Below are 144,179 nucleotides of genomic sequence, written 5' to 3'. Positions count from 1 at the left end.
GACAATTGTCCTCTCCATACTCCAGGTCCAGGTTAATGCTGCAAGATACCATCACGCAGTGCTCTGCTCTGCACCAAACACTAAAATTTTATAGTCAGGTCCTTTTCGTACTTATTACTTCACTTCCATATCCCTTGCTGATCGAGGGTTCATTTTCCCTTTTTGTTAATTTATTAGCAACTCCAAGTTTGCAGAAAATCTTAAAAATCAATGTTTTAAAAAACGAACCGGAATCGGAACCGGTTTTTGGGTTGATGGTTTAATCATCTGGTTCGAATAGATGGTCTATTCTGACAAAAAAAATTAAAATAAAAAACAGTCAAAAATTATTGAACAAGTTGAACTGATCGATAATTCAACTGTCCAGATCAATGGGTTATTAATCAATTCAGTGATTTTTGGCCAGGGACTGGGTTTAGGATAAAATGGAATCAATTGCCTGAATAATTTATAGACCAAACAGTCCAACTGTCTAGATCAATGAAGATTCGAAAATATTACTAAAAAGCAATTAAATTGGAAAACTTTTTCTTCTTTGTTCATTTAAAATTTTAAATTACTATTTGGCTGTTTTTGGTTCCCTACACTTTTCTTCAAACCAAATACAGTCTTAAATATATATTTAGGAGAAAGTTGACATCAAACATCAAGGTTAGGAGATCACAAACTGGCTTCAGAGTGGTGTTTTTATGGTTAGGTCAATGTAAGGTTAAGTAGGAAGGCCATTACATCATCGAAAGATTTTCAATCTCAATGCACCATACAACGGGGTTTACACTTTAACACATACACATACACGGATCCGTAGAGCCTTAGCGTCCAAGCAAGCCTCAGCCTCAGCCTCAGGGCGGGGGGCGTTTTGGCTGCTGCATGCGGGCTTTGAGCTTTCACTAATCAATACCATCCAATATTCTCATGCATGTAAATATAGTAAACGTCAAGTTTAATCAACTCTTGGTTTTGTCCGCCCTACTATCCGTCCCAAAGAGTTGGTTTTGAAATAAAAACTAAGGTTGCTTTCAGTGGGAGGTAAAGGAATGCTGGTGTTGGCTTGGACATCGCATATAGAGATTCAATTCAAATGGTGTATCATATATGCAATGTTTTTAAAACTGGACCAGACTGAATGGTCGAATCGGAAAAACCTGAAATCAATCATTTGATCAGTTTCGTTTTATCCCAAAATTACTATTTGGCCAAAAATTGTTGATTTGATTAGTGAATCGTTAATCTAGGTGATTAAACCGTCGAATTATTCAACCCAAAAATGGTTTTTAATCTTTTTTTTTTTATTTTTTTATCAGAACTGACTGTTTATTCGGATTGGACAGTCGGACCATTCTACCCAGGAACTGGGCCCAGAACAGTTTTCCCTATCCGGTCTGGTTTTAAAAACAATGGGTATATGCATGGTGGCGTTTCATATTTTCCTTTTCGATTCGTATATTGCGTTTCAATGTGAATCCATGCCCTAAACGTGCCTGAAAGCATATTGATGGTATGGCATGGTTCTTTAGTTTCCTTTTTAAACTGTTCGTTGTTCTATACATATTATTTTTATGGAAAAAATTAATAAAGAATATAAAACAATAGATAAATAGTTAATTATTTTCCAAAAACATATTATAGAGATTATTAAAAGATAAGGATGATAAAATTATTACAAACTTAATATGGTGTATCTATGGAATAAATATATTGCAGGCTTGCATTAAATTTACAATAAAATTCCAAACTTCTAGATTTATGGTTAAAAGTCCTTTTTTGTCATAAGGCTTGCATTAAATATATTGTTGTTGTTATGTTTGTGTTTTGAATTCATTATTACGATTCACTCCAAATTAAGTTCAGAAAAATTCAAAATTAAAATTTTATAATAATTTGTGGTAGAAGTATAGGACCAATTACTAATCACCAGTGGAGTATGGAGTGTGGGGCTTTCACCCTCATAGCGGTAAGGGTCCAATTCATATTCAACTTATGGGTCAAACCTGAATACAAATAATTAAGTAGTTTGGATCTTTTACTTGTATGCATCTTTTTGGTTTGAGAGACAAATCAAGAGTTTATTGGATGTTTTGGGTTTAAGGTTTTTGTGAGAGAAGATGCCTACAATTCTGTAATGTTCATTATTGTTTGTTTCTCTAGTGGATATTCTATTTCTTGTTCTTTATCTTTGTTTAAGTTTATTTTCTTGTACTATTTAAATATGTATTTATAGGTTTTGTGAAATTAATATTATTAATGTTACTATTGTTACTAAACTATATAACATTAATAGGATGGGCAGAATTATTTGCATAATTATATAATTGGATATTTGGATAAGTGAAATTAAGTTCGACCATGTTGTGGAACACCCCCAAGCAGTCAAAAAATTACAGATATAAGGTTCAGATCAGACGTACTTCCTTCTAAGGTTTTCTATGTTGTAGAGAGGGTTTAGCCTGTTGCGCTGGTGAAAAGTCCCACACTCGTAAATGAAGGAGATAAATAGGCTCAACTGCCCAAGTTATGATCCCAATGGCCCAATTCTCAACATTGAAAATTATTCTCTTTTTGTTTATTTCTTTTTGTTTTCTATGACGCTGAAAACATTATTCTGATTTCTGACAGTCAGAAAAAGAAAAAAAAAGCGTATTAAAGTTTAATTGAATCTGAATGGCTGAAAGTGATCAGTTGATCATGGTGAAACCGATGATCTTTAATACATGTGGGACCCAGCGATATGTGGGGATAAGATCCTCCATGTAGCCAATACGTAGCAAGTTTTAAGGGCCTCAAATACTGTCCTGTGGAGAAACATTACATTCAAGGCAAAATGGTAGTTTCAGTAGAGGTCCAGGGGCAGAGTCCTAATAATTAGTATCGACCGTCTTCTTTCTCCTGTTTCGTTTTTTGTTTTTTTTCTCTTTGTCGTCTGTTTACTTCTCGCCTTAATTAGGGGGAGCAACTGAGCAAGAAAGTAAAACCTCATAAACAGCCGCAGTTAAAGACGAAAACCGCTCAAGACGGAGATTGAAGGTTTGAAACTGAAAACAGAAATGTCCGATACCGAGACAGAGAAGAATGGTGTTTTCTTTCCTCCGTTTGCTCCGCAAATCATCTTTAAAATAAAGTTCAAAGTTCAAATCAGTAGGAAAAAGTAGAAAATCTCAAATCTGTGAGACAAAAAAAGAAACAGTAAATTATAGAAAATAAGAAAAGAAAATTCGAGCGGTGAGGTCGTGTGGGACCATTCTTGCTTTCAGTCATCACATATACACGTAGAGAGAGAGAATGTGTGTGTGTGTCAGTGTGTGAGGGAGAGGGGAGAAAGATAGAAAAAGGGGAGGGAGTGGGGGAAAAAGTGCAATGAAGACTTCAACGTCACGACAGTGAAGGGATCGTAAAAGACAGCTAGCAATGAAGGAGGAGGCTCACCTACCAGAATTAGTCACCGCATACTTCTCCTCACGTTCTTTCCCCCCCTTTTTAGGGTTTGTTTCTCTCCTCCCCCACTCTTTCATACTTATTCCTCCTCCTCCTCCTCCTCCTCCTCTTTCTCTATCTCTCTCTCCTTCCACTCTACTCATACAATATTATAGTTAGAAGTAGGAGCTAGCCACTTCATTGTCGTTGTTGCTCTTTCATTTGATTCCAACAAGCTTTGTTGCAATTCTGGGGAGTTATCTCGGAAGAATAAGGCTTATGCTTTGCTTTATGTGGATTCTTGCAATTTTGGGCGGGAATTAGGATTTTAATATAGGTTCGTCATTCGTGTTTGTTTGTCTGCTCATGCTTCCGCTAACATGTTTCTTCATTTCCTTCGAAAATTCTGCGCCAAATCATGTTTTGTGCAACTAATTCTGTTCAGTTTTCAAAATTCCGACAATCTTCTTTACCTTAAACAGCATTTCTTTTTCATTTTTTTTTTGGTGCATTGAAGCGATTGCGTGAATTTTGTTCTGATAAATAAGGAGGTAACAGATATTTCTATGGTGATCTGCTTCTCATTTTCTCGTTCTGCTTTTCTTCTCTTTGTTTTGCAGGAGTTGAGCTAATTGGTGGACTTCTGTAGCTCTTGCCACCAGTTCTACTTAAACTCGACCTTTTAGACTTCATTATAGAATTTGATTTGTCACGCGCTCAGTTTGTTAGAATTTTTTGCCCGAGTCTATCATTCATACAAGCTACTAGAATTTTTGGACAAAACAGCAACTGTACCGAATCTTGAGCTTCCGCTTTCAAATTACAGTTCGAACGTCTGATTTTTCGTTCCTTTTATCACTTCCCTACAATTGCGAGGAGAAAGAATTGTTATTGCCCAAATCCAAGCAAAGGGAAAAATAGAGAGCTACGGGAGATCTAAGCTGATAGTCCATTTTGATTTCCAAGGTTTGCTTCATTGAACTCTTTTGCTCTTTTTAATTTTCTTTATCGCATTTCACTTTAAAACGTGAAATAATCCCTCCTCCACCTGGACCACCTCCTCCCAGAGCCAGAGCATTGACTTTTGCATCAAATTCGTTTATTTATTTGTTCAAATCGGTTTGATTTGCATTCATTAACTAGAATGCATTATTGAATTTGTGCGGTCAGTGAAGTGGCACATGAAGACGATGAAATTAAAAGACTTGATTTTCGTAAATCTCTCTACCTCATTTATTTGTTTGGGAAAGGGTGAAAGTGGACCAAATATATATGGTCCTACTGCATTGCAATAGCCAAGGAAGATGGCGTCGGTTCGTCATTGCGATGGGTCCACCCTTCGTGATCATCAAAGTTATAGGATTGTTGAAGTGGGCCCACACGGTTGATTTTTCGGCTGACTCGTCCACCTCTTCTGCTTCATTTTCGGGCTGGCTGTCGGTGGACGGTGGATTACTCTTGACGCCTATACGACTACAATTTCCCCTCTTCAACTGCATTGTACACGTTATCAGTTAACCTTTGATCACGACCGTTGAAATCGTGGATCACACGGAATGGACGTGATCATTGCTTAGTAAGTTAAAAGAAGATTATGGAGGAATCATGGGGACATACGGTGTGAATATGCAGGAGATCGGGGTAACGCTGTAACGCACTTGTAGGTTGCATTGCATTCCCTCTGTTCTTCCATATGGGCTAGGATATGTTCTGAAGTTAGAAATGAATCAATGGTGGGATGATGATATGATTGATGACGGTGATGATTCCAACCTTTCGACTCATATAATAGAGTGTGGAGTCAACTCCGTGATAAAGAAGAGATCGGAATATCAGATGGCCGAAATCATCCATCCATTTTTGCCATAACCCCACCCGCCTAGGCACCCATCTCTTTGATAGGCTCAATTTGTGGGTGGCAGATTCTACCACGGACCACGGTTTTTCATTTTTCAACAACTCACAAAGTCCCAAGTGATAAGGGGATGTGTAGATGTAGCTGGCGGGGTTGGGGTGGTTAACCAATGAGCACCTTTTCGGCAACTCTAAGTATGAATGATGCTAAAGTGTAAGAAAAAAAACGATATTGTAGATTTGCAGGGCATAATATTATAGTAGGTGTAGGGCCCATTAAAAAAAAACTTTAAGACAAAGTTGAATTTGTCTTTTTCTAATCTTACCTTCTCTTTTAGGACGAAGAAATCCATGATTCACGTAAACTCATTGTTTACTACCATTAAATTAAAAAGATTTTTCTACATCGGATTGGAATATGTGAATCGTGGGTCCCAAAGTTATTACCGATCCGGTGGTGGTCAGATGTTGCGCCATGTGCCATTGTCATAGAATCAGTGCCTTTTCGAGAAAATTTTATAAAATGGGACGTGATTGGGAACGTGCTAGGGTTCTATTTCTACAAACTTAGGCACCAATTGCTGTGGGTGGAATCTTTTTTAGTTAATAAGCATTTGAATTCCAACGTCTCGTCTATTACCGAGTACCGACAAGCAAGTCAGGCTGAGAACTCTGGGTCGAGACCGCGTACACGGCGCACGCTAGATTTTCGCACTTTCTCCTACAGACGGAACATTATTATTGGATTATGATAGGACTGTAAGGAGAAGTTGACGCACATCCTACTATGCATTGGGAACATCTCCCGTAGTTATACGTTATTATTCACGGGATATGTTCCCACCGCATGATGATATGTGCATGTAAGATTGGAGTGAGGCGCTCTGTGTGAGGAAGGCTTCATGAATAAAAATATAAAATCTTAATCTCTAATAATAGAACCTCCGGGAGTCCTTTTAATTTTGTCCGAGTAAAAACCTCCATAAGTTCTCTCTTTTGATTTGCAACTCTGGATTCTGGAGTAATAGACGAGAAATTTTTGGATATCCCTATATGACATTGCCTTTTTCTCTTTTATGTTGTTGGTGGTGCAGTGAAAGAGAAGATGATAGGGTCAACGAATGATCTACTGGATGTATGCGGGGATTTTTTCGACCAGATAGATGATTTGCTGGACTTTTCCACGGAAGACATAGAGGCTGGAGCTGGAGAAAACTACATTACTTCATGGACTACCGTACCACCCGACACTATGATTGGGGCTCCAGACTCGGTTTTTTCCGGCTACAGCGACAGAAGCTCTTCCGAGCTTGCCACAGAACTCTCTGTTCCGGTGAGTAGTACATTATAACACAAACTATATTTTAAAATGCGACACGACTATGTTTTTTTTATGGGTAATTTGAATTTTATTGAATGTGAGAAAAAAAAAAAACAAAGAATGATTGCACTCTGTGTTCGTGATACCGAAAAAATGCACTCTTGTTCTGTTTAGATAGAGAACAAGCAATAAAATTAGTTGCTCTATGTACCCAACAACTACTCTTCCCATCCCTTTATTTCCTTCATGATTCTCAGATGTAGCCAAGATACTAGTATAATTGTTTAACCAACCAGCAATCACTCCCAGTCTTTTACTAGGAAGTTTTGCCAGCGTCAAACTCGGTCCATTCCATATCAATAATTGGAAATGTTCGCAATCCAAATGAGAGGGCTTTAAGAAAACTCTTGAAGATTTCAAGAAGTTGATGACTACTTCAAAGTCCCTTAACCCTCTAAATATAGGCTCAAAAAAATTCTTTCAGAAGTTAATAGGGTTTCTCCCTACCCCTACAAGAGGTCTCCCCAATACCTTTACCAAAACAGACATCATACTTTTTTTCAAACGAACAATGACTTTCCCTCGTAGTCAAATCAACATCTCAGCCATTAAAATATAGTCCATGAATGCTACGTCACTTTGCTCCATAGTTTATGCTGGGTTCCAACCTTAACTCATGAGTCCAATTCTACCAATCCAACGATTGTCAGAAATCAAAGTGGACCATAGAAATCGGAATGGGTCCGTTTGTTACCCGTGCTGTTATGTAGCAGCATTGGCCCGCAGATTTAGAACAGAACAAGTTCTCCTTGACTTGGCACTATGCAAGCATGCTTGTCTTGATGTCAATATGGTGGTCATTGTGAATTCAATTAATCCTTTAAATGAATATATATATATATATATTTTAATTTTCGTCAATAACATTAACTTCTAGATTGGATGTCTTTGCCCAATATTATAAGAGATTAGTGTGGGTGGGTCCACCGTGTGTGACTCGAGTCGAGAAGTGCTGCTAGTCTGCAATTGTTTATCATTCTTGAATCTCTATTTCTTGCCAAAAATGTAAAGTTACGTAACAAATTCTATACATCTCTCATCTGATCGGTGTATCTTGTTCCCTTTTTCCATTTTCTCAGTATGAAGAAATTGCTCAGTTGGAATGGCTGTCAAACTTCGTCGAGGATTCATTCTCTGCCGGGAGCAGCGTCACCCTGGACAAAGACTCTTTCAATGACCACAAAAACAATGATTCCCACCGGTTCCAGACTTCCAGCCCTGTGTCTGTCCTTGAAAGCAGCAGCTCGTGTTCTGGCGGTGGAAGGACCATGCCTCTCAGCCCTGAAACCGTGGTCCCTGGCCGCGCCCGCAGCAAGCGCCCACGCCCTGCAACTTTCAACCCTCGGCCTGTTATTCCACTCATCTCTCCTACCTCTTCCATAATGGAACCCAACCAACCGTTATCTGCGTCTGAATTGGAGAATTATGCAGAATCCCGACCAACAAAACCAACAAAGAAGATACGAGCAGATGAGGCAATGGAACAGAAGAAGAAAAAAAAGAAGTTATCGCTTATAGCAGGTTCAGCAGAGCAATCTGTTTCGCAGCCAATCGCCATTAGAAAATGCATGCACTGTGAGATTACAAAGACCCCGCAATGGAGAGCTGGCCCTATGGGCCCTAAGACTCTGTGTAACGCATGTGGGGTGCGCTATAAGTCGGGCCGGCTTTTCCCAGAATACCGGCCCGCAGCAAGCCCAACATTTGTTTCTTCATTGCACTCCAATTCTCACAAGAAGGTTCTAGAGATGAGGTCTAAGGTTAGCCACAATGCAGAGATGTCTGCCGCTGCAACTCCCATTACAGACGCGACAGAATTAATGACGAGGAGCATCCATATGCTTGATTACATATGATAGTAGTGAAAGTTTTTTTTTTTTAATATATTTTTCTTTTCTTTTTCGGGGTCTCATTGTTTAATTATTAGTTGGTTCTTTTATTTCAATTTTGTACATAGATGGGGAAAGGGAATAGAGCTTGACCACATTTTAGCTGGTAGAGAGAAAGGAAAAGAAACAAAAATTATTGGTGGGAAGAGGGCAGGTAGAGAGAATTTAAGTTTAGGTTTAGGTTTAGGATTCAGTCATTCAGCTCAGCTTTAGTGATGGGTAGGCTGGTTAGCTATTGTTTCTTAATTCGGCTTTTTTTTTTCCTTTTTGGAATTATTTTTGCAGTTCATTTGCTGTTAGGAAATTCCGATATATGTTTTAATTGGATGCTTCGTCTCCATAAGAGTTTATGCAATGGTGTGGATGTATTACTCACAAGAAAGAATCCTTGAGGCATTCATGGATGCTATAAACATTTAAAAATTTTCATCGAAAAAAATAAGATATTTAAAATTCCTTGAGTGAAATAAAAACAAAAAAAAAAGCGCCGAGCATTAATCCTCATCACAAGATTTGGATTAGATGTTATGAACTCATCTCTTCTGATGTAGGATATTGGTGTCAGTCATATGGTAAGCATACTAGCTGCATGCTTCGTAGCCTTTTCGAGGGTGAAGTCGTCATGGGATCTGTTCACAACATAAACTGTCCCAATACAGTCTCAACATCAACTGTGTTCGCACATCTCACTGTGAGACTGTGAACATATCCCTGCCCCATCTAAGTCGGGCCTCGTTTTGGCCAGGCATGCATTTCAGTTTAAGCTGGCCTTTATTAAGAAGTCGTTTGATAATAAAACCTTCAGCCATTAATGAGACCCCAACCTCTTTAATATATTATTTTTTAAAACACTTTAGTGGGTGTTTGGCATTGATGCTGTTTTTGAGAAAACGACGCCATGTAGGTGTCACACCAGATAAAGCAGTGCTTCAAATAACGTCTTTTTGTTTGATATTGTTTTTTTCAAACAAAAATGTTGTTTGAGACCACCTTAAAATCAAGAAAGTGTGGTCTAGAGCAATGCTAAATTCAATGTTTTCTGAGCAAATGGTGTGTTACTGTCAGCAGTGTAATGATGTGACATCATCTTGGATGTTGGATAATATAGATCAATGTTGAAAATATTGTTGTCATACCAAACAAAACCGGTGCTGTTTTCTCAAAAAATGCCTATATGACAATACCGGTTCCAAACAAAAAATAAGAACTGTTTTTTTACAACTTTATGTGCCCAACACTGTTTTTATGAGAAAATGGTAGAATATTCCCAACACCGATGCCAAACTTATTAGGTAACTATAAAGTGCAAGATAATGAACAAATATGTTTTCCTCTCTTCGGAGTTTGAACATGCTTGAACGAAATCGTTGTCACAGATCTCGCGCATCTTGTAGTATCCTCGATCAGTGTCTTGGTACCTCCAAGGATCAGTAAGCACCATATTGGACATCAATCGCACCAGCATTTAGGAATCTCCGAGAACCATAATCAAACAACCTGGGAAATTAGTTGCACACTCCACCGCCAACCTTACTGCTACCAGCTCGTTTCAGGTTACCTAAGGCCTCAACCCAAATCCAACCTAAGTTAAGGTTAAGCCAAGGTTTAAAGGCTTAGGCCAAATTCAGTCAAGGCATCGATTCAAGCCCAACCTAAGTTAAAGTTAAGCCCAAGTTTTTAAGCCCAAACCCAACCTAAAGCCTAAAAAACAAAACCCAATTTGTGCAAAAGCTTAGGTTGGACTCACCTGTAAGAGTATCATTTAAATAATGGCCCACTAGGATCTTAATTGCCCAAAGTAAACTTGGGGATCGGTTCATTACAAAATTACAGGGAAAGACCCACGGCTTCATTTCATTAGCAAGGAAAAGTCGACGGAATGGGTAATGATCGGACTGAATCAAGTAGTCACACAGTGAGCATAATGAGTGATCACTTACAAAATTTTTTGACACCTGTCCCTTAAAACACCCTTAGTCTACTAATAAAAAAAGATTAAAAACAACTTTTGATACAATTGTCAGAATATTTGTTAAGTGCTCATTAATGATGCTTACAATGCTATGCCTAATAGATCTGGACTGGGAATCAATGGGACGAGATGAGATGAGAAAGGGTGAAAAGATTTTATATTTCATTGTTTAATTGCAGGAGAGAAAACAGTAAGAAAGTCAGCCCCAACTAGAAAGAAAGAATTTTGAGTGTGTATGTGTGTTTCTGAGGAAAAAAAATATTGGAGAATATTTTGTTTATCTCTTTCGGCGAACCAAAATGAATCATGACTTGCTACCAATACAACTTCCAACATGACAGAAAATGCACATCTCAAAGATTTAAACATGGTTGCTTGCTGTGCACCCTATCAATGTCAACGTATATGGATACTTGCAAGACAAACTGTTCTGTGATATATGAACCAAAGCTGGGAATCCAGTGCTCCGAATGAATTGTATTGCTGATAAATGGTGTGTAATGTATTGTTGAGTTCAATGAATTTGCCTAAGGGTGTTATTTCTTCTCTAAAAAATAAGAGGTTTTTAAAACAGTTAAACCAGCCCAATATTTATCACTAATCAGTAATCACTAATCAAGTTATGAAGTTAAGGGCCCACTAAGATGACAAATTAAGCCCATTGGATCCTACTTTACGCGGTTTCCGTTTCACTCGACTAATCCTCCTAATTATGTACTCATATACTCGTGTTGTAAGTATGATTTCTTTAGCCAATCTCATTCAACAACCAAAATCCATTTTTAAGGACAAGTAAATAGGACGTGCAAATGTGCCCAACCATGACTTTAGCATGCCGGGCCTATTTTACACCAATAAAACCAATGTAGGCCCAATCATAAAAGTGGCCCTTATAGCCCAATACCAGCCCAAGCAAGGTAAAGGGCTGGCCCAACTTAAGGGCTAAAAGCTAAAGCTGGACCAACACAGGACAGGCCGGGTTGGTCAGGTTTGAGTACTTTCATCGCAAATTGTGTTGACTTTTTTTTTTTTTAATCTAGACGCTCGATTTTATTTAAGAAAAAAGAAGAATAAAACAAATTAACTATAATACATAGATATAACTAATTGTCTGTGTGAGAACTGAGAAACGCTTCGTATTTTACTATTTCGTTTTTGTAGTTATCTGAATTATGTATCCTAAATTGTAAACCATCCTATTTATTGACATTTTTACGTTGAGATGTGGTTAGGTCTTTCTTGCGGGGAGGAAGCTGAAATTTGTCCCATGAATTAGGAATGGAGAGTAGGACATGAGACATGGAAAATCTGGAGCAATCCAGCCAAATCAAGTTGCAAATGTAAACGACAAAGTGAAATCAATGAGGGTTTTGGACCATGGTGGATTCACATCTGGTCCATTTGTACATTCAACTCGGATTGTAGACCACATCATAAGGAAATGAAAACATAGTGAGATATCCACCTGATCCAAAATTTGTTCAGAGTTTAGAGTATATAAAATCTTGTATTCCTTCCAAACTGAACCTAGTAATAATGTATGTTTTGCTTGGAATAGGGATTTGGCATACCAATGTCCCTTTGAGTTCTACAAAGCGGAATGTCAATTCAGTTTGACATTTGGCATACCAATGTCCCTTTGAGTTCGACAAAGCGGAATGTCAATTCAGTAGCTGGAATAGGGATTTATCGAGTTGATTAATCCTTCATACTCATAGATCCAAACCCACCATATCTAGTATGCTTCGGGTGGGGCGGATCCTGGATGTAACCTAATGGTCCTAATCTAGTAATCTATAACGGCCAACGGGGTTTCTTGTCCAAGACTCTTTTGACGTTTAAACAATCCCAATGCGTGTTCATTAAGCACCAATGCTACCATATTCAATCCCTAGAAAGGATTTATACAGTCTAAAGTCCGTGGGCCTTATGAAGAAGGTAGTTTTGGCCGAGCTTATCTTCACCCGTGGTTTAAGTTGGGCCTAGTATTTAAGTCCTTTTAGCTAAATGGGTTGGATTTGAACTTCAGCCCAAATATATAAACTCAACTCAATAAGAAAGGTTAGGGAGTTTAGAATTTTGCCCATTTAGACTGGCGGTTTTTTTTTTTTTTTTTGGATTTTGAGATAGGGGAAAGTTGGTTAATAGGATTTTGGTTTCTATTGATCAAAAGAATTTCATGTTCTTTTTTCTGATTTATGTGGGGAACAGGAAAGTTTATTTTTATGTGTATCACTTACCCGGCTAAGTGATACCCATCTCGTAAGTGGGTGCCAACACTTGAATGGGACAAAAATGCCCCTTTAAATAATGGATTTTTATGACTAAAATGCCCATTTCCTTATTTACATAAAAAATAAAAGAACATGAATAAATAATTACTTAGATTTCCAGTCTATATACATCTTCCCTGCAAGAAGCGCACAGAGACATTAATGAGAAAGCCAGTTATGGAACAATGTTCCTTTTGTCGGGGGAAAAAATGCTACAATGATCCATGATGGTGGCATATGTCTCCATGGCAATCAGATAAAGCCATATAGTTCTGGGTCCCCCCTAATGGCCCAGCCCAGGTTCCTCTTTCAGGCATGGGCCAAAAGGATGCAGTTTTTTTTTTTTTTTGGGCTTAGCTCTTTTTCTATTTAGGTTGAAACATTCTATAAAAATCAGAGTAGAACTATAGAGTTATTTTCCTTTTGTCTCAGTTTGGAAAGGAGTACAAATACAAATATATATATATAGTATAAATAGATATAAAACAATACAAAATACAAGGTTTTACACTCTACATAATTGTATTTGTACTCTTTTTTGTTTCAAAATTTTCGACAAGGAATGAAGGGAATCACACCTATTCATTGGACAAATAATTAAGATGTTTGGTTATCAGATAACTTGTCCATGATAGATTAGTTAGGACATGACATCAAGTTCAGTTTGGAGAGGGAGGGGGAGAATCTCCCTTAATTCTTATTAGATTGTTTATTAGTTTAGTTTCCTAAATCAGATTAAATTATTGCCCTTCAAAAATAGGATTTGTTAGGCCAATAGCGTGTGAGATTCTCTTGGAAACCGTTGAATTTGAAAGGATCAACCATCTTCATCCTAATCTAAGGTCTGGTAAGGTTGTTTGTTGTATGGTGGCATCAATGTATAGAAGGGGCGCATTTAATTAAAGGTCAAATCATAAGAATCCCAAAGCCTGTTAGTTGATTGAAGTAACAGGATAATACAGTTTAAATAACCTCAAAATTAATGCTGGAACTTGGAAGCGTCATCGCTTTAAATAAGCCTGAGAGACTGAAACCCTAAATCACTCCCCAAGGCTCTTTGGATTTAGAGAGGAGCCCATTTAAAATAATCAAAAACTAACAACATTATAATTAAGACCTTAAGTTAAGAATTAATTGAACTTTATTCATTTAACTCTGACTGTGACCAAATTAATGCAGTTGACCTTTTTTTTTATAATATGGCTGATTCTTTTTCCTCCCCGCATTAATTTACTCACAATAATTGGTGTTTTGGCACTAAAATGGGCATTTGATTCAAGTCTGAAATCTGAATGTCTCAACCCAACTTCTCAATGTTGATATAATTTCTCAATTCTCATGTACAAAAATTACTATGGTTCATTGGTTTGTCTGTCTTCAGCTAAGTTGAAACTTGATTTTCTTATGCAATTAAGAGGGTGGCAACTGGCAAATGGTCCCCCTCCCCCAACTTTTCCCCGTTGTCAGGGCATGGTTTGGTACCTTACATGATCGGACCAGAACCCAATCAACCCACACATGACAAAACCTGTCAGCACCACAATTGCATCAATTTCAGCCCAAGTTATTATATATATTCCTGCTCTTTCCCCTAAGCTAAGACCAGTAGACCACAGAGAACCATAAGCTACCAATGGGCTCTTTTAACAAAAGGTATTAGAAATTAGATGAGTTGGTAAGGCTACTGCCTCCAGTCAAAAATTGGATTAACCTATGCTTCTAGAGTTGGTCTCGAAGCGATTCCATATGTTGATCACCATCGTATATCAGCATTGAACTGGTTCGATCAAAAGATCACTTCAGGCAACGTATGAAACAAGGCTCACAGTCTGACGGAGTGGTTAGGTAGGTTTGGTGGATAATTTCTCAACCTGTTTAAACAATTGCTAAGCCGGCCGAATATCAAAATTTCTACTCGATAATTCTTAACCCAATGTCTTTGGATGATTTTCACATCAAACTCTACTGATTCATGCATGACTGTTTTTAAATTGAAGGGACAAGAAAAATATGAAACAATTAATTTAATTCATTATTTTTCGTGCCTAAAACTCAGTTTTGAAGGAGTACAAAAGCCATTTGGTAATAAATTTTGCAGCTTTGCCAAACATTTTCAAGCTTTTTTTTGCTTATCTTTGATACATTTTGGCTCATTGAACCATCATGGCGGTTATGAGGCATAGTTGGGTGGGGTCAAACCCAACCCAAAATTATTTCAGTAAATTCATGTGCCACAATTGAAACAAAATCCCAATTGAAAGAATCCACAAATATTAAAAAAAAAAAGAGAAAAAGATATAGTATAAATATTTTAATACTATATTTAGTTAAAATTTTATAAAATAAAGCCTTGAAAGAACATATGTAGGTCCAATCAATCTCTCAATTAAGTCTTATATTATCCTGTTACAATGACCCTTTCTTTAATTGGAATCAAACTAGATAGGGGCTTTTTGTATATTCCTGTTGTATATGGTGGATTGCTAATGTGCTGAGAATTTGTGAAAAATCACATCCCTGTCTTTGGAAAATGGAAGCATGTTAAATAAAAATTTTCTTATAGCTTTCGTGTAGTGACACTTTACATTATTTTGATACACTGTTGATGGTTGCTCATCTGGCTTGTGACTTATCTTTCGTCAAAATTATTCACTATTTTCACAGTAGTTCTTTCATTTCCTTCTGGGGACCATCAAGGAGTGTATAGGACATAACTGTCCCTTACTGTTATAGTCTTGTGCCAGCTATACCATTGTTAAATAATGAACCTTCAAACAGGTTTGCTACCAAATTAGTATAATTAAGGGTAAAATATAAAAACCTCTTCTAAAGTTTCTGACAATCATAAAAATCTCTCTTTTAATTTTACTTTAACAAAATCCTCTCCTTTACTTTTAAAGAAATCAATAAAAACCTCCCTTCCGTTATTGATCCTGACGGAAAACATTAGACTGATGCATTAATATTTTTCTAATGTCCATTTTATTATTTCGTTAAATTTCTCTCTCTCTCTCTGAGCTTTCAAATGCCCCCATCTCCCTTGACGTTATGAAATCTTCGGTAAGCCTATGCATAGGCGTTACTTACGACCGATCCAGCATAGCATCTAGGAATAGCTCGACAGTGCCAAAAGTTATTTGTTACAGTAGGTTTTGCACCAATTTGAGCACCACTGATGAGTTGCGCAAGCTTAAATCAAGGTTTCATCAAATGGGTTCCCATCGTTTTAGGGTTTCATTCACCCTCTACTGTTGCTGCCGCTGAAACAACCAAATTATTGCAGCATTGAAGTAGAAAACAGAGGACCGGTCAATAGTCTTAAGTCAGGATTTTCAAATACCTGAACTGGTAGCTCCTAAAAATGGCTCTGACAATCTTTTCCCTTTTTCAAAATAGAAATTCCCGTTCATGAGTATTCCCATCCGCTCCTCCCCTATCTCCATTATAACTTTCCGATTGAGATTTCGAAAATCAAAACACAGAATCTCTTGTTCTCCCTCCTTGAAATTAAACATGATAAGCATAAAAAACACAACCTCAATTTCTCCACCAAAAAGCATCCACTACCCACCATAACATATATCTCTCCCTCCCTCCTCGTTCCATCATCTCTCCTGCTTTCTTGTTTTTCCCGGACAGCAGCAGTGGATGCTATCTCTCTCTGTGAATAAAACAACAAAGAGAACATCCCTTATTTCTTTGCCAACCAGATTAGCCCAATTCATGCAATCAATCCCTTTTTCACCAATAATATGAGGAGGATCAAAAGGCCTCTTGAGAACACTAACTATCTCATTTATCCATCAGTTTGGTGCGGCTCAGTTGCTAATATTGATATTCTTTTGTAGGTGACGCTGGTACATAAGCTTACCAGAGATTTCATGACGTCAAGAGAAATGGGGCATTTGAAAGCTCAGAGTGAGAGGGAGAGAGGTGGGGAACGGGCATAGCTTTTGAAGCAGGGGAAAGAACGGATCAAAGTGTGAAGAAGTGGTGTCAATTGACTCCTAGAGAGAGGATCAGTAGAGAGAGAGGATAATTTACAAAATGTATATAAATTAATGTATAAAAAGGTAAAATGGGTATTTGAAAAATATTGATGCATGGGTCTAACGTTTTTTGTCTAAATCAATGACAGAAGGGAGATTTTTGTTGATTTTTTGTTTTTAAGTCTAAGAGAAATTTTTGTTAAAGTGAAACTAAAAAAGAGATTTTTATGATTCTCAGAAATTTTAGGGAAGGGGGTAGGACATCAACAAATTAAGTGCAATTTTAAATTTTAATCGAATACAACATTTTGTGTGTATATGTTTTTTTTTTGTTATAGTGAACAAGTACATATTGTGATTCATTAATATCGAATTTTGAATAACACAAATTGGTTGTTATTAACAAAAAAAAAAACAGCATTTGAGCTTTTTTTTTTTGCCGCTATAACAAGTAATAGTATGCAGATTCTAGTTTCAAATGGGGCCATAAAATTAGAAAATAACCAAATGAGTACTAACTACCATTGTAGCTTCAAATGAAAGACGCTGACATCCTTCTGCGCTTAGTCTTAATACAATATTGGTTGTGTCAACCAGTAGGAGGAAAAGGTAGGGAAATCAATACAAAAACCAAACATAGCGTTAATGAAGTAACTTGCATGTTTGGGAGTGTCCAAGAATAAAAACCTATTCATGGACCTCACCTGTCAGTTTAGGGTTTTAGGTTGAACATGCAGTTCCTTGAGATTGACGAAGTGATCTAGTATCGGATACTCGTTGTATCAATTGTAATTAATTAAATTTCAACACAACATATGAACGGATCTATGCTTATTCTTGCTTCAAACCCAATGAGCTAACGTGTGAGGGGTATGTTAGAGACTGAAAAACTATTCATAAGCCCCAAATGACAGTTTAAGCTTTTGGGTTGAACAGTTCCTTCAGAGCGACATATGAGTTGGTCCTATCTAATGAGTTCAAATTTGTTTGAACCTCTATTACTTGTGAGAATTGTCAAAACACCAAAACTTTTGAAATGTATTTTTTAAATAAAAAAATAAAGAAACAATGATTCATCAAAGTTTTTATATATTTCTATTTCTTTAAGTATAAAATAGAAGAAAAAATAATTTTGTTATTTTAGTATTGAGCTTCAAACTTGCTCCTTTTTATGTAACTTATATATTATGAGAAGCACATAAATCAACTAATTAGCATGAGAGCCAACTCTAGTTCTAGATCTTAACGTAACCAATGGCTCACATTCAATGCTTTCTTACTGCATTTTATTGTTGAACTAGAACAATCCATGGTATAAATCTACATTCAATTAATAAAAAATAGAGAAAACCCTGATAATGCATAGAAAAAAGTAATGGTTTCTTTAGACTTTAATAGAAGAAGATTTGGTTCACCCCATGTACTGGGTGGGAAATTTTGGATTTTGACATTAGTTTAGGTCCAAACTAGGGTTCATGTTTAGGGTCAGCCCTTAACCTAATGCAATGCATCTTTTTTACACCCCCTACTAGAATTAGAGAAAGAGTCGATAAGGGATTAAGAAAGATTTAATGGGGAGGGGAGATGTTATAAACAGTGATTATTGAAATGGAAGAGAGAGAGAGAGATTTAAGAATGGACTTATTGGAGATTAAATATGGATTTTATGAGAGATAATGAAGACCTATAAGGGTTTTAATTTTGACTTATAATAATTTGAATGATTTAATTTAAAAATAAATATACACATGTGTGAGAAAGGAGATAAAGAAGAGAAAGAAAAGGTACATGTGAGCTCTTTAATGGGGAGATGTTACAAACATTGACTATTAAGGGGTGTGTGTGTGTGTGTGTGTGTGAGAGAGAGAGAGAGAGAGAGAGAAGAAGAAGAAGAAGAAGAAGAAGAAGAAGAAGAAGAAGAAGAAGAAGAAAAAGAAGAAGAAAAAGAAGAAGAATGTTATTAGAGAGTAAATATGTATTTAATGAGAAAGGATGAAGGAAGATTTGGCCCGACCTCGTAACCACTCAACACGTGGCAAAGGCAACAACTCGGCACAACAGCACGCCTAAGGTGCGAGGAGGAACCAACAGTCCGAACTCCCTACAAGGAGCCCAAACTCCCCGTATGGAGCCCGAGCTCTCCCTTAGACCCCGAGCCTTACCAACACAAAGGGCAACAACCCGAACTGGCCTGCCCCATGGTAGTTCGGGCCACAACCTCTATCTAAACTCAAGACTTCACCTCGCACACCACTCTAGCACTTCGCCTCCAGGACGCCGAACTAAACAACCGCATCGTACTTGACACCGAAGGAGTCCGTATCCACGGGCAGCGCACCTGACTGACTTGGGATTTGATGCTTGACAGTCGCACTTCAACGGCCACCTGCCACCGCCATCTCTAGTTACAGAGACGGCTCCGACAAAGAGAGCAGTGACGGTTCTACCCCAGCAGAGGTGATGACACCTGAACTGGCAGAAGCGCAGAGGTAATCATACCCGACCTGACAGAAGCTTAGGAGTGAGTGCGCGAAGTGGTTATAAAAGGCTCTCTATCCCCCAAGAACAAGGTATGTGAACTTTGCGCCATCTGGTTTCATCTTGCCTTTGAGGAAATACTAACTTGAGCTTTGGAGCATACTCACCGGGTTCTTCCCCGGAGATTACTCTCTTTCCCCTTCGTTTCAGGCACCTTCTGCTCCAGCCCGAGGCAAGATCTTTGACAGCTAGGACCCGCCGGATTGCGCACCATCAATTGGCGCGGTCTGTGGGAACGCTTCTAAAAGCCTCCCTCTAAAACTCTCATAACCTCTTTTTTCCAAAAAACCCCAACACTCATGGCTTATTCCAGCAATGCCAAACGTGGCACGAAGGTGAACACCACCGGGGAACAACTTCAAGTCCCCGTGGTGTGCATCGAACAGTTCACCATCCCCCTTCCGGTGGATGGGATCCCCAGCCTAAATGCGCCACGAACAGTGGCGCCCGTAAACCTTCCCGCCATGAACGTCCCCTTTCCTCTCCCTGTCAAAACAACCTTTACTGAACCAACTATTGCCCCCCTGGCGACCAGCCAGAACCAGTTGGACGACCTGATGCAATGCATGCGGGCAATGCAAGCCCAAATGCAACAATTCCAGCAGCATCAGCTCCAGCAGCACCAAGTACTGCACCACATCTCTCAGTATCACTATCAGCAGCAGTTCCCCCAACTGCCTCTGAACCAACCACTGCTTCCACCTCGGCACCCTGCTCCAAAGCCGATTAAGCCCTCCCCTTAGGGTGGACGCCATCACCGAGGAGAAGCCTCCCAACTTCAGAACCCCCACAAGAGCTAGGCCTCATCCCCGGGCCGAGGGGAAAGAAAAATCACCCCCGCCTCGCAGCTCGCCGACGGGTCGGGAACCTCGCCCGCCAAGTCAGTATCTCGGCACTCCAAGTCTGAGCTCCCGCTGACAGAGAATCGATTCAGCGTCATAGCGGCAGACTACCAACAGTCCGGGCCCATCGAGCTCGGCAACACAAAGGCCAGCAGTGCCAGTACCAGGCCCACTCAGCAACGAAGGCGTCGACGAAGTCGCCGAACTGCCACCCGTGTCCGGCCCGAGCTCAGAGGTAAAGAAGAGACAAGCTCGGACGAGGTAAAAGTTGCCCATATTCTCTCAATTCCTTCCCCCCTCTCATTAGAACTCCTTGCAGTCCCCATGCCCAAAGACTTCAAGCTCCCCCCTTTAGACAAGTATGATGGGTCCTTCGACCCCAACGACCATGTCGATGCCTTCCAGTCCCAAATGCACCTAGCCAGGGCCAGTGAATCGTGCATGTGCGTGGCCTTCACCACCACCTTCAGGGGGGTGGCTCGCACTTGGTACAAGAACCTGGCCCCCGGGTCAATAAGAAGCTGGACCCAGTTCATGCAGGTCTTCACCGCACACTTTGTTACCAGCAAGTGGTGCCCCAGAACCGAGGAAAGCATCTTCGGAGTAGTCTAGAGGGAAGGAGAGTCCATCCGGGGCTACATCAAGCGGTTCAATGACGCGTGCTTGTAGATACCGCGATTGGACCCCGCGGTGCAGCTCACGGCGGCCAAGAGAGGAGTAACACACAAGGAGTTCAAATGGCACATGGTAGCTAACCAGCCCGCGACCGTAGCCGAATTCCTCAAGCTCACGGATAAGTCCATGAGAACAGAGGAAGAGATCAACCAAAGGACCGAAAGCAGGATCGAGAAAAGGAAGAGGGAAGGCGAGCCCTCCAACCCAGTTGACAGAAGAAAAAACCTGGCCCGGGAGACGAAATTGAGCCAGCCGTTCCGAGCTTCCTTAGCAGCTCAGACGGACTACACACCGTTAAACACGAGGCAGACCGAGATCCTGATGACGATCAAAGATGCCCTATACGTAAAATGGCCACCTCGCCTCAAGGGGAACCCAAACGAGAGAAATAAAAACCTGTACTATAGTTTCCATAGAGATCACGGTCATAGTACCAAACAATGTAATATTCTCCGGGACGAGATAGAGGGACTCATCCGTCGCAGGTACTTGAGAAATTTTGTACAGCATAATAATAATAATAATAATAATAATAATAATAATAATAATAATAATAATAATAATAAAACAGGTCGACAAGGGGAGCACGGAAAGGAGGCCCCCGAATCCAGCAGCAAGCCGGCCGAACCATCGCAAAGACAGCCTTCGGAAGAGAGAACAGTTCGGGGAACCATCCACATGATAGTGGGAGGTTCGGTGGTAGCAAGTTGTACTTCGGCAGCGGCCCAGATGTCAGTTCGCGAAGCGGCCCGAGAAGAACAAAACCCTCCAAAGAGGCCGAAGATGGAAGAACCAATTTTCTTCGCGGAAGACGATGCGCGAGGGGTCCACTACCCCCACGATGACGCGCTTGTCATAAAACTGAGGATCAACGACTTTGAAGTCAGGCGCATACTTGTGGATTTAGGCAGCTCGGCAGACATCCTCTTCAAGTTGGTGTTTGACCAGCTTCAGCTACAGAGAAGCGAGTTGAAGCCCGCGAACACTTCTCTGGTGGGATTCAGCGGAGAGGAAGTCAGGACCCTCGGGAAAATAACAGTACCTGTGGAAGTCGGCACATGGCCTTGTGCGGTCAAACTCAACCACGATTTCTTGGTGGTCGTGACCCCCTCCCCATACAATGCCATAATAGGGTGGCCAATTGTGCATGTTCTACGGGCAGTGGTCTCCACCTACTATTTGGCAATGAAGTTCCCTGCAGACTTTGGTGTGGGGGTAGCGCGGGGCGACCAGCTTGAGTCCCGAAAGTGTTATGTTACCGCCCTGAAGGGAAAAACCAAGGCGGTCGACGACCTCAAACTGGAGCGGCCTACAGAGCAGGGCGAGGAACGAGCTTCTCCCACAGAGGAAACGGTCGCAATCCCGACTTCGGCTACGGACCCGGCTCGAACTCTACAGATCGGTACTTCCGTCAAGGAACCTCTACGAACCGAACTGGTGAGTTTCTTACTTCAAAATTTAGATGTTTTTGCATGGTCCGCGGCCGATATGCCCGGTATTGACCCCAGCCTTATAACTCACAAAATTAATGATGTAACCGTTTCTGGTCACGTACCAATTTTTTCAGATGTACCAATTTTTTGGCTAAGTACATCGTCACTTGACCTGCTCCCAGGTGGCCTGTGACTCAGAGGATGGTGGAGCTCCCTAGTGGCAAACTGCCTGGTGATGAGCTACTTGGTGGCGAACTCCCTGGTGGAGCGCTACCTGGTGACGAGCTCCTTGGTGGAGAGCTACTTGGTGACGAGCTCCCTGGTGGTGAGCTACTTGGTGACGAGCTCCCTGGTGGAGAGCTACCTGGTGACGAGCTCCCTGGTGGGGAGCTACCTGGTTGAGAGCTACTTGGTGACGAGCTCCCTGATGGTGAACTACCTTGGTGGACTCGTCATTTGACCTGCTCCGAGGCGGCCTGTAACTCAGGGGATGGTGGAGCTCCTTGGTGTAGCGCAACCCGACTGCCCTCTGCATGAGGTGATCTCCTCTCCTTTGTAGGCGGCGGGAGCTGAGGGACCTGCGAGAACTGAATCAGAGGACCCGGGGGTATTTTCTCAGCGGGGACTCTCCGATGCCTAAGTTAGCATTCTGATTGTAGGGAGCTTGGAGAGAAATGAGAGAACTAGAGAGCAAGGATTACCTCCATTTTTTCATTCTCTCTGCCCTGTCTTTGGAGGTCAGAGTCCTTATATAGTGGTGTCCTGTCAAATCAGGCGTAACAGCCTCTGTCAAGTCTGGCGTAACCGCCTCTGTCTCTCTGCCGCAGCCGTTACTCTCAGAGCTGAGGTGGCGGGTGCAGGCGGCTGCTACGGAGTACGGCTCTGCCAGTCAAGGGACAACTCTCAGGATTTGCAAGCATGGCGCCGCCTAGCGAGAGACGTGGGCGCAGGTCTCTGGATCCGTCAGGTACAGTTGTCAGGCAGGAGATCTTCCTGCGATACGCCGAGCTGCCCCTAAGTGCCGAGCTGCCTGTAAGTGCCGAGCTGCCCCTAAGTGGCGAGCTCTTCGTAAGACGCCAGGCTGCCTGTGGAGTGGCCAACTGCCTGTGGTGAGCTGCCTATGCCGAGCTACCTGTAAGGTGCCGAGCTACCCGAGTTGTACCGAGCTACCTATGTCGAGCTACTCGAGCTGTACCGAGCTACCCATGCCGAGCTGCCCGAACTGTACCGAGCTGCCTATGCCGAGCTGCCCAAGCTGCCCAGTCGTCAAGAGGCTGTACTTGGTTTGCATGAGGTGCCAGGTGTCACAATTTCACTGGAGGGCCAAATCCACCTTCATCACTTAATACTGACCCTGTAGTCAGACCCATTAGACAGAAGAAACGCAACTTAGCCTCGGAGCGCTGGAGGGCGGTCGACGAGGAGGTCGAAAAGCTCATCGCAGCAGACTTCATAAGGGAAGTTCATTACCCGAGCTGGGTAGCCAACCCTGTGCTGGTGAAAAAGGCAAGCGACAAGTGGTGCATGTGCGTCGACTACACCGACCTGAACCGAGTTTGCCCGAAAGACTGCTTCCCCCTCCCCATAATTGACCGCCTAGTGGACGCGACCTCGGGAGATGAGTTGCTAAGCTTCTTGGACGCCTACTCGGGCTACATCCAAATCAAGATTGACCAGTCCGATGAGGAAAAAACCAGCTTCATAACCGAGTTCGGCCTGTACTGCTACAAGGTCATGCCCTTCGGACTGAAAAATGCTGGGGCGACCATCCAAAGACTTGTGAATAAGCTGTTTCGGGCGCTAATTGGCACGAAAATAGAATGTTATGTAGACGACATGGTCGTCAAGACGCAGTTTTCACAGGAATTAATACAAGACTTAGATTCTGTCTTCCAAATTCTGCGTCAATTTAGCATGAAACTGAACCCAAACAAGTGTGTCTTCGGTGTCACCTCGGGTAAGTTCCTAGGGTACATTGTCAACCGGCGTGATATTGAGGCCAACCCGGATAAGATAAAGGCCATCCTAGATATGAGACCACCCTGAAAAGTAAAAGAGTTTCAGAGGCTAAACGGCCGCATAGCCACTCTGAGCCGCTTCATGTCCAAATCGGTAGACCGTTGTCTGCCTTTCTTTAAAGCAATCAAAGGAAAAGGGTTCGAATGGACCCGAGACTGCCAGCTCGCATTCGACGAGCTAAAAAACTACATCGCTAGTGTGCTGATCTTAAACTGGCCCGAGGAGGGCGAGGTCTTAGAACTGTACCTCTCGGCAAGCGACGAGGTGGTCAGTTCGGTACTAATAAAAGAAGTAGATCGGGTCCAACGACCCATCTATTATGTTAGTAAAATTCTGCAGGGAGCAGAGACGAGATACCCGTAGATAGAAAAGCTAGCATACGCACTGGTAATTGCAGCTCGGAAACTCCGCCCAAATTTCCAGGCTCACACTGTCATCGTCTTGACTGAAAAACCTCTGAGGCAAGTCTTACTCAAGCTCGAGGTTTCCGGTTGGCTGATGAAGTGGGCCATCGAGATCAGCGAGTACGACCTCTAGTATAAGCCACAGACTGCTATTAAGGCCCAAGCCTTAGCAGATTTTATCGCCGAGTGCACGTTCCCTAGTTCAGGTGAGCCCGGAGCTCCCAAGCCAATAGAGTCTGAAACCCGTGAAGTGGCACCCAGCGTGGCATCTCTCCTGGTTAGGCCAAACGCGAACAGGGATGAGGAGCCTTGGATCCTTCACGTAGATGGCTCCTCGAACCAGCAGGGCAGCGGGGCTAGAATAGTGCTGCACGGCCCGGGTGGCATGAAATTGGAATACGCACTACGCTTTGAGTTCGCGGCATCCAACAACGAGGCGGAGTATGAGGCATTGATAGCCGGGCTAAACCTAGCGCAAAAGGTAAGAGCAAAACATATAGTTATATGCAGCGATTTCCAGCTAGTGGTCATCCAGGTTTCGGGCGAATACGAAGCACGCGAGCTGACTATGATCGCCTACTTGGAAAAAGTAAAAGATGCTCTGCTCAACTTCCAGTCACACTTCATCAGGCAAATCCCGAGGTCAGAGAACACTAAGGCCGACGCCCTGTCCCGGTTAGCCAGCAGGAGTCACAACGCCATGAGAACCGTGTACATAGAGGACTTACCTAGGCCTACCATTCTCGGTGGGGCAGAGAAGGTCGCTCCCGTCCTTGAAGCAGAGCCGAGCTGGATCGACCCACTCGCGAGCTTCTTGCTAGATGGAACCCTCCCTGCGGACCGCAATGCAGCCAGGAGGGTGCAGCACCAGGCAGCCAAATACGTCATAATAGACGAACGACTGTACCGACGGTCCTACACGCTCCCCTACCTGCGTTGCTTGCGACCTGCCGAAGCCGAGCTCGTACTCCGCGACACTCATGAAGGTCTGTGCGGTGGACACTTGGGAGGCAGGGCCCTCGCCCAAAAGGCACTTCGACAAAGGTACTACTAGCCAACGATGAAGGCAGAGGCCGTCGAGCTCATCAGGAAATGCGACAAATGTGAGAAGCATGCCAATATCCACCATTAGCCTGCCGCCGACCTCAAGTACCTCACCAGTCCATGGCCCTTTGTGCAATGGGGCATCAACCTCCTGGGGTCATTCCTGCCAGCAACAGGTGGGAGGAAGTTCCTAGTGGTGGCGGTATATTACTTCACAAAGTGGATAGAAGCTGAACCTTTGGCAACAGTTACAGCCCGAAACATACAGAACTTCTTTTGGAAGAACATAGTATGTCGCTTCGGGTTACCTCGGGTACTGATCTCCAACGGCAAGCAGTTCGAGGATATCAAGTTCCAGGAATGGTGCCAAGATATGGAAATTCGGCAGAACTTCACATCGGTCGCACACCCGCAGGCAAACGGTCAGACAGAAGTAATGAACAGAGCTATCCTCCGCGGACTGAAAGCACGACTAGACCGAGCTAAAGGGTTGTGGGCGGACGAGCTACCAATTCTTCTATGGGCTCATCGAACTACGGAAAAAACCGCCATGGGAGAGACCCCCTTTAACCTCACCTACGGAACTGAAGCGGTAATCCCGGCGGAGATCAAAATACCTACACTACGAATTGAAGCATATGACATTCAGACAAACGGAGACGAGTTACGTTCCAACCTCGACCTACTGGATGAGGTAAGAGACCTCGTGCACATCCGGACCGCAGCCTACGAGCAAAGAGTAGCTCGGTACTACAATGCCAGAGTAAAGAAGCGGAACTTCCGCGTCGGCGACCTGGTTCTCCGTAAGATCATGGCACCCGAGCCCGACGTGGGCAAACTCGGACCGAATTGGGAAGGGCCCTACTGAGTAAAGAGAGCGCTCGGGGGGGCATACAAGCTCGAAACTTTAGAGGGCAAACAAGTACCCCGAGCGTGGAACGTCGTTAACTTGAGACGATACTATGTATAGATCACTAAGCGAAGTGGACTAAGTCACTACCAAAGCCTTAAGGCTAGAATGCCGAGTTAACAAGGACCTCAGCATAGGCAAGCGAAGGCAAAACAGGCCACACGAGCGCAGTAACCCGGGCAAAACAGATCGGGCATATGATCTTTTCAGCAAATACGGTCAGTTCGGGAGAGAGAGCAACCAACACTTAACCAAAAGAAAGTTATTCCATTGCAAAATAAGGGAGTGTACATTTCAAATATATAGATATATATATATACAATATCGAGCTCACAGGCCCGGAGGTACTTCTTCACCATCAGATGGCACTTCAACGATACCCGAAGGCTCTGCCTCATCCTCAGAGTCTGGTTCACCGTTTGCAGCGTTGGCCATCTCCTGAGTAATGTGCAAAGTGGTTATAGCGCTAATATCGAGCTCGGGGTACGTATTCCGGATCATCCACCGGCTTAGTTTAAAGCCCCTTTCTGTACGAGCCCACCATCAGGTCGTCAAAGCGCGACGAGGCGATGTATTCATCAACGGCCTTCGTCTTGGCATCCTCGATGCCTTGAGAAAAGATCTGTGTCCTCTCCCTAATGTCCTCTTGAAGGTATTCAACCTGATGCAACAAATCCAGCCTCAAGTCCGCCATATGCTTCACCACAACTCCCATGGCCTCGGTATTTCTCTGAGACCTCGCCAGCCTGGCTTGAGCAGCGCGAGAAGCCACCTCAGCAGCACGGGAAGCCTCTTCGGCAGCTCACGCCTGCCTCGAGCTCCTTTCCACTTGGGCCGCCAAGGCATGGATAGAAGAATTCACCTACCAAAAGGAAAAATAACAAATGATCAGAAAGAACGATAGCAAGAAAGATAAAAGCAAAGAGCCCGACAAGAAATTGCTAACTTACCACCACGGTATGAGTGGCAGCACGGCAAGCTACCTGGTTCAAAGGAAGCTCTCGGTCCATGCCGCGACCTCCTCAGGATAAATGGCCTCCCTACTCTTGTGAAGAGCATGGTTCGGCGACAACACGCTCCTGAACTCGCCGTGGGCTCCCGAGCTTGAAGGCCCAGCTCGCGTATAGGCAGACTCAGAGTAAGCAGGAGCCCCCATGTAAGTAGCCTCGGCATAAGGGGCCCCTGCCGCTTCCTGTACTGGAGGGGCCATCTCGGGCTCCCTGGACGGATCCACTGACGGGTAGTTCGGTGCCTCGGGCTCTGGATCTCGAGGCAGCTCGGCACGAGTTCGTTTGGCGACTCGCTTCCTCCTCTTCATGGCATGAAACAGGTTCCCACCACGAGTCTTCTCTGAGTCCATCACACCTGCAAAAAGAGCTCGGCATCAGGAAAACGAAAGAACAGAACAAAACAAAAGGCAAGCCTCTGAGTAAGGAACCTACCTGAACTCAGACCGGCCTCGACGAGCTAAGCCTCCGTCAGGTAATGGTGGCATTATAGCCCAAGACGTGCCCATTCCCGGAGGCCCTTCGTCGTCTCTTTATCAAGCGTAACACCGACATCAGGGGCTGCCATCCCCCACCCGGTTTGGAACGGCCACCCCAATGCACTTCGCACCCCGAAGTAGTCCCGTTTCCACGCCGGGACCTTGTTGGGAAGATCGTGTAAGAGCTTAAACCCCCGGCGAGGAGATAGGTAATACGCCCGCCTACGCCTGGGAAGGGGACCCGCTTGCTTCTTAAGCATCAGAATGGAAGAAAAAATCTCCAAGTCTAAGGGCAAAATCTGTTCGCAAAATAGGGAGATTGTCCCCACCAAGTTACGAATAGAATTCGGGTGAAGCTAGCCGACAGTAACGCCGAAGTGGTTCATGACCTCGACAATAAGGGGGTGGAAAGGCAGGCGCAACCCAGCAGCGAGCTGCTCCCGAAACATCACGATCTCATCAGGACCGTGTTCCCAAGGGAAATTGCCCGAGGGTATAAAATAGGTATACTCCCTAGGCAAATTAAACTGGGTAATGAGGGAGTGAAGTCCCTCAGGCATCATGGTCGAGGGCCCAAACTTGTCTAACGTCCGACCTCGACGGGAGGAGGACGCCAAGCTACCCGAGGCGATTCGGCCTATGGGTTCGAACTCTTCCTCAAGCTCTACCTTGGGTTCACTAGGGCTGTCGGGGGATGCAACTCGGTTCGTAGAACATTTATCTGATCCACTCGAAGAACTATCTGAGCTATCCGAGCTAGACATCGGGAGGAGAAGGATCAGGAAGAAAGTAGACTCAACCGGAAAGAAGGCAAACAGACTACGAAAACTTGGACGCGAGCTAAAGACTTGGATGCGAGCTGAAACTTGGACGCGAGCTCAAGAAGCAAAACGCAGGAGTGACAAAGCGACTGGGGTCCCCCACTATTTATACCCACAGTAACCAAAAATCAACGATCCTGATCAAAGCAAATACAATGGCCCGCAGTCACGCTGACCGCACGTCTCCTGAGACCGAGACGTGACTGGCCGCACGTCTTTTGAAACTGAAAGAGCGCCAGCACACGTCGCCTCGCATTTAAGGCGGTAGCGACGCGTTTTTTCAAATTTGAAAAGATGCCCGCAGTCACGTCTCCCAGCGGCGCGCTTTTTAAATTTTGAAATAAGCGCGCGTTGTCACGTCTGTCAGCATTTATAGACGGATTGGCGCATTTTCCCAACTTTTTGGCGTTCGAGAAACCCGGAAGAATCCTGACGAAACGCGCACTTCGCGCTATCAGTCAAAACCAATTCAAAGTACGGGACAAATCCACCCGCCACCTCGCGAACTCCCCGCGCCAGGGCAAGTCCCTTTGCGTGAGGAGTGGGGGGCAATTGATGAAGGAAGATTTGGCCTGACCCCGTAACCACTCAAACGTGGCAAAGGCAACAGCTCGGAACAACAGCATGCCCAAGGCGCGAAGAGGAACCAGCGGTCCGAACTCCCTACAAGGAGCCCGAACTCCCCGTATGGAGCCCGAGCTCTCCCTTAGACCCCGAGCCTTACCAACACAAAGGGTAACAACCCGAACTGGCTTGCCCCATGGTAGTTCGGGCCACAACCTCTATCCGAACTAAAAACTTCACCTCGCACACCACTCCAGCACTTCGCCTCCAAAACGTCAAACTAAACAACCGCACCGTACCTGACACCGAAGGAGTTAGTATCCAGGGGCGGCGCACCTGACTAACTTGTAATCTGACGCTTGACAGCCGCACTTCAACGACCACCTGCCACCGCCATCTCTAGTTACAAAGACGGCTCCGACAAAGAGAGCAGTGACGGTTCTGCCCTAGTAGAGGTGATGACACCCGGACTGGTAGAAGCGCAGAGGTAATCATACCCGACCTGACAGAAGCTTAGGAGTGAGTCCACGAAGTGGTCATAAAAGGCTCTCTACCCCCCAAGAACAAGGTATGTGAAGTTTGCGCCATTTGGTTTCATCTTGTCTTTGAGGAAATACTAACTTGAGCTTCGGAGCATACTCACCGGGTTCTTCCCTGGAGATTACTCTCTTTCCCCTTCGTTTCAGGCACCTTCTGCTCCAACCCGAGGCAAGATCTTTGACAGATAGGACCCGTCGGATTGCGCACCATCAAGAGACAATGAAGACCCATGAGGCTTTAAATTTTGCCTTGATATATTTTTATTGATTTCATTTAAAAATAAATATGCATGCATGAGAAAGGAGTATAGGAAAAGGCACACGTGAGCTTTGTGGTGGGTGGACCCCTGCCCTTCCCCCCCTCTCTCTCTCTTTAAATTTAGATTCTAATTAGTAGAATCCATGGTTTTTAAAAATGACCCAGAGACCGAACCAGTCAGGGGTCCAATTACTAGGTCAAACAGTCAAACCGTTCGAAGGGGAAAACTGAAATCGATCACCTGATCGGTTCCGGTTTTATGGTCCAACCGTGCAGTCCGATCAGATTTTGAAAACCATGGTAGAATCAAATGAATAGGCTTCCTAAATTCCAATGACACATGTTGTAATTACTTACCAACTATACCGATTGGTACCATCCATCTAAATTTATATTCCAACTAGTAGAACCAAATGAATAGGCTTCCTAAATTCCACTATCACATCAAAACTTAATAATCGTTAAAGATATTAGTTGTAACATATCATTTTATTGTCGATTCACATTCTTTGTCGCATGGCAATGTTTTAAAAACCGACCCAAAGGTCAAATCGTTTTTGCCTCCGGGTCACGAGTCACCGGTTTGATTGACCGGGTCAAACGGTTCAGACCATGCCACATCATTGGTCTGAACCATTTGGCAATATATATATATATATATAGGTTGGGTGGGTCGGGTTCGAGTTAGGTCAAGACCCTTCGGGTTGGATTTTGGGTTGGTTGTCAAATGCTAGACCCTAACCCTAAATGTTCGGGTTAGGGTTGACCAATGGGTTAGTTAAGGTCATCCCAAAAAATAACTGAAATTAAAAAAATAAAGAAAAATTACATGAAAAATGTCAAATTTAAATGAATTAACCTTAAAATTATAAATATAAAATAAAAAAAAATTGAACACTTAACAATTTAATTAGTAAACAATAAAGAGTAAAGATTAAATAGAAAAAATTAAAGAGTGGAAACTTCTAACAAATGCATAAATAGTCCCAATTAGACTTGACAATCAGGTCAGCGGGTTGACCCATGGGTTTGGTCGGGTCATTCTCACATTCAGGTATCTAAATATGAGATCCTAACCCTGTTTTTTTGGGTTGGGTTGGGTTGGGTCATTCTCACATTCAGGTATCTAAATATGAGACCCTAACCCTGTTTTTTTGGGTTGGGTTGGGTCGGGTTGGGTCAACTTTTTGCCGGGTCTAACATTGTATGTGTGTGTAAATATATATGTTAGCAATAAATAATGTATAAATATGTTTTAGATGTGTTATATGTATTATTTTATATTTAATTTATGTTTTTTATTTAGTTTTAATTTTTTATTTTATAAAAAATACTAAAACATGAAATTTGAAGCTAAAAAATATCAAGGCATGGCGCCTTGGAACATATATATCTTAAAAAGTTACCCAGAATAAAAAAAAAAATCATCCCAATTGAACATCAAAGTGCAAAGTTATGGCCTCCAAAAATTTGAATGTATTAAATATGATACCCGCAACTCAGTCACCGAGTCAAACCGGCCGAGTCAAATGGTTCTTGAACTAATCAACAATTTTTAACCGTCTAATGGGTCTTGAATGAACCGGAACCAAAATCCTATTAAGGTGACGGTTTGAATGATTCGACCAATCGGGTCAACGGCATATTAAAAACATTGTTGCATGGTGGAGTTGATGCACTATACCGTTTGCCTTTTTTGTACAGAATGTGCAGAATATTTCATCCCAAAGCTTATACTTCTTATTAATTGAAAGGACCTTCTTACTTTTATGGAACTCCACCGTGACTTTCCTCCCTCTACCCAACTATATATCTCTCGTGCATTATATTACATGTTTAATTATCCCCATGCGTGGCAAAAATTAGGGTAGTAGCTGTGCTTGATCTAATTATAAAACCCTTTTTCCACATCACTAAGTAACCCATGAATGTTCATAGTGGACTGATTTAGTTTTGTTGAATCTTCACTTGTAAAATCAAATCACAAATAAAAATATTAAAAGCAAATTGCTTTTGATGATGATGCAGCACTTGTTTTTTATTTCAAACAAAAACAAAAATCATGCATATAAAGATAGAGGATCAACCTCTTATGAACCAAATCAAACTGTTGGGCTCTTTATTCCTTCTCTACCCTTTATTCATTCATGGAAGAAAAAGTTTTGACCCAGAAGGCTATGCCACATGTTTAAATGAACCGGTTGGTTATAGGCTCAACCCATATGGACTACGGGTCTGAACAAGCAACCAATTTAGTGGGTATGGTCCCTAATGTATAGTTAACAAAAGATCCATCAGTTGAGACCCTTGCAGTGCATAGGATTTGTTAAATGAAATTGACAAAGACTATGACATTCCAAAGCTTAATAGACAATACTAACTTATTTCAAGACGAGCTCCTGATTGGTATATATAAGTTGTAACCTGTTTCTTGAAATTTAAAACTAATCAAGCTCGAAAATTAGAGAAAAAGTACTTCCACTCACTTATAGCCCTAAAAACATGGTCACTTTTTCTATGTTGTCTGTGTATTTTGCATGCTTTTCTATTAATATATTTTTATTATATGATTTATGATGTATGGGCCCAGATGGTTGAATTGTTCACCTACCCAATCCCCTTGCTAACTTGGACCCAATCCCCTTTTATATTCAATATAAAGTAGTGTTATGCTAATCATTTGTCTGAATTAATTGTTTTAGTATATGGAGTATTATAATTCAAAATATGGAGTACTTTATTTCGAAAAGGAAAATTTTGAGCTACTTCAGTATTTTAATATTTTCTTATAGGCATATACACAAATCCTTTCATAGAATATTAGATTAATATAAAGTTAAATTTGGAGAGTATTAAAAGAGTGGCCCTTTCCACTTTTAAACCAAAACCTTCTACTTTAAACACATGAAAAGTATTTCTAAACAGTAGTTTTTCCACTTTTAAAGAAAAAGGGAAAAAAACTAGGAGTAGTTACCTGCACTCTTAAGAAAGTGTTCACTCCAAACAAGACCTATCATTATAGACACCCGTACTAAGTACGGGGTAGTCATTATCTAGTACTTGCATAGACAAAGAAGGCATCAACATAACTCAGTTGGAGAAACCTTTTCCTTTATTCACTGTCATTGAGTGCATGTTGCAAAACTTTAGGCTGCATTTGGTTGTAAAACAATTTTCATTTGCACTAGTGTAAATGCAAGAGAATACTGTAAATTGTAAAAGGGATGAGTGTAAAGTCTGGTCTGTTTTTGCTTCAAATTTGACTTGTTTTATCTGTTTGTGAGAAATAAAGTAGGAAGTAAGATGAAATGGCATCCACTATAAATGAAAGAGCATGGAGGTAGGACGAGGATTATATATTTTGGATTAAGATATGATGCACAATGATGTAGCCTTCACTTTGGAATTGAGATAGGAGGAAGGTGGTGAAAATTTGCATTGCAAATGAGTGCAAAAAGATACAATAACAAATTTTGTATCAAGTTGATGTCATAAATCATAATTACAAATTGATGATGCAAGATCAGGTGCTTCCTGCTGGCGGATAGCTCAAATGCCAGATTGAGTAGGTCGCTTGGTCGAGCTGCAAGAAGAAAATGCTCAGAGTGCCTAGGTTATTTTACCCGGGGTGGGTACTCCGATGCTTAAGTTAGCGAACTGATAATGTGATTGCAATAATGCGAGAGAGCTAGAGTGTGTAAGAGTTAAATTGCACGTGCCTTTTCTGATTGAAGGAGGTGCCTTTATATAGGTGCAGGTAGTTGTGACCGTAACACGTCCGAGATCTCCGGGAGGACACGGCCATAGCGCGTCCAACATCCTCGGGAAGTCATTTGCCATGCTCGGGAGCAATTTCTTAGTTGGAAATGGAATTCGCGTAGATTAACTCTGAAGCGAAAGGCATGGGGAGACGGGTTTAATAGTCGAGCGACGTGATCCCGTAGGAGTCGGGCACGATGTTTCACTTCAAAGTGACTAGTCGACATGTCAGGCAGGTCACCAACTAGGTCCTAGTCAGGTCGGCAGGGTCTTAGGGAGGTCACACCTCATATCGAGGTCCCTACCTCGGTCGTGATGAGGTTGCCGCTTGAGTCTTCATTAGGTCGGTGGAGGTAGGTCACCACTTCTTCCGACCTAGTCCAGTCGAGATCCTACATCATTAGGGCGGAAAAGGTAGGTCGCCTCTTCTGCCAAACTAGTCCTGTCGAGATCTTATGCCATCATGTTGGCAGATGTAGATAATCAACTGGGTCCCTGTCAGGTTGGCGAAGGTGTAGACAGGTTGACCACTATGTCAAGCAAGTTGCTACCTTGACCTTATTCTAGGTGAGACCTCGGCGAGAGGTCTCCTTTCGTGTCAAGGTCTGAAGCTCAGTCCTAAGGTGGTTGTCTCGATCCTGACAAGGTGTCCATAGGTCAGCCATGGTGAGGTGGTGACGAAGCGCCCTCAGGGCATGCGAGGCGCATCCAACGTGGCCCCAAGTAGGTCTCCATCATTTTGGCTAAGGCAAGTCATCGCTTATGTGGTGTCGGGGTGTCAAGCGACAATTGTGGGATTGCCACATGGTGCGCTATCACTAGAGGGCCAAACCTACCCTCATCAATTGCTCCTCACTTCCGAGTTGAAGTCAGTACGACGAAGGGAGTAGTTCGTTGCATGTCTCTGGCCCAAACTGACATTTCAATTGTTTTTTTTCTCTCTCTTTTTTTTTTTTTTACGTCGACCCAATTTGCTCGCTTGAGCTAGAAGAGTCTAAGGGCTAAATGCGACACTAGGTAGAACATCACCATCTTGACCACCAGGTGCAAGAGCGAACTCATCAACACAAGGAGAAGCGCAACAAGCACTCCGAAGGCATCCGTCAAGCTTGGGATGTAGCCATCGATGAGTTTCGTCATTCGCCTGAGTACCTCAAGAGTGGAGTTCGTTGTGCTCGCCCTTAAGAAGGGCTTCAAACTGTGTCATGCTTCCTTAGGTCACTCCACTCATAGACTTCTGCGCAGTGTCCCTCAAGCCCGTCCTCGAGCGGGTGTCCAACAAGGTTGATGCAGAGCCCAAAGCCGAAGTGGAGGATAGCGGAAAGGGCAACGAGAATGATGCCAACGAGGGTGTTGTCAATGAGGACAAGGACGATGCTGCATGTTTGAGCGAGCAAATGTGTGCTTAGTGCTGGTCGATCATCTGTTGTCGTCGTAATTCGAATAGGTCGGATTGAGGAAGCCTTAATGCTAAATGTGGTCGAGCTTCCCATTCGACTCATCCAAGTCACTAAAGAGGGTTTCAATCAAATCGGCAGAATCAAGCCACCTCTTACACAGACTTGACCTTATCAAAATATTAACAGGCTGATTTGCTCTCAACACCTTGGCCTACACATACCTGATCACCTCAGTAGGGCTGACCTGTGAGGGTGACTCCACAGTGTGTTGGCCGTCAACTCCCACGGGACCATACAGGGCTAACCTATGGGGGCAGCTCTATAGTCTATTGGTCGTCAACTCCCACGGGAACCATGGAGGGCTCAACCTACAGGGGCGGCTCCACAGTCTATTGGTCGTCAACTTCTATGGGAACCATGGAGGTCTTGACCTGTGTGTATGGCCTCACAATCTGTTGGTCGTCAACTCTTATAGGGAGCATGGAGGGATCATTGCGCGAGACAACCTCACAGTCAAGGCTGGGAGATTCTGTCCAAGCTGATCATTCTGATTCTGCCCCCTTGCAGGGGTTCCTTTGATCTCGGCGTTGTTGTTGTTGCTTGAGGATTCCATTACAAGTGGCTCAAAGAACAGATGAGAACTTAGCTTTTGTGTAGCATGTTCCCATAAATGGTGCTAATTGATGATGCGCAATCTGGTGCTCCCTACTAACGAATAGCTTAGACGTCAAACTAAGTAGGTCGCCTAGTCGAGCTGCAAGAAAGAAGTGATCAGAGTGCTGGGTTGCTTTACCCAGGGTGGGCACTCTGATGCTTATGTTAGCGAACTAATAATGTGATTGCAAGAATACGAGAGATGTAGAGTGTGTGAGAGCTCAATCACGTGTACCTTTTCTGATTGAAGGATACACCTTTATATAGGCACAGGTAGTTGTGACCGTAATGCATCCAAGATCTTTGGGAAGTCGTCATCTATGCTCGGGAGCAATTTGTCAATCAGAAATGGAATCCCTGTAGATTAACTCCGAAGCGAGTGGTGCGGGGAGACGGGTCTAACAGTCAAACGACATGATCCTGTAGGAGTCGAGCATGATGTTTCACTTCGAAGTGACCGGTCGCCACATCAAACAAGTCGCCAATTGGGTCCCAGTCAATTTAGTAGGGTCTCGGGGGAGGTCGTCCCTAATGCCAAGGTCCCTAGCTTGGTCATAATGAAGTTGCCACCCGAGTCTCTGTTAGGTCGACGGAGGTAGGTCGCCTCTTCTACCGACCTAGTCCTGTCGAGATCTTATGATGTCAGGTCGACGGAGGTAGGTCACCAGCTAAGTCTCCATAATGTCGGCGGAGGTGTAAGCATGTTGACCCCCTCGTCATGCAAGTTGCTACTTGCACCTTAGTCTGGTCGATGATACCTCGGTGGGAAGTTGCCCTTCGTGCCAATGTCTGAAGCTCAATCCTAAGGTGGTCGTCCCGATCCTGATGAGGTGGTGACAAAGCGCCCTCAGGATGTGCAAGGCACATCCGACGTGATTTTGAATAGGTCTCCATCATTTTAACTAATACAAGTCATTGCTTACCAGGTGTCGAGGTGTCATGTGACAATTCTGAAATCTCCACATAGCACTATCACTAAAGGGCCAAATCTGCCCTCATTACAAATAAATGAAGAAAAACTGAATTTGGTACAAATTTAGCACACGCTCAAGATTTCTTCAGCAACCAAACGCAGACTTGGTAATTTGCCCACAGCCTACTTGGACAAGATAGGCTGTAATTAGCTAAAAAAAACATTTGGGTAAATTCAAAGGAGAGGGTCTATGAAGGGAAGGAAAGGGTAAAGCATTGTACGGTAACATTAACGTGAATGGATATTGTTAAGAACGGGCCCAAATCAAACTATGAACACAAAAATACCCAACAAATGCAGAGTCGATTCCAATCCATCCAATATTGAATATATTGACCAAGAATTTCTTTTGGGCCATGTGCGGTCCTGAATCCTGATGATGGTCCATTGAATCTGCTTTACTTTTTATATTGGACGGTTAATTTGAAGGGGGGGTCGCCATGTTCTGTTCTTAATCTTGTGAAGATGAATGAAGAGTAGTAGCTTATGCGCATGATGCACAGGAGCATCAGGGGCGTACGTTAGAAATAGGACAACAAGTATGGAATTGAATTAATTGAATCAGTACTGTGGGTGGGACCAGAACTAGGACGGGGGAATCGGAGCCACTGGTTTGACTGACTATCGACTTATCGAGGAAGAAGGAAGATTAAGTGATTAATCAGTAATCAGTGTCAAAGAGGTGAGACTTTTTTTTTATTTTTTTGAGACCCCAAGTTAACACGTTGTAACTTGGAAGCCAAAAAGGAGCGACAACGCCGGCTGCGGCCGTCAAAGCGGCACCAGAGACGCATATGCTACGTGTTGACACGTGTTACATTTAATATACGTGGGTCCCCTCCTATATGGCTATATCCAACTGGACTGAATTGAAAGCCACGGTTCTATCACAATTCACACGCTTGGGTTTTTGGCTGACGTTGTTAGGAATCTTTGTTGCCTCTAGTTCTTGCTTCGTAGACGCCAGACCCTTGACCCCCCACACACACGTACAGTGCACGCGAGCTGTACATACGACCAAACCCAAACCCCCACCCCCACGAGGACCCAATCTCCAACTCCTCTCAGTAAATAAATATCATAGTCGTCATCTCCACTAATTATAATTTAGTAAAAATAATAACACAATTAGATTAGAGAATTAATATTGGTTGTGGGCAATACTCAATTGAATAATAATGAGTGGAGATTTTTACTTTGCCACGCTCACGGCACAAAGGTAGGTAGGTAGGGACCACAGCTAGAAAGTATGTAGGCCTTTAATAGGAAAAAAATACGTCATAGTACTAATAATTATTTTTAGAATTTAGATGATGGTCATGGGACTGACCGGACCTTGGCTTTGGCGACCATTCACACAAACACGCTTTGAGTTTAAATGCTTTATGTTTTAAGGATGAATTAAATAAGTAGAAGTGAAGGAATATGAAAACCATGGGCAGAGAAGTGGGAGAACATTGTTATTTGTTTGTTAGTTAAACCGAACCGACATTTACATCCTTGTATAAGACTCGCAACGTGATGAAGTAGGATTTGGCCTGATCTCGTAATCATTCAACACGTGATAAAGGTAAACAATTCGGCACAACAATATGTTCAGGGCGTGAGCATCAAAGGGAGGAAATCGGTAGTCCGAACTCCTTACAAGGGGCCCGAACTCCCTACCAGGAGCCCGAACTCCCTACGAGGAGCCCGAACTCCCTACGAGGAGCCCGAACTCTCCCTTAGGCCCCGAGCCACATAAGGCAATGACCCGAACTGGCCCGCCTCATTGTCACATGTGACTCCTTCGTCGCGCCATCAAGCACCTACAGTGAGCCATCCGAGTGCCAACCGCGCGCCTTCATGGTGTCAACATGTGTGTCATGGGTGGGCTTTGCTTGTATTTTGTAAGGGGGACCGCCAATGAAGTTATTGTAATTACTTAGTATGCTTTTCCATCATTTTGATGTTTCCTATTGTCACTCCCCCAAAAGCTTAACGTACTCTTTCAGGGGAGGTAGGTAGTCGAGTGAGCTCATAAGCGTGTAAAGGTTAAGCACGAGATCCCCTCGACACTGTACTGTGTGCTTGTGCTTACCACTCATTAATGCAATACAAATAGCCTTTTGCTAATTCGTGTGCCATCTTGTTGCCTTTGTGTATTTGTTTGCTTTGTTTCGTAGGCTTACTCGCCCATTCCGAGTGCCGCACGGGGCCCCAACGATTACCCCCGTGACAGTTGGTATCAGAGCAAGAGCTCCTACAAACACTCTGGACCTTGTCTTCGTCCCTACATCAACCCAATGAAGAGCAATCGGGGCATTTCCGATGACACACCACATGGGCGGATTCAAGCCCCACGACACTGATGAAGCTCCACTTGACGAAGGTGACAGTGGGAGCCCCCGTGTAAGTAGTCTCAGCATACGGGCCCCCTGCCGCTTCTTGCATTAGAGGAGCCATCTCGGGCTCCCTGGGCGGATCCCCTGACAGGTAGTCCGGTACCTCGGGTTCCGCATCCCGGGGCAGCTCAGTGCGAGTTCGCTTGGCGACTCGCTTCCTCCTCTTCATGCATTGAAACAAGTGCCCACCACGAGTCCTTCCTGAGTCCATCACACCTGCAAAAAAGAGTTCGGCATCAGAAAAAAGCCAGACAGAGCAAAATAGAACCTCCAAGTAAGGAACATACCCGAACTCAGGCCGGCCGCAATGAGCTTGGCCTCCGTCAGATACTATTGGCACTTTAGCCCAAGTCGCGCCCATTGCCGGAGGCCCTTCACCGTCTCTTTGTCAAGCGTAACACCGGATTTAGGAGCGGCCACCCCCCATCCGGTCTGAAACGGCCACCCCAGCACACTTTGCACCCCGAAGTAGTCCCGCTTCCACACCGGGACCTTGTTAGGAAGTTCATGTAAAAGCTTAAAACCCGAGCGAGGAGACAGGTAATACGCCCACCTACGCCCGAGGAGGAGACCCGCTTGCTTCTTAAGCATTAAGATAGAAGAGAAGATCTCCAAGTCTAAAGGAAAGCTCTGTTCGCAAAATAGCGAGATTGTCCCCATCAAATTACGAATGGAGTTCGGGTGAAGCTGGCCGACCGTAACGCCGAAGTGATTCAAGACCTCGACAAGGAGGGGATGGAAAGGCAATCGCAGCCCCGCAGCGAGCTGCTCCCGAAATATCACGATCTCATCAGGACCGTGTTCCCAAGGAAAGCTACCCGAAGGTATGAAATAAGCGTACTCCCCAGGCAAATTGTAATAGGTAATAAGGGATTGGAGCCCCTCAGGCATCATGGTCGAGGGGCCAAACTTGTCTAACGTTCGACCCCGATGAGAGGTGGACGCCAAACTACCCGAGGCGACTCGACCTACGGGTTCGAACTTTTCCTTGAGCTCTACCTCCGGCTCTTTAGGACTATCAAGGGATGCGACTTGATTCGTAGAACCTGCATCTGACCCACTTGAAGAACCGTCTGAGCTATCCGAGCTAGACATTGAGGAGAGAAGGTGGATTCCAGGAAGGTACTCACCCAGAAAAAAGCTTGAACAAGACTATGGGAACTTGAACGAGCAAAAACCTTGAACGCGAACTGAAAGCCTAAACGCGAGCTGAAACTTGGATGCGAGCTCAAGAGGCAAAGCACAGAAGTGACAAAGCGACTGGGGTCCCCCACTATTTATACCCACAGTGACCGAGAAGCAACAGAACAGATCAAAGCCAATCCGACGGCCCGCAGTCGCACTGACCGCACGTCCCCTGAGACCGAGACGTGATTGGCGCATGCCTTTCTGAAACTGACAGAGCGCCGGCACACGTCTTTCTGAAACCGACAGAACGCCAGCGCACGTCTCCTCACATTAAAGGCGGCGGCGGCACGTTTTCAAAATTTGAAAAGACACCTGCTGTTACGTCTCCCAGCGGCGCGCTTTTTTGATTTTTGAAATAAAGCGCGCGCTGTCACGTCCGGCAGCATTTGTAGGCAGGTCGGTGCATTTTTCGTCTTTTTGGCGCTCGAAGAAACTAAGAACCCTGACAACGCACCTCGCACTATCAGTCAACCGAGATTCGAAGTACGGGACAAATCCACCTGCCACCTTGCGAACTCCCCGCGCCAAGGCAAGACCCTTAGCACGAGGAGTGGGGGGCAATTGATGAAGGAAGATTTGGCCCGACCTCGTAATCACTCAACACGTGGCAAAGGCAAACAGCTCGGCACAACAGCGCGCCCAAGGCGCGAGCACCAAAGGGAGGAAACCGGCAGTCCGAACTCCCTACAAGGGGCCTGAACTCCCCACCACCAGTCCGAACTCTCTACAAGGAGCCCGAACTCCCTACGAGGAGCCCGAACTCTTCCTTAGGCCTCGAGCCACACAAGGCAATGACCCGAACTGGCCCGCCTCATTGTCACGGGGGTAGTTCTACAGCGGAAGAAACCCGTGCGGCGTCCTGGCCAAGGCAGGCCAGGACAAGCCTTTCTGCGCTTAGAGGCTAGGAGTTGCCCGATGGGATGGCTCCACCAACGTCAGTAGCACTGGATCATGACCTCAAGTCCAATGGCCGGGGCACTCTCCTGGCTCAGACCGGTCCATGGGAGGCGCCGCTTACGTGCTAAAGGGGGACAACCATCATGGAAGGCGACCATGCGCCGATAAGGTGACTTGGCACCGATGTGAAGGGTCTCCTGTATGCCGATGATGACAGGCACCTGTGTGCCATGATGATAGGCAACCGCTTGGGCCGGAACACACCCGTGCGCTAAGGGCAACGGGGTAGCTCACTCAGCTTGGGCAAGGGGCTGGCGAAGTGAAGGGACATGCTTGAGCCAGGCCCGCATGCCAAGCCTCCCTTGAGTATCGGTAGCGCAGTGCCGGTCCAACACTGTCCCCATGAGCAAGTGTGCGCCCATGAGGAACCCTGGTAGCCATGCTAGCCGTTAACCAGGGCCGCCCCGCAAGGGGATGAAGGTCTAGGAGTGCCAAGGTTAGGCACCCAAGGAGGTCGACCACCCCTCCTCAAAGAGTACGTTACGCTTCTGGTGGTCTGCCTGAAGATGACATCAGTTCTCCCAAAAATCTTACAGGCGAAAATGACGGGCATGTCCCTAACGTAAGCCTGCCAAGCGTAGGCAAGGCTAAGCCTGTGCTGAACCGTAACAGGCTCCCCCACTCAATTCATTGTCGTCCTCGACAATGACTCCTTCCGTGAATGGGCGTTTGAGTCCCGCGCCATCCACTCTTCTGCCAGTTCAGGGCTCGCCTGGCCAACCCGGGTCTTGCCTATATTGGTGTCCATTTATGGGGACGGAACCATTTCACCATGCCGGCCTGCCTGGACTTCACCCCCGGTGTCGAGGTTACTCAAACCGCGCAATGGCTATGCCGTTGACTGTGAAAGAAGGGCCCTCGAAGAAATGTGTGTGGTGCTTCGCGGAGGTCCGCCCCATGTATCATCTTACCTCAAGGCTCAACCGTCTTCATGGTAGCTTTTCTGTGATGCTACCGAACACGTTGATAGGTCTACTCCTCATGTTGGCGATGACACGGGTACCCTTTCACCATGCTGGCCTGCCGACTTCACCTCGCCCTGCGCGGGTTACTCAAACCTAGCCATGGCTTATGCTCTCTGGGCCCTCGAAACTACGCTTCGCCACGCCGACTCGGGCTACATCTTCACTCCGAGGGGGCCCCACTGCTGCCTCAAGGAGACCTGACCGCTTCAAACGCGAGTGTGGCAACTTTTTAACCATGAGTTGCCGAACATGCACTCGCCTTAAGATAAGCTTCTGCTGCTGCAAGTGTTCAACCTGAAAACTGAGCATGTCCACCTAAAACTTTGCCGGTGTAGGGCCGCCATGCTCCAACGGCTAGCGTAACCGCATTCCTAATAAGGCCCACGCGTCTGCCCCCGCATGAGTACAACAACCAATGCGTCTGCACCCGCAAGGGAAGCTGTTTTAGGGTCATTGGAATGGGAACGCGAACATTGAATGGCCTCTTGATAGGCCTGATCTGAATTCTGCTCAGGTAGTGTACCCACATTCCTATCAAGGCTCACGCGTCTGCCACCGCATGAGGACAACAACCAAAGCGTCTGCAACCGCAGGGGAAGCTGTTTTAGTGTCATTGGAATGGGGACACGAACTATGAAATGGCCTCTTGTCAGGCCTGATCTGAGTTCTGCTCGATCCTGGGTGGAGGTGACTAAGGACCGCACCCCACAAAATGCTGCTTGTCGAAATGACCGCTTCAACTGGCTCTTGGCTAATCTGCTGAAAACCAACTGCTGTTGCAATTAGCCAACTCGCTCTGATACCAACTGTCACGGGGGTAGTTCTACAGCGGAAGAAACCCGTGCGGCGTCCTGGCCAAGGCAGGCCAGGACAAGCCTTTCTGCGCTTAGAGGCTAGGAGTTGCCCGATGGGATGGCTCCACCAACGTCAGTAGCACTGGATCATGACCTCAAGTCCAATGGCCGGGGCACTCTCCTGGCTCAGACCGGTCCATGGGAGGCGCCGCTTACGTGCTAAAGGGGGACAACCATCATGGAAGGCGACCATGCGCTGATAAGGTGACTTGGCACCGATGTGAAGGGTCTCCTGTATGCCGATGATGACAGGCACCTGTGTGCCATGATGATAGGCAACCGCTTGGGCCGGAACACACCCGTGCGCTAAGGGCAACGGGGTAGCTCACTCAGCTTGGGCAAGGGGCTGGCGAAGTGAAGGGACATGCTTGAGCCAGGCCCGCATGCCAAGCCTCCCTTGAGTATCGGTAGCGCAGTGCCGGTCCAACACTGTCCCCATGAGCAAGTGTGCGCCCATGAGGAACCCTGGTAGCCATGCTAGCCGTTAACCAGGGCCGCCCCGCAAGGGGATGAAGGTCTAGGAGTGCCAAGGTTAGGCACCCAAGGAGGTCGACCACCCCTCCTCAAAGAGTACGTTAAGCTTCTGGTGGTCTGCCTGAAGATGACATCAGTTCTCCCAAAAATCTTACAGGCGAAAATGACGGGCATGTCCCTAACGTAAGCCTGCCAAGCGTAGGCAAGGCTAAGCCTGTGCTGAACCATAACATCATGGCAGTTCGGGGCACTCCCCTATTTGAACTCAAGACTTCACCTCGCTCACCACTCCAGCACTTTGCCTTCGGGACGCCGAACTGAACAAACGTACCAACCTGACACCGAGGAGGTCCGTATCCAAGGGCGGCGCACCTGACTGACTTGGGATCTTATGCTTGACAGCCGCACTTCAACGGTCACCTGCCACCGTCATCGTCAGTCGCAGAGACGGCTCCGACAAAGGGAGCAGTGGCGGTTCTGTCCAGCAGAGGAGATGACACCCGAACTGGTAGGAGCCCAGAGGTAATCATACCCACAGAAGCTTAGGAGTGAGTGCGCGAGGTGGTTATAAAAGGCTCCCTACCCCCCAAGAAAAAGGTATGTGAACTTTGCGCCATCTGGTTTTATCTTGCCTTTGAGAGAATTCTAACTTGAGTTTCGGAGCATTCATACCGGGTTCCCCCCGGAGCTTCCTCATCTTCTCTGTTTCTGGCTCCGTGTAACTCCGTTCAGAGGCAAGGTCGTTGACAGCTAGGACCGGCCGGATTGCGCACCATCACAACGCATAATTGGAAGCTTGCCGGGCCGGCCAGTCAGCCGGTCACCACTTACCAGCCAAACAAAGATAATCTGCCTGAAGTCTCAAGTCTCAAGTCTCAACTCTGAAAGCTGCTGCTTGGTCACATGACTCTGGACTCCGGCGCTCTTCTATTAACTAAACTACCTCATCCATCGTTCCTTCATGTGACCACCTCCTTATCTTGTCGCGTTGCCTCTCTCTCTTTCTCTCTCTCTCTCTCACTGTCAAAGAGACACGAACACATTTCTCGGTGACTCGGTGTATGTATCATCTGCATCCTTCTTCCTCCGTATACATAAAAAAGAAAAAACGGACAAGTGCGAGTAACAGATAAGGTGGCACTATCAAATGAAAAATGCTAATCCGTCCTGAGGCCCATCAATTTCAGAACTCAGACAGACCCCATCATCTACGCCGTCTAACAGAAATCATAATATTTTGAATGGTCTAGATTTAAGCTCGGCTCAGCTGACACTTTCCCCCTAATAGAGAGAGACCAGGTTCCAACTTCCAACCGACGGGTCCAACCGGGTTCCAGCTTCCATGGCATGGGATTAAACTTCAATCACAGTCGTTGTCTGTCTGGCGGCCTGTATTCGCGGGACGTTCTGAGTTCTCTCTCCCGGTCATTCAACTGTAAAAGGTCTGTCTTTGTCTCCCTCTGGCCGCGACCTGCGATACAGAAACATTGGAACCCACGACTCGTATAACTCGACCGAGTTGGTAGCAGCTAGTAGGGTGAACGGTGAAGGCGTGAAGGCTGGCTGACGCCCTGACCTAGAGTTTGAAGTTTGAAAGTTGAAATTTACCATTATCTATGGGCAAGTGCAACCATCATACTCCAGACTTTATTCAGACAGAGAGTGCAGGGCAGAGCACATAGCAACAGAGATTGGAGATTGGGGTTTGGTGGGGTCCAATCTTATATCACAGTGATACGTCCCATCAGTCGCTGGGCCACCGGTTGAATGGGGACAGCCTTGACATCATCAGCTACTATTTCTCGACGCGTGGAAGATGGTTGTGTTGCCATGTCACGCAACAGCCCATGTGTACGGCGACAAGGCTGCTATTTGGTTGTCTTGTAGCTGTTACGTTGCGTGTGCCACACTGCCAATCGGGGAGAGAGGCGGGGAACGTCAGAGAACCCAGAAAGGGAGAGATCAGACACTCTCAAGAGATGTGAGATGTGTGTGAATGAAATTGTTGAACTTGATGGAATTAGAGTAGATATTCACCACGCCCACATCCTGCCATTCGACGGGCATTGCATGATTTTGTATCGACGGATTGTTAACGGCATTATTGAGTATAATTTTTCATTTTTTTTATGTTTCTTATCGTTGTTCCCCAATAAGCTTAACATACTCTTTGAGGGAAGGTAGTTAGTCGAATGAATCAACGGCATGTAAAGGTTAAGCAAGAGATATCTTCGATATTAAACTGTATACTTATACTTGTCATCCATTATTGCAATACAATTTGTCTTTTGTCTAATTCGAGTATCATCTTTGTTGTCTTTTCTTGTGTTGTTGCTTGTCGCTTAGGCTTACTCGTCACATTCGAGTGTCGCACGGGGCTAGTTGTCAGAGTAGGAGCTCCTACACACACATTGGACCCTGTCTTCGCCCCTACTTCACCACAATGAAGAGCAACTGGGATATTGCCTATGACACACTACACGAGCAGCACCAAGCCCACGACACTGATGAAGCTCCACTCGACCAACCCACCAAGACACAAGCCCCAAAGGGCCACACAACTAAAGCTAGCAAGTGCGACAAGTCAGTCGACCAACTACCTAGCATGGACATGTGCATCCTACGTTGCGAGGCGATAGTGGGAGAAACCCAAGATCAGGTCAATGAACTCCACCTCGACCTAGAGACTTTTGAGAATGCAGTGGTGGAACTAGAATGGCGTTTCAATGGTGCCTTCAGAGACATGCACACCACCCTACAAAACTTAGGAGCGGGGCCTTCCCAAAGTAGCCTACAGGGCTTGCTAGACAGATTTCAAGCGTAATTGGATGAGATGAGAGACGAGATGACTCTCCTAAAGAGGGCGGTGGCCAATTCATCTAGCACTCCCTCCACCCTAGCTTCCATGCACATCAAAATTCGCGAGCCAACACCTTACTCGGGTGCTCGGGATGCTAGGGAGCCTGACAACTTTCTCGTGGCAATTGGAGCAATATTTCTCTGCACTGGCATCATTGACAACCAAACTCAGGTACATACAGTCGTTATGTATTTGACTGATATCGCAATGTTATGTTGGCATAGGTGTTGCCAAGACATTGAACGTGGAACCCGCACCATTGACACCTGGGTTGGATTCAAGCGTGAGATCAAGCGTCAGTTCTACCCTGAAAATGTGGAGTACATGGCGTGTCGAAGAATGAAGAACCTTAGACATCAAGAATCACTACATGACTATGTCAAGGAATTTTTGACCTTGATGCTTGAGATCTCCGACATGTCAGACAAGGACCTCTTGTTCAATTTCATGGACGGTCTCAAGCCATGGGCTGAGTTTGAACTTCAACGACGTGGGGTTAAGGACCTCGCCACTGCCATGGCCGTAGCTGAGCAGCTTGTTGATCTGAGGGCACTTGAGGAAGAAGAGCAAAAGCCATCCAGCCTACGTACCATGAGTTTGAGTGGGAGAGATCAACAATCAACCTCTACAAAGGAGAAGCCAATGCGCACTGACAAGCCCATCAATCACCAATAAGGGAAGAAGCCACAAGGATCCCAAAGCCATAAGGGCCACCGGTACACTAGGAGACCAGCTACTCCTCTCGCACCTTGTTACGTTTGCAACGGAAAGCACTGGACTAGCGACTGTCCTGTGCGGAAGAAAATCAATGCCCTCATCACCAAACTCAGTGATGATGAAGAGAGTGATGAGGAGAAAACCACAGCGGCGCCAAGAGTAAGCGCCCTTCAACTTCTCAATGTCATGGTTAAGAAAGAGGCCACATCCAAGCGGCCCACCAAAGCCCACAAGGGGCTGAATTATGTAGACATCACCCTCGGTGGGAGGCCAACCTAAGCGTTGGTGGACACTAGGGCCACCCACAACTTCATTTCGCTTGCGGTGGCAATGCGATTCGACTCGACCACCACCAAACAACACAGGGTGGGTCAATGCTGTCAACTCAAGGGCCAAAGCAGTAGAGGGCATGGCTCGTGGAGTAGAACTCCAAGTTGGACCATGGAAATGACCCATCAATCAATATGTGGTACCTTTGAATGATTTTCAGGTTGTTGTTGGAGTGGAGTTCTTCACGCAGGCGAAAGTAGCACTTATGCCATACATTAGCATCTTATTTATCTTGGATGAGCACTCCCCTTGCATGATTCCCGTATCATCAACCCTGCAGATACATGGGAAGCAGCTTTCAGCCTTACAGATGTACCAAGAAGCAAGCAACCATGAAGCCAGCGTCGTGTTAACAAGGAAGACCCCCTGTCAATCATCTCACATCAACACTGGAACTGGTTGGGAAGTCGTCACCAGGAAGAAGTCTCCCCCAAAACCATTCCACTTCCTACGCCAACGCCAACGCCAACGCTAACGCCAATGCCAACGCCCACGCCAGCACCAACATCAGCAGAAGCCGACTTCGCAGCAAAAGCCGCACGCACCCGCAATTGATGGGTCCAAGGAAAGACCCAAGGCCAACTCCAACACCTAGTTTACCTACCATAATGGGAAGAGAGTGCCACACTAACTCGATAGGGACCATTCCAACACTCGACCTCCATCCAACCCATATAGTAACCCTGTGAGGAGAGAACCTTGGGAAACACCCCTCTGCATCCAACCCCCTCTTAATCCCTCACCAATAGTAGTCTCACGCCACAAGCAGAAGTTGGTATTCGAGGATGAAAATTGAATTGAGTGGGGGAGACTGTCACAAGTGAACAATTTGTCGCACCATCAAGTGCCTTCACCACGCCCACAGCCTACCATCCGAGTGTCCAAGTGTGTGTTTTAGGTGGGGGCATTGCATGATTTTGTATTGGGGGATTGCCAATGACATTATTGTAATTCTATAGTATGATTTTTCACATTTTTTATGTTTCTTATTATCACTCCCCCAAAAGCTTAACGTACTCTTTGAGGGGAGGTATGTAGTCGAGTGAATCAAGAGAATGTCAAGGTTAAGCATGAGATCCCCTCGACATTGAACTTGATTGCCATCCATTAATGCAATACAATTTGTCTTTTGTCTAATTCATGTGCCACCTTTGTTGCCTTTTCTTGTGTTGTTGTTTGTTGCTTAGGGTTTCTGATCGCATTTGAGTGCCGCATGGGGCCCCAACGACTAGCCCCGTAACACTATTGTGGCGGTGATGACTGATGATGTTGTCGTCTCACGTTTGCGTTTGGTTTGTCCAACCGTATGCGCATTATTGCAAGCCCGGCCGGTTAATGGAGGCCTGATCAGGCCATACTCCAGATAAACGCGGCAGATGGTCAGTAGCCGGGCTTTTCAGTTCCACTGTCACTTTCTAAGCCAAAGGCCACAGCCATCCATTTGTCTCATCTTCATCCTCGCGCTTTTTGTTACCAACTTACAACCGTTCGACGCTACCCCTCTCTCTCCCCATGACTCCATCAATTCGCCCATTTGATTTAGGGTTCTCCTCAGTGGGATACTGCCGCATAGTAGATGTCGGATCACTTCTTAGACCCTGCTTTATCGCGCCGGCCGGAAACAGAACAAGAAACGCAATCTGAGCCCATGCCAGTTGATACATTCAAGGCACATACCTTCCGCATATTCACTCTCAAACGATGAAACAAATTGAATTCTCCCGACCAGCCGGCCACCGTGAGAAAAAAAAAAAGGACACGAACCAGAAAAAGTACTGATCGAGGTCGAGCCCATCAGCAAAATATTGTATAATAATTAATCAAGCGTATGAGATGTACAAATTACACGTTACACGCGCAATTTGAGTGTGAGAGAGAGAGAGTGCAATTTGAATGTCTAAGAAAATACTTAGAGAATGGATCGTCTGTTTGTCTTTCGCTTTTATTTGTTGGACTGGTACCAGTAACATGTTCATGAAAGGTTTGTCGGATTGCAAAGGCGGTTGTTAGCGAGTCAATACATTATCCGGACAATCTTGAGCATATTAATTTCCAACCAAACCATACAACTTGCTCACGTTCAAGTACAAACGAAACGAACCGGACGATAACATCCGCCTAAACCTATCTAGCCCTATCTTGAAATTGGGTTTGTCTGAAATCGTCGAAGAAGAGATGTGGCTATTTTTTCCATCAAAGTAAGACGATTTCGTGAGTCGTGACAATGTGAACTGCAGCCTGTCCTATACTTTTATACGTGGTAAGTTTTAGTTAGGGGTGGCAATTTTTCACCCAATTCGCCAGTATCTAATCCGCCCAGTCTGATTATTTATTTGGCGGGTTGGAAATGAATTGATTATCCATTGGGGCAATTTAAATGGGTTGGTTTGTGTATAATCATTGGGTTAATCATTAAAGATATAATTATTAATTTTTTAATCATTTTTTTATTTTTTTTATTTGAATGAAAATAATTTATAATTAATATATTGGTTTTCTATTAATTATTGATTAAAATTAATTTTGTATCAAATTAATATATTTCGCCCAAATCAACTTGACCCGAGTCCGGACCAACTCAACTTGGTCTAAATATGAATAGACCCAATCACCTCGGTTAGGTTTGTTTGGGTTGGTCAGCCCAGTCCAAACCCAACCCAAACCAGAGTAGGCCAATCCCGGGCTTGACCCAAATTCAAAACAGGACCAGATGGGATGGTTCGGCCCAAACCCCAGTCCGACCCAAAATATGCCCACTTGCTTTTGACCTGGTTTGATTTGTCCAGTCAACTCGTATCTGTACAACCTGAACCGGTCCGATTTACTTCCATTTTCCCACTTCGTGTCAATCAGTTCGGTCTCAAACCCGTGCACAAACGTGAACCCAATCCAAGTCAAATTGCCATTGATTGAACCGGTCTGGTCTAGTCCAACTAGATTGATCTGAATCCAAATAGTTCAACCACTCTTGATGTGATTAGCTCGAAGATAATCCAATTAGATAGTTCTATGCTTATGTGTATATAATATGCATGTAATGTGATTTGAACATTCACTACTTGTTTAAATAACAATCACAATTACCACCAAGCTATAACCAACTTACTTGTCAAATGAGAGTACGTTTCCTATTTAAAATACATAAATATAAGATTAATGGGTTTGGGCAGATTGGATTGGATCAAAGCTGGTTTGAATTGAACCCAAACCATTTAATTTTATATAACTGGGTCATTAATGGATTGACGAATTAGATAAATTAAATTAAAACTCAACCCAATCCACCCAATTGCCACCACTGGAAACCAATCCCAGTGGCAGTCACAAATTTCACAAATTGAAATGTAGAGGCAGGAACAGCCGCACTACACTTTTTATCGTGTTGTAAAAGGGTTCGGTTAATACTGGATCGTTATGGCCTTGTGGGAGGAAAAAGGGTCATTATCGGAGGAGGGAGGACCACACACAAAGACAATTTGGCTCAATAGAGTTGGCGTAGCTTGTAGGTGAGGGGCTAGCCTCGATCAAGTGGGACACTCCTACATTAATAATAATGAGACCTCAACTTGCATATGTGAACTAATCGAAGTTTCCGGGCAGAAGCTAGGCAGAACTCAGACCTCAGAAGTGAAGAAGAGGTCCATCCAATGCCTAATTTGGTTTCCCTTTCCTTCACCAGCCATTTTCATTTTGCCCAATTTGCCTTCTAAAACCTAAACTGTCTCTCCTTTACATTTATTATTTAATAAAATTAACGTCTCTTTCTATATACGTATACAATCTCACTCTGGGAATAAGTGACTGTTTGGAATGTCCTGTGATGTGATCGTTAGACGTACGTTTGTTGTATCTATGGTCGGATAAAGGATGAGATTACTCTCTAATTTGGTTAGGCCCACGGTGTCTACACAAAGTTTTCTGGGATCCCATACCTAATCTTCATTTCATCTCCACTGGCTCTGGGTCTGGGTGACACAAAAACAGAAAAAAAAAAAAAAAGGTTCTGCAGCGACGTTACTCGACGCTCGTTAATTTGATAATTGAGGACACCAGTCCCAGAAATGACTCCATCTATTTATATATTGTAATCATATTCAGATATATGTCTATTTATATATTGTAATCATATTCAGATATATGTTATGTTGTAAATTGTAATTCTTTCAAATGCAGAACGATTGTGATACGCTTGGAACTTTCAAGGTAGGCAAAGCCAACTCCGCCTGCATAATCCAGACAATGAATGCCTTTGATTGGTCTTATCTTTGATGTCGGTCTGGTCTTAACCACGAGGTTACTTGTCGGTCCTATGAGAATTCACATCTGCGCCCCTACAACGTTTTACAGTATATTTAACCGTCGTTTATTAAGAATATCTTCTGATGATGGCATCATTGATTCTAGTATCATCATCAAAAAAGATATTCCCGATACGATACATGGCAGAGATGTACTGTAGGATATTGTGGGGCGCAGATGTTAATTCGTCCTTACGAGGCCCGACAACGCATCCCATTTGGGCAGCTAGAATAAAATTGGACCACATTTAAATTACTTGTATCCTATTCATTTTGTGAACCCATCGAGATATATTTAGAATATGAAATTGTTGTCAAAGGACCAACATCATAGCAATTGATGACTTGGTTAGAGTTGGTAATCCTAGATTCGACCTGCAGCCAACCATCCATCCCTAACCCTAATCTGATCTGTTTTATTATAAACTAGCTTTCGGTTGATATGACCCAACCTCGTTAAATAATTGGAACTGGTTAGGGTCCTGTATTTATTTGGTCATTGGGATCCCTAAATTAATTAAAAATATATATCATCAGATGACAAATGTTTCAAATGAAAAACAGACCGAACCCGACCCGACCCATTGACGTTTCCCACTTGGTTCTTTCTTAAGTCGTTATTTTCAACTCGGGTACTTGCAGTTGAAGAATCCGATTGAAGCTCTGGTCTCTCGCGATTGGTGCGTGATGGCGTCCACCTGAGGATAAAAGGCTTAAAGAAAGTATTGATGTTGTAGCAGTAGTAGTACATCGGGAGAGTCGTAATCTTCATTAAGAAGCTGTTGGATTAGAATATCTCAGTTCGAAAAGGAAATGTAAGCTGTGGGGTCACGGTCGCGGCTCTAGCCTTGGCTATTTTTATTTTTTTTTCTTTTAAGTAGTAAAAAAAAATCGAAAACCAAGCAATGGCAAGTGAGGTCATTACAGTTGGTGGGTTTCTGGCTTTTCTGTGTTTTTTACTTTTTCTTTTCTCTTTATATTCTCTATTTTTCTCTCTCTCTACTCATTCCACTTTTGGTCTCTCGAGAGTCCTACACTCCAGGGCTTGACTTTTACTACAAACAAGCAAAAGAACGTCACCGCGGCCTAATCTCTGGATGCCCGACCAAAAAGATAGGTGGTGGGTTAGAGTTTGAAAGACGAGAAGAGATGATAATTACCCACTTCCAGTTTGAGTGTGCTGCATCAACATCATACCCTAGTTGACTCTAGTTACCTTTAACCCCGGTTACCTCACTTAATCCCTCCCTCCTCGTCTCGTCGTCTCGTCGTTGTTGCCAAAAAAAAAATCAATATGTTTTTTAACCGTGGTAATAAGTAATAAGATTAAGATTATCTGCTTCGGTTGCCTCTCAGCTTTTAAAAGTTAAAGCAAAGTTTTCATAGAACAGAATTTCACCTTGTCTTTCCTGTTTCCTTCGCGAAATTTTCAATTTGTCGTATCGTGATACACTTCTCGATTCATCATCATCAATGGCAAATGGCAAAGACCTTTGATTCACAAAGGCCTAATTACCCATTTACTTTTTAATTAATTAAATTAATAGGTAAAACCCTTCTTTATTATATATATATATATATATATATTTTAAATTCGATGCTTCTCTCTGCCTCTACTATATTTTAGTTTGTTTTGTTTTTTGTGAATTTGTGCCGGAGCCCAGAGGAAGAGGTAGAAGATAAAAAGTTTTTCTTCAGATCTGAAGAAACATATAAGAACGAAACTCAATGTGGCATAGACCTCATCTTAGCTTTGTTTTGTAAATTTTGTGATCGACAAGCATCGGTGAAGGATGAAATGTTGTGGAGGTTTCTTTAAATTTCGGCGGTGAAGCTTCAGCCTTCAGGTGTGAAGCCTCCTTGTGTGTGTGTGCGCGTGAAGTTAAAAGCATAAAAGACCAAAAAGAACAACAACCAGAGGAAGAGGTGAAGGAGGTCTTCACTTTAATAGTTGGAGTCTTCTGTTTTTTTCCCCTCGGAGCTATACCTTTCGATAAACCTGCCGAATCCGACATGGGCATGGACATGGACGACTGCTTTCGACCTTCAAACGTGTGAAGTCGAAGGAGATTCAGACGAAATGACAGGTCTTGGTCGCAAGGTGGATGCTTTCAGGGGGTTCTGTAAGGACTGTGTTCTACGAGGATTCGTCGGCTTCGTACTGAGATTGCTTCACTACCGGGTAAACAATTCCTGAAAAAAAGGCAGCGAGCTCTCTTTTAATTAGATCGTGGTTGTTTTAGACTTTAGAAATTGCAGTGAGATTCGATTACCACGGTGAATAGCATGGAGGTTTTATGAATCCCCTTACTATGAGGATTACTGCCGTGCCAAATCTCTAGGTATTTCCAGGCAAGCGAGAGTGAAGTTAGGGTTCTGCGACATATATATCTTCAGGCTAGAGGTTTGAGTACGGAGAGTAAATGTACGACATGGTCTGCTAGAGCAGTAGAAGAGGCTCAAAAGGCGTCATTACTTATGAAAATTAGCTTCACTTTTGGGTAACACCGGAAAACATTCAGTAAGGAACTCCAAGTGGTGAAAAAACTGCATACAGGGCTTTAGAAATTTCTTTTCTTTAAGCTGGAACTCTGCAACCTGACTTAACTTCTTTGGTAGGTCTCCCTTGAAAGATTCTAAGAAGCCTTTCAAGAATGTATTTCCTTTTCTTATTTCTTTGAATCGGACCTTCTGCTTTCCTAGAGAGGTGACATGTTTCCTTCTACTCTTTCAGTAGAGATTTCTCGCCAAAGTTATCGTTTTACCTCTTCATCGGAGATACTTCTTTTGTGTGTTATTTTATCGCTGGAATTGAAAGGTAAGAGATTTATGATCATATGCCTCTTTTTTTAGTTATTATTGATTTCCCCCTTCTATCCTACAGTGTCTGTGTGTGTGTAACTCCGTGTGTTTTCTTCATTTTATCTTCATGGTTATTAGGCCTGAAATATGTAACCTTTCTTTCTTTCTTTTGTTCTTTACAGACTCTGCTGAAAAATAGTCATCAGGAAAGGAGTTTTATTCTTTGAAATCCGTTTAATTGCTATAAGGGCTATAATAATCTTCTGAACCGCAATGATTACATTCACGGATTCGGTGAAAGAACCAATGAAAGAAACCGAGAAATGCCTGGATTCTCAACTCTGGCACGCCTGCGCCGGAGGAATGGTGCAGATGCCATCGATCAACTCCAAGGTCTTCTACTTCCCCCAGGGCCAAGCGGAGCATGCTCATGGGAACGTTGATTTTGGAAATTCACCAAGAATTCCCCCACTCATCCTCTGCAGAGTCGCTGCAGTGAAGTACTTGGCGGACCCTGAGACAGACGAGGTTTATGCAAAGATAAGGTTGGTACCCCTTCGGAACAACGAGCCCGACTATGATGATGATGGGGTTCTTGGAAGTAACGGATCTGACGTTGCAGAGAAACCTGCCTCTTTTGCAAAGACCCTGACACAATCTGATGCCAACAATGGTGGAGGTTTCTCTGTCCCTCGGTACTGTGCCGAGACAATCTTCCCCCGCCTCGACTATTCTGCAGATCCTCCTGTGCAAACTGTTCTTGCCAAGGATGTTCATGGCGAGGTTTGGAAATTCCGACATATTTACAGGGGTACACCACGTCGCCACCTCCTGACAACAGGATGGAGTACCTTTGTGAACCAGAAGAAGCTCATTGCAGGGGATTCAATTGTGTTCCTGAGAGCAGAGAATGGTGAGCTCTGTGTCGGAATCCGAAGGGCAAAAAGAGGTGTTGGCGGTGGACCAGAATCCCTATCTGGATGGAATCCGGCTGCTGGAAATTGTGTCTCGCCATATGGGGGTTTTTCTGTCTTCTTAAGGGAAGATGAAAACAAGCTAATGAGAAATGTCAATGGTGGAAATTCAAACTCTGGTGTGGGTTTGAGAACACGGGGGAGAGTGAGGGCTGAATCTGTCATTGAGGCTGCAACCCTGGCTGCCAATGGGCAGTCCTTTGAGGTCGTTTACTACCCAAGAGCAAGCACTCCAGAGTTCTGTGTGAAGGCCTCAGCTGTAAAGGCAGCAATGCGGATCCAGTGGTGTCCAGGAATGAGGTTCAAGATGGCATTTGAGACCGAAGATTCTTCACGGATAAGCTGGTTCATGGGGACTATATCTTCTGTTCAGGTTGCTGACCCCATCCGCTGGCCTAATTCACCTTGGAGGCTGCTTCAGGTATACTGTCTGTCGATTATATTGTCATTTGACTCATTTAAACTGATTGATCCTTTTCTCTGGTTTTTCTTTCTATTAACTTTGGGCTATTGCCATTGTTGTATCTGTTATTTTTTCGAGGATAGTGACATTTAGTTTTCTAAATGTTGCCATAATCTATTACTCAACTTCTAATCTTGAATGCTTATTCTGAGGGACCAACATTTGCTCTCTAATGGCATACTTAGCTTAAGTTTCAGGGTGTAGTTCCTGAAAGAAACACATCAGATTGATTACATATATCGCTTCTCTTTAGCATTGTGGGAAATAGGTTAGAATTGTATTCTTGCACCTCATATCCATGGCTGCTCTCCATCAAACTGTATTGTTTATTTTTATAAGAGGTATTGTTTGCACTCACAGTAAATTCATATAGGCATCGTATTCTCTTTCAGTGTTATCTGGCTCTAGATTCTTGCAGTTTTATTGCTAGTTGAAGTCCTAAGGTACCGCCTACAGTGTCTTCCCCGTGTGCTGTCTTCTGACATTACAAGTCTAGCTTATGTCTAGAATATATCGTCCCCTGGAGAAATATGCATCTTCTACTTTGGCAACCAACTTGGACTGGATGGCGCATAAGTTTGGCCAGAACTGGCATGATAATCATAATAGAGTTGACTGAATGACTGTATTTAATGCAATAGTTTCTGCTAGATGTATCGATTGTGTTGGTTAAGTGAATCAAATTCCTAATCTAAAAATCAATTTAACTGTGGAAATTTTCAATGAATTGATCCATGATTTTGTGTTGTCGATACAGAAACCATCAACTATTAATGCCTACTTATTTTCATAAACATCTGGAAAATACTGTGGATGGTACTAAATTCAGTGATTTATGGCTGCTTACTGGAAGATTGTATAGTCCACATTTTTGGTTTATGTTGCCTCTTTTTGAGTTTTTAAAGGCATATTCATATGTTTAAGTTGATGTTGATATTTATATTCTCACTGTTCTTGCTAAAATCTGTATTGTAGGTAACCTGGGATGAACCTGATTTGCTGCAAAATGTGAAGTGTGTCAGCCCATGGCTGGTAGAATTGGTGTCAAACATGCCTGCCATCCATTTGTCACCCTTCTCACCCCCGAGGAAGAAGTTTCGACTCCCACAACATCCAGATTTCCCCCTAGACAGCCAATTTCAGATTCCTTCATTTTCAGGAAACCCCCTTGGGCCCAGCAGCCCCTTGTGTTGTTTATCAGACAACACTCCTGCAGGCATACAGGGAGCCAGGCATGCTCAATTTGGTATATCTTTATCAGATCTCCACCTCAACAAACTGCAGTCGGGTCTGTTTCCGGCCAGTTTCCAGCGGCTTGATAACACTACTCCACCATCCAAAATCAACAACGGCCTTATTAGGGGCAACCCTAATGGTAGTGAGAATATATCTTGCCTGCTTACCATAGGGAGCTCCACTCAGAGTTCAAGGAAATCTGATGGTAGAAAGTCACCCGGATTCTTGCTCTTTGGACAACCAATCCTCACTGAACAGCAGATCTCTCTTAGTTGCTCTGGTGAAACTGTGTCACCAGTCCTTACAGGAAACAGTTCATCAGAAGGCAATAATCAGGACAAGGCAACAAATTTCTCTGATGGTTCTGGATCTGCCCTTAACCAACTTGGCCCACTAGACAACTCATGTGAAGGGTTTCCATGGTACAAGGAACGCCCTACAACTGAGATCGGTTTGGAGACTGGCCACTGTAAGGTATTCATGGAGTCGGAAGATGTGGGTCGGACTCTTGACCTCACAGTTCTTGGCTCATATGAAGAGCTATACAGAAGACTGGCAAACATGTTTGGCATAGAAAGATCAGAGATGCTGAGCCGTGTTCTCTACCAGGATGCAACAGGTGCAGTAAAACACACTGGGGATGAACCATTCAGGTGAATTTTGCTTTTTGGTTCTCAAATACTCGAAGGTCTGCATTACTTGAAAGTCTACTGAAAATTGTTGTTTTCCCTGTTATATTGCAGCGAGTTCATGAAAACAGCAAGAAGGCTGACAATTCTAATGGATTCAGGCAGTGACAATATAGGAAGGTAGAGTCAACAAAACAAACAAAATTTTACTTGTTAAATGTACAGTTGGTTACCAATTCTGTTCCAATGGTCACCTATTTGTTCTTCTTGGGGTTGGAGAAAAAAAAAGTGTTGATATCGATCGAGATGGAAAAACCTTCTAAAGGAATCATCTCTGTTAGTGAAAAAGGCTTTAATTTCAAACTTTTGCCAACGTGAAAGCTTAATTCTGCAAGTTGATTCCTCTTATTATCCAGTTTCATTAAGAGAATTTGTACAAATACAAGTGGAACATATTTTGCAGGGTATGGATGACAGGGTTGCGGAGTGCTGAAAACGGACTAAATGCAACTAATAAGACGGGACCATTAAGCATATTTGCTTGAGATAGGACAATCTGGTTTCTTAGAGAATGTGTCGAAACTAATGAACTATTGACGAAGTTTCTTTGGTGGGATGTATTTGGCTATGAATGTTTCTTTCTTGTTTTGGGGTTCGGGATGGCTCTTTGTTTTCATATAATATAGCCACTGGGAGAGGGACATAAACTCCTTATGGTCTGGACTGTTTAATTTTAAGACAAATAATTTCCTTTATCTTTTAACATGGAATTGTTGGTGTGCTCTATTTTTTGCTCATTATCGATTCAACTGTTGGCATTAATATTGCATTGAACTGCCGGAGCAATTTTTCCTTTTTTTTTTAATTTTTGGGAACAAATTTCAGATTCCAGATATCCGTAAGCAGTCGAAACATGGTAGATATCGAGACAAATGAGAGAGTGAGAGAGGGGTTTAATTTGTTAGTGTCCATCCATCCAGTAAGCCCAGCATCCGGCCTCGCACTATCGCCTTCTTTTGTCGCCGCTACACCCACACGGAGAGACAAATGCTGCTGGCAGCTGGCTGTGGCCGATAGCTTTAGAGTAAGGACGAAGGATGGCAAGAGGACTTTTTCTCGGGCCTAGCTTTGCCATTCTTATAATAGTGGACGTGAGATATCCACATTTTTTGTCCTCTACCAGAAAGGCAGGTTGAAAAGAAAAAGGAAGAAAAAAACATCGGTAATCAACCTTTCCTTTTCTAAAAGAAGATAACTGTGGCTGCAAACCAAAAAAAAAAAAAGATACAATCCATATGCTCCAGAGGTTTGAGATCCCACTCCCGATGGCTCCTGGCTTTTGTCCTACTATCTGATGTATGTATCTCACAGTCGTTCTTCACTTGTATATGATCCGTCGCAATCCAAACTTGAAAGGATTACTTCTTTCTAATTCAATTTTCAGTCTCCAAACATATGATGTAAATTCACTTCACCTCTGCGGTGACCAGGCTGTGATTTGGATTTTGGCGTCAGCCGTCAGGGGTGGCGGGGACTCCGTGGACCGTGCCTAATACGGTAATACCAAGGTGAGGTATGGGGTTCAGTAGGCTCAGAAAAAGTCCCCAGTCATGTAATGTAATTAGAGTAACTAGTCTGACTCTGAGCTTATCATCACTGGAATATGAACTCCAATTTGAGAAAATTAGCCATTGATGAATGTTTTGACTTCATTTCTTTACTTTACCTGTAAATTGTACTAGTCAATTGGAGAAGAATTGTTAGGACCAACGCATCTCTCCCTCTCTATGGATGCGACGTATGTGCTGATGCTTTTTTCTATTGCACAGAGCATAAGTGAAGCTTAGGAAATGATTAAAAGAAACACTATTAAATGGATATGGGGGGTGTTTTTTTGGACCCGGAAAACTGATGGACCACGAGAGAAACCAGAAACCGGAGGACAGCACGGTTTCATAGCTATTTGCTGAAGATAGACAGAAGCTGATTTGTAGGATCCAACTATCGGGATTGTTAAATTAATTCTTTAATATATCCAATTAGACAAAAGAAATTAGAATTGAGAATTGACTTTGCGTATATTCGGTTTTTACAAAATCAACCATATTCCTACTCCTACTGGAAAAGACAAAAAATAAAACAATGTTTGAGTTGAGGATGATAAAAATCATAATGCGAGATTTCTTTTTATTTATTCATTTATTCTTTTGCAAATAAGTTGTAGTTGTTGTCGTCTTGTGGGTCTGCTGCGTTGGCGAAAATACTCCCCATCTGCTGTCGGACGTAGTGGGTCTTGCCACTCTGCTTTGCTCGTCTCCTGTCTACGCTGCTAGTGAGTTGTGATTTGTGAATTGTGGGGAGAGAGAGATTCCCAATCCAATGTGGGAATGGGAAGGCCAAAAAGAGGGATGGTCGCAGGAAATAGAATTACAGAGAGAGGGAAGGAACCGGAAGAGGAAGGGGGTTGGGGGGGGGGGGCTTGGGAAGTTGGAGAGGAACACATTCCCCCACGTGAACATCGGGACCCACAAAAATGTAATCAATAGTCACGTGAGACCGCGTCAGCGAGTGCAAATGTTGCGCCGCTTTGATGGCCGGGCCCTTGTCCTAGTTGACTACGCCCCACCCCACCTTCAACTCCAAGAGCACGCACACACTCGAAACTCTGCCCTCTCTCTCTCTCATGTAGAGTTGTAGACACACTCACACACACGGCTTTGTTTGCGCTGGCGTCAGATCAGAATCTGATGGTTATATATTGGATCCATTGAAATCATCTTCTTACACCCTAAAAAGAGTTCCGCAGTTTTGCACTCCTTGGCCCCGAAATAAAATACAAATACGACACTCTTGCGTTTTTGATGTACGTAGATCACGTGATTTCCGGATTTCCGAATTTAGAGATGGGATCCACTGATCCACATTTCTGTGGTCTGCATACTCTGTGTAGACTGCTGCAGGCTGAGTGCTGACTCTCCTCTCTCTCTCTCTCTCTCTGCAGGATCAATTCGATAATTAGGTAATTGGATACGATAAACTCACGAGAAATTAGAAATTGGGCAGTCAAACAGTCAAAAGAAAAGGAGGGGTGGAATTGCAGAAAGTAGAACTAATAACGGAACAAATGGAGACATCATCAGAGACAAAATGCCTTTTAATTTCAAACCCTTGCTTCCCCAATCGCCCTTGTTTTCAGTTCAGTCCCCCCCACCCTTTTTTTCTTTACTTAATAAACAAAAGCTGGCCCCCATCTTAAATCTTGTTCCCTACCCGACATGTTTCTCTCCCAAGTAAGTCTTAATAAACAACATGTTTTATCTTGATTAATATCTGTTTTTCATCCACTCTGTTAAAGGAGAAAAAAAAACTTGGAGATCCAAAGTCACGATGAAAGCTCCATACCGTCCCATTCACGCGACATAGAAGCGTCAGCGTTTGTCCATGAATCCAACTTGCAATCCTGTTGATTATTGACTACGGTTTTCACTTCTCACCTCTTCACAAATTGGTTGCATTCTTTGTCTCTGACTTTGTTTTCAATTTTTTTTTACCCCAGCCTCGCCCTCGCAGAGTCGCAGTCGCAGTAAGATCCGGCAACCGTTCCGCCGCACTGTTTGTTTTCCACCCCGGCAGTGACCACTGACCACTGACCAGTCCACCACCTTCATCGATGTTTTCTCAATCCTATTTATATATAATTTTCTCTCTGTCTTAAACAGTTTCACTAAACAAGAGAAGAAATGATTAATGAATATGATCATCCATGATCCACCTCAAAGGCTAAGAAATAAGTTTAAAGAGAAACAGAAACAAAACATTAAACAATTAGACATACGCTTCAGACACAGACTTCGAGTGGTCACATGTTCAAGCCCTTATGGTTTTGCCTTGGCTCATTCACCTTAAATGTTGGTAGTTCTGGAATTGTTAGCTACTTCCCTCGTGCCTTTATATGTATAGATTGGTAGAGGGCCAGGCCAATGGGCCAAGTCTTCTGCTATTATTATACTGATTCATCAATGGTGGGCCATGACATGAGTAAAACATCAATTTACATTTTTTTATTCTTATTATATATATATATATATAAGCTGTTATTATTATTAATATATGAACAACATGGGTACAATGTTGATATAATAGGGATGGCATTATTGTTATTGCTTTAATCAACTTTTATCTCATTACTAAGTTGATGGATGATGGATCATGGGTCTCCACAAACTAGTAAGGCCCTGTTTGTTTTTCCACAAGCCATTTACCCATACTGAATTGATCATAAATTTTATCCAAGTAATTTTCAAACAATTGACTGTTTTTACCTGTAAATTTTATTGTTTTATAATATTTTGATTTTTGACAATTTTTTATATAGAAAAGTTATTTATCTACCTAAGAGATGGATAATTGATGTCTATGTGAAAATCAATTTATTGTAAAAATTCCCAGTTATCAATACACTAGAATATATAAGGGGTTTTTACTGTTCAGTCCACCCCAGAAATCCTAGTTCCACTGTACAGTTAGAAGTAGGTGTCAACTTGAAATTGATGCCAATTCACGAGTGGGTATGAGTGTTATAGGTGGAGGTGTTTATAATTTTGAATTGTTGTAGGTCTAGAGTTCAAATCAGAATTCTGAGATGGAGTGCAATTTAAAAATCTATCTATCTATCTATCTATATATATATATATATATTGATCAACTTTCACATTGACCAACTTACCCCTCTATTTATCAAAAAGCAAATAGGGCATAAGAGGCCATTCCAGATTTTTACTTTTTACCCTTTTCTCTTTAGGTTTATGTAGCAAATAAATGTATTTACACCTTTTCATATTAATCTTGCAACATACACAACCAAGCATCAGGATCCACCATTGTCTCCTATGTTTACTTCTCGTAAACCCTATTACTGTCTATTGAAAAGCTTTTACAGTTGTCCCTCAAATATAATAACTACTCTTGTTCAACTGAACAAGCAAGAAGATGTATTTTATTTATTTATTTATTTGATAGATGAATTAGTATTTTATTGAAGGGTGCAATGGAGATAAACAATTGTTAGAGGAACCTTACACAAATTCTACTGAAATTATATTGTATCGTAAGACAGGACTAGATTTGCAAATACGTTGACAGAATTTGTTCACTTTAATGCAAATCAATTGGCCACTTGTCATATCAGAACATGGATCCCAAATTTCAGTTCAATTCGGGTCCCCAACAATTGTTTTACCTAATGAATGCATTTTACTTAATTAATGTTTTGTTTAATACCCTATGGAACATATATAACAGCAAAATTTGGAATGGTAGCCCTGTTTCTTAAATGGACTTTAACCCTTTTCTCTTGAAGGGGCGGATCCACTTCCACCCCGGGTCGATCCGACTAAGATGGTTTAACGACTACTGTCTTGAACTAAGAACATATTTTAAGAATATTAATTATGTAGCCTTACTCTGCGATCTAGACACATAAAAGGTGAGTGTTTTCATTAAAGAATGGAATAGAAACTGCGGGACTGCAGAGATGTCGAGAATGGAACGTTGAATTTGAGAATGCTTCGCCAGTTGAATCCAAGGTGTGTTCCAAATTATATGAATATTGGTTACCAAGATCCAAGAATGCCACTAATTAATCTCCATATTTTCCTAACTAAAGTCAACCTCGAATTCTGCTTTCGAGGGGTGACAACTCCAATTTCTGTTTTCATTGAGAGTTGAGACCCAAATTAGACCAAACAACATAAACCGATAAAATGGTGCTGTTGGTCGGAGCCGGAGACCCGGAGTCCGATGACTATAGAATATAGATAGCTCCATTCATGCCTGTTGGTTATGTTAGGGATCCGGACCGTGTAAAAAAAAAGGGCTAAAGCCTAAGCGCGGTGGGTTTCGTGATTTTATAGTGCCTTGGGCACATCCGCACATGAGGAGTGCGTTACGCACTCCCCTGCGTATCGTAGAAATGTGGCAGTGCTCACTTTGTCGTTTCTCTCTCGGAGAAAAATTCGCGGCATTCACCTAAACGACAGAGATTCGGTGAGGTGGGTAGCGGCTGGCAGGGCTGGCCGTGCGGTGGACCCACAGGCCACAGTTCATTGCGTCGTGATCGTTCCGACTTCCGACCGACATCCATCATCCATGTGTGGACTATATCGGCACGTAGGAGTCATTGCGTTGAAAAGTTAAAATCATCTCTACGTGTACGGTCCAGATTTTCAGTCAATTGGAATTTTGAGGGGTACGCACCGGGAATAGCCTGTCGGTTATAATCCGAGGAATGAGAGAGAGAGAGAACCCGGTTTAACCACTCGAGTCAGAAGTAGTACACGAGATGTCTAATTTCTCTTCTCGTTCTCGCTCCCTGTTTATCGTCAGAATACAAAAATATCGGGAACATATCTCTACGAGACCGAGACTACCCCTCTTCTATTCTATTCTGTACTTCAAAACAACAAGCAAACCGTGCGTGCGTGATTAAAGACATTTACCAGAAAACAGAGAGAGAGAGAGAGAAAGGTGTGGGAACCATCGTCATCAAGATCATTTGCCATTGCTTATGTGGGAACACGTGTCCCACTTAATATCATATCAAATTATTTAGGCAGCGGGCCCCGCATAAAAGAAGATAAAAAAAGTACCCTACAACTGTTACAACCGTCAGTGTCACTCCACCGGGACCACCACAGTAACCTTCCTGATTTTAAACCTTGCAAGTGCAAGTGGTTGTTTGGTTCGAATGGATAGAATTGATGTGTGGTAGCAGAGTAGGTCCCATATAACATTGGATGAGTTAACTGATCAAGAAATAACAAAAAGAAAGAAGAGGAAATATATAAATTAATTACATTCTCTTCATCTCATGTACTTTGTGTGGTGTAGAATGTAGATATGACTAAACAAATTAATCTCAATTAATTAAACCTAATAGTCCTAATTGGGTTTTCGGTGATCAAATAATAGATGCCTAAAACAATAGCTCCTCACAAAGGGCGCCTCGCAATTATGAATATCTCTCGTACTTTAAGTTATTATTAATGGGAGATGTTTTCAATGCACAGTAGATGTGTTTGTAAAGGGCCCATATGTGAGGAGCAGATCCCATTCTGTAGAAGGGACCCCTGCACATTTTACTGTTTGGTTATGTAGACAGAAAAAGATAGGTGGGTGATTTGGAAGGGGTGCTCATGGTTCAGTTAATAGAACCATTAGCTTTTTTTTTTTTAACTGACCGGTACCACTGGTTTTTGAAAAACCATGAATGAAAACCAAATCAAAACCAACTGGTTAATTGTTTGATCAGTCGGTTCTTCAATTTCTTGGTTTTTTTATGTTTTCAATAAGTATAATAAATAAATAAATAAATATATATATATATATAATTTAGTTATATTATAAATAGATAATTAAAAATATAATATATATTTATATATCAGTTTGTTTAGTTAACCGTTGATTTTCTTTTAGATTAACCAAAAACTAAACCGATACCACCAGTTTTTGCAAAATAACAAATTGATCGATTTAATTAATTTGATTTTTCAGTTCGATTTCCTCTGTTTTTTCGGTTTTTGTTGAACACCTCTAATGTTGTCCCTTACAAAGTCAATGTAGAAAAAGCTTCACGTGGCAATCCTGGTGCCAATGGAGATGGAGATGTCTTGAGAAATAATTATAGTGCATTCTGCTTTGGCTTCCAAATTTTTTATCAGTTAATGCTGAATCACTTGCTCTATTTGATGGCCTTAATTTGTATTTAAATCAAAGCATTCTAGAAATTGAGATATTAAGAATCATCTCCCTTGGCAATTCACTTACATTCATCGAGATATTAAGAAATGAAGCAATGGTATGCAACTTTATTCACTCCTTAAAGAGATGGGAATTGGTGCCCTGATTTTTTGGGCAACAAAGACATTGATGAAGAAAGCTTCCATTTAGTTCTAGCCATGAAAATTCCAAGAAAATTCCTAATTTTGTTGATAGAAGACTATCTATCTCGAAGTTGAGAATCGATTAGTTTAATCTTTAGTCTTTGTATTGTAATGGATTGTTGTCTTTTATTTTTGTTTCTTGTTTTGGGTTGGGTTGGGTTGAAAGGGAAAGAATGTGTGCTTTCCTTACGTCCTCCCCTGCAATGTTTTAAAAACCGATATGGAGCTAGAACCTCTTTGGCCCAGTTCAAACAGATCGGCCATGATAATTTAAAAAATTAAAATAAAATAATAATCCAAAACTGTTGCCCAGATAAACGTGTCGATGATTTGACTACCCAGGTCAGCAGAGTATTGATCAATTCAACGGTTTTGGGTAAAATAGCAATTTAGGGTCAAAACAAGATTGGTACCCTAACCAATTCCTGTGTCAAATGGTCTAACCATCAGGATTAATGGTAGTTCTAAAAACATGCTCCCCTGTGCTATTGTTCTTTCCTTTTGATAAAGGTTTGGCTATTATACTTGAAAAACACATAACGAAACAAACATGTAGCCAATCAACTATTATCATAAAAGTCGTAACCAATCAGGGGGTATTTATCAAAGTTCATGGTTGGTGGGAGAGAGATAACTTTGGCTGTTGGTGTTGGATTTTAATCTCTATTAGTCAATTACATGAGAAATTGCACTTGCACACTTGTTTGGAAAAGTAGTTTTTCTCTTATTAAAACTAGTATTGAACTTGTCCCACATTGGAAAATTACAAGTTTTGTTTTGAGTTTTTTAATAGGAATATGGAGGCTTATTACTATGTCATGCACGCACATGTGTGCAGCGCAATGTGGAGCTTTAGAGGTGCATTTTGCTTGCACCCGCATGGCTCGCAAAAGGCAACTTTGATTTTAGTGCAATGCAACAGTCACGATTCGATCGGGTGTGATCAAGAGACACAATTCAAAAATTAACGGTCATTAACTATTAATTACCTTTTAAGAAGCACAAATCAAGAATTTGCACACACACAACATTTTTTAAAATCACTTCCTCTCTCTCTCAATCCGGTCTGCTATAGTCTCACAGAAGGTTTCTTCAGAGACTCTACAACTTTGTTGGTTGCAGATTTTCACCCAAGGTTCTGTTGTATCGTAAGAATGAATTTGCCTGTAACCCAACAGCAAAATCAATGAAACTTATACTCAGTGAGGGCAAATAAAGTTTTAAAGACAATGTCTTTAAACATGCCTCAAAGTTTCTCATCTAAGTTTTAATAATCCCATTTCCCAATATGTGGGGATTAATAGCTTATGTTTTTGAGAGTATTTTCAAGATAAATAGGTTATCTATTCACGCCCATGTCTTTCATTTTGATCAAAACAAAATAAGAGAAAATTATTAATTTACCCACTCTCATAATAACGTGGCATCCTCAGAAACGCTCTCAACAACCCCCAACAGCCAAAGTATTTCCGATGGGGAAGGATTTGTCAAAGTCCTTGTGATATCATGTCTCTAGGGCAGCATAGCTTTTTAGGGTCGCCTCTCCAGCTCCAGCTCCAACCGATGCCTTAAAAGGTCCTTAACCCAAATAGATAATCTTTATGAACTAGATGCTTTCTTCCCTTGTCAAATAGAAAAGTTTTTATCCTTTTATACATTTGATTGATCTGATGAAATATTTCACCACACCTAGGGCAATCTAGACGGCCCCTATATCATTGACAGATGGATGTGCCACATCCTACATTCCATGTGGTAGAAATATGGTATGATGGTACACTTGGGAAATATAGACGCCCCCGTACTGCATATTGACAGATCAGATCTACCACATCCTCCTTTCCGTGTAGCAGAAATACGTAGAACGTGTTAATCCAACCCAATCCGTTCAATACTTTTTTCTTATGGCTGCGTTTGGAAACTATGCGAATAAGTGCGAATATAAATATCTAGAGTGTAAAACGGTTTATATAATTCGTAAAATTAGGTTAATTTTGTATTAACAAATTTATCTTCTTATCAAATAAACTTTTAGCTGTAATGGATGCAAATATGAATTTCAATAAAGTATATGTTTTTTTATCGAAAACTCAATTGATGAATTGAATGCAAATTTACTTTTTTTTTATTGATGTACTTTTACATCTTATTATCAATGTAAATATGCATTGGTCTGTCATTTATCAATGCATAACTATAGTGTTGCCAAACACATGCAAAAGTGAAGTAGAGTGCAAATTTACCCTGGACCGGGATTTGACACTCTATTTGCCTCATTTCTAAATGCAGCCTATATGCATTTGATTCATAATGTGAATTTTCAATTTTCAACTCTAGAGGCCTAGATTGCATAATTTTTTTTGTTAATTTGTATTAGTTTCTAGGCTATTTATCCCATGCCAATTTGCTAATCATGGTTTTAAAAATTGGACCAGACTGGATGCTCGGGCCAATTGACTTATGAATTGGTTAGACAATCGATTCCATTTCACCCTAATCAACAACCCACTACCTAGGTAGTCAACCCAAACAACGGTTTTTAATTTTTTTATTTTAATTTTTATTTTTTAAATCAAAATGGGCCGTCCATTCTAAAGATTCCATGTCCAGTCCGATTTTTAAAACATTGCTGCCAATATCATTTCACTACTAATATTTTCAACTAAAGTAAAAAGTACTGCTTTCTTTTTTAAGTATTGGGGTGATGCTAACAATGGACAAATAGATATTCTCATAATCCCACCATCGTACCAAAGTGGATATTTGAAAAGTAGCATAGTTTAGGGATTTGGAATTTGATTAATTATATTTAGTTAGGTTCTGTTATGATTTGACTTTTATGAAACTTGGTGAGGATTTCGTATAATCCACAGAATCAAAGAGAGAGACTACTAATTCTTTCCATCATAAGCATTATTATTTTCTTAAGAATGTCATTGTTTACGTGTTATTTTTGTTAATTACTTGTTTCATATCACATATTTTCAAGAAATCATTCAATCTCAAAACTTAACCTGTTAGGTGAAGTTTCCAAATAGGCTTTTATTTTTTAATGCGTCACCTCATGCTCCTCATGCGAAAGCATATTGAATTTAAAGCATATATATCTTGTAATGATATTTAACTATATGTTTGGTTCCATTTAAGTTTATTGGCGGTGCGACATAGGCATCCCGTTAGCAAATGCCTTATTAATTATAAATCCGTCGATAAATGCCTCAGTTTGGAAAGAGTATAAATACATACAAAATAATATAAAATACAAAGTTTTGCACTCTACAAATTTATATTTGTACTCTTTTCAAACTGAGCCTTAACATTAATAGAAGCTTCACAGTGATGCCATACTTCAATGCTTTGCCACTCTTTTGGCAATTTAGTCTCAGTTTAGAAATAGTACAAGTACAAATATGTATAATATAATACATACAAAATATAAGATTTTGCACTTTATATTTTTGTATTTATACTTTTTTCAAACTGAGCCTTAAGTACACATTATTAGATGCTATTGTTATAGAATTAGGCTTCATTTGTACAACACTGCTTCGATTGATCATAATTACAATACTTCATTTAGAATACTTAGAAGAAGATTAAAAATATCCAATTTTTGGCATGTAGAGGAATTGCAGTTTTCCAGTATTTTTGTTCTATTTAGGGTATCAATAAAATCTTTAAACGTATCATTAATCCTTAGATGGTTTAATTATCACCAATATGCCAATTTTGTATTAACAATTAAATTAACCTGTACAGTTCTCTTACCGTTTACAGTCCCCCTCCCACTCAAACAAAATAAAACAAAACAAAACAAAAACTTTTTTGATACTTTCAAAAAACACTTTCAATCTGGTTCCATACTTCCGTTCGCTTTTCGGTAAGTTATTTACCTAGGTATTTACCCATATTCTTTTATTTTCCAAATAAATAAGGCAATGACCATTTTAGCCATAGAAATCCATTATTATAAGGGCATTTTTGTCCCATTCAAGTATTGGTAATTTTCCTTTTATGTGGTAAAGTTATTTAACCACCTAGGAAATGGGCATTACTTTATTGGGTAAGTGATACCGAGGAAAATAAACTTTCCCTGATCCCCACATAAAGCTGAAAAGAGAACATGAGATTGTTAGTCAATGGAAACCAAAATCTTAGTGACCAACTTTCTCCCTATGTGGAAAAGTTATTTACTCAACTAAGAGATGGGTATCACTTTCCTGTGTAAATTATACCTAAGAGAATAAACTTTTTCTGATCCCCACATAAAACATAAAAAGAACATGGGGTTCTTGGCCAATGGGAACCAAAATCCCATTGACCAACTTCCCCCCCCCCCCCCCCCCCCCCCCCCCACCCTCAAAATCTAAAAAAAAAAAACATAAAGAACTCCCCCTTAAAATAGGTACAATCGCCTTCAACGGTAAATGATAAGTCCACATCTCCTTGCTTTTGCCAAATTTTTTTGAATGCCCATGCCAAATTTTTTTGAATGCCCATGTCTTAACATCCACCATGAAAAAGTGGTTATACCTACAATTTAATAAAAGTTCTCTCCGTCCCACTCCTACTCTATTGGTTCCAAATTCTTGTACCAAAATCCTTTCACACTCAATTATCCCTAGACCCAATTTTTCTGTTGCATTATGTAACAATTGATAGAATACCTATCATATGAATTTTAAAGATCTGAAGTTGTCTTAATTTTTTAAGGAACTTAAGCCAAGAGAGAAGGGGGAAAAAGATGTGGATGCTGTTAATTAAAGACCTGTAAGGAGACGTGCAGATGTTTCCCTCATAAAATGAGAGCTACCCTACCTCAAATGATGAGAATGCCTTCAGTTTGACATGGTTTTTGTAATTTATAGTGTTCATCTTTTGTCCTTGCCAGTTCATACCTGCTCTACCAGAGGTCCCTACTTTATTATTATCATCATTCAAGCCTTAATCCAATTATATGGGTGAGATAAATGAATCCTGTTTCACCATTTTATTTTGTTTAAAGTCATATCGTTACACCATTCTGTTATATTTAAATGTCATATCAATTGTTAAATTATTGACACTTAAATCATTTTTACTATTTTCACTTATACCTTTTTAGTCCACACTTACTTGATTATGATCATTAAGCATGCAAATTATCAGCATCATTGTCTTGATTTCCCTACGACATTCTTTTGCATTAATAATGCCTCCTTTGCCGCACTTCTTGCAACTAAAGATGTCAATGGGTTGGGCTAAGTACAGATTTGGCTCAAACTGAAGGCAATCTAAAGTCAGTCCAACCCAAACACGACCCCTGTCCCCAACCAAAAAGAAACGGATTACCGAATCCAATTCTGCCTATCTTATTAATAGCAATATTATTCTCAGCAAATTAAGACTTTTTATAGATAAATTAACTATTAATCTATTCTTTTTTTATACAAAACCTGAACTAAAACCATCAATCGAGATTAACTAAAACTCAAATCTTACGAGCACAGATGAAAGAGGATTTACCACTTAACCCGATCCATTGGCATCCTTATTTGCAACGATGCATCATACATTCAGACAATACAATAGACTATTCCCTAGTTGCTCCATCTTTATTACATATCCTCACTAGGGAGCTGGGTCACAACCCAAAAGCCCATTTTCGGCACTGCACAGCCATCACAATTGCATTAATAAATTGATAAACTCTTTTTTAACCTTTTTCCATGCATGGATCAACTAATAAGGCTATGGACAAACTTGGGGCCACAGACAACTAAGCTCTGTATGTGTGTGAAGTAGGACAAGTTTTTAATTAACAGGACTACCCGTTGGTGTTGGCTGTAGCCAACTACTGATGATTGATGAGCACATGACATGACATGTGGAGGAGATATTTGGCAGCTTTTCTAGCTAGCTAGATAGATAGACTGCAAAAACTGTCAATCTAGTACATGTACATCCCCAATTTAATGCTCATCATCCATCTCGCAATTTCATGGTTCTACCAATCTACTGTGAGCGGCTGGGTGCCTGGGTTGTAGTCATCAATTCATCATCATCATCTCTCTTTCTAAGTCTGTCTGTAGTGAATAGCTGCACAAGTATTAAAAAGGCATCAATTTCTTGTACCACATAAACGCGTAATTGAAAAGAAAGCAACGCAACTGTTTGTTAGTACGAAATAAGCGAGCCAGAGGCCCAGAGGCCAGAGCCAGTCTGGTGTGGATTGATTCAAATGTGCAGCCAAACCCCATTTACACAAACAAATAATATATATATATATATATATATATAAATTGAACCACAAAAACTGGGCGGCCTTTAGCCTTCGCCTTCGCTTTCAATTCCGATCAAACCCACCACCACACATTGATTTTGAAGTTTGGAGTTTGGACGCAAACATATCTAATCGATGAGGCCCACCCCCCAAGCACCGATGTCCCTTTCCAAACAACAAACTTGACTCCTCCTCCCCAATCCTTGTTTGGTTTTCGTGTGCGGTGGAACAAGTGGGGGAAGATTTTGTCTGCCTTTCGTCTCGTGGAGAGTATAGTATATTTTGGTTGTATTATTTGCTAATTGACGAGTGTGTGCGTGTGTATATGTGTTATAGGGTCCCAGACTGAACAGTGCAAGATGTTGACGTTTTATCTCTTTCATATTTTGTAAGCCCAAGTCCCCCTCCGCTCGCCCTCGGTTGCTTGGTCCTATCCTTCTCACCACTGCACTTACCTAATTAATTCAACTTGATCATCACGCCATGCCCTGCAGCTCCACTGCTCCAGCCATGGAGATGGGCTGGACTCCCCTCCACCCTCCACTCCCGCTCTGTAAATGTCCCTATGCATTTTTATTACGTCTTCCCTCTCTTTTCTATCTAACCACAAACTACTTGAAAAGTTGAAATATCCATCACCCATCACCCACCTCTCTTGCGTTCCACCTATACCAAGTCAATATCATTTGATTTATACTTTATTTTCAAATTTTCTAAAGAATTCAAATGTATAATTCTCTCCACCCCTCCAAAGATTCGCAGCATTCTACCAAAAAAAAAAAAAGATTCACAGCAAACAAACATATCCAATAGTTTGTTTGTGCCATGATTAATCTTCACCTTAGGCTTTCAATAATAATCATGCAACCACATTTAGGATCTTTGATTAATGAGGGCAGACATTATCATAACATCAACTTAGTCATAACAGAGTAGTTTGGGGTGAGGATCATATTTTTCATCCCCAATCCCAATCTTCATTGGGGAGAAAAGTTAACCTTCATCTCCGATCCTTAATGGAGATGAGTTCTCCATCAGGGACCTAAACACTTGAAGTTTGGACTTGGCTGAAGATTTCTTTTTTCTTTTTTTGTAAAAGAACATTTTCGCCTAATTAACCTTTTCATTTTTGGTCTATAAAACTGTAAAAAGATAACATGAAATTTTAACATTTTATTTGGGAATTGTAGTGCATCCAATTTTCATTTTTCAACATATTTCATTTGCAATGCATGCAAATCCCAGAATACCGATAGGGATAGAAAACAGAGAAAAGCCTTCCACGTGTTAAAAAAGAAAACAGAGAAAAACCCAGATTGCAGTTCTCTAAAATTAAAAAGAAAGAGAAAAACAAAGAAAATAAAACGAAGTCGGTTTACACCTTCTACGTGTTCTTAGTGAAGGGTAATATTTGAAATTTTACTGTCCCCACAATAAGTATGCACCCTCGTATCAAGAAACTTTGGGATGTAGTGAAATCAAATCCCACTGCTGAACCACCCTCGTATCTATATATATATGTGCATGTACGAGTGCAAATGTGTCTACATATACATATGTAGACGGGGCAGGCAGGTTGGAACAGGCTTGGGCTTTCCAAGGGTTAGGCCCAATCCCGGCCCGAAAAATTTAAAAGCCCAATTAAATTGTGTAACAGATCCATGCAAGGCGAGCTTGGTAAAGGTAGAAACCATCCCGCCTGTGAATAATTGTGCAAGGGGCAAAGATCAAAATATCAATATACCCAATATTGATAATGCGTGTCAATGCTCCACTTTTTTGTTTCAGTTTTTTAAAAATTATCAGCAATAGAGAGATGTCTTTTATCATCCCAAACTTTTAAATTTCAAAAACTGTGCATTGGTATATCATATTTTTTTTGATAGATGGAAAAGCATCGGTGTATCATATATGCATGCATCTCCAGTCACCGAGACATCCTTGGGAGGGAATTGAAAGTAATTGTATAAACTTAGCAAAAAAGGAAAAAAAAAGTGTGTATAATGTTTCATTGAACTGGATCATACTACTAGGTACCTAATTCATTTTCAGCGGACCAAATCCTTTACTAAATACAGGAAAGAGAAAAAATAGGGACAACAGCCCATGTTTTGAGTTGTAGAGATTGAACAAATTGGCATGGCTGCGGGATCTGTTGCTTTAGCAACTTGCATAACAAAGGTTTCAATTACTTTCAATTCCTAGCCCCTGCTAGCATCTTAAAGGGACAAGTGCCCTGTTTTTATCACAATAAAAACTGACATCTCTCTCTCGGGTATACCTGACACGTATAAAACCCGAAAAACTTTAAACAATTAAAGGGTATCAAAAAAGTGGTAACCAATTAGGTGGTGGTATACTGGTATTATCAAAACTCACAGGGGCAAGGGTTTTAATTGGTCAAAACCCTTTCGGTATGATGCCTTTCCGGCAGAGCATAGATTTTCCCTCATCTCAGTACTTGTGTGATGGTAACGATATCTTAAACATTTTTAATGCTGATTTCCACAGTTTATCTAAATGAGAATATTACCATATCAACACCCTACAAGTAAATTCCAAGAGATGAACAATAGATATACGCAGGTTGCAGAAGAGAAGCCACTCAAAACACAAGATATTTATAATTGTGCACAGATGTTCATGCCTCCATAACCACAAAATATACTTTACATATTAAGCAGAGTAGTCCTTCTTACCGAATTACCCATAGGGAGAAATTATGCTACGTACAAATTCTGCCCAAGAGATGGCATTGTCTTCCATCATTCCGGTTCATCAGTACATTGCACTTTGAAACTGAAAACATTAAGCACATAATAAGATTTTAAGCTTTTAACCAAACGATATGTATCTTAGTATATCCAAAGCCTAAAAAATAAATCCACGTAAGACCCAGAAGGCCAGAAAACTGAAAACATAATCATTCAGCAGGTCTCTAACTCGTTTCTTTTTTTTTTCTTTTACCTTTATTTTTTTTCACCAGAGGATAAGATGATGGTGACGAATGCAAACTACAAACATGTTATGGAACCTAAAATTCATGGCCACAAAAGAACTGCAGAGTCATGCGAGTTCAAGCCTTAGCTTATTTTAATTCAATGCTAGCCAAGGTTGTGTTTGGTACCATCACTGTTTCTACCTATGTGTTGTCATATCACATATGATGGTGGTTACTTCAGCTAAAATGATCATACTCCTCCCCACCTCCGGAGGTTGTGTTCGGTACCATTGTTTCTACCTTAATTGATGAGAGATATGTGGTCACATGATTCACATCACATAAGATGGTCACTTCAGCTAGAATGATTATACTTCACCCCCCACCCCACCCCAAAGGTTGTGTTTGGTACCATTGCTGTTTCTACCTTTATTGACGAGAGATATGGGTTGTCACATGACTCAACATTACATATGATGGTTGCTTCAGCTAGAATGATTACACTCCCCCCCCCCAAAGGTTGTATTTGGTACCATTGCTGTTTCTACCTTTATTGATGAGAAATGTGTTGTTACATCACATATGATGGTGGTTACTTCAGCTAGAATGAATATACTCCCCCTGTAGCATTGTCTCTACCTTTATTGATGAGAGATATGTTTTGTTACATCACATATGATGGTCACAGGTTGTGTTTGGTACCATTGCTGCTTAACCCCCCCCGCTAAAGGTTGTATTTGGCACCATTGCTGTTTCTACCTTTATTGATGAGATGAGAAATATGTGTTGTTACATCACATATGATGCTCACTTCAGCTAGAATGATTATACTACCCCACCCCTGGAAGAAACTTCAATTTGACATTTTTACAAATAGCCTCCTACACATGCCTTTTTAAGATATGCCAGTTTCAACTAAGCCTCAAATAACAGCTGTATGCCGATTTGTATTGATCAACCCAAAACTTTTCCAAGTATAAACACTGGAACAGCAATGCTACCAAACACAACCTAAAAAAGACCAGAACATCAAAGCAGTGAGCGTTAGCAAGAGAAAAAGCAAGCAATTACAAAAGAGCTTAGCACAAATGTGCACCATCTATGAACTCTCCCCCTGCTAGTCATTTTCCCAAATTTTTCTAAGGTGTGACACATTAAACTCCACTAGAACAAAATCTGAATTTTGTGCTTCTTATAAGATTTACAATTTTATGACCTCTTCTGTTACTTTGGTTCAATAATCACTCATAGAATTAAAACGAAAATTCTATAAAACAGTTGTAAGGCCATTTATGTTGTATGGAGCAGAGTGTTGAACAATTAAGAAACAACATGTCCAAAAAGAAGTACACAAGTATGTTAGTTCAATGTACAAAAGGATTCTGTACATATGAACAGCATTAAGATCCCCCAAAAAAGCCAACAGCCAAAATAGAAGATAGAAGATCATCCTTGAAGTGCAGGTTAATACTCAGCCATCCTCTAAGGTTTCCAATTATTTGATTAATCAGCACCTCTTCTTCATTCTGTTTTTTATCAAAGATCTTCATGTTCCTTTCACCCCAAATAGCCCAAATTACAGCCAAAGGAATAGCCAAGTTTATAGCATTATTGATGCAAAAAGAATCAATATTGGCAAACAAAGTATTTAAATGAAAGAAAAATGAAGGTAAAGAAGAGAGGTTATTTTATTTATTTATTTATAAGCATCAGAAATAAATTTCATTAATGGAAAGAGAAAACCACCCAGCTTGACACAGCGGGTGGACCAAGTACAACACATCCTCTACATCCCAATAAATACAACAGATATAACCAAAGAAAAAATAGGGAAAAACTTACAAGTTACAGTCCGGGCCTGGGCAACCCCAATCCAAATAATCCTTTCCTACCACCATCCCAGCCAAAGAAGCAGCTATCATATTTGCACTCCTGGGCACCCAAATGAATGAGATGTTCAATCTGGTACCCAAGGAAAGAGCTAACCTCACCGGCGTTCTAAATTGCCAAGGAGCTTGATCCTGAGAATTCATCTATCTAATCACAAATTGGCAATCCCCTTCAACTATTATAGTTTAATGCCTTGCACTAAAGCTAACAGTTCTCTGCCCTCAAGGAGCCACCAGTTTAATCCCCTTCAACTATTATTTTCCCCATTTCCCCAATCCCCACGGGGACCCACCCTGAATGGGGCAGGGATGGGGATGATTTTTACCCCTGCAGGGACAGGGATGGGGATTTTTTTTTTTTTTTTTGAAACAGGTAATGTGAAAATTTCATTAAGACAAAAAACATGACAATAAGGAGCTGTACACAGGGATTTACAAAAACTGCAACCAGCAGAACTATACCCCCAAACCCTGACTTACAAAAAGATTCCCACAACTTTCTGAAACAGTGTCTGAAGAATTGTGTTGGTTCTTGAAGATCCTTGCATTCCTCTCCTGCCAGATGCACCAGAAAACTGCAGCAGGAGTCAGGTTCCAAGCCATACAAGTTCCTCACAAAATCTGCTACTGATTCAGGGCAACAATTGTTCACCTCATACAAGTTCCTGACCTTATTCCAAACTTCACAGGAGAAACCACAATGAAGTAGCAGATGGTTGATTGACTCAATATGATTCTGACAAAGCACACAAACAGTTGTGTGCTAGAAAACCAGAAAAACTAACAAGAGAAGATTAGAGATGGAGAGAGAGAGAGAGACAGCTGCGGCAAGGAGAGTTAGAGGATGAGGAGTTCGAACTTAACCTCCCTCTAACACTCTAACACTCTTTTATTAAGTTAATCTTTTAGTAATTACAAGAGAGGTCCTTAGTTGGACAAGAAATTACAAAAAAATGAACATAGAAGAGTATGGGTCCAGAATAAGACCCATTACAGAGAAGAATATAAAGATAATATACAGTAACAGCCTATGGGCCACTCGGCCCATCTTCTCTACACTCCCCCTCAAGCTGAGCATAGATGTCAATCATGCCCAGCTTGCCAGCTTGCCAGTGTCATGCTGAAGCCTTGCCTTGGGAAGTCCTTTGGTGAGGAAATCTGCCAATTGTCCTTCAGAGGTAATGAATGGAAGACACACTTCACCTGAAGAGACTCTTTCTCGAATAAAGTGTCTATCAACCTCAATATGTATAGTTCTATCATGTTGTACGGGGTTGTGGGCAATGTTGATGGCAGCCTGATTATCACAGTACAACATCATTGGCTTGTCATAATCAATCCCAAGTTCTTCCATCAATGACCTTAGCCACAACAGTTCAGAGACTCCATATGCCATGGCCCTGTATTCTGCTTCTACTGAGGATCGGGCCATAACTGATTGTTTCTTGCTCCTCCAAGAGACAACATTACTAGCCACCAGACTGCGATACCCTAAAGTGGATCTTCTGTCATCAATATTTCCAGCCCAGTCAGCATCAGTATAGGCTTCGAGTTTCAGATGTCCATGCTTGGTAAACAGAATCCCTTTTCCCGGAGAACCTTTCAAATAACACAGAACTCGTTCTGCAGCTGCCATATGAGTATCTCTAGGTGCATGCATGTACTGGCTAATACAGCTAACAGCATATGCAATATCTGGCCGAGTCATGCACAGGTACAGAAGCTTCCCAAGAAGTCTCTGAAAAACCCCTTTATCTTCCAACAATGTCCCATCTGAAGCAGACAGTTTGTGACTCATATCAATAGGAGTAGCAGCTGGTCTAGCACCCATCTTCCCAGTTTCAGAGAGCAAGTCAAGGACATACTTCCTTTGGGAAATAAGAATCACATTCTTGGATCTAGCAACTTCTATGCCAAGGAAGTATCTCAATTCCCCCAGATCCTTAATCTCAAATTTTGTACGAAGGAAAGACTTAAGAGCACGAATTCTTGAGGTATCATTACCAGTCACAACAATGTCATCAACATACACAATGAGATAGACTGCCAGGGAATCACTTCTCTTCACAAAGAGAGTATGATCTGACTGTGTCTGAGTGTAGCCAAATTTAACAAGTGTTGTTCTAAATTTCTCAAACCATGCTCTAGGAGACTGTTTGAGGCCATAAAGAGATTTCTTCAATTTGCATACCTTTCCTTGCATCTCATTTCCATACATTCTTGGAGGGAGAGACATATAGACTTCCTCATGTAAGTCACCATTCAGAAATGCATTCTTTACATCCAACTGATAAAGGGGCCAATCAAAGTGAGCTGCCAGAGATAAGAGAACTCTCACAGATGTCATTTTCGCAACTGGGGCAAAGGTATCCAAGTAATCAATCCCATACGTCTGTGTGTACCCTTTGGCAACCAGTCTGGCCTTATACCTCTCAATAGTCCCATCAGCCCGGTATTTAATGGTAAAGACCCACTTGCAACCAACCGGATCCTTCCCTTCAGGCAAATCCACCACTTCCCAAGTATCATTTTTGTGTAGGGCATCCATCTCAGATTGCATGGCATCTCTCCATTCTGGAATCTCAAGAGCTTCTGACACAGATCTAGGAATAGGGTTAGAAGCAACTGAAGAGAGATAGGCAAAGTATGAAGGAGAAAGTAGGTCATAAGAAAGGTGTTTAGAAATGCAGCGTGCAGTGCACTTCCGTTTTCCTTTCCTAACAGCAATAGGAACATCAAGATCCGGGAAAGATGGTTCCAAAGAGGTTAAAACAGCACCTGTTGTCTCATCTACGATTGGAAGTGTATGAGACTCATTTGCAGCAAGAGAAACAACCTGCTCATTCCTGAACCTTTGCCTTTGATACACCTTGGGATTGTGGGTAGGACGAGAAGGTAAAGAGATAGAAGTATTAGGACAAGAAGAATGAAGTGACTGATCCCCCCCTGATTCATTTTGTGAGGACACGGGCCCATCAAGAGACTCAACTGGGACAGGGAGAGGAAGACCAAACACTTGTGACAAACTCTCCCCTTGTTGACAATGTCCTTCTTGGGAGGACCCATAAAAAGGAGAAAGTTCATCAAATGTAACATCCATGGAGACATATTGAGTGCCAGTCTTTGGATCAAAACAATAGTAACCCTTTTGTGTGGGGGAATAACCAAGAAAGATGCATTTGTGGGCTTTTGGTTCAAACTTATGTCTCTGGACACTTGGAATGTGAACATAACAGGTGTAGCCAAACACACGGAGAGGAATAGGGAAGAGATCCTTGTCTGGATGAAGAAGACTGAAGGGGGATTTAAACCCTAGAACCCTGGATGGCATACCGTTTATGAGATAGGTAGCAGTGAGAACAGCATCACCCCAAAATCTTGTGGGAACATGTGAGGCAAATAAAAGGCTCCTTGCAACTTCAACAATATGCCTATTTTTTCTTTCAGCAACTCCATTCTGTTCAGGGGTTCTAACACAGGAACTTTGATGAATAACTCCCATGTCAGAGAGATACAAGGATAAACTCTTCTCAAAATACTCTTTTGCATTGTCAGATCTGAAAATCTTGATTCTGGTATCGAACTGAGTTAAAACAAATTCATGAAATTGCCTCACAAGTCTTGGAACTTCTTCACGAGATTTCATTAGGTATATCCAAGTAAATCTAGAAAAGTCATCAATGAACAGGATGAAATATCTGTAGCCCCCCATAGAAGATAAGTGGTAAGGCCCCCACACATCAGAGTGCACAATATTAAAAAGAGAAGAGGATCTTTTATTGCCCAAAGGGTAACTGTTTCTACAATGCTTTGATAACTGACAAGACTCACAATTAAGACTAGACACACTGATTTCCTTAAACAGTTCAGGAAATAGATGACTTAAAGCAGAAAAAGACAAATGACCCAAACGACAATGACTCAACATGATTCGACTGACAGACTCTGACAAGGTAGATCCAAAGGCAGCATTCTTAGGATGATCAATGCATTGTCCAGGAGTGTTAAGCAGATATATTCCATTCGCTTCATGGCCACTCCCAATCACCTTCCGAGACTCCAGGTCCTGAAAAACACAATGAGAAGGAAAAAAGTTACACAACAATTCAATGATTTGGTTAAGCTACTTACAGATAACAAATTAGTATTCAATCTAGGTACATGAAGGGTGGAGGATAGGAGTAAGGAGTCCGTAACCTTGACAGTTCCCTTGCCAGAAATAGGGGCAAGAGAGCCATCAGCTAAGGTGATTTTGTCACGGCCAGGAAGCAAATCATATGAAACAAACAAAGTGGAAAGATTGGTCATGTGATCAGAAGCACCTGAGTCTATGATCCAATGGATCTTAGGATTACCTGAGGTGGTTGCATGGTTAGCAAAAGCCCTTGTACCTGAGTGAGCAAATGCAGTGGTGACTGAATTTTCTTAAGGGTTGGATGATGAGGTCACTCCTTCAAGATGGCTGATCATCTTTCCAAACTTTTCATACTCAACCTTCATGGCTGCCAATTGTGCACAGGCAGACTCAATTTCAGCATTTGTACTTGTGGCTGCATTTGCACTCCCTGTCTTCCTACCATCATTTTTCTTCTGAAATCGAGCAAGAACAAGTCCGGGATGTAATTTCCAGCACTTGTCCTTGGTGTGCTTTGGCTTCTTGCAATACTCACAGACAACCTCTTTCTTTCCAGTTCCACTGGGAGCCCCTATAACTCCTTTGGGTTTAACCCCCATATTTGCAAATGCATTAGTGCCAACTCCTTGTACCTGTACCTGTCTTCTGCTTTCTTCACTACTAACTAAAGCATATACTTGTGATAGTGAGACACTTTCCTTGGACAGAATATTTTGTTTTGTGATGTCATATTCAGGGTTTAGCCCAGTTAGGAACTCAAAAACCCTGTTCCTTTCAACTAATTTCCGGTAGGGCTCTGCATCATTGGGAGTATCCCATGTCACTGCCTCTATTAGATCAATTTCTTGCCACAGAGATTTCAAGGTGGAGAAATATGTTGCAAGGGATTTCTCCCCCTGTCTCAGATTCTTCACATCACTCCTTATTTGATAGGCTCTGGCTACATTCAGTTTCTGGGAGTACGTTTCTGCAAAACTATCCCATATTTCCTTAGCCGAATTCATCCAGAGATAATGCTGACTAATCTGTGGCTGCATTGAATTCACAAGCCACCCAATCACTGTGTAATTCTCTTGCACCCATTTCTCATAAGAGGGATCATCCACTGGGGGAACTTTCTTGCTCCCAGAGATAAACCCCCACTTCCCTCTGCTGCAAATATGAATTTTTACAGATTGTGACCAGGCCAAATAATTGGTTCCATCCAGTTTAACTGTAGTTACAGCCAACAAGGAATCAGTTGTAGTTCCCGAAGTATGTCCATATTCAGCAGTACTCTTGTTCTCAATTTCTGAGAAGTCCATTATGTAACAACTCCAATTAGGGTTTCAGCAAGCTACCAATAGTATATTGATTTTAAAGAACTCAGATTGAGTTGAATGAACAACAAACACAGCAACTCACAAACTCAGTTCAGGCCTAACAGCCGTGAGAACCAAGTTCGGTGGCAACACTTTCAAGAAGAAGGAAGCCTGATTCAGCCTTCAAGGAACAATCAGCCGACCTCCAAAGAGAACAAAAAATATAATCCACAGTACTTAAGAGACCTTTTTACAAACACTATGTATGCAACAGTCAACACTCCACTGTTAACAAGTAGGAATCACTTCAAGAACACTCCGTATAGGTCCAAGAAGTAGCTGAACTAAAGTAGAGGCTTGTACCACTTAGTTTAGATCAGTTTTCAGCAGTTTGGAAGTCCAATAACAATCAAACCACACTTCCAGAATAACCCAGAAATTTCTGAGTAGAATCAGTCCAGCAACAGTGGATCGAATGGAGGTGTGCTTTGAATGCTTTAACAATCCTCCCAAATAACAAATAACTCAGCAAAGAACTGAGAAAACAACTTACAGTATCTCTGGTTTGAACTTCAAACCAGGCCGAACACTTTGCTCTCTGAGCTAGCTTCGAAATCCCTTTTCTCTGATTTCAAATCAGGCTGAAAAACTTGTTCTTTGATTCTTCTTGGTCACCAAACCCTTCCTTCTCCAAGTGTATAGAAACTTGGGCACCCTCCAATGACCTCCAAGAACCAGGCGAATGACTGTAAACATTCAGCCCTAGGACCTCCTCATGCAGTTGGCTGAACTAGAACCACATGAGGGACACGCCAAGCAATGACCCGCTCTGATACCAAGTTGAAAAACAGTCCTAAAAGTATGGGACTGTGCTAGAAAACCAGAAAAACTAACAAGAGAAGATTAGAGATGGAAAGAGAGAGAGAGAGCTGCGGCAAGGAGAGTTAGAGGATGAGGAGTTCGAACTTAACCTCCCTCTAACACTCTAATACTCTTTTATTAAGTTAATCTTTTAGTAATTACAAGAGAGGTCCTTAGTTGGACAAGAAATTACAAAAAAGGAACATAGAAGAGTATGGGTCCAGAATAAGGCCCATTACAGAGAAGAACATAAAGATAATATACAGTAACAGCCTATGGGCCATTCGGCCCATCTTCTCTACAGTGTCCAGCAACATACCCTTCTTTTCCAGATTATCCCTAGTTAAAATCCTGTTCAAGTAGCCTGTCCAGGCAAAAAACGCCACCTTTGTGGGCACACCCTTAAACCACACAGTATTAACTGGGATTGGCTCATCCTCTGATCTAGAAAAATAGTTGTAAAGGATCTAACATAGAAGACCCCCGACTTCTCCCACTTCCAAACTCTTCCATCCTCTCTCCCTATTTCCACTGGAGTGCTATACAGCAGGTGCAGCAATTCCACTAGAGACTCCACTTCCCAATCATTCAAATTTCGCCTGAAGATAGGTGCTCAAACAATGCTTCCACTATGCACCTGCAAATAGTCTGAAACAAGAGCATCTTTATCAGATACTACTTCAAAGAGGGTAGGATAAGAAACCCTCAAGTCAAGGGTCTATTATCACACCATATGTCTTTCCAGAAAAGAACTCGCCTCCCATTCCCACCTTAAAGAGAATTTCATGTGAAAAAAGACCATGAAATTTCCCAATCCTTTTCCAAACAAAGCATCCATTGGATTGGTTTAGCTCCCCCCAGGACCCAACCAGAAATTCCATATCCATACTTGGCTTCTACCACCCTCCTCCACAAACCACCTTGATTCTCACCAAATCTCCAAAACCACTCTCCCAGTAAAGCAGAATTGAAATCCTTTATTCTTCTCACACCCAAGCGCCCCCCACCCCCGAGATTTGGATTTACAAATCTTGGACCAGCTAGCCAGCATGAATTTTTTCTTCTCTTCCCTCCAGCCTCTCCACAGAAAATCTCGCATCTTCCTCTCTAAAGACTTAGCCATCCCATTAGGAATTGGATATAAAGAGAGCAAATACAAAGGGAGGGAGGATAGAACACTTTCCAGCAAAGTTAATTTACCTCCATAGGATAAGTACTTGGGCTTCCAAGAAGCCAAACACTTGTCTAATCTCTCCACAATAGGCTCCCAAGTCGATTTGGAATTGCACCCAGCACCTAGAGGCATTCCCAGATATTTCAAAGGAAGTTTACCTCTTTTACACCCCCATTCCTCCACCCACCTCTTAACCTCTGGCACTTCTCCCACTGCAACCAGTTCGCTTTTATGCTTGTTTACATGAAGGCCTGATACAACCTCAAACCAATGCAGCACTGCCATTACATAACCAAGCTGATCGACTGAAGCATCACAAAATATGAGAGTGTCATCACAAAATATGTAAAATAAAAACATTCTTTATATGTATATTTTTTATTTTTTATATGTATAATAATAAATAGTTTTTATAATTCTCAATTTTTTGTATGTAAAATAAAAAATATTTTTATATGTATAATTGTTATTTTTTAAGAAAAAAACTTGGCTTGTAGTCGAGCTCAAGCCAAGCTGAGCTCGACCTTGCGAGCTTTGAACCGAGCCGAGCTCGAGCTCGAGCCTAACACAATTTCAGCGAGCCAAGCTCGAATAGCCAAGTATTCGGCTCAGCTCAGCTCAAATACACCCCTAGTTGTGGCCCTTTTCATCAGTCTACTTATTGCTTCAGTTACACAAATAAAAAGGAAGGGGGAGAGAGGGTCCCCTTGCCTTAAGCCCCTAGAACTCCTAAAGCAACCACAAGACACCCCATTTACCAGGACTGAAAAAGGAGTATTCACACAGACTTTCATCCAATTTCGCCATTTAGAGCCAAAGCTCATTCTTCTTAGGATGTAGTCTAAGAACTGTCAGTTACATGATCATAGGCCTTCTCAAAATCGATTTACAAAGTAGCCCAACCCTCCCACTTCTCAATATAGTATAGTTGAAAAACAGCCCACTTGATGTATGGAACTGTTTGAGATTAGATGCAAACCAGAAAATAAACAAACAAGAGAGGAAGAGAAGAGAGAGCTGGCGGCAATGAGTGTTAGAGAGTAAGAGGTTCGAACATAACCTCTCTCTAACACTCTAAACATCTTATTAATAAGTTAATTTTTGACAAATTACAGAGAAGCCCTTGAGTGGGCAGGAAAATACAAAAACAGAACATTACAGAGTATGGGCCCAGAATAAGGCCCACAACAGAGAGAAACATAACATAACATGAAATGACAGTCTATGGGCCATTCGGCCCATCTTTTCTACACTCCCCCTCAAGCTGAGCATAGATGTTAATCATGCCCAGCTTGCCAGTGTCATGTTGAAGCCTTGCCTTGGAAATGCCCTTGGTGAGGAAATCTGCCAATTGTCCTTCAGAAGTAATGAATGGAAGACACACTTCACCAGAGGAGACTCTTTCACAAATAAAGTGTCTATCAACCTCAATATGTTTGGTTCTATCATGTTATACCGGGTTGTGAGCAATGTTGATGGCAGCCTGATTATCACAGTACAACATCATGGGTTTGTCATGATCAATCCCAAGTTCTTCCATTAAGGACCTTAGCCACAACAATTCCGAGACTCCATGTGCCATGGCTCTATATTCTGCTTCTGTGGAGGATCGAGCCACAACTGTTTGTTTCTTGCTCCTCCAAGAGACAACATTACCAGCCACCAGATTGCAATACCCTGAAGTAGATCTTCTATCATCAATATTTCCAGCTCAATCTGCATCAGTATAGGCTTCAAGTTTCAGATGACCATGTTTGGCAAATAGAATTCCTTTTCTTGGAGAGCCTTTCAGATAGCACAAAATCCGTTCTGCTGCTGCCATATGGGTATCTCTAGGAGCATGCATGAACTGGCTAATGCAACTGACAGCATACGCAATATCTGGCCTAGTCATGCACAGGTACAAAAGCTTCCCAAGAAGTCTCTGAAAGACCCCTTTGTCTTCCAACAAAGTTCCATCCGAAGCTGAAAGTTTGTGACTCATATCAATAGGAGTTGCAGCTGGTCTTGCACCCAATTTTCCAGTTTCAGACAACAAATCAAGGACATATTTCTTCTGGAAAATAAGAATCCCATCCCTGGATCTAGCAACTTCTATGCCAAGGAAGTATCTGAACTCCCCCAGATCCTTAATCTCAAATTCTGTACGGAGGAAAGACTTAAGGGCCAGAATGCCTGAGGCATCATCACCAGTCACTATAATGTCATCAACATACACAATGAGATACACTGCTAGAGATCCACTTTTCTTCACAAAAAGAGTATGATCTGACTGTGTCTGAACATAACCGAATTTAACAAGTGCAGCTCTAAATCTCTCAAACCAGGCTCTAGGAGATTGTTTGAGGCCATAAAGAGATTTCTTCAGTTTACATATCTTTCCCATACATTCCTGGAGGAAGACACATGTAGACCTCCTCATGTAAGTCACCATTCAGAAATGCATTCTTTACATCTAACTGATAGAGGCCAATCAAAGTGAGTTGTCAGAGATAAAAGAACCCTCACAGATGTCATCTTAGTAACAGGGGCAAAAGTCTCCAGATAGTCAATCCCATATGTCTGTGTGTAGCCTTTTGCAACAAGTCTGGCCTTGTACCTCTCAATAATCCCATCTGCCCTGTATTTAATGGTAAAAACCCACTTGCATCCAACTGGATCCTTCCCTTCAGGCAAATCCACCACCTCCCAAGTACCATTTTCATGTAGAGCATACATTTCAGTCTGCATGGCATCTCTCCATTCTGGAATCCCAAGAGCTTTTGATACAGACCTAGAAATGGGGTTAGAAGCAACTGAAGAGAGGTAGGCACAATATGAGGGGGAAAGTAGGTCATAAGAAAGGTGTTTGGAAATGCAGTGTGCAGTACACTTCTGCTTTCCTTTCCTAACAGCAATGGGGACATCAAAATCTGGGAATTCCAAGGGAGTTGAAGCAGTACCTGTTATCTCATCTGTGATTGGAAGTGTATGAGCCTCATCTGTTGTAAGGGAAACCACTTGCTCATTCCTGGATCTCTGCCTTTGATACACTTTGGGATTATGGGTAGGACGAGGAGGTACAGAAATAGGAGCACTAGGACAAGAGGAATGAAGTGGCTGATCCTCCTTTGATTCATTTGGTGAGGATACAAATTTGTCAAGAGACTCAACTGGGACAAGAAGGGGAAGAGCAAAAACTTGTGACAGACTCTCCCCCTGTTGACAATGTCCTTCCTGAGAGGAACCATAAAAAGGAGAAAATTCATCAAATGTAACATCCATAGAGACATGTCGGGTGCCAGTCTTTGGATCAAAACAACAATAACCCTTTTGTGTGGGGGAGTAATCAAGGAAGATGCATTTGTGGGCTTTTGGTTCAAACTTGTGTCTCTGCACACTTGGAATGTGAACATAACAGGTACAGCCAAACACACGAAGAGGAATTGGGAAGAGATCCTTGTTTGGATGAAGAAGACTGAAAAGGGATTTAAACCCTAAAACCCTGGATGGCATACGGTTTATGAGATAGGTAGCAGTAAGTACAGCATCACCCAATCTTGTGGGAACATGTGAGGCAAATAAAAGGCTCCTTGCAACTTCAACAATATGTTTATTTTTCCTCTCAGTAACTCCATTTTGTTCAGGGGTTCTAACACAGGAGCTTTGGTGAATAACCCCCATGTCAGAGAGATACAAGGATAAATTCTTCTCAAAATACTCTTTTGCATTGTCAGATCTGAAAACCTTAATTCTGGTATCAAATTGAGTTAAAACAAACTCATGAAATTGCCTCACAAGTCTCGGGACTTCATCTCGGGATTTCATTAAGTATATCCAAATGAATCTAGAAAAGTCATCAATAAACAGGATAAAGTATCTGTAACCCCCCATAGATGATAAGTGGTAAGGCCCCCACACATCAGAGTGTACAATATGAAAAGGAAAAAAAATCTTTTATTGCTCACAGGGTAATTTTTTCTACAATGCTTTGACAACTGACATGACTCACAATTGAGACTGGACACACTGACTCCCTTAAACAATTTGGGAAGCAAATGACTTAGAGCAGAAAAAGGTAAATGACCCAACCGACAATGACTCAACATAATTTGACTGACAGACTCTGAAGAAGTAGAACCAAAAGCAGCATTCTTGAGATGATCAAAGCATTGGCCAGGGGTGTCGAGCAAGTATATTCCATTCGCTTCATGGCCACTCCCAATCACCTTCCGAGACTTCAGGTCCTGAAACACACAGTGAGAAGGGAAAAAGGTTACACAACAATTCAATGACTTGGTCAAGCTACTTACAGATAACAAATTGGTATTTAACTTAGGTACATGAAGAGTGGAAGATAAGAGTAAAGATTCTGTAGGCTTGACAGTTCCCTTGCCAGAAATAGGGGCAAGAGAACCATCAGTTAAGGTGATTTTGTCACGACCAGGAAGCAAATCATATGACACAAACAAAGTGGAAAGGTTGGTCATGTGATCAGAAGCACCTGAGTCAATGATCCAAAGGGTCTTGGGATTACCTAAGGTGGATGCATGGTTAGCAGAAGCCCTTATACCTGAGTGAGCAAATGCGGTGGTGGCTGGACTTCCAGAAGGGTTGGATGATGAAGTTACACCTTCAAGCTGGCTGATCTTTCCAAACTTCTCATATTCAGCTTTCATGGCTGCCAATTGTGCACTGGCAGACTCAACCTTTGTATCTGTACTTGTGGCTGCATGTGCACTTCCTGTCTTTCTACTATCATTCTTCTTCTGGAATCGGATAGGGACAAGACTGGGATGCAATTTCCAGCACTTGTCCTTGGTGTGTTTCGGCTTCTTGCAATATTCACACACCACCTCCTTCTTTCCTGTGCCACTGGGAGCTCCTGTAACCCCTTTGGGTTTAATTCCCATATTTGCAAAATGATCATTGGTACTGACTCCTGGAACCTGCACTTGCCTCCTACTTTCTTCACTGCTGACCAAAGCATATGCTTGAGACAATGAAACATCTTCCTTGGACAAGATGTTTTGCTTTGTAATGTCATATTCAGAATTCAGCCCTGTCAAGAACTCAAAGACCCTATTCCTTTCAACCAATTTCCTGTATGTTTCAGCATCCTTAGGGGTATCCCATGTCACAGCCTCTATCAAATCAATCTCTTGCCATATAGATTTTAGGGCTAAGAAGTATGCTGCAAGTGACTTCTCCCCCTGTCTTAGATTCTTCACATCACTTCTCAGTTTGTAAGCTCTGGCAACATTCAACTTCTGGGAGTAAGTTTCTGCAACACTATCCCAGATTTCTTTAGCCGAGTTCATCCACAGATAATGCTGACTAATCTGTGGCTGCATTGAGTTCACAAGCCACCCAATCACTGTGTAGTTTTCTTGCACCCATCTCTCATAAGATGGATCATCCTCTGGAGGAGCTTTTTTGCTCCCAGAAATAAAACCCCATTTTCCTTTGCTACAAATATGGATTTTCACTAATTGTGACCAAGCCAAGTAGTTGGTCCCATCAAGCTTAACTGTAGTTACAACCAGCATAGAATCGGTTGGGGTTCCCAAAATCTGTCCATATTCAGCAGCATTCTTGTTTTCAAGGCTTGAGAAATCCATCATGTAAAGGCTCCAATTAGGATTTTCAATAGGTTTCCCAAGGTACTGGGGTCTTGATGAGTTTAGTTTGAGCTTAAAAGGCAACAACAACTAGCTCACAGAATCAATTCAATCTTGATAACTGTGACAGTCCAGTTCGGTGGTAGTTCTTTCTTTACTGTTTCAGCCTTCAAAGGACACCCAACAAACCTCCAATCACAAGGTATTTCAGGTTCCCAACAGCCGTTGTCCCAAAGAAAAGAAAAAAGGCCACAGTCCTTAAGAGACCTTTTGTCGAACACTCAGTGTGCAGTAGTTAACAGCCTACTGTTAACTAGAAGAAACCACTTCAAAGTGTTCAGTATAGGTCCAAGAAGAGGCTGGGATGAAGATGAGACTAGTACCACTTAGTTTTAGATCAGTTTCAGCAGCTTGGCAGTCCAATAATCAGCCGAATAGCACTTCCAAAACAACCTAGAAATTTCTGAGTAGAATCAGTCCAGCAACAGTGGACCGAATGGAGGTGGGCTTTGAATGCTTTAACAGTCCTCCCAAACAACAAAAAATAACCCAGCAAAGGACTGAGAAAAGACTTACAGCAAGAGTGTCTCTGGTTTGAACTATAACTAGGCCGAACACTTGTTCTCTGAGATAACTTCGAAATTCTTTTTCTCTGATTTCAAATCAGGCCAAACAACTTGCTCTCTGATTCTTCCTGGTCACCGAACCCTTCTCCAAGTGTATAGAAACTTGGGCACCCTCCAATGACCTCCAAGAACCAGGCGGATGACTGTAAACTTTCAGCCCTAGAACCTCCTCATGTAGTTGGTTGAACTAGAACCACATGAGGGACACGCCAAGCAATGGCCCGCTCTGATACCAAGTTGAAAAATAGCCCACTTGATGTATGGAACTGTTTGAGATTAGATGCAAACCAGAAAATAAACAAACAAGAGAGGAAGAGAAGAGAGAGCCGGCGGCAATGAGTGTTAGAGAGTAAGAGGTTCGAACATAACCTCTCTCTAACACTCTAAACATCTTATTAATAAGTTAATCTTTGACAAATTACAGAGAGGCCCTTGAGTGGGCAGGAAAATGCAAAAACAGAACAATATAGAGTATGGGCCCAGAATAAGGCCCACAACAGAGAGAAACATAACATAACATGAAATGACAGCCTATGGGCCATTCGGCCCATCTTCTCTACATTCCCCTTTCAAAATCTCCATCACAACGAAAAAAACTTCTTTCCTAGCCCGTACTTCTACCTCGCCTTCCGTCGTCCAAATGTTCTTCTTGAGAGCTTCCGCAAAAGACCCTTTACCTTTTCTGTCTAGAGCACCTTGCTCTCCGTTCCTTCGCGAGTAGGAACAACCAATACCCCTCCTACCTAGTCTTTGTGTAGGTGTAAGTAACCAAATAGGGCCCTCCGAAAACTTTTGCTTGTTCACCATCGTCGGTGTTAGCTCCCCATCGCCCGCTTATAGGAGACAACCTAATTAGTGAATCTTGATCGCCATTTTAATGAAATTTTCATCCAATCATCCCTGTTGGCAAGGATAGTTCGAAGATAGGGAGAGCACTAACCACCCTGTGGGGCCCCCGTCCCCGCCCGTGGGGATCCCTGCTTATATTAATATTTTAAAATATGGTTGAATATGTTTGAATATGTTTGAATATATTTGGATCTTTTCTAATAGGATTGCAAATTCTAACCATTTTATTTTTTATTTTTTAAATGAAATAAAAAACAAAAACAAAATGATTGACATCATAAAAAAAAATCACAGGGAGTGGGGATGGAGACGGGGATAACCTTGTCCCTGCTAGCGGGGCAGGGACGAGGATAGGGATTTTCGTAGGGATGAGGATGGGGATGGCTCCCCATCCCCACCCCACCCCGTTGCCATTCCTACCCCTAACCACTCCCCCCAATTTGGAAGTCCCAAGATTTCGAAGACAGCACCCATCAAAGTTAAATTGTAGCTTCCTTCTCCCAAGAGAGGTTATTTTATAACATTATTAAATGAGGATCATAGTCTAAGCTTGATTACAAAAGAAATCCTTAACATTTGATCATCCATGACTTTAGATTATTAAGGTCTAAAGATTGAAGGCACTTTGAGAAATAAAGATAGGAAAGGCTTCAAATCAGAATATTATCCAAATAGAAATAAAAGAAGGTTATATTTAGAGGTCATATCATAAAATCTATTTGTTTTTGCCATGGAGAATAATAAAGCAGGGCTATGTTATTATTTTGAGAACATTTTGAAGAAGAAGAAAAAAAACATATTGTTTATATTAGGTTAAAAGGAGGATGTCAGAGAAACAATAGTTTTTTTTTCCTTTTTTTTGGTGAAAAAAGGTAAGGTGATGCTTTCCGAACGAGAAAAACAAGTTTTGAATGGATATTGACATGATCAAAAGAATGCATAACAGAGCATTAGCATAAGAATAGTGAAGTCCTAGTTAGATATACATCAATGAACTGCATTCAACAAACATCTTTTTAATTGTTTATGGATGATCTAACTATATAGAAATAGGAACAGTCATTCTGTAATGTTGCTTGTAAATGACAATTTTTTCTTAACAAACTACACATGGAGTAAACACATGGCTAAAAACCGTTTCCAAACTACAAGGCTTGCTTGGATTGGTGTGGAAGCATAAAAGCAAGATGGAAAGGATTGCCAGCTCAACTGCTTTAAAGGTTTCAGCATTTGGCTCCAAAGAAAAATAACAAAAGAGGCAGTATCATGTGGGGTCTTATTCTTTTATTTGCAATTTGCTGGAACTTTCAGAAAGAAAGGAATGGTAAGATTTTTGAAGGAAGGCATCAGGAATACAATGTACTGTAGTGATAGAATCCATTGAAAGAACACTTCTTAGGCAATGATTCTGGTTGATTTTAAAGGGGTTTGGTTTTTTAATTTCTCTGATGATTGTAATGCCTTCATTTTTTTACCTTTGTTAAGGGCTGGCAACTCAGTTTGTGTGGGTTGCCTTCTCCAGACTTGTGTAGTGACCAGTTCACTGACATAAACTCAAGCACCATATAGACTTCCAGTCCCCACCCCAGTTTCTAAGGGGGTTAGTGGTCATAACACGGTGGCAAAAGGCAGATTTTGAACCGCAGTGAATGTAACTTTCATGGAATCAAAGAAACCTAGTTGGAATTTGTTCATACATATAACCACGAACGCACCAAAAGATATACTACAGAAGCCACTTGGAATTTGTGCATGTATTCGTATTCCACAGGAATTTGATGAAAACATATACCAGAGGAAGAAAAAAAAAACACGATTTCAGATCAACCCATCAGATGAACGCCACTCTTGCGAAAACTATATGGACTACTGACCAACAGCATCAGACCAATGAAAATAAACAAAATAACAGAATTCAATTTAAGGCATGTATAACTTGTTATGTTCCAATAGCCGCTCGCAGAAAATCAAACAAACCTAGCTGTAGTAGAGTTCGAGACCCATGCCGTCGTGGATCTCGTAGTCTTTGAGGGTGATGTGATCCTTGTAGATAGTGTACCATTTCTGAATACGAATTTTCTCGGCTCTTGTACCCGTCTGTGCTGCGACAAGTTTCTTGAGATCGCCGATTGTATCATCCTCGTTGCACTTCACCCTCACCTTCTTCCCCAGTCGATCATTCAATACCACCTCAATCATCTTTTCTTCCTTCTTGCACAGATTTACTGCAGTTCAGATTGCAGAAAAACCCCTACTGTTTTTGATCCCAGGTCTCTACTCCAACGAGTCGGAGAACCTACCAACTGAGCCACCATCATTTGGCCATTTCCCTACTGTTTTGTATTGTATTAAAAACCCCTACTGTTTTTGAGAATTCGCCATCGTTAAATCGTAAAGAGACGCACGAAAAGTTGTTTTTACCAAGATTTTAAAAATCGACCCGAAAACAGAACCGTTGGCCATTGATTTCTAGGTCAGCGGTTTGACCATTTGAGTCAAACGGTCTGAACATCTTAATATTAGGGTAGGATGCATATAAATAAGGTTTGAATACGAGATAAGAATAAAAAGAATAAAGAAGAGGAGGAGGACGTGCAGACTGCAACGGCTACGATAAGGGCAACTTACAGCGGCAATAGTGACGGTAACGGCAATGGCGATGGTGAATTATAGCGGTGGCAATGGTGGCAAACTGGCAATGAAAGTAGATCTGAGATTTCTCAATCTCATATCTCTCTCTCTCTTGTAGATTTGCCGTATAGAGTCTAGATTTTTCTCCCAAATCTCTAAATGTGAAATCTCTCTCATTGTCTCACACGTCTCTCTCCAGTAGATTTCATATCTGAGAGATCTTCTTTTTTCATTCTTGTTTTGATAAAACTTGTCACAAGTAATAAAACGCAAACCGTTCGGATCAACAGTTCATTGACTAATTCAACAGTTTTTAACCAAATACCGGATTTGAAATAAAACGGAACCGATTGCCTAAATAATTTCCAGACTGAGCGGTCTGACCATCCGAGTCAACAACGGTTCGAAAAATATTGGGTTTTACCATTATGTTAAGAAAGGACAACCACTGCAACTTCTGTTTGGAGATGCAACGGTGAATCATCACCGTCATCTCTCCAAATTAGAATTTAGAAATGTTGTCAATATTACCAGCATTTAATGGTATGTTCACACGACCCTATCTCCGTTGGGATTCAGATTGTTCAAACAGAAAGCATGTCTACCCTCTTCTCTAGCATTTCGGCTACTATCCTATGACAAACACTATATTCCACCACTGTTTAATGAGGGACGGGTACTACATCACCGTTGGCAACTTAGCATCATATGATCGATTCTTGGATACGGTCTAATGAGGGATGGATAGGAATGAGGGAGGCAGGGAGAACCAGAGAAAAATACGAGAGAGTAGAAGAGAGGGAGGGAGAGAGAGAGAGGGAGGCATTTAAATCCACCGCTAGAAGCGGTGACGAAACAAGGGAGAAGTGCACACCTGACATGTTTACTAGTTTGAACATTTTTCCATCAAATTTGATTTTCCCCTGTTTTTCTTCGTTTTCTTCTTTATTCTTGTGATGATGAGCAGTCTCCCGTTGGGGTTGATAGTGTGGGTGGGCCCAATCTTAAATCTTCAAATTCTCCGTCAATCTCAAATTTTTTTGAAGGCTTAAAACATATTCCATTCATTCAAGAAATTGATACAAGTACATAGAATTGCCAACAAGGCCAATCAGAACCCAAATACATTTTCTTAATAAGAACAAAATATATAAATGGATGTAGGAGAACAAATGAACTTTTGCAATCAAATAAAGGTGTATTTAAATCACCAATAAAAGTAGAAAAGCACAACTCCAATCCACCACAAACGGCGAGAGAAAAGATAGGGGAGGTTCCCAAAAGATATTGCAAAGAGCCAGTAATAGCATGGTTGGGGTAGATCTGCAAAAGATGACAGAGCCCCAAACATTACAACCAATACCAGATACTGTAACTGCCTTCCATAATGGCATTCTCCGGAGAACTACGAATGGAGCTGACCATGAATTGCTTCTGCCGGAGAACCACGTATGGACTTAACCATGAACGGCAAAACGTAAAGCAACACCCACCAGTATCGAATGCCCAATATAGGATCCAAGAGTAAGTAACCCCCTTGTCAAAACGCCTACAAAAAGAAGAAAAAAAAAACAAGAAAAGAAAAAGAGGATAAAGGAAAAATCCCCAATAGAGAGATTGATAGAACCTCAAGAAATGCGAGAGAGAAGCTCTCCCTAAACAGAGAGAGGGAACGGTTGTGCAACTTGCAGAGAGATCTGCCCCGGCAATCTCAGTTATGCACGACAAATCAATCCATCATGAATCCTCACTGTTATTAAAACTACGTAAAAGCCCTTGATATCAGCTTACTCGTATGATTCTTAGAATTCATAGTCAGTTATTGTAATTCATCTCAAATGTCATTGGCAACAATTCCAATTTAACGAGTTTAGGCTGAATACAATAGGTCTAGGTTCAGCTTTTGTCAAACTCTACAATTTTATTGGCATGTTTTATAATAATAAAAGGACAAGTCGTCGTAATGATGCATCTGGACTGGTGCTGTCAAAAGATAAAAACGGATGAAGTGGGTGGGAAAGTGTGGATAAGAGGAACATGGGATTCAGTTGCTGCCAATGAACAGGGTTCACATCCGTGACCTTGTGAATACGGTCCATGATGTTAGTATGCTTATCGGTAGCTTCCTAGAGGAGATCGATGAGCTTATCTTTGGATAATAACCATACCTTATCAATGCTCGCCGATGGTGATGATGGGGAAGACTAAGGCTCTGTTTGGTTTGTGGGAATATTTGGGTGGGATGGGAAAAGATAGAATGGGATGGGATGGGAAAGTGTAAAAATTTAACTTTTCAGTGTTTGGTTTTATATATGGGAAAATAATAGGAAAAAGCACTATCATGACCTGGTTCTTCGCAGGAAGAAGAAGAAGAAGGTGAGGGAGGAAGACAGGAAGAATATGAAGAAGGTAAGGGAGGAAGATGTGAAGAATAGGAAGAAGAAGAAGGTGAAGGAAAAGATAGAAGATGGAGATGGAGGGAGAGACAGAGAATAGGGAAGGTAGCAGATCGCCGCTGCCTAGTTCTCTTGCCACCGCCGCCTCCTCTGTTCAAATGGGGAAGGCAATGAACAGTGGTTCATTGTTAGTATTTGGTGAAGAAAACAATGGAGAATAGATCAGGTCACACTGTTCATCGTCGCTGGAAGGCAATGAAAAATGGTTTCTTGAGTTTTTTTCCACTGAGGTCGCACTGTTTTGGTGCGACCTCGATTCCACAATTTTGGGATCTCGCATCCCACCTTTTTCTCATCCCATCCCTCTATTTCCCTCAAAACAAATAAGAGAACAATGAATATTTTTTGAATATTTCCTTTTTTCTCATCCCCATCACACAAACCAAACGGAGCCTAAGAGAAATCACCATTGAGGATTCGTTGCTCTCATCTAAACATGATGAACAATGGCCAAAAAAATGGAAGAAAAGAAGTATGGAAATGAAAATGGGAAAATAGGATAGGGGAGAAAGGGGGGGGGGGGGGGGTTAGCTGCCACTGTTGGTTTGAATAGAAAAATGGTGATCTTTGCAGAAAAAAAAAAAAAGTAGCTTGAAGATAGCCAAACCCTTGTTGACTATAGCATTTAGAAATAGTCCACATTTGCATCTGGTTGTAAGGCTTTGTGGAGGAATTATCAATCCTTCTTTGATGGCTTTGGCTTGGAAATACAATATGGACAATATGATTTGCAGGAAATGCTACGAACTCCGCATCCCAGGGGATGTGCGGTAATTGTCAAATGATATTTTTGGTATAATTTAACATTAAATCAAACACGTAAAGTCACGTGTAAATGGTCTGTAACGGAGACTTAACAAGAAGGGAGCTGTGTGACAATTGTCATAAACAGTAAGGGTACTTTAAGACAATATTGAAATAGTAGGGGTATAGTTAGTCAATTTCCTAAACATTAGGGGTAGTTTAAGAAATTTGCCCACACTGAAAATAGGGTATCTTGTTAGGAACCATTTGATTGTTCGTTTTGAATGTTTTTTTTTTTTTAAAGTCTAGAAATATTAAAAATCCCATGTCACTCTTTGAACAAGGATAGATTGGTGTTTTAGGCTCGGCCTAGATCGAACGGTCGAACCATGAAATCTATAAAGTAATGGTTTTCCGAGCCCTGGTTAAATGACAATTTTGGCAAGTTAAACGAGAAAACCATCCGATTAACCGGTAAAATTGGGGCCAACATTCCGGTTTTTAGCCTAGTCCAAGTCTTAAAACACTGAGAAACACCCTCCCTAAATTATTTTATTCCAAAAGTAAAACAAAAACCAAGAGAACAAACCAAAGAAACATAGATTAAAGCAGATACAATGGATGCTAACCTAAAAAATAAGTAAAATACTAAAATGGACATTAATTACATTGGCTGAATCTAACAATTTTGTTATTTTATTTTTGTTATTTTGAATCTTACATGTTTGTTATGCCCTTTATTTTAACTACATTGACTGAATTTTGTAACATATTCACTTTTTTTTATTGCACAAAAGAATAAAAAAACATTTTTGACTATGAGAAAGGGTGTTTGTCATTTCTTAACAGGATCCATTGAATTTGTTTGTCATTTCCAATATTTAATGAGCAATGCTAGCATGAATCAACACAACTGGAAGTTTTTAACAGATAAATTTGATCATTGAACCCTCTAGCTTCCAAAAATAAATAAATAAATCAAAGTGCTTTCCTTCGGAATAGATATATAGGGGATGATATTTTGCTAGCCCATGAAAATTTTCACCATATGAAGAAGACAAAAGCTAAGAGAGGTCTCATGGCAATTAAATTTGGATATGAGTAAGGTCTATGATAGGGTGGAGTTGCAATTTCTCCAAAAGGTAATGGAAAAATTGGGCTTCAGGTATAAATAGATAGGTTGGATAATGAATTTAGTATCCTCAATGTCTTATTAAGTTCTAATAAATGGAACTCAAAGTAGAAAAGCGAGGCTTGAGAGGGGTCTTAGGTAGGGTGATCCCATTTTCCCACACTTGTTTTTGTTGTGCTCTAATGTTTTCTCATCGCTCCTAAATAAGTTAGTTTTGAATGGTAAAATTTCTATTGTTAAGCTAAATCAGTAAAGTCCCATAATTTCTCTTTTATATTTTGTTTTACATATGATAGCTACATCTTTACCAAGGCTGGTTTGGAGGAGGGTCATAAAATTCTAGATATCATCAGACTATATGAGCAGTCCTCATGCCAAAAAGTGAATATTGAAAAATCTATAGTCAAGTTTAACTCAAATATACACCCAAAAAATATAAAAGCTAGTTGCTAGAAGTCTCCACTTGAGAAGGGTGGCAAAACCTTCTATATACCTTGGTCTTCACCTCCAAATAAGCAAGTCCAAAACAATAGGTCTTTGATTTCTTATTGAATAGGGTAGAGGACAAAACAAATAGCTGGCAAAGTAAATACCTTTACCATACAGGGAAAAAGTCATGATCAAATCAGTGGCAACTACTATCCCCTCTTATTGTATGTCCTTTTTTTTTTATCCCAAAGACCATTTGTAACAAGATAAAAAAGATTCAAAGGCAATTCTGGTGGTGTACAGTTGAAAAAAGTAACAAAAATCATTGAAACAACTAGCGATTAGTAAAAATAAATTGAATGGGGATTGTGGTTTTTAGGGATCCTAAATTGTTTAACAAGGCATATAGATAAACTAATATGGAGGATTGCTTTGGTGAGGATAATCTTTGGGCCAATGTGATTATAACAAAGTATAAGAAGAATAAAAACTTTATGACTACAGATTTTCCTAGTAGTGGGTTGTGGGGGTGGAAAAGTATTTTGGAGGAGTGCTTTTTGGAGCATTGGTTATGGTGAAAAGGTCAAGATTTGAGATGGCTCTTACCAATGCTTTTGAGTGTCACAGATAGACTGGTATGGCTTCCCTCTAGAAATGGCAAGTTTAATGTTAAATTGACTTATTTTAAGGCAAAAAACCTCAATGGCCCCCCTCTTATTGAGCAGGATGGTCTAGGACAAGAAGATGAGAGATTCCTATGACAAGTTATATGGTCTTTATAGATAGAACCAAAGATCAAAGCATTCATGTGGAAATGCTGTCACAATGGGGTGATAGTTGCACATAATCTGGTTAATAAAAAGGCTACTTCTAATCCAATTTCCAAGATTTGTGGTTATGAAAATGAAATGCTTATGCGTGCCATGTTAAGATGTGATCATGCTCGAAGTGATTGGCTTGGGAGTGGCATTGGGCTTAGTTCTAATGAGTTGAACCAAAATACTAGTTTAAGGAGTGGTTAAAAAAGTGGGTGTTAATGTGCAGATGGCTTAAAAAAAAAACCTTGCTTCCCTTCTTTGTAAGACTGTTGTGGGGTATATGGCTGGCTCGAAACAATGCTATTTTTAAAAATGAGATCCCTAACCCAAGTTTTGCGATTAACATATCCAAATAAGTAGTGAAGGAAATACGCCAAATAATGAGGAAGTTGAAACCAAATCAGCCCCTTTCTAGAGATCCCCGGGTCCTTTCCCTTTTTTTGGACAAAGTCGGTTCAACCTTGGATGAATATAAATGTGGATGGCTATTTCTTGAGTGATAATTGTCTTGCTAGTTTTGGTTTAGTGGATCGTGACACATAAGGAAGATGCCAAGCTCTTTGTTTTGGTAGATGCCATGGCTGTTTTGGTAGATAAATTAATATTCTGATTCTTTTTTGACGGTAACATTTATAAGTTGTTTACAAAAATAAAAAAAAAAATCGTTTCGAAGGAGAGCCACGTTGCGTCTGTTGAATAGGTTCTTCCAAGTTCTAAGTGCAAATATCCCTTTACAGAAACACGTGGTGGCAAGCGGCAACATACCTACTCCGGTTTTACGAGCGTTAGGTGGACTCTGCGCACGCAGCGTTTGTTAGAGACTTGGGTAATATAAAGTCCGTTAGTCCGGTGGATCTAATGCGTGTGATTTCATTGGTTCCCCCCTACGTGTCTATATCCACTCGTTGGATGGAAAAAAAAAAGGTAGAAGATTTTCTACCGATGGCGATGAATAATAAACGCATTAGGGTGGTCACGGCGTATTCTATGAGATCATCAACATCGAATCATCTTTTTACCCAAAAAAAACATCGAATCATCACTAAAATCATTTTCTCTTTCCTTTTTTTTTTTTTGAGAAAATCTATGCTTCCGCTCCGCATTCCTTATATCTTCTGGTATTTTTTCCCCCGTCCAGCGCGTTCGGTTCTCTGACTTCTCTCCGGTTCTTCGTTCATTCGTCGCTGTGACCTATCTTTATCCCTCTGTATCCGTTGCGCTCGCTTTGCTGGTAAAATTGCAAGTTTCTTAGCTCGACTCGTCAAATGGCAGGTAAATGAATTCGTCCATTTCATCTTTCGCCTGAAAGCTGAAACGGTTTCATTTTTGCTTTCATGATTTATACTATATTTGTGTAACATGGCCGATACATTTTAACGATATCGTACTTGCTGAAAGTATCAGTCTACTGACACCCCATGGGTATTATATTATAGCATGCTTAAACTTGGGATCCTGAATTTGCAAACCCAATACCTATCGAGAAAAAGATACAAACCAACATGGACAATTCGTCGTTATTCAGGAATCCATCCATGGAGATCGAATCATAACGTGTAAGTGGGATCTCTCCTGGTATGCCCACTATTCAAATCGGAATCAGTTGATCATATGTTACTGATAATCGTCACCTTAGAAACGTGAAGTTCATTCTTTCACTATATTTTATAGTCTCGACTAGCAGTTGAGCTGATGTCAAATTCTTTAGAATTTAGATTTCATACAAAATTTTCCCGTTCATTTTTTCCTCTTTTTATTCTTCTTCACTCTTTTTTTTTTTTGGGAGGGGGGGGGGTTCCCATGGAAGATGATTGATGTTGAGCGTAGATAGGTGGTTGATATTGCAAGAAGGGAAAAAAGGGAGGTGTTGAACTTGAACTTCATGTTCTACTGCTTCACTATTACTTCGACTACAGAACTCATTCGCATTGTTCTGCTCAACAAGTTACTGGATGTCTTATGTTTTACAAGGGAATGATTCTTATTTTAACATTCTTTTCTGAAACCTCGTAAGGCGCCAAGAGTAAATTCTCATCTAGACATTTGCAAATTATTAGCGTACTAAGGATGGATGCAGCTACCATTTATAGGAGAACTCAGTTTCAAAATCTCCAAAATTTTGTCCTCTAATTGAATTTAGCCTGATCATAAAATTATATGCTTGAATAATAGACTTCAGAGTTAGCAAAAAAAAAAAAAAGAATAATAGACTTCAGAATCTGCTAGTAAGTAGCTGGAGCACTTCACATTGAAACTATAAAATTCTGTAGTTGTTAACTAGTTTTTACATGAAACTAATTTAACTAAAGCTTTTAAAAACTGTTGAGGAATAAATGCTATCAATAGCATTGAAATAGTTTCATTTTAATTTCTCGGATAGTCTCACAGAAATTATAGATCTAATAAGATGTGCAAATTTGTATGCAGCAACATCAGGGAAGATTGTTCAAAATGTTTTTGTGTCACAATGCTGCCAACAGAATAGGCAGTTGGTCACCCATTACCGCTATGACTGTTTTGCCCCTAACATGCGCGACTCACTTCCCTATCAACGGGGGAAGTTGGCATGGACTGGCATATCACCCATGCAGTTGCGCTCCTTGGCAAAATACCAGAGTGGCTCACGGAATCGAGGAAGTATTTGTTGCAATGGTCTGCTCTAGACTCTAACTGTTTAGGTTGATCTCAACAAAAACATAACTTTTCTGTTATCCTGGAAATTGCATATTTTTTGTCCTTCTAATCATGCATTTTCAGTCATTTTTAGTTATACTTCCATGGCCATTTTGGCCGTGAAAATATTGATTATTTCAACTCGATTTCCTCTAGTCACGTATAAATTTAATACTAGTTATGCTTTTTGGCCTTTCCCCTGACTTGACATTTCTTCTGCAGTTATTTCATCTGCTAGTGCAGCACCATCTCTTGAAAATATTGATTTTAGCAAGCTTCAAAATGGAAGGTAAAGATTATACACATCCATAGTGTGGTTTAGTTAGGCTCTGTTTGGATAAGCTTTTGCTTTTGAACTTTGGGGGTGTAGGAAACAGAATTAAGTTAAAAAGTGTATTTAATGTTTGGTAAGAGTTGCTTTTAAAAACATGAAAATCTAAAGTCAAAACACATTGGAGCCTCAAAGCACAAAGCATAAAATTGGGGCCTTGTACTTATGGGCTTTAAAAGCAAAAATCCTGAAGCTTATCTAATGCAACCTTAGATTTTCTCAATTCGCATACCTGTTGGGAACAAAATCAGTTGCAACATGCAAACAATGTTGTTTTATACATTTTAACTTGCTTCTTATGTTTACTTGTTGAAGTGGAATTTATAGTTGATCTGTTTGATAGATGGTTCTATGTGCTTCATTGCATTATTTATTTTGGTCGTATTATTGGATGTTAACATTCAATAAAAGAATTTACTCTTGATGACATATTCATCAAAAAAAAAAAAACTCCTGATGACATGTAGATATGTAAACACATATATCACTGGGAAAGGAAAGCTGCAGGCAATTACTTGTGCAATACTGCAATACTGCAGTATGGCATACTTGCTGAGTTTGTTAATATTATAACTATATTGTTACATACGTGCAATATACTTTCATTTTCTAGTGAAATCCATTCATCAGTTTCTCTGTATCCATAAACTTATGACCTTGAGTCAAGACCAGGGGCTACAGACCTGGTTCAGTCTGTTTGATTAAGTCCAGTTATACTGGATAATTTAGAGCAAAAATTTGACACTTTCAAAACTTAAAACCCAAACATTTGAAAGGAAATAAATTCCTTACCTTTTCAATGGGTTAAGAGGATATAGTATAATATTTAAATTAGCTTAGCACCTTAGATTACTGGCATATATAGGTTTGCTTGGTGTTCTGGTCCCTCGAAATGACTTTGGTTTGTCAGTAATACTCAGTAAGGAAAATCTTACTCTGCAAGAAGAAATTAGGTTACTGGTTTCCATGTTTTGCAATGGAAATTCAAGTATAGCTTATGATGATTTTTTGTCTTCCATAGACTTCTTGCTACCTCTGCAATATGCTTTCATTCTTTTTTTATTTATCAGGATTTAGCAATTCTTTGTGCTCAATGTTTACTTGTGATCAGAGTTAAAGCCAAGGCCCTAGCTTCTCTAACTAGAAACCTGAGTGTCTAAGGCACTTGTTCCACTGCCTTTAACCAGTTTATGATTACTAGACAATTCCCTTCAACAAGTAGATCCATTCAACTAGTTGATAAGGCAAGTTTTAAACCTTGAATTAGTTCTAACAGTTCTGTCTTAAGTTGTTTCCAGGACCAACAAGACCAGAAAAACTTAGAAGGGTATTCCCCTTGTCATATCTAACTAGGGCTGGCAATCTTGACCCCGACCCATTTGACCCACCCAACCCACCCACCTTGGAACCCACCCATACCCACCCAATCTATTGGTGGGTCAATATGGGTCGAGTAACCCATTAGGGTCAGTGGAAAAGGGTCAAAGGTGGGTTGGGTTGAGGGTACCCATTAGGGATGGGTTGGGTCGCGCGGGTCAGGATGGGTTTGGTCAAAGTCAGCTCTATTTATATTTGCCAAATCTCAAAAAACAGCAATTGAAGTGACTTGAACTCATGTCTCCCAGTGTGTCCACATCTCATTACAGTTCCAAACCACCATGACACATCTCATTTTGTGATTAAAAGTGAAATAAAATAGATTTTATTAACTTTCGTGTTCACATGCAATTTTACATGAAAGCACTTTTACAAAAGCAATTTTATAAAGTAATTTTATGAAAATGACTTTTACGAAAGCACTTTTACAAAAGTACTTTTACACAAAAGCACTTTTATAAAAGTACTTTTACAAAAGCACTTTTGCGAAAGTACTTTTATGAAATCACTTTTATGGAAGTACTTTATAAAAGTACTTTTGCAAAAGCACTTTTATAAAAGTTATGCATTTTTTTTGCATTTTCTGCAATTTTTCTATTTTCTATATTTTCTGTAATTTTTTGGTATTTCTCTGCTTTTTTGCAATTTTCTGGTATTTTTCTACGTTTTCTAAAATTATTTGGTATTTTTCTGCATTTTCTGCTATTTTCTACACTATCTGTATTTTTTTGGTATTTTCTGCATATTTTTTTGCAAATTTATGGTTTTTTTCTACATTTTCTGAAAATTTCTGGTATTTTTTTGCATATTTTCTAAATTTTTCTGCAAAAGTTCTGAATTTTCTGTAATTTTTTGGTATTTTTCGTAATTTTCTGGCATTTTTGTATTTTTGAATTTTCTGCAATTTTTTTTTTTGCATTTCTGCAATTTTCTACTATTTTTTGCATTTATCTACAATATTTGCATTTTCGGATATACAGGTAGACTTGACTCATTTTTGTCACGTGGTAGTCTTGCCAGAGATGATTCTCTCAAAAATGTTTTTTATTATTTTTTTTCCGGATATACGGGTCAACCCAACCTGTTTCTATCACGTGGCAGTCTTAAGAGAGATGATTTTCTCAAAAATGGTTTTTTGGGTATACGGGGGCTGTCCCAACCCATTTTTGTATTTATAGGTGAGGGTAGGTGGGTTAGTATGGGTGATGGTGGTTAAGGGTCAATATGGATGGGTCAAGTGGGTCAATATGGGTGGGTTATGACCCTTTAACAAGGATTGATGATGGGTCATGGTGGGTTGGTGGGTCAATATGGGTGGGTTGGTATTCAACCCTTACCCAACCCAACCCACCCGTTTGCCACCCCTAATCTAACAGCTTCCTCAATGTGCCTGAAACTGCAAGGTTGCCTAAACAGCATTATCAAAGTTCAGATTTTTTGCCCTTTCTCTAGTGTTCTCCATTCCATATTACTTTGCTTTCTCCCACTGGCTGGAGAAGCCTGTTACAGTTTGCCAATCGTTCTAAATGCCATCTATGGTGTTCTTTTGTATTCTTCATAGGTCAAGACCCAATGAATGGTTCTTTCCATTGTGAGGTCAATCCAAGAGTGAATGTTTTGTTTCATTCCTTGTTTGTTTCTCTCCCTCTTCAAATGGTTTCTTTCCATTAAATAGCTTAAATCGGGGGTGATTCAGGCTTTTATTTATATTGTACAGTGATATCTTGCTAAGGGGCCATTGCCTAATGTGATAGTAAAATCTTTGGATGAAAAGCATGAGGATGTGGGTTTGAGTCTGAGAGGTTACATTGTGTGCCAAAAATGCTAGAGGTTAGATCCATATGCAGTCAATCCCTCCCAAGACCTGGATAGCTGGGACCAACATTAGGTAATGGTCTTCTATGGTAATAGCTTCCTTCCTCCACGATTTTGGCATTGAACGAATCTGTCACGCTTTTTGTGCATTGATGTGCATCCCTCGTATACAAGTTACCTTTTCTCAATAAAACAGGGTACAATGCTGCTGCACTACCAACTTCATGGCTTCAACATTCTTTTTCTGTTCCTTTTTTTTTTTATTGGTAAGCAAGAACTTTATTAGTGTGTAAAAAAGAATAGATTACAGTACAAGTGTGCCAAGCACCCTTCCTGATGTGGTAGGCTAGCCCCACCTACCTACCCCAATTTCAAACTTTCTACTTTACAATTTATATATAACTTTCCTTGGGGTTGACCCCCATATGATACTCTTCTATTAACTCCCTGCCTAGCTGCATCAGCTAAGCTATTGGCTAATCTATGAGTTCAAATGATTTTTTTTTGAACAACAGTGAATATCATTATAAATTTGCACCAGACCATCTGAGATACAACCACACTATACCTGTCCAAAATGGTTATAAATTTGCACCAGGTCCTGGTTTTCCTCTTAACTTGTTCTTGTTAACACCCATTCTTGCTGGAGTATCTGCTAAACTCTTTGCAAGCCTGGAATCATCATCATCTGAGCAAAACCTGTCAAAGCTTAATGGATAGTGTTCCAGAAGGAGGGATTATTGTAAGGCCATCATGTTTTCATGGATGTTAAATTCAACTTTACATTTTTAGGCCACATTTAGATCATGGGATTGGATATGGATTTGAATTCCACTCCCATCTCAAATCCACGAAATTGAATGACTAGTCTCCTACATCATTTTTAGTTCTGCTAAAATGCAGAATTCAAGGCTGAAAATCCTTGTTTTGTCTGAATCCTATTTTGCATAAAATGGACCCAAATAATGAAATCTGGAAATATTTGGAATTAATAATTTCAATTCTCCTGCCAAATTGAAATTCACCCTAATCCAGAGACAGCCTTAGTGTCACCAGTTAAGGAATCATTCTTTTCACTTCCAATGATAAGTATTAGTGGATGACTTAACTGTTGACAATAAGAATGTAAGTTTAAGCTTGTTGTATGGCAAACAGCCATGTGTTTTTTCTTGTTAGCTATAAAGGTTGGTATTGGGGTTATTGTTGAGACTGATTTTTATATGACTTATATAACTTGTTGGAATGAGCATTTTCGTATTTTTAAAGACTAATTCACCCTTGCAGTGATATTCGAGGTGTTGCTGTTGCTGGTGTTGAGGGCGAACCTGTTAATCTCACTGAGTCTGTCACTGAAGCAATAGCTGCTGCATTTGCTGCATGGTTATTGGACAGAAAAGCAGCAGATGGCTCTAGAGGGCTGAGAGTTTCTGTTGGCCATGACTCGCGGATATCTGCACAAAAGCTACAGGTAATTTCAGTTCTTTACATATCCAGTAATAAATTTGTTTGTCCTTTATCAAAAGAATAGATTTTTATCTTGTTTTGATTTATTTTTCTGATTGCTGAGATTATTTGGGTTGTAACCAATCCACTCCTCCGGTCCTCCCAAGACCTTGGATGCTAAGGCTTGCTAGTCTTTTTGCCCAGCTTCCATTGTTTCAAATCCATTTGAGTGCTTCATGTTCATGTTGGAGGAACTTTGCATTTGACATCCATGTATATTCAAGCTTAAGCGGATAATGTTCCATTTAGGAGCCTCCCAGTACTATCACTCCCAAGAACAGCTGATAGTTACTGTTCATTGTTACTGATCAAACTAAAAAAAAAAAACAGATACAAGTTCTCTATGCCAACTGAGATTACTCGCCTGTTCAGACCCTTGTTCTTTTCTCCTCAAAGAAAATGAAGAAACATCATGCAAAGATATGTTAGAGTTGTTGTCCTTTGGTTGACTTGGGAGGAATGCAAAGCAAGAATCTTTCAAGAAAAATCTCAATTGGTAGAGGTCTTAATGGATACCCTTTCAATAAGAGTAGCTCATTGACTCAGACATTAGATGAATTCCAAGTATTCAGTACTGATGACATTGTTTGGGGCTGGAATATAAAGGCTTCTTCCTTAACTAGATTAATAACAATCCAGCCATCTTGATCTCCTCCATGGCCAACCTTCATTAAATTCAGCCTTGATTGTTACAGCTTTTGCAACCAGGAGACGACTTTTCGAGAAAGGCTTTTTTGGAGTTAGAAGCAAGAGATCATATCAATAACTCTGCTTTGTTACTGTGGTCCATTTAGGAAAAGAAATGGAAGACTGTTTAGGGACAAGGCACAAGATAGAAGAGCTATACATCACCTTGAAAGTGGTTCATTAGGTTAAGAACAGTGTGGTTGTTTAACTCTTTCTCCACCAATGACATTGTTAGAAAGTGGCAACTGATTTTTAACTCCTCCATTGTCAGGGTTGTTGCACACCCTCAATGGGAACTCCTACCACCTCAATTGATCAAACTTAACTTTGATGGATGCAGCAGGGGTAACCTGGGCCCTTCCGGAATTGGTGGGGTATTCAGAAACAGTATAGAGACAAATAAACTCTTCCTGGACCAGCAGACCAAAGAAATGCAATCAGATCTGAAATCTGTAAGGGCATGGATATCCCAAGACCATGGTTGTTACATACAACTGCATGTGTGAAACATAGCCAGCAAAGAAAGAGAGAGCCATAGTTGGTAGCGTATGGCTGGGTTGTGACTGGGGGACACACATGAGTTGCTGGGAAAGACACCTAGTTTATATGTTATTGATAAAAAAAAAACACCTAGTCTAGTACCAGGTTTGTTCCACGCCTTTTCCCAATAACGACCTTGCTGAGCGGGCATAACTAACTGGGATATTTCTCTGACAAGAGATTTTTCTGCATCTCGAGTGGTCACACTCTCCATGTGACATCCCAAAGAAGAGGAATATGTATAAAAAGCCAAAAAGGGACTTTCTGTGGGGATCATCTCAGAGTCTCAGCAGTACAGAACCCTAGACTTACAGAGCTTTGAGGACTTGGAGCTCCAACCCCTTCATCTCTCAGATATGCCCTTCAGATCTGTTCTTTCTCTCGTCTTCTTTTGATCTTGCCACTCCCCTAGACTTTCAAAACTTCACAGGCCATCACCATCCCCCACATATATTAGCAGTTCTTCACGGGTTGAGATTGGCCAAGAGAAGAAATAATATTGACATTATTGTAGAGAAAGAGTTAAGCAAAGCAACCACACTTCCCTTGAGTGGAATAGTCTGCTCAATAAGTGTTTGTACCGCCAAGGACACAGCTTTGTTTTAAGATCCTTTGGTTTCTTTCTTCCTAAACAGTCCACACTAAAGTTGCTTTTACTGTCCACCTAATCCTTCTTTGTCATCCCTCAAGAAGTCAGTTGAATAGGCTTACCACATCTTTTGGAGGTACCCGTATGCAACCAAAGAGGAAGGGTCTCACCACTAGCCTTGCAATAGACGCACATATAGGCCTTTTTTCTGTAGCCTATCACAAGTGTTAATCTTTCCAAGGAATACTTCCCAACACAAACCTTGAACTTTAGGAGGGACAGGTTTACAGTAAATCTCTTTCACCGAGAATTCCCCCCCCCCCGAATGAACCGATAGGTTGATGGAGACACAAGAGAACTTAGTGGGAGGAGACCAAACTCTCACATCAGAATAGTTTTGGTCCAAATTTTTCTTTTTTTAGCTTTGAAAGTAAAAGAGTTAGGGAATTGTATTCACTATCCCTCAAGCCCCTCCTAAAACTAAAATCCCAATTTACCCTAAAGTAGTGGTTACACCAAATTTAGAAACATGGTCCAATTTGTAATTAGACAGGGAGTAAAGTTCAGGGGATTGTAGTTTAAGAGGCAGCTCATCAATCCAAAGATCTTCCCAAAACAACACTTTATTCCTGCAACCCACATCAAAGTGAATAAAATTAATAAAGGAAGGTTGCACCTCAATAATTGCTTTCTAGGGGGAGCTTGGTGAAGTGTGAATTGCCATTTTTGCATGCTCTCCATTTTCTGCCACACCATGAATGCTTTCAATGACCTTGTGCCACAGCCTGTCACCCTCTAGGGGAAATCTTCAAGGCCACTTGCGTTGTAAGGTTGTGTTTCTCTTGACCAAATTCCCAATGTGCCCAGCCCCCCGATCCTTAGACTTGCAAACTTGTTTCCATTTTTTTGATAAATGAATAATGATTTTATTAATAAAAGAAGCAAGTATACATTCACCCTAGGAGGAGGCACGAGATGTTAACTCTCCGTAGAGATGAGAATAGAACCATACTCTTAACAGGATACAATCATAAGGTAGCCCAAAATAATTCAGCCCTTGAGACCCCTTGTTTAGCCAAAGAATTGACCATAGCATTTGCTAATCTGCTAACCCACTGAAAACTGACTGACATGTTCCTTGTTAGCCACTTAGCTTTCTTGAGAAGATCACTGTATCCCTAGAGGATTGTATCTGGATTCAACAACCAGCTCACTACCACCTTAGAGTTTCCCTTGACTATCAAATTTTCCACACTTGTTCCCATTTTACTGAGTGGCCTTTTTTCTCATCACCCGGTTCCCAGAAAAAAGTGTCTCATAATCTTTTCTAATTGCCTGTCTACCTTCACTGGAATCCTAAAAGTAAAAGAGAAAGTAGATAGGCAGGTTGGCTAAAGTGGATTTGATCAGAGTTATTCTACCCCTCAAAGAGATGTAATTCCTCTTCTACATAGCTAATTTTTTAACAAATCTTTCCACAACAGGTTTCCAGAAGCCTTCGTTCTTTGATTACCCCCCAAAGGCATACCAAGATACTCTAGGGGCTGGCCTTTGACTTCACATCCAAGAATCTCTACCACTACCTGAATGTCATTGCCTCCCATATTGACTCCCACCACACAACTTTTCCCCCAATTCATTTTCAAATTTGATATCCTTTGGAATTCCTTAACCAAATCCTTTACATTCCTCATGTTGGTTTTATCACACTCCTCACAAAGAATGATTGTATCATTTGTGATGTAATCAACTTTAAACAAGTTGGGGGAAGCAGTGGAACCAAATCCTTAAACAACTTCAAAAGGGGTGGGACTCAACTAAACAACTTTGAACAAGTTGGGGGAAGCAATGGAACCAAATCCCTAAAAAAAGAGGCACAATAGAAAAAACCACCAGGACAAATAGACTAGACTCTACCATCTTGCCCGTTTGGATCTAGGAATAAGGAGACAATCACATCATCACATTCCATATCTTTTTTTTGATCAATAACCATCAAGTTTATTATGATTATAAAAACATCAAATATACATATATGCATCCTCCATTGAAAATCTTAATAGTATCGTAAATTGTAAAGAGGTTTGAATCGAATCATATCATGAATCGTATTGTAAATCATAATTTTTTTTTCCGGTTTTTCTAAAAATTGTCAAAAAACTATAAAAATACCTAAACCCCTAAAAAATTAGGAAAAAGAATGACTTTGTACTAATTTTTAGCCTATAGACATAAGGTAAATAGGTAGTAGTAGACTGGTAGTGAGTCTAACAATTACACCACTTTCACAATTCATAATTCAATAGAAGACATGGGTATGATCAAGTTCAACTTCAATTTTAAACAATAAAAAACTATATCCTTAATTGTATTGCTATTTGATATCATCATATAATTATATAAATATGAGCTTTACGTGGCATCATGTTCATGTCTTCACTCTTCATCCCCAAGGCTCAACAAAAAAGAACTAAAAGGTTATCTAATTCCTAATGTTTCGTCTTTCAAGTTTCAATAATTTAAGCTAAATCATCAATACAAGAACATGATATTTTGAGTCTTACACACATCCAAGAACATGATAATTCAAAAAATTCACACATTAAATCATCAATACAAGAATACAATAGTGAAACAATTCAATTAAAGAAATTAAATTCTGAAGTTTAATAATTTTTTTGGTAACTAATACCATTGCATAATTGGACATAACTCATAAGCACATTCCGGTGACATAAATCTCTAAATAACCAAAGAAATGCTATGTGGACAAGTATAATAAATTTCAAATCTAGCCAACTTATAAGCCTAACCATCTCCACTCAACCAGCATAAATAAAGACTTAAATACTGAAGCTAACAAAGAAATCCTCACTGATCATCAAGGAATATAGAGTTCTTGAGTGTTCAGATGCAAAGGCCCTATTCTATCATTGCTTCCTACCATTTATAAACAAAAGGACACCTAAGTCATGTGAAATGCATGCTTATAAAGAGATATTATGTGTATGGATCAAATTTTAAAGTCTGAAAAGAAGTGCTTCATAACTCATTATCTAATTTTAAGGAGAAAAATACAAACAAGGGAAAAATGAATATAAGAAAGAATGGGGCAAAGTCAGTGTTTTAATATGAAGAAAGAAAATAAATGAACCCTGTTTTCATGTCAAAAAAGAGTGAAAAAATAGGATATTCCCTGTCTTTACGTAAAAAAAGTTGTTTTTGCACAATAGAAAGCATCACGTTTTAACCTGTAAAGTGCAAGTACTTCTCTGTTTTTCCATAATACAGTTTTGTTTTATGTGTAAAAAAGAATGAAAAATGGGGAAGAGCCCCTGTTTTGAGATTAGGGAAAGACTGAGGGGAATATATCAGGGCTAAAGCCCTATTTTCATGCAAGAAAACAAGTAAAAAGATTGAGGAGAAGCCACTGTTTTGTGCATGGAAAAAGGGTGAATGAAAAAAGGGAAAATGTAAAAGGGCGGAGCCCATGCAAGAAGAAAGGACGGAACTAGGGAGGACCCCTAGTTCAGGCAAAAGGAGGAAAAACATGGGTTGAAGCCCCCTGCTATCATGCAAAAAAAAAAAAAAAAGAATGAAAAACATGGGATGGAGCCCTGTTTTCGTGTAAAAAAAGATTGAAAGAAATGGGTGGAACCCCTGCTTTTGTGTCAGAACAAGAAAGAACATATTTAGAAGAAAGAAGAAGAAAAAGGAGGAGGAGCAGGAGGAGGAAGAAGAAGATATCGAAAAACTGTAGAAACCATGTACAGCAAACCAGTAGAGAAGGAGGTTTGGAGCAAACCATGTACAGCAAATAGAAAAACAGTAGAAATCTAAAAAATAAAAAACTAAATCTCTTACCTATCAAGCGGACCAGCAGAGAAGGAGGTTTGGAGCTTCACCGAAACAACGGAGGAGGGTTTCTTTTCTCCCACTCCCGCCCAGTCTTTTCCTTAATGGTAAGTCATGTTTGATCGACCAAAGAGGTTATTTTATATTTTATAACTAAAATGACAATTCTGCCCCTTGATGTAAAGGTGAAACTTTAAAAAGGAGGAGGATTAAATCGTCATTTACACTTAAATTAACCTTTCAGCTCTAATCGTTTGAATCGTGTATGAATCGCGATTCATGATTTAAATTAGCAATTTAACTATAAATCGTACGATTAATTCAAAAAACGATTCATATATATGATTTGTATCGTTTTGGCCCCAATTTGATTCGAATTGTACGATTCAAATTGTGAATCGCACGAGAAGAGGGGACTGTGTACACCAAACTTCTTTTGAGGAAAAGCTCCAATCTTAGGTGGGGTGGGTCTACACCAAACTTCTTTTGAGGAAAAAGTTGCAAGGGAAGAGGGGACTGTGTAAAGCCTTAAAAAATGAGTCATAAGTGAAAGATCCTAAGAGTGACAGGATCCAAATTTGACCAAGGTCCAACTGTCCAAGAATTTGTAGGAGACTGAGAACATTGGCTAACTTAGAATCCCTAAGACCACTTTTGAAACCTAAATCCTAGTAAAAACCAATGCTAGAGGATAAAGGGACGGAAAATTTAGCCAAAAAATCTCCTTTGCAGGAAGAGATAGCAAAAAGAGAAGGAAATTATTCTTTTAATGGAGACTGCTCCATCCAAAAATGTTCCCAGAATTTAGTATTATTACCTGAGCAATCATCAGATTCCATAACCCTTAGTCATTTCTTGAGTATGTTCCAAGTGTGTCTTAAAATAGATCTGTAAAAGGAGGAAAGAGAGCAATTTTGAAAAGGTGACAAAGCATACAGTCTAGGGAGTTTAGTCTGTATAATGGTCTTCCTCCAAAAGTATTTGCAAGGAGAGGAAATATTTTTCTTCTTGCCAGCCTTGCATCTATGTCATTGGTATTAAGACTGTTAATGCTTCAAGTAACAGTACACCAAAGTTTGTCAAAATCCTTGTTTTTGGGCAGAAAGGGATTCCTTGTTTTGGGCTAAGTTGTAATGTTAGTGTCCTTGTATCTTTGTATTTTCTTCTTTCCTTTCTTGAAGTTCTTTGTGACTCTTGGAAGATAAGTGTGTTTGTCTTCCACTTGTAAATTTTCTACTGATGAATTAATGAAAGTGTTATTGGTAAAAAAAAAAAAAAGTTTGTCAAAATCCAAAAGAAATCTCCTAGGGCCCTTTACCAACAAAGATTTGTTTCTAAACTTCAGCTTCAGACCTAGCTCTCCATATACAAGTAACTTATATTCTTCTTAATTCTTGTTGTTTTCATTATCAGAACTTCATGGTTATTCTTATTCTTATTGTTTTTGTTATTATTTATTGTAAGAATTCTGAGGGTTAGATGGTTTTTACTTTCAGGATGCAGTTTCTCGAGGAATTGCTAGTGCAGGTTTGGATGTTGTTCAATATGGGTAAGTAATATACTAGTAATTGTTTTTATCCATCATTGATCATTTGGGTTGATTGTTTATATGAGCATTTGTATTCAAGCAATTCACAATTGAGGCATCTTTTTTGGTATCTGTTTATTTAGCATATATCCTTGCTTTATCGTTAGGCCTATACTGATGGATATTGCTAAATGTTTGTAGGTTAGCATCTACACCAGCAATGTTTAACAGCACACTTACAGAAGATGAGAAGTTTCTGTGCCCAGTTGATGGGTCCATAATGATAACAGGTGAATACAGTGTCTTTTGTTTGAGCTTATCAACCTTAGATCCTGTAAGGGGATAATGAGTTTTTCAGGTTATGGAATCATTACTAGATTATGCTTTTTTGATGGTAGATTAGACTATTTTTAATGTTTTGTGTTTTATTACTTTATCATTGTTGGAATATTTCTTGCATACTTTTGCATTTCAAAATTATGCTAAAAGCTTTTTGATGTAATTCTGCATGCAGCCAGCCATCTTCCTTACAACAGAAACGGTTTTAAATTTTTCACTAATGCTGGGGGGCTGGGGAAGGCTGACATTAGAGATATCTTGGAGCGTGCTGCAAATATATATGCCACTTTTTCATCTGAAAATTTGAAAACCTCAGAAAGAGCAACTTCTGCATCAATAAAGAGGGTGGACTACATGTCTGTTTATACATCTGATCTTGTAAAAGCAGTGCGCAGAGCTGCAGGGAATATAGGTAATATTTTTTTTTGAAAAATGTTAATAAAATATAGATCTAGGAAAGTTTTATTCCTCTTTCTCTTATCATGTGGAATGCTGACTCACTTGATCCAGGTCTTACATCTTACTCACATATTTATTATTATTACCACTGTTGTTGCCTACTTTGTTTTGTTATTATTGTTGAGGTTGCTACATGCTACAGTGACCCCCTCCCTGGGCAAATAGATGAATCTTATCAATAAGATTCTTAAAAGAGAATGGAGGAGGTTTTGGGCTTGTGAGGTGACAAGCCCAATCGTCAAGAAAATCCAAGAGAATCACATAGGGAAATCTATACCTTTGATACCTGGATATCTGTAGGGTGCTGTATTATGTCAGATACTTTAATTTTTAGTGTAAATTTTGTATTTGATTTCATACCCTGTCATGTCCCTACTGTATCCGGGTAACATAGACCCATACAAGAAAGAGTGAACTTATACTATGCTGAAGCTAACATGCCCCACTGCAAGTCTTGTTCTGGGACACCATATTTGTCCAAATTGTCAGCATTAGCACTTGCAGATCTATTTAATCAATGGAAAAAACCACTTAGGGTCCATTTGATTTGCAGTTGGAATTGGAATCAGAGTTGGAATCTGAATCCACTGGAATCAGAATCGGAATCCCATAGTATGTTTGGTTCAGACAGGAATGGGAGTGGAAATTGGAATCAGCAGGAATAGGATTGGATTACGTTCCCAAGGGAGGGGCGGGGAATGGCCATTCCCTCAAATGAGGGAATGCCATTCCAGCAGGAATGGGAATGGGACTCCGATTCCAATTCCAGACCCCTATTCCCGTGAACCAAACGGGGCCTTAACCTTGAAGCCAGGGCATAGGCTTCTCTGTTGAAATGGAGACAGCTATGGGACATGCAAAATCCTTTTCATCCATTTGGTCACCACCTGGAATGTTCCCTTCAAGTCACAACTCTAACCCCATGGAGGACCTCCTGGAGTTAGAGGACTAGGAAAAGAGGAAGATTATAATTTATATTGGAGTATGGTGACTCATGCAGTCCTGTGGGGCATTTGGGAAGAAAGGAACAATAGAATTTTCGAAAATAAAGCTAGGAATGCTGAAGACCTAACTTCCTACATCACTTTTCTCTGTAATCTTTGGGTGGTTTCAGCAGTCCTGCACTCCTCTCCAAGAACCAAATTGATTGTGAGACATTTTTCTAAAGAGGAAGGAGTGGTGACTCTAAACTTTGATGGTAGTGCCCAGGGCTCTACAGGTCAAGCAGGAACTGGAGGTGTAGTCCAAGGAGAAAGGGGGAATATGTTGGGACCCAAACACTCCCTCTGAACCCAACTATAGGAGTGGAGCAGGCCACCACCGAGCAGCATTTCACTAGAAAACTGAAAGGCTAGCGTGACACGCGGCAGAGCCTCCCAGAGTTGGTTACACTGCCACCAGAAGATATTCTCTCCATGATTGCATACATGTAGGCCAACTATATAAGGCCCTGATCATGTAATAAGTGGCGTGAATGAATATCCCTTTCATCTCTCTCTGAGTCATTTTCTTCCTACCTTTCCCCTTTCCCTCCCATCTTCTGTTTCAGGAGGTTAAGCCACCCTCAAAGGGGCTTCCGAGGTGAGCGGTAACTCATCAGATTGGTATCAGAGCCAGGCTTCACGATGCCATAGACACGTTCCACTACCATGGATGAAAGGGTCGACTAGCTTGAGGTTGGATTTCACCAGGTGTTGAACGAACTCAAGGAACTCAAAGTGGTCGTCTCCGGCTTCGTCTCTCAGCAACAGTCTGGCGAGACTAGTCACCTAGTAGGAGCGGAAGCCTTTGCTTCCAGTAGCCAAAGAACAGGGGATTACCCCACCGGAAAAGTCACTAAGATCAACTTTCCCAACTATTCTGGTGGAGATCCCATTCCTTGGATCTTCCGAGCAGAAAGATATTTCGAATACCACGAAACTCCTGCACACTAGCGTGTCTCCGTCGCCTCCATTCATCTAGAAGGAGACGCGATTCTATGGCTCCAGTGGTATCGCCGGAATCATCCCCAGATAACTTGGGTGGAGTTCACCGAAGCTTTGTGCATTCGCTTTGGGCCGACGACATTCATGGACTACGACGAGCTGATCACCCGATTGAAGCAGACTGGAACGGTAGTAGAGTACCAGCTCGAGTTCGAGTGGATGGCGACCAGGGTACACGGCTGGCCGGAGAAAGCCTTAGTGGGATGTCGGGTCCAACGGGTGTTTCTCCTACAGGCAGAGGAAGAGTCGGAAGAGACAGACCCAGAGCACTTAAATGACTGTGAATTGATTCCAGACAGACCAGAACCTGACGGGGCCGAGATCTCCTTACACGCCCTCATGGGCCTCAACTCTCTTCAGTCCATGCGAGTTGAAGGAAGATTGGTGGGCCAGACCGTGATGATTTTGATTGACAGTGGCTCTACCCTGAATTTCATCACTTGCCGTTTGGCTAAGTAGCTAGGTATGACCATACAACCTACTCTCTTTTCAATCCATGTGGCTAATGCGAGTCAAATGTCATGTAATGGTGTATGTAAGAAGGAAAAAAATCCTCATACAGGGCCATAATTTTGTGATGGATCTCCACCCATTGGATTTCTCGGGGGCTGATATTATTTTGGGGGTTCATTGGTTGCGTGGCCTGGACCCTGCTCTATGTGATTGGACCAAAATGACAATGGATTTTCACCAGGATGGCCAGTCTTGTCATTTACAAGGGGTGCGGCTCCCTAGTCCACAAAGTGACATTTTAGCCTCCATGATATGGGCCTCCAAGGATGCTGGCCAACCCATATTTATGCACTTAGGCATTCGGCCCACAGTCCCAATTCTGGACAACCAGGGCTGTGTTCACCCCACAGAAGCCCAATACAAGGCCTTACGGTCGATACTCGATCAGTTTGACGATGTATTCAAGGAGCCAAACCAATTACCTCCACCCCGGGCTTGTGATCATCAGATACCTCTTTCACCCGGTTCTAATCTGGCCAATGTGAGGCCATATAGATACCCTTACCTTCAGAAGCTGGAAATTGAGAAGGCAGTGAGAGAACTATTGGAAAAAGGGCATATACAGACCAGCACCAACCCTTTTTCATCTCCTGTACTCTTAGTAAAGAAGGAGGATGGTAGTTGACGCTTTTGCGTAGATTACCGGACCTTGGAATCAGATTACCATGAAGGACAAGTTTCCTATACCCCTCATTGACGAACTACTGGATGAGTTAGGAGAGGCACGAGTGTTCTCCAAATTAGACTTGCGGTCCGGGTATCATCAGATTCGGGTCCACCAGGCTGACATCCACAAGACGGCCTTTAGGACCCACGATGGCCATTATGAGTTTTTGGTTATGGCTGCGTGTTAGCACAATGGCTTGAACACTGCCTTTTGGACTCACAAACGCCCTCTCCACCTTTCAGGCCCTCATGAATGACATCTTTAGGCCATTTCTAAGGCGATTTATTCTGGTCTTTTTCGATGATATTCTGGCATACAACAGGGATTGGGACACATATGGAACATCTGAAACTCATCCTCACAACTCTAAAGGGGCACCAACTACATGCCAAAATGACAAAGTGTTCCTTTGGACAAGGACAAATTCAGTACTTAGGCCATGTGGTTGCAGTAGGTTGGGTCATGGCAGACCTAGAAAAGGTATAGACGCCATCCAGAAGTGGCCCAAGCCCACTACTGTAAAGGCTCTGCAGGGCTTTCTTGGGCTTACCGGATATTATAGGCGCTTCATTAAGGGGTATGAGCTTATGGCCGCCCCTCTAATGCTTCTATTAAAGAAGGATTCCTTCAATTGGACTGATAAAGCCCAACGGGCTTTTGAAGACTTGAAGACAGCAGTTTTCAGCCCTCCAGTCCTCACTCTTCCAGACTTCTCTCAGCCCTTTGAAATAGAATGTGATGCGTCGGGTGTAGGAGTAGGGGCCGTCTTGATGCAGAAAGGGCAGCCCATTGCTTATTTCAGCAAGGCTCTCTCAGCAGCTCACCAAAGTCATTCCACTTATGTCAAAGAAATGATGGTTGTGGTAATGGCAGTGCAAAAGTGGCATGCATACCTATTGGGACGCCAATTTGTTATTAGGACAGACCAACGAAGTTTGAAGTACATAGCAGAGCAAAGGGTGCACACCCCGGAGCAGCAAAAATGGCTTAGTAAACTGATGGGCTTTGACTACCTCATAGAATATAAGCCGGGGCCTGCAAACAGAGTAGTTGATGCCTTGTCAAGAGTAGAAGAGTTGGCCCATCTGACCTGCTCTCAGCCCAACTTCCCTTTGTTTGAAGCTATACGACAAGAAGCCAGGTCTGATCCGCAGTTGCAGGTCATTAGAGATAAGTGGAGGCGAGACCCTTCACAAGTTGCTGGTTACCAAGTTGTGGGGCCTGATCTTTTCTTTAGGGGTCAGTTTGTTGTTGCCCAGAATTCGGCCCACAAAGCTGAACTACTAAGGTTGTTTCATGACTCCGCCTTGGGAGGGCACTCAGGGGTGCTACGGACCCTAAAGAGGCTCAACAGCCACTATCATTGGGTAGGAATGCGTAACAACCACTATCATTGGGTAGGAATGCGTAAAGATGTATTACAATATGTATCTGAATGCCAAACCTGCCAACAGCAGAAATACTCGTCACAGTCTCCCGCTGGCCTTCTACAACCTCTCAAGATTCCAGATCAAGTGTGGGAAGACCTTTCCATGGACTTCATCACTGGTCTTCCTCGTTTTGCAGGAAAGGAGGTTATCATGGTAGTGGTTGACCGTCTCACCAAGTACAACCATTTCTCTGCATTACCTCACCCTTACACCGCAGCAATGGTGGCTGACATCTTCATCTGGGACGTCGCCAAGCTGCATGGAACCCCAAGATCCATTGTCTCAGATCGGGACCCTGCTTTCTTGAGTTCATTCTGGAAGGAATATTGTCGGTTGCAAGGAACCCAACTACACCCCTCCACGAGTTATCACCCGCAGACTGATGGGCAGATTGAAGTTCTTATTCATTGCTTGGAAGCCTACCTTAGATGTTTCATAGGGGAAAAGCCTCGACAGTGGGCTCACTGGCTTCCGTGGGCAGAATACTGGTACAATTCGACTTATCAGTCGACTGTTGGAATGACACCCTTCAAAGCTCTTTATGGCAAAGAACCTCCTCCCATATTACCTTATGAATATGGGTCATCCAAGGTGGTAGAAGTAGAGACCCGTCTACTTGTGAGAGACGAGATTCTTAGATTGCTTAAGTCCAACTTGACAAAAGCCCAACAGTGAATGAAGGCTTGCTATGACACTCACCACTGCCCGTTAGAATTTCAGGTGGGTGACTTCGTTTACCTTAAGCTCCAACCTTACCGCCAGATCTCAGTAGTAAGACGGGCTTGGCACAAGCTAGCACCCAGGTATTATGGGCCTTATAAGGTTCTGGAGAGAGTGGGCCTTGTTGCTTATCGGTTGGACCTCTTTGCAACCTCAAAGCTTCATTCAGTGTTTCACATCTCACTTCTTAAGAAGGCAGTGGGAAATCATACACCTGTCTCACCCAACTTACCTCAATTCACTGAAGAAGGGGACATTGACACAGAGCCTATCAGAATTGTGGATTTCCGTTGGGTTCGAGGAGGTGGTCAGGTTGTGCCAGAAGCCAAGGTAGAATGGGCTGTGCTTCCTCCAGATGATGCCACTTGGGAACCTTATCTTAGGCTGAATGAGAGGTTTCCAGACCTAGACCTTGAGGGCAAGGTCAATGCTAAGGGGGGAGGAATTGTTGGAACCCAAACACTCCCTCCGAACCCAACTATAGGAGTGGAGCAGGCCACCACCGAGCAGCATTTCACTAGAAGACAGAGAAGCTAGCATGACACGCGGAAGAGCCTCCCAGAGTTAGTTACTGCCACCAGAAGATATTCTCTCCATGGTTGCATACATGTAGGCCAACTATATAAGGCCCTGATCATGTAATAAGTGGTGTGAATGAATATCCCTTTCATCTCTCTCTCTGAGTCATTTTCTTCCTACCTTTCCCCTTTCCCTCCCATCTTCTGTTTCAGGAGGTTAAGCCACCCTCGAAGGGGCTTCCGAGGTGAGCGGTAACTCATCAGAATACCTGCTGGGCTTATAGTGGTCCTGCTGAGAGGGAGATGCTACAAAGGCAGAGGTCTTGGCTGCCCTTACAGGAATTCGCTTTGCCAAACGGCTAGGTTTATCCTCTTGAACCATTAAAGGGGATTATGCAAATACTATAGTTGGTTAAGGGAGAATGAAGGAGGGCCTTGGAGACTAGCACACTTGCTAGCTGAAGCTAGGGATATCTTAGACTCAATGAATGTGAAGCTGGTCTGGATTCCTAGGGAGCAAAACACTGTTGCTGATAGCCTAGCAAAATCAGGGGTTTTTAGAGAAAGTTTTTTTAGTGGCAATTGTCTGCCTTTGTAATTCTGCCTTAACTGCTTCACTGTACATCTCTTCATGTACTCTTTTTCATTCTCGTCTTCAATAAACTCAAAAAAAAAAAAAAAGAAAAGAAAAGAAAAACTCTAACCCCTAGTGGAGTAGGAAGTTAGGAACCAAGGTTCAAAGTATCGATACTTATTGACCCGTATCAGCCGATACGTATTGTATCGGGAGCTTCCCGATATGCCCCTACAGAGGGTGTATCGGGGTTTTGACCAGCTCAGGGGGTGGACAGACCTTAAACCGGCCCCTCTGAACCGGATTTGAAAAAAAAAAAACTACTGATACTGCCTGATACGCCTCTACCAGTGTATCAGGCGTATTGATATTTTGAACCTTGGTAGGAACTGTGACTTGAATGGGGGATATATTCTCAGCCATTACCTAAAACCACAGTTTTCTTTTCATTTCCTGATATTGTTCTATTGGGTGTCAATACTTGTCTGACTTACTATGATTTACTTTTGACACAGAAAAGCCATTGGAGGGGTTCCATATAGTTGTTGATGCAGGGAATGGAGCTGGAGGTTTTTTTGCAGTAAGTTTATTCCATATCTTAACTCTTAAGAATGTGAAATTGGAAATCTTGGTTATGGGTTTATTACATGTAGCTTCAGCCTTATTTCTTATTAAAGTTGATCTGGAAATTTCTTTTCAACCAGATGTAATGAAACCATGTTTATTTTATTGGGTTTCTGAGCTTCTTGACTGGATCTTATGTTATTCTTCAGATCTTGGCTATGAAGATCAACTTTTCCAGATTTGTTTGTTGTAGTTCCAACCTATGATACCTGATACCTGTACAAAGGTGTTGGATACTTCAAATTTTAGTGTAAAATTTTTATCTAATACTGTATTCCAATTGTATCTTTGCTCTATCTGGGTAACATAGGTCCCGATTAGAATTGCTTTTCCTTTTTTTAATGATAAATTTCTTTTTACAGTTTGAGCAGTGAACTTCTTGACATTCTAGGGGGATGCTATGATGCATTATGGAATTAAGAAAAATGATAGTATAGCCTTTTTTGTTCATATTATTATACCTTTGGTTTGAACTAAAGGTGGCATTTGGCAAGTAAGTGGTTATTTTTCTGTATGGTGTTTTGATTGTATATTATAAAGGTGCCCTAGGCAAAGGGTTTTTGTATAAGAAGGGGGAAGATAAATGAGTTTCTACATTGATTTTCTATATTTCGCCAGGATTATCCAGGAACTCCCCTTCACTATCAGATATCTTTTTGGATCAATAGGAGTGTTCATTGGTTTTGCTCCTAGTAATCTTGTTTCTTCTGGCAGGTCTAGTACATATTTTCTCTGTGAAAGGGAGATTCCCCACTTCAACCTTGCTACCTCATTGCCTAAAAAAATACTTCAAGTGTCCCAGGTCCGGAAAAACTTTAGCTGTTGGGGGCCAACAGCCTATGCTGTTGAGAGAATTTTTGAAAATGCCATGTTACCATGTGAATGGGTAAATTAGTAATTACATCTTAATTTATTTTGACTAAAAACCAAAGCATAGGCGTGAATGGGTGAACTGCCCAGAATGTGCCCAGCCCAGAAACTGTCTCAACAGCCTATGCTGTTGGGCCCCAACAGCAAAAGTTAACCCATAGCCTTGGTCTGAAACTGCTGTTGTAGAACTGTTTCAACTCCTCAATTCCATGCGTATCACTTCCTATGATAATGATATCATCAATGTAAACAGGTAGAACAATCTTACTAGAAGGCGTGTCTCTACTATAAATAAAGTGATCAACACTACATTGCCTTAGTCCAAACTGCTGTACCACACTACTAAACTGATCAAACCAAGCTCGCAGTGACTGTTTCATCCCATAAATTGTCTTCTTTAACTTGCATACCTTACCTACCTCGTCCTAAGCAACATATTCAGGAGGGTGCTCCTGAATATCATTATCATCGTGAAGGAAGTCTTTCTTCACAACTAGATGAAGCAACGATTGGGCAAAGTGAGTAGCCAAACAAATGATAACACAGACAGATCCCATTTTATCCATAGGGGAGAATGTATCAATGTAGTTAGTGCCATATGTCTGGGTGTTACCTTTTGCTACCAATCGCTCCTTATACCTTTCAACACTACCATTTAGCCGATGCTTAACTGTATAAAACCATTGACAACCAATTGCCTTTTTCCTAGGAGGGAAAGGAGTGAAATCTTAAGTATGATTAGACTCAACAACATAAAATTCCTCTTTTATTGCCTTCTTTCAATCTGGGGAGAAGGGCTTCCTAAATAGACCTAGTAATAGAAATAGAAGAGACAAGAGACACAAACTTGTGATAGGAAGGAGATAAATGAGCAAAAGAGACGATGTGAAATAGGGTGGTTAGTACAAGAATGTTTACCTTTCCGAAGTCAATAGGTAAATCTAAGGTAGATCAATCCATTGACAATGAAACTGATGGTTGTGCAACAGAGGCTAAACACCAATCTTGTGTGGAAGTGGAAGGCCAGGAACTAAGGGAGTCTCATGAGATTGTGAGGGCTTTTGTCAACCATTTTAAGAGTCTCCTCTCAGTCACCGAAGCCTCTAGGATAAGTTACCGGATCTGGAGTGGACTATAATCTCTGAGGATCAGTCCTAGGAATTGGAAAGACATTTCTCTTTGGAAGAAATTAAGGGAGCAATTTTCTCCATGGATAGATCAAAAGCCCTGGGACTGGATGGTTTTACTATGGCTTTCTACCAAGAGTGTTGGGATTTCCTAAAATTTGACCTTGTGGAAGTGTTTGAAGATTTTTTTTGAAAAGGAAAGATCCTCTTTAGAGCAAATGCTACCTTTATCTCCCTGATACCTAAGAAGGAGGCAAAATCTCCAAAGGTTTCAGGCCAATCAGCTTGATAGGGGTCTCTACAAAATCACTGCAAAGGTTCTTTCAGAGAGAATCAAGAAAGTCCTACATTCAATAATTTCTCCTTTCCAAGGGGCCTTTGTTGAAGGGAGACAGATTGTGGATCAACTCCTTGTGGCAAATGAATGTGTTGCTGAGAAAAGGAAAAAAAGAAGAAAAGGCATGGTTTGTAAGTTGGATTTAGAAAGGCCTATGACTTAGTGAATTGGGAAATCCTGCTAGAAATCCTAGAGAGGTTTGGGTTTGGAGAAAGGTGGAGGAAGTGGATAAAAGGATGCATTGAGTCAGTTCACTATTCCATTCTTATTAGTGGAGTGGCGAAAGACTTCTTTCCGGCTAAGGGAGGTTTAAGACAAGGGACCCCATTTCTCCCTTCCTTTTCACCTAGTAATAGAGATCCTCAATAAGATGATTACAGCTGTAGACGCCCAGGGCTGATCAGGGGTTGGAGGGTTGGAAGAGATCAAGTAATTGTTTCACATCCTTCAATTTGCTGATGATACAATTTTGTTTTGTGAGAATCTTGATCTGGAAATGGTGAGTAACCTAAAGTTGCTGGAATTAATGTGGAGGAAGAGGAGCTCTTGAGCTTTGCAGAGGTGTTGGGGTGTGAGATTAGAAGTTGGTCCATTACAATCTACCCATCTACTTTCTTTCCACCTTTTGTATCCTGGCAAGGATAGCAAAACATTTAGAGAAGTTCATGAGGGAATTCCTTTGGGAACCGGGGGAGGAAAAAAAGGATCACTTAGTCAAGTGGGAACAAGTTAGTAAGCCAAAAGAGCAAGGGGGGCTAGGATTAGGAAACATTGCCCTAAGGAACACCGCATTGTTGGGTAAATGGTTATGGAGATTTCCCTTTGAAAGAGATAGGTTGTGGCACAAAGTAATTGCAAGCATTCATGGTCTAGATTGCAATGGCTGGGATGCTAAATTGGCTCATCACTCCACTTCAGCCTCTCCTTAGAAAGCTATTCACGAAGCCTACCCTGCATTCTCTAGTTCCATCCGTTTTGATGTGGCAAAGTGGAATAGAATCCGTTTTTGGGAAGACCTTTGGGTTGGGGAATCACCACTTAAAGATCAATTCCCTGACCTTTATACCTTTTCCAACTTCAAGAATGAAACCATTTCTAATTTGGGTGTGGCTTCCCATTAAGGTATCAACTGGAAGTCTGGAACCTTGGTTTCAGAAGAGGCCTTAGGGATAGAGAGTGTATCTTGTCGACTGATCTCCTTGGAAGTTGGAACCTTGCAATCAGTTTACTTAGACCCCAATTTGGAGGATTCTAGATTCTGGGTAATCTCCTCAGATTGGTTCTTCTCTTGCTCCTCTTTTTTCAGTCATCTTGCTTTTGCTAGACCCCAAGAGGTGGCTCTCCCGGTGAAAGAAATTTGGAGCAAACCTACCCCACCAAAAATCCAAGCTTTTTGCTGGACCCTTTTCCTTGGTAAAGTAAATACTTGCGACTTGCTGCAGAAAAGGAGGCCTTCCACTTGCCTCTGTCCTCGTGTATTTTCTTTGTAGGAATCCCACTTACTGATCTCTTGCTCATTTGTACATCGTACTTAGGAATTTTTCTGTTCTCTCGTTGCAGATGGGACCCTCCCCAAGAGTGACAGACATTTTCAATCTTAACTTCTTGAGGCAACCAAAGAAGAGAGGGAGAATTATGTGGAAAGTTACCAAAGCGGCTATTGCTTGGGGAGTATGGGAGGAAAGAAATAATAGAACTTTTGCTGGAAAATCTAGAACTTTGGAAGAGGTCATTGACAACATAAAACTGAGGGTCGCTTTGTGCATAAAAACCTTGGACAGTTTTCAAGTTTTCTTTGTAACTGACATCCAAAGGGCATAGAAAGAGATAGCACAGTCCTCTAGGGGCAAGGAAACTATAAGAGTCAAGTGGAAACTACCAGAGGTAAACAAAGTGAAACTGAATTTTGATGGAAGCTCGCTCTATGGACAACCTAGGAGTGGCAGGAATTGGGGGAGCAATCAGAAATGAAGAATGCAAGATATTGGCTCTATATTTAGGGCCAATTGGTATTACAAACTCAACAAAGGCTGAGTTATCGGCATTATTACAGGGCCTCCAATTGGCAAAGCAATTGGGTTTTCGTCAGGTGGAAGTGGAGGGGGACTCAAAAGTTGTAATCTCTTGGGCAAAATGTAATAGACATGTTCAATGGACCCTCAAGCATATCTTCAGAGAAGTGGAGAGATTAGCAAAGGATATAAATGCTGATTTTAGGTGGATCAGGAGGAGTGCAAATGGGTTAGCAGATACTTTAGCCAAACAAGGGGCTGCAAGGCAGCAACTATGTTGGGCCTTGTAACTTGGGTTGTAATCCTTGGGGATGACTATTGGGTCATCAGTCTGTAATTAACTCCACATATTTTAATTAATGAAACAATCTTTTTGCTGATAAAAAAAGAACAGAGGCTGGAATTGTACGAAACACTACTCCACATGGTTTCTTCATGTACGCTTTATGAATTAGTGGCTATGTGAGTGTCTCAACAGTAGGAATTGGTAGGGAAACCTCTGTAGTAGGAATAGGAAGAAGTGGAGGAGAAGAAGGAGACTCAACAGCAGAGAAGAAAGGAACATTTTTAAAGAATGAAACATTTGGAACAATAGAGGACCAGTGGAGAGTGGGGCAATAACATTTATAACCTTTTTTGGTTTGAGATCCTAGAAACTAGAAAGGCACACTTGAAAGCATGAGAATCAAGCTTATCCACCTTAGGGCCAAGTCTATGGACAAAGCAAACACACCAAAAAATATGTGGAGGAAGAGGAAACAAAGACATGGAAGGAAAGAGGGGAGTAAAAAAGGAGATTCACCATTAAGGATAGGAGAAGGTGTACAATTAATAAGAAAACAAGATTTAAGTACAGCACTACTCCAATAAATTTTAGGAATGGACAGCTGAATAAAGAGGGCCTGTGTTGTATCAAGCAAGTTTCTATTCTTCCATTCAGCAACACTATTTTGTTATGGGGTATGGGAACAGGAAGGCTGATGAATAATACTGCAAGAATTAAGGAAAAGATAGAAAGGGTCCTTGAAAATATTCTTTCATATTGTCAGAACGAAACATTTCTATAGAAACACCAAATTGATTTTGAACCCATCAATCACATTGGCAGTTTAAATCAGAGAGGACACTACAGGCAATAAAGGTGACTGGGTATCTTTCTCCTTTGCCAGATTGTAAGGTAACTGAAAATGCTAGGTCAGGAGATGGAGTACTCAGAGCCAAATAGTCTGCATTTACTGGCTTGAAAAATTGAATGCTCAAATCTCTACTTGGTGAATGGTAATTTTATAAAGCTACAGGAATTGGTTATTGGGTTCTTCTCCCTTGCTGTTGCATGATCTGAATCTTACACTTAGCTTGTTGAACCTATTATATTCACCTTTCACCAAATTATTTAGATCATACAATCTAAAATTATGTTTTATGAGGGTGGGCCAAGGAGAGAATCTTAGAAAATGTGCTAGAAGTGATCTACATTAAGGGTGGTACACTGGCTGAAATCTTTGGATCTGTTCACAGATTTTTCAGTGGATGATTTGCTAAGAAACTGGAAAGAGATTGCGAGTTCAGTCCCATCTAAGAAGACCTCAAGTCCAATTTGGAGTCCTCCCCCTAGTGGCTTTATCAAGCTGAATTTCGTTGGTAGTGGAAATCCAGGGCCCTCTGGCATTGGAGAAGTACTAAGGAATGAGCAAGGGAATGTAAATAGCTTTGTTTTCAGGCCCAATTGGAGTAGGTGACTCTCTTAGGGCTAAGTTACCGGCGTCTTTGGAAGGGGTAAAAAGAGCTAAAGACCTGAATATCATTAAGCTGGTCATAGGAGATTCTGAGATAGTAGTGGGCTGATTAAAGGAAGACAAGAATGGGCTCTAGAATTACAGCAATGAAAAGAGAAAGTTAAAGTGGCTGACAAAGGATATTGGTGTAAAATGTACTTGGGTAAAGAGAAGTGCTAATTCCTTTGCCGATGTGTTAGCTAGACAAGGGGTGAATAGGGAGTCTGTATTCTGGGTTTATTTGTTACTGTTTTTTACTTTCTTTTTGGGGTGGCTTTGGCATCCCTGGGGAGTTAAGATAGTTTATTTCTCCTCCTTTGTATTTAAAGCTTAATTCTTAATGAAAAGTTATTGTTATTGATCATAAAAAAAAGGGTGGGCCTTGGCACAATGGTTGGGTTGAAATCTTGGAATCTTGTGACCTGGGTGACCAGGGTTGAAATCTTGGAAACAGCCTCTCTATATGTGCAGGGGTAAGGCTGTGTACATATGTCCCTCCCCAGACCCCGCATTGGCGGGAGCCTCGTGCACTGGGTTGCCCTTAATCTACAATATGTTATATCTTCTGTATCCTCTTATATAGCAGATAAATTAGATGTATGGATTTAACTACTGCCTGTGAATTTTCTGTCAATCATTTATTCCTCTTATGCTTAGAGGTGCAAAAATTCAATATTCTTAAACAGAAAAGTTATTAGAATCAGTTACTATTCCTAAACTTCGGTGTTGCTCTTATTGATAAAAAAAAAAAAACTTGGGTGTTGCTCTTCTCAATGGTTTGACAGGGGAAGGTGCTTGAACCTCTAGGGGCTATCACTTCTGGCAGTCAGTTCTTGGAGCCAGATGGTAATTTCTTAGTCTTGAACTTTGCAAAACTTTTTGAGGTTGTTTTTGATACTCCATATTGAAAACATTGTTCTGGTATCAGGTCTCTTTCCAAATCATATACCTAACCCAGAAGATAAAGCAGCGATGAAAGCTATTACTCGGGCAGTTCTTGATAACAACGCAGACTTGGGAATAATCTTTGATACAGATGTTGACAGGTGATGTTTCTGATACTTGCACATTTGTCTAACATGTATTATCAGTGTTCTGAATAAAATTTTCTTCCAGATCTGCAGCTGTGGATTCTATGGGCCATGAGTTCAATCGCAACCGTTTGATTGCTTTAATGTCTGCAATTGTTCTTGAGGAAGTAAGGTTTCTTTTATGTAACTGTCTTTTAGTGGCAATGGATTTTCAAGTACTTTCTTGCCCTGTTCAAATGATAGCTTTATCTTTTTCTGTTGTATTCTCACAAGTAGCATCCAGGAACAACTATTGTCACAGACAGTGTGACTTCAGATGGGTTAACCTCATTCATTGAGAAGAAACTTGGTAAGAAACTGAAATATATGTCATACTATTCCGAATTCTTGATGGATCTTGTGCTCATAACTTTTAATGTTTTGTAGGAGGGAAGCACCACCGCTTCAAAAGAGGGTACAAAAATGTCATTGATGAAGCAATCCGCTTAGTGAGACTTGACTTTATGTCACATATATTCAGTTACATGTGCATGAGCTGCAGATTGTTTCTTACGGACTTTTCTGATTTGATTTCTGAATAAACAATTATTTATTTTTTGTTCATTCAACTAGGGAGAGTACCTCATTTATCAAAAAAGATGGTCTCCCTAAATTGCTCTGATCTCTCTCTCTCTCTCTCTCACAACACACACACACACACACAAGTGGGTATATCATGCATGCGTTTTCTTTTTGTGGTGATGATGGTTGTTGGGTGGATTGGAGGTTGGGTAGGGTCATGGTCAAATCAGATCTCAGTGAGGATGCAGCTGGTTTCTTCAATGAGGTTCTTTGGTTCTTGGCTTCGGTATCAAACCCACCAAATCCAAGAATGGTAAGGAAGTCCTGAGGGATGATGGAAGAAGTACAGCCTGTGTAGATTTTGTTGGTGGTCGGGAGAGCACCACTGCTTACTCCACATCTTTGAGAGTCATAAAACCTTCAACCTAGGTTGCAATATAATTCTCATGATCTTATTCTCGATGAAAGAAGACATACAGTTAGAGAATTTGGTGCTAGATAGAACAAAAACAGGAGTAATAACCACTCCACATAGATTGCTTGCCCTATAATTTATTTAATTTTTGTTTAGTATAACTTACTAATTTAGTGATATATATATTTTTTGCAAATGTGATTTGATCTATTACATTGCCACTATCTTAATTATAAGATTTGAAATTGCATTTTATTCAATCTTTGTGTTATTTCACTGTTTCATGATTCTTACTTGCTTGCTATCTTGCTTTTTATATTAGATAAAGGTGATTTATATTTACGTAGGAACTTAATTCTCAGAAAAAAAAAGTCAAATATAGTTGGTTCTCCGTGATAGCATGGACTGCATGGTCACTTCACTGACCTCTCTCTCTCTCTCTCTCTCTCCGAGTCTTTGACAGCTTTTTTAAACAAGGCTGGATCAAAGTCACTGCACAATCATCTTTCCTGATACCAATAAGTTCTTTTTTAGTGTATGTCAGAGTTTCTAATCCTACATACTCTTTGGTAATGGAGGTTTTGGGCCTTTTGGCTCTGTATACACTATACAGTGTGTAAAACTGTAAACGATGATGCACACTTGAAAGGATTGGGAAAACAAGCTAAAATAGTTAGGGTGCTTATATGGTGCTATTATTTGAAGCTTCCTGTAGATGGACTCAACGACATAAAATTGAGCCTTTTGCCTTTGTGGAACCTGTCTTAACCTTATTAAACCTTCCTATTAAACATTGCCCACATAGCCATAGCAATAGAAGGGCAATTGCTACAGTTAACTTGGAGGCATGAACCTCAATGTGTAACACTTTAACCTTCTTATACTCTTGATAGACATGTCAAGCAATGATGAAGTGACATACTGAAGGTTAACCGAGATGCACGTTAATATACCATGATGATCTCTTCACAAACAGCCTTTGTACACTAAACCAGATTCAGTTTGGCTTGATTTAGGCTAGTTTATGAGAATTAAATCATAATTTTTGTTTAGATGTATTAAAATAGTAATATCTAAGTTAAATTTTTAATATTAATTAGTAATAATAATATAATAACTAATTAATTACTAAAATATGATATAGTAATTAATTAATTAATTCAATAAAACTGACTATTCTTAATTATTAATAATAGTAATTTAATTTAATATTAATAGCAAATAAATTAATATAAATTAAGTTACAATTAATATATGATAAGGTGTATTGTTAAAACAAGTATGCTAGTATTTAACTTATAACTTGGGAAATTAAAATTAATCTAAATAGGTCAAGTTAAAATAAGTAAAATAGGAAAATAATTACATTAAAGTTAACTTAAGCTTTAGTATTTACACTAACTTGACTTTAAGCTCAGAGTAAAAGTAATTAATGTAAATTAAATTATTTATTTATGTTATGTAAATTGTTCAGAGGAAACAATAGGACTTTTACTTTCCCATGGTTATTCATGTTTGACAACTAAGTGTAATTAATTTTAATTTTTGACAAGAAAGCTATGAATCACCAATTAGGGTCTCTTGAAATAAGTTAATATTCTCCATCTGAACATGAAAAGCTAAAGCACATTAGAGGGCTCCTCCTGTTTCAGTTTTACTTAACAAATCCTGTTCATTGCATGGGGCCCTACTAGTTCCTTGTTTATGGCAATGCTTTAGTGCTTAGATTGCCTACCATCTTCAATTCAAGTGATCTATTCCTTCCCTCCCCCAGAGGCTACAAATTATTCCTACAGAAATGTTCCTAACTGAAGCAAAAATAATGCTGGCAGAACTCGGTTGGTGAGGAATCACACCTAGCAATTGAAACCAGTGGCCATGGAGCTCTCAAGGAGAATCACTGGCTTGATGATGGTGCATTTCTTATGGTAAGCTTTAGTTGCTTTTATCCTTTGGGAGGTTGTTTCACTTGGTAGATTGGTTTCCATTAATGGGTGAAAGAAACACATGGTTATTTAGTCCATATTTCTAACTGAATACCTTTTCCTGTTTGCTTTCTTTCCTTCCCCTTATTGTGTTACTTGCAGGTAAAACTATTAAATAAACTTGCTTCGGCCAGAGCTCTTGGAACAAGTGGTGGCAGCAAAGTTCTGACTGATCTGGTGGAGGGTCTGGAGGAGCCAGCTGTTGCAGTTGAACTGCGGTTGAAGATTGATCAGAATCATGTGGATATGAAAGGAGGGTATGATGGATGATCAGCTTACGGTTTATTCTTGAATAAATAAGTGGTGGATAAAATAATGATTCTCTGCTTTCAGATCTTTCCGGGATTATGGAGAGGCAGTGCTTAAGCATTTAGAGAACATGACAAACTCAGACCCAAAGCTTCAGAAAGCCCCTGTTAACTATGAAGGCGTAAGTTTATCAGTCTTTGCCAAATTGTATATGGCTAGATTAAAGAAGGAAGATTCTTGAGTTCTGTCAAATGATGACTGCATTTTTACCATTATTCTTAATGTTATCTGTCTAGAAAAAACGGCTTTTCCATTTTTTTCAGTAACTGAACTTTTATTAAATAAGAGAAATATAAGTACAAGAAAGGGGGAGATAAAATGTCCTATCTCCCCACCAATAGATTACAAGAAAAACTTGGAAATTAGCCCAAAATAAAGAATCCCTATTCGCTCTTTGTTTGGCTAGATCATCAGCAAGTGAGTTGGTACTCCTTTTCACCCAGCTGTACTTCACCTCAATACCCCTAGTAAGCCATTTGAATTTCTTCCTTTCATCGCTAAACCTCCACATGCTGCTGTTGTCTTCCTTTATCCATCTAATCACCACTTCTGAGTTCTGAATCACCTTCAAGGATCAACCTCCTGATGTTCAGATTCCTAGCTTTTTTGGATACCTTCCAGAGCTGCAAATGCCATACCTTGGGGTAAATTCTTAGTCCTATAACATGGTGGGAGAGAATTCATCATCCAAGCCTTGCCCAACTATATGGGTTTGACTCAGGGGCCGAGCTAGGATTTTCTTTTGAGGGGGGCCAAAATGTAATAAACATGGATAGGGGGGGGGTCAAAAGTTAGTAAATATAGGTAAAATTAATTAAAATGGGTATTGTAGGGATTTTCAAGGCATGGGGGGGGGGGGGGGCATGGCCCCCCTCTGCCACCCCCTGGCTCCGCCCCTGGGTTTGACTACATGAATCCTGTTTCGGCAGGAGAGAATCTCTCTCTCTCTCTTTAACTTTCTATGGTTGTTGAGTATATTAATCATCTCATATGTTGGAACCACAAAAGAGAAACATGGGGCAAGCAGAATTAGACTTGGACATTGACTGAGCTGTTTTCTTTTGCAACTTTCCAACTATCAATTTGGAATTCTGAGTTAGAAGGATGAATTTTCGTTCTCTCTGAGACCTAGGAAAATCCTATACGTGTATTGGTGTATCTTTGACTTCTGTTAATGTACGGTTACAGAAATCAGCTGAAGTTGCCCCGTCTATTGAAACCATCACCAAAAAAGGGTGATTAGATAATGAAAATTTGGTTTCTTTCTGAGTCGAAAGCTACAAATATGTGTATTTCTCCATGCTATCCCTCCTGTAAACAGGTTCGAGTCTCTGGCTATGGTGGGTGGTTCCTTCTAAGACTTTCTCTCCACGATCCTGTTCTGCCTCTCAACATCGAGGTAAATAACACCTTCCTGGATTGTTAATTTGTTACTTTTAAGCCTGTCTTATATTAGTGAAATTAGTAACTTTGAAGGTGCAAAAGCTTTGACCACAAAACTTGTCACTCAACAAAACTTGCCGTTTACTACTGCTTATCTCTATAAGATGCTAGTGCCTGCTGCATGTCTCCATTGATCAATGATAGCACTCACTGCAGGCACCAAGCAATGAGGATGCTGTGAAGCTTGGGCTTTCTGTGCTTGCCGCTGTTAAAGAGTTCCCCGCTTTGGACATGTCTGCATTATGCAAATTTGTCCATGCATCGTAAAGTTGAGAGCTTTACAAGAAGCTAGCCTATCAGCTCTTGGCTTGTAACCTGATCTGGTAATAGCTGTCCTTTTTTGGATGGTTACTTGTCAGGTCCTTGCCAATGTCAGGTTGCTTCAGGGATTGAGGGAAGTCTTTAGGACTCTAGTTTGGATGACCACATTGAAATGTTTTTTTTGAATCCTGAGGTTTTTTTCATGTTAGCCTGCTGTGTATGATAAAGAAAAATAGTAATAAAAATCATATTTGTAGTGCAAATATTTGAGGTGGACTGAGGGTGGGGTGTGGGGAAAGACATTGTTTATGTGCGTGATGGGGGGACTGAACGGTACAAAATGGGTTACTTTTCTCAACACCCTAAGAAGTATAACGGAGTGTATCAACAGGGATCGATGCCATCTATTAGACCACATGGTTCATGTTGAATCAGTCTTTCTAGGTTCAGAAATGGCATTTTTTTTTTGTATATTTTACTGGTATTTGCCCTCTTGATTCTGTTAGCTGAGAGCAGGTAGAGATCAGGTGGTTCGTGGTGACCGTTAAGAAATATTTTTACTACATACTAACATATAAATTACAGGCTAAGAAGGAATATATTTTCAGGATAAAGTACGGGTAACATTGCTGAATATATTTTTAAGGTAACCAAGGAATGTAACTGGGATTATTTGTTGTTCGGAAAGAGGGATTATTTGTTTCATGTTTGGGATATTTTTAACGTGGTATACTGCTGATTCTCTCCCCGGCTCCCCTCAAGAGCCTCGACGAAAAGTCGGGCACTCCGGTTTTCATTTCAGAACTTAGTACGCAGGACCGTAATTGCTTTTGATTATTGTACTGACGAAATTGTCCCAAGTGTACAGTAGTTGGATTTTGTTTTTTTTTTTTATAAATGGGTAAAGTCGTTGGAGTAGAACTCATAGTTGGGACTTGGGAGGGACATATCAGCCTTCACATTAAACATGCAGGGCACTAAGCCCAAGTATTCTGACACTAATAAAAATATGCCCAAGTATGAGGACCATCATTTGATTGCAGGGTCTCGATATAATCCATGAGATTTAGGAGGCCCAGTCCAGTGGCTCTCGTATGGGTCTAGTGAGAGGACGCGCAGATAACTCATGAACAATAAAAGTATGAAACAATAAGGACTTCCAAGAAACCCAAGTGATCAATGCGATGGCATAAAAAGTGCATATACCAAAGAAGAGTTGATGTTGATTAAAAAAAAGCAAGGTTTTAAAAACTGACCTGGCCATTGGTATTTGGGTCAGTGGTTCGACCGTTTGGGTCAAATGGTTCGAATGGTTTGAGCATCTTATCCATTAGATTGAAATATTAGGGTAAGATGCAAATGTATACTATATAAGAGGAAATAAGGGTTGAAATTTGAAACTTGAAAGCTGTCGGTTGAACTGAAAGAGTTTAGAAAAAGAAGAAGAGGACTTGCAGGCTTGCAGCGGCGATGATGACAGTGACGGCAATGTTGAACTACAGCGGCAACAGCGGTGGCGTTTTCAGTCTCAGATCTCTCTCTTTCACCTTGTGCGAGAAAGAAAGATCTGAGATTTCTCAATCTATTTCTCAATCTGAGATCTGAGCAGCAAATTGTTCTTTGGGTCGAACGGTTTATCGGTCAAACCGTTTGGGTCAACGGTTTATTAATTAATTCAATGGTTTTTGACTAAATGCCGGATTTGAAATAAAACGGAACCGGTCGTCTGAACGATTTCTAGTCCGCCATAAAAAGAATCAATGTTGTGAAGAAAAAAATTGCGTTATACACGTTGCTGAGGTTTGAGATACAATTATCTCAACCGCATTCTACTCTAAACCATATCAACAAATATCACGAAAAATATCTCTCGGGATGTGGCTGGGTTGATTTCTGGAATCTGTGACTACTGAGACCCTGATAGTTTATTTATATGTGTGCACATGTGCACGTGCACAAACACAAAATTATGGAAAGAACTGTGTAGGGCCGTACAAGTAGCAACTAAAAGTTGCAAATTATGTTTGATTCAGAAGGTCCTCACTGAATTGTAAATCAGATGAGAAATACAGGTGAGAAAGCGAAAAGAGCGTTCTTTTTTTTGTTATTCATGTTTAGTTTGGAAGGAATATAAATGCAAATATGTACTGTGCAAATACATATAAAATAATATACAATACAAAATTTTACACTACATATTTGTATTTGTACTCCTTCCAAACTGAGCCAGCAAAAAGAGCGTTCAGCATGCAACATTTGCTGCAAGAAATGAATATTACACATGCAATAAATACAGTTCCTTGAGAGTCGCATCAAAATATCTATTTGTTTACATATTTACAGAGTCAACATTTCTTTTTTTTTTTTCCTTCCCCCACTCCAAATTCTTCCTTTAAGGATTCTTATATCCAGAAGGAATCAAATAGGGATTGGTGTGGTAAGGAGCTTCATCATGAAACTGAACTGTATATTTGGAGAGGTCTTAGGTTGAGGCCAGTTTGCCTTGTCTGGGACCTTGATGCATTTGAAGCCCTGGCCTTTGTACAGCTGTGTGGCTGCAGGATTGTTTACGTCGCAGTGCAATGCAATGGCACGGCATCCCCAACTCCTTGCTTGGGCTTCTGCCTTTGCTATGAGTCTCTTGGCTATTCCCTTGCGCCTATCCCTCTCACGAACTGCAACATTGGATATGTATGCTATCCCAGTCCTGACAGGATATGTTGATTACACACGTTAGAAAGAGACCTGATATGGAGAGAGAAAAGAAGAATGAAGTAAAATATAGGCTGTCATTTTTGTGGAAAAATTGTTATATGTAACAGTGACATGAACTCAGAGTGTAACATGGCCAAAGGACAGCTTTTATCTTCAGTCCCTCAACTTGGCAATAAGCCCTCTCATACATCAGGCTCTGCAGAATGGAATCTTTCAACCGGTCAACAAAGGACAGCTTTTGTTATTATAATATTATAATAACCAAGTAAAGAATCTCTTTCAACCGGTCAGTTGTCTTAGTAACCTCAAGCTTGTACCTGCTTTATATACTGATAACCCGACCAATCTTCAAGCTTTAGATTGAAGGTTTCTTGGTGAGCCACTGGTAGAAAGGGTGTGGATCAACCAACAAGGTATTGGTTGTGGATCAAGTGACAATCCACCTCAATGTACTTGATGCACTCGTTTAAAATATGATTAGATGCAATTTGAATGGCACTAGGAGCATTGAGGATGTGGGTGGTGGTGGCGTGTGTTCAATGTGGGAGTTGGGAAAATGGAGGAGGATGCAGGTGTTGCAGGCTAGCCTAGTAGGGAGGTTTCGTGGGGACAGATCCTGAAGTGAAGGTTGAAGTGTGGGTGTCTTTTGATTGGGGGAGGGATTGTCTGATGGGTGTGAGGAAGTTAAACAGTGGGCTATTCCTGTTTATGTTCTATAGTAGAGGAGCAGAGAGGATTCTGGAGTAAGAGAGCTCAACGGTGAGAGAATATGACCTTCGATTAAGTTGGTGGTTTCCAACAGCAGGGGTAATTAGAGAAGCAAGAAGAAGAAGGGCGGTGTGGTTAGGAGTGATTGGTATCCCCCTTCACGCGTGGAGTATACTAACCTTTAACTTTAAGGAAATTGGGGATCGTTACAGGAAGTTCCTAAAATATGATGATAGGAATAGAACTTCGGAAAGGTTGGACATGGCTACAATATATTTGTGGAAGTGGAGGAGGTTTCTGGTCTACCAAACAAGATGGAACTTCAGTTTGCTGGGAAGAGCTATGAGTTGAGATTAATTTTAAAAGGGGAGCACAGGACTTTCTTGAGGGCAGACATGAAAAAGCATGGTGGAAAGGTTGATTTGGATAAGCTAGGGGGAGAAAATATTGAGAAGAACCAGAATTGCAGAATGGAGAAGGGTAGGGAGATGAAGAGTCGATCGAAGGTGGATGACGATGAGGTGGCATGTTTGAAGGGTAAAGTAGGGAGTTCAGAGGAAAATTTTGAGTTGGATTTACATTGAGAGGGACACATGGGGGGTGAGGGCGATGTGAGAGCGGAAGACCAAAAATGGAATGAGAAGATTTAGATAGAAGGGGAACAAGCAGTAGTGGGTACTAGGGAGTCGAGAGGCCTAAGTGGGGACCACTTCAAGAAGAAAAAACAAAAGTTTTGAAAGTAAAAAACTGGTGGAAGGAGTTGAAGTCTTTAAGGAGGCTAGGAGGGGTAAGATAGGAGGAGGGGAGGAAAAAAATCTTTTGGGGTAAAGGATTTGATTAGTGGGTTTGGGTTGTTCCAAGGTACGGGAAAGGTAGGAAGAAGAAGGCAGTGCTGAATAAAGGGGAGAAAAGAAAAGGTGAACACGGTGCAGGGTGCAATCAGGTGGAAGACATTGCTGGTGAAAATGATGAGGCTGGTTTACGGGGAGTTAGGCAGCAGGTTCAGTTGCAGGAGGTTGGCGGTATGATTGGGGGCAAGCTCATCTCTGTGGTACAGCCTTTGCATGTTCAACACTCCAAAAGTTCTCTCAATGGAGTCTTGGCGAGTGGGGTGGAGATTGTGACAAAGATAGTTGAGGAGGTTGATTCAGAGAATGGGTCGGGTGACATAAGCAGCATCGCTGAGGCTGGTCTTCTTAGTAATGAGGTAAGTCCAGTTCCTATGCCTCGTACTGAGGTTTGGGATGAGTCTAGTAAGAAAGTGACGTGGGAGGAGCAGGGGGAGGTGAGGAAAGTTCAAGCAAAGGGGAAGAGTTCTGATGGGACGAAAGGGTATAATCTTCATAACAGAGTGTATAATAGAGAAAAGAGTAGACTCTCGCTGAATTTGTCTGTAGGGGCAGAAGAAGAGGCGGAGATTGGCGAGGTTGAAAGGGGGATAAAAAAGAGACAAAGGGGAAGGGTGGTGAAGGGGCCTTAGAAATTGCAAATTCCAATTTTGGAGAGGTGGAAATTGGTAAGTTAGTGGAGAGGGGAGGTGGCAGTGGGAAAAGCACTTGGTTTAATCTTTTGGGGAGGTGAAGGCTCTGCAAGGAAAGCCTTTGAACATTTTGAAAAGAAGAGAGGAAAAAAATAAAAAGAAAATAATTGAGGGTGGTGAAATTTGGGATGAGGGAGAAGTGCAAGAAATTTTTGAGGGGGAAGAATGGGGGGTTTTAGTGTTCAAAAGGAGTTGAGTGGGGCGAAGAGATCAAGGGTCGGAGGTGAAGTTTCTGAGCTGGTTATAAGGGGGCTAGGAGGGTTAGTTGAAGGGCTGTGGTGAGGAGTGTAGTTAGAAACATTAAATCAGAGGTGGGGGTGATACAGGAGTCAAAGATAGAGAACTTTGTAGCGAGATTAAAACTTGAAGTTCGGGGTTTTAGCAGTGGAGAGTGGTGAAGTCACTGCAGAATTATTTTCCTCTTGGCCTTTGCAAAGAGGAAGTTGGTTGGTCAAGATTTTGTGGAGTTGCTTCACCTTTGCTAGATGATGGATTAGTTGGAAAGAAGGAGAAGAAGGTTGTTTGTGAATTTGCACTGATCCATTGAGAAGTGGTAGCATTCAGTGGCAAGTCAGTAGCAATATGGACATTGGTCTTTTCAGTTTGCTTTTCAAGATAATAGCTTTGATTGTGGATGAGGATTTTGGATCGCACTGGATTTAGAAGTTTGGATTGTTGTTTAGGTTTGTTCCATGGTGTTACCTTGACACCCCCTCAGAATGTATCTTTTCTTCTGTTTTAATAAAATTTTCTTTTTACTATCAATAAATAAATACATAAATAAAGTGGTATAGGTGGCATAATATCAACCTGAAGAAAAAGAAAAGAGTTTAAATAGATAGCAAAAGGACCTAGGAGGCGAGGATGAAGAAAAAGAATAATCCCTTGGAGGATGCCCTTCATAGATAATGAATAATGTGCTAGACAACAATGAGATGTGATTGACAAGGTGATGAGACCAACTAGCTAATAGCTTGATCAACATGGGCAATATCAAGCTGAGTCATGGTGAGGTAGATAAATCTTCCCACCAATGATCGATAAGGAACCAGATCAAGGAGTGGAGTACTATCATCTTTTGAGAACTTGATGTTCAATTGTAAAGGAGTATTGACTTGCTTATTATCACAGAAAATTTCCAGTTTGATAGGATCTTTAGTGTATTTCTACTCATTCACCATGTACCTCAAGGAGAAGAATGCAGCTCCAAGCCAAGAAATCAAGTCAGAGAACCTAAATCCTTCATCTTAAAGGATTTGGGAGTTTTGAGTTGTCAAATACCTTTTGAGGGCCATGTCTTGTTATAAGTATATCTATCATCCACATACAATAGGAGAAATACATGTGAGGGCAATAGCTAGAACAACATTGGACATGGTTAGCTTGTGTAATGACATCTTTTAAGTGTTCAAACCATACCTTGGGAACCTTCTTTTCAACCCATATAGGGATTTCTTGAGTTTATACACCATGAACTTATCATCAATGTGTATCCAATTGCTAGAACAAATCTCATAATTGTCATCTAAGCAACAAGAGTAAACGTCTCCTCATAATAAACCCCTTGTTCTGGTTAAAAGCCTTCTGCCACCAATATGGGCCTTGTACTAATCTATTGATCCATTTGACTTCAACTTCACTAAGAAAACCTATTTACTGCCAATGTGTGGACAATAGCACCAAGAAGGAAGAAAAGAAAGTGAATTCACCAAGAATCTGTGTAATGTCAGTTCTGTTAAGCATTGACCCACTTGACATCATTTTAATAATTTCAGATTGGTATTCTACGGTTTCTACCTTATAATGTATTTTTCCTTTTCCTATCCTCTTGCAACAAATTTATATACTTAAATTATTTCTTTCTTGTTTTATACTGGTACTTGCAAACCATTTCCTTAGACCTTGACAGATAACATGGCTCAAGATAGAGTGGATAGGCATATGGTAATGATGGAGACATGTCCATCATTTCAAAAAACATGTCCAATAAGGCAATAAGACATTGATAAAGTCCAAACTAGAACAAGAATGCCAGAAGAATTTTACAGACCAGTTTCCTTAAGGATGAATTGGAGTCCTTGTATGTTAATGCAAAAATCTCAATCACTTTGCAAGTCCAAATAATGAATTACAAGAATATGAGAAACATTCTATTCTTGCAGTAAAATATCATAAAGGGTAAATTTTTTGTTCATTGTCATTTTAATTTCATAATTGATAAAAATTCTGATCCTAAAATATCAGTGTTTTTCTTTCAAATAATTTTTATCAAAGAAATGGCTAGATAATTCAGATATTTTTTTTTTCAGAATATGAAATTCTCGTCTCATGAAGATTCCGGAAACAGAGGCAACTAAACAACTTAGAATAAGTAACCTTTTTCTATAAACCTAATTACGTGTTGTTCTCATACAGCATAAAAAACATTCAACACAAAGATAAGAGAAAGTTTTGTGTCAACAAAGATTAATATATATATATATATATATATATATATATATATATATATATATATATATATATATATTATCTCCAATCCATAAAGCACATCTTGTCTGGTTGATCATACATCCCAATTAGATGCAGTATATATCAATTTATGTCATCATTTTTTTCCAGCTATTTAAATCAACTTATCATCCATAATCAAAGTTTCAGCTACAAATAGGTTTGCTTGAGATTGTTAATAGAATTATGAGGCTGTAGCCAATCTGAACGCAATCTTCTGACGGAAAAAATGTTAACTGACACATAAGCCAATTTATGAGCAGAAGCAGTGTGCATCTGCCATTGACACGGATGAATCACCTTGAATCAAGATCATCTTGAGAAAACTAAGGTTAACAGCAAATATGCATGCCTATAACCAGTTAGATGGAAACTCTTCTACATTCAGTTGCAATTTGCAACTTAGGTTGCTGAACAAGGTGAAACTTGACAAGGTAAAGCTTCTCTGCTAAAATATCTAACCTTCTCTGCCGCAGTGGTCCTTTGCGAGGAAGGAAATCGGCCACCGTATCCACTGTTAATATTCCAGCAACATATCCCCTGTTGAAGCTGAATTTCCCTTCAAACTCTCCTATTTTGAATTCTTCACTTCCCAAGGCAAAGCTGTCATCAACTGAGCCACCAACAACAGCAACCAGACACGATCTCCTACAACCACTGGGAATAGAGAACCCGGATAGCATTGCCACCAGCCTGTCGACCCTCAGTACTAAATCCAATGGAAAAGAGTAGTCCGGGAAGAAGGAACTACAATGCGTCTCAGCTACTTCCCAACAATCCTCCAACCGCGCCTCCCGAACAACAATCTCAGGACAGACGCTCGAAAATAATTCAACAGCTTGACTGGCTCTGCAACTTCCTACACACCAAAACATTGGTAAATTCACCAGAGAACCCGAGTGAATGCCAGGCAGACCGACCATAAGTTTGTTTTCCCCCCTCAACTCTAACCATAAAATACACGGACCCAAATAGTTAAGAACCAGGATTTGGACGCCTGTCTGAATTTGTCCCTAGCAAACGAACCCATGATAGTTTTCAGAATTGTTCGATGCCACAGTTTAACTTTTATCCGATCTAAAGAATTTAAGAAATGAAGATCGCAAAGCCCCAATATCACCTCCTCCACGCAATCCGATTCTAGTGGAAAACTTTGCGTGAAGATGGGGTTTTTGGTGCAATCAGATCGAAAGACATCTATCAACTATTTTAAAGAATAAACTAAAGAAACGAGGAAACAAATAGAAATAGATGAGATTCCTAATTTAGCATACCTGATTTGGGAGAGTTGCAGAGAGAGGATGATCGGGAGGATTCATCTCCAGAGCGAGTGAGCTTGCGTGGGAGGGCGAGTTTGTTGGGATAGAGAGAGATTTTCGTATGATAGGTTATTGGGTTTGAGGTGGGATATGGAGACGCAGAGATACCGAGCGGTACTATCCTCATTTCTGATCTCTGTCTGCTCGCTCTCTCTCTCTCCGCCAAAAGAAAGGAAAAAAAATCTAACCGAATCGGTTGCTAACTTGCTAACGAACTTCAATTCACTTAGCGCGGGGAGGGAACGTGGTGCTGTTTGGATCAGAGGCTTGAACCTGAGATATCCCTAATCAACCGCTAAAGGACAATTCTATTGTTGTTGTGGGCCCACTTAGAGAGATCAGTTGATTTAACCAGCACACGGTGGCTCTATCGAATCCACCACCACAGTGATTAGTGATTTAGTGATCACCATTCAACATTGTGACCGGATCTCCTCACACCGGACGCCTCAAATGCACATCCTACCGTGGGAGTATCTCCCGTACTAATTAATTATTATTCACGGGAGATGTGAGGCGCCCATTTGT

General features: G+C 41.2%; 5 protein-coding genes and 1 long non-coding RNA gene across 8 annotated transcripts; 3 read left to right on the top strand and 3 right to left on the bottom strand.

The window, feature by feature from the left end:
* The first annotated feature begins 3,460 nt into the window (after nt 1-3,460).
* On the top strand, nt 3,461-8,917 carry LOC104594870 (GATA transcription factor 8-like). The gene is made up of 4 exons (XM_010255397.3): nt 3,461-3,748; nt 4,032-4,377; nt 6,360-6,598; nt 7,726-8,917. Exons 3-4 carry the CDS (start codon nt 6,371-6,373, stop codon nt 8,500-8,502), a joined length of 1,005 nt encoding a protein of 334 aa, XP_010253699.1. The 5' UTR covers nt 3,461-3,748; nt 4,032-4,377; nt 6,360-6,370; the 3' UTR covers nt 8,503-8,917.
* A 44,813-nt stretch (nt 8,918-53,730) lies between these two features.
* Nucleotides 53,731-59,006, top strand: LOC104594869 (auxin response factor 18-like). The gene is made up of 6 exons (XM_010255396.3): nt 53,731-54,731; nt 54,851-54,934; nt 55,101-56,313; nt 57,331-58,244; nt 58,335-58,400; nt 58,684-59,006. The coding sequence occupies exons 3-6, from the start codon at nt 55,192-55,194 to the stop codon at nt 58,763-58,765; spliced, it is 2,184 nt and encodes a 727-aa protein (XP_010253698.1). The 5' UTR covers nt 53,731-54,731; nt 54,851-54,934; nt 55,101-55,191; the 3' UTR covers nt 58,766-59,006.
* Nucleotides 58,755-62,142, bottom strand: LOC148801906 (uncharacterized). Its single transcript, XR_016082873.1, has 3 exons — nt 62,056-62,142; nt 61,623-61,944; nt 58,755-61,215 (listed from the first exon to the last, which is right to left on the bottom strand). It is a non-coding gene; the product is annotated as an uncharacterized LOC148801906 (long non-coding RNA).
* Nucleotides 62,143-74,988: 12,846 nt separating this feature from the next.
* On the bottom strand, nt 74,989-94,160 carry LOC104594868 (ubiquitin-like protein 5). Its single transcript, XM_010255395.3, has 2 exons — nt 93,776-94,160; nt 74,989-75,221 (listed from the first exon to the last, which is right to left on the bottom strand). The coding sequence occupies exon 1, from the start codon at nt 93,995-93,997 to the stop codon at nt 93,776-93,778; it is 222 nt and encodes a 73-aa protein (XP_010253697.1). The 5' UTR covers nt 93,998-94,160; the 3' UTR covers nt 74,989-75,221.
* Nucleotides 94,161-101,035: 6,875 nt separating this feature from the next.
* On the top strand, nt 101,036-135,124 carry LOC104594867 (phosphoglucosamine mutase family protein). 3 transcript variants are annotated; one of them, XM_010255391.2, is made up of 18 exons: nt 101,050-101,280; nt 102,436-102,660; nt 102,904-102,970; nt 107,489-107,672; nt 114,875-114,927; nt 115,108-115,196; nt 115,421-115,657; nt 122,627-122,691; nt 129,642-129,702; nt 129,785-129,902; nt 129,973-130,054; nt 130,164-130,236; nt 130,314-130,375; nt 132,696-132,791; nt 132,951-133,105; nt 133,182-133,278; nt 134,479-134,556; nt 134,757-135,124. In XM_010255391.2, exons 1-18 carry the CDS (start codon nt 101,274-101,276, stop codon nt 134,865-134,867), a joined length of 1,860 nt encoding a protein of 619 aa, XP_010253693.1. In that variant the 5' UTR covers nt 101,050-101,273; the 3' UTR covers nt 134,868-135,124. The 3 variants fall into 3 exon arrangements, with proteins under 3 accessions (XP_010253695.1, XP_010253693.1, XP_088755056.1); XM_088898930.1 differs by having other exon boundaries at nt 102,436-102,686; XM_010255393.3 differs by lacking the exon at nt 102,436-102,660 and having other exon boundaries at nt 101,036-101,280.
* A 1,992-nt stretch (nt 135,125-137,116) lies between these two features.
* On the bottom strand, nt 137,117-143,856 carry LOC104594865 (Acyl-CoA N-acyltransferases (NAT) superfamily protein). Its single transcript, XM_010255390.3, has 3 exons — nt 143,607-143,856; nt 142,795-143,191; nt 137,117-137,568 (listed from the first exon to the last, which is right to left on the bottom strand). Exons 1-3 carry the CDS (start codon nt 143,776-143,778, stop codon nt 137,280-137,282), a joined length of 858 nt encoding a protein of 285 aa, XP_010253692.1. The 5' UTR covers nt 143,779-143,856; the 3' UTR covers nt 137,117-137,279.
* Nucleotides 143,857-144,179: the final 323 nt, after the last annotated feature.

This window comes from Nelumbo nucifera, chromosome 2 (assembly GCF_055504915.1).
Source record: "Nelumbo nucifera cultivar China Antique chromosome 2, China Antique-T2T, whole genome shotgun sequence".
NCBI lineage: Eukaryota > Viridiplantae > Streptophyta > Magnoliopsida > Proteales > Nelumbonaceae > Nelumbo > Nelumbo nucifera.
Note: the sequence above shows the minus strand (reverse complement) of the source record. Positions and strands in the feature narration are given on the sequence as shown.

What these genes read in the sequence shown, in the direction of transcription:
- LOC104594870 (XM_010255397.3), top strand. Translation starts at nt 6,371, where the DNA reads ATGATAGGGTCAACGAATGATCTACTGGATGTATGCGGGGATTTTTTC. An exon ending in CCACAGAACTCTCTGTTCCG is followed by an intron (nt 6,599 to 7,725) that starts GTGAGTAGTACA and finishes CCATTTTCTCAG; the next exon opens with TATGAAGAAATTGCTCAGTT.
- LOC104594869 (XM_010255396.3), top strand. Translation starts at nt 55,192, where the DNA reads ATGATTACATTCACGGATTCGGTGAAAGAACCAATGAAAGAAACCGAG. An exon ending in CACCTTGGAGGCTGCTTCAG is followed by an intron (nt 56,314 to 57,330) that starts GTATACTGTCTG and finishes TCTGTATTGTAG; the next exon opens with GTAACCTGGGATGAACCTGA. An exon ending in ACTGGGGATGAACCATTCAG is followed by an intron (nt 58,245 to 58,334) that starts GTGAATTTTGCT and finishes GTTATATTGCAG; the next exon opens with CGAGTTCATGAAAACAGCAA.
- LOC104594868 (XM_010255395.3), bottom strand. Translation starts at nt 93,997, where the DNA reads ATGATTGAGGTGGTATTGAATGATCGACTGGGGAAGAAGGTGAGGGTG.
- LOC104594867 (XM_010255391.2), top strand. An exon ending in AGCAAGCTTCAAAATGGAAG is followed by an intron (nt 102,971 to 107,488) that starts GTAAAGATTATA and finishes TCACCCTTGCAG; the next exon opens with TGATATTCGAGGTGTTGCTG. An exon ending in ATTCATTGAGAAGAAACTTG is followed by an intron (nt 130,237 to 130,313) that starts GTAAGAAACTGA and finishes AATGTTTTGTAG; the next exon opens with GAGGGAAGCACCACCGCTTC.
- LOC104594865 (XM_010255390.3), bottom strand. Translation starts at nt 143,778, where the DNA reads ATGAGGATAGTACCGCTCGGTATCTCTGCGTCTCCATATCCCACCTCA. An exon ending in CTGCAACTCTCCCAAATCAG is followed by an intron (nt 143,192 to 143,606) that starts GTATGCTAAATT and finishes TTTGGTGTGTAG; the next exon opens with GAAGTTGCAGAGCCAGTCAA. An exon ending in GGACCACTGCGGCAGAGAAG is followed by an intron (nt 137,569 to 142,794) that starts GTTAGATATTTT and finishes ATATCCTGTCAG; the next exon opens with GACTGGGATAGCATACATAT.